Source organism: Pelmatolapia mariae, linkage group LG12, assembly GCF_036321145.2.
Source record: "Pelmatolapia mariae isolate MD_Pm_ZW linkage group LG12, Pm_UMD_F_2, whole genome shotgun sequence".
NCBI classification, from domain to species: Eukaryota; Metazoa; Chordata; class Actinopteri; order Cichliformes; family Cichlidae; genus Pelmatolapia; species Pelmatolapia mariae.
Genome location: NC_086237.1, coordinates 180 through 136,259, shown reverse-complemented (window position 1 = coordinate 136,259; position 136,080 = coordinate 180). Strand labels below are relative to the sequence as shown.

Below are 136,080 nucleotides of genomic sequence, written 5' to 3'. Positions count from 1 at the left end.
AAAAAACGAAAATTATGCGTTGCCAGGTGGAGAGCCAGTACCTCCCTGTCAAAAATGCTGTATTTGCACTCGTTGTCCTGCAGCATACAGCTGAAAAGGGCAAGCGGTTGTCAGACACTCGAGATTTGCTGTTCTAGGACCACAACCACCGCTATGTCCAATGCATCGGTGGTCAACGCACCGTACAGCGGCTGCAGCAGGTTTGCCAGTCTGGGGAGAAAACGGTTGTAAAAATCCACCATCCCCCCAAATTCCTGCAGGGCTTTAATAGTTGTCAGACACTGAAAGTCTTAAACAGCCCGGACTTTGCGTGGCAATGGAACCACACGGTGCCCCAGGAAGTCCAGAACCGGCAGCCCAAACTGGCATTTAGATGGGTTAATGATCAGGCCATTTGCCACCAAGCGCTGAAAAACCTGACGTGTGCTGCTCTCTGAGCTGCTGGCCACCCGTATATCATCTACATATACAAAAACGAAGGACAGCCTGCGTAAGACTGAGTGCATCAAATGCTGGAATGTTTGGGCGGCACCTTTCAGGCCAAAAGGCATACGCAAAAACTCGAAAGGGCCGAACAGAGTAACTACAGCGGTTTGGGGACATCCTCTGCACGCACGGGAACCTGGTGATACCACCCTACTAAATCAATCTTAGAAAAACTCGAGGTCCTCGCAAGATGGGCGGAAAAATCCGGGATGTGGGGAATGGGATAATGAGTGTTTTCTGTGACGTTATTTAGATGGCGAAAATCCCCACAAGGTCACCACCAACCACAGTTTCTTTTGTGTTACTTCTGCCATTTTAGGCTTTTTTGTAGGTAATTTTATTTTGGGTCTTTCTGTGAAGGTTCTCAGTCATCCAGGTGGAGTGAATAAATAAAAGTATATTTACGGTGGCCCCTAGAGACAAAGCAGCACATACAAACTTCAAAAAACGTACGAACTCTGAAGCATGTACAAACCCTGAAGCACGTACAAACCCTGAAGCACGTACAAACCCTGAAGCACGTACAAACTCTGAAGCACGTACAAACTCCAAAACACGTACAAAACACAACAGAAGTGCTCCAGGATGCTAGGCGCAGTGTTGAGCTTTTGTTACCTAGAGGCTACACAAGCCAGCAAGTACCAACGACCGGATTTGGTGTGTGATAGTAACAGGTAAATGAACATTTTTTTTAATTATTTGAATATATATGCGTGCTTGTGTATAAATACACAAACAATACACATATGCTTTCAATTGTGTAATTTAAGTGATCTAGGTAGCTCTGTTTTGGAAGTTCAGTTAATGCTAGAAATGTGTTTTGGAGTTTGTACGTGTTTTGTCTCTAGGGGCCACCGCATATATTTATATAGAAACATATATAAATAAAACCACTTTTTTTTACATTAGTAATTCCTTTTGTGCATAATTTTATATTATTGTTAATAATGAATTATTAAAGCAACAAAACCTCTGGCGCCGGTGCCCACCTCTCAATTTTAAATCCATGTAGACATTGAGGATTGTCGGGAGGGGTCGTGCTAACACCTGCTGCTCTCTGGCAGCAGCACCCTGCTCTCCCGTGTTTTAAATGCACCTTAGAACAACACGCAGCAACACTATACATGAGCGAGAGGAGGGTGGTTTGGGGTCTTCACACACCCCTGTTCTCTGCTGGCCATCGGGGCGGGGGGGCGGGGGGGCTGGGAGGAGGTGTTGGCCGTCCGATTGGGATCTGGGATGTGGGGCCTCCCTGCTGCTGCGGAGCCTGGGGCGGTCTGCTTGCCTCCACCCCGGGGGAAAGGGTAACATCTCCTGGGTCTAGGTGCCGTTTCCCCCTCCAGGGGCGAGGGTACCTGGACCTGGGGTATAGAGTTTGTTTGGGGAGTGTGATTGTGTGTACAGTGTCCATGTATGTCTATCCCTACGTTGGGTGAGTGCTGAATATTTGTATGTGTGTGCATGAGGGTGGGAATGCATGTTTTTTGTCTGTGTGTGCCTGTTTGTCTGTGTTTATATGTCAGGTCCAGCACAAGATGGTGTGAAGGATTGTCCAGTACTGACTGTAACCGTGACAACATGCTCCTTCCTGAAACCTCTGAAGAATAGAGAGAGAGAAAAAAGACAACCAGCAAAAGAGAGATCACAGCAAAGACGTAAAAGGAAAAGGTAAATGTATAAAGTCAATCTTTTAAAAAAATTCTGATTTAAAGCCTACAAGTGGTGAATGCAAGGCTTTGCATTTCTGGGGAAATGGAAACAAATAAGGTGGAATTTTGAAAAAAATGTGTTTGCAAATGTAAAAATTCATTCATTAAATATTTAACCTATACTGAAAAGTTTTTTTTTTCCAAAGTGAAATGTTTTAATAGAGCTAACCTGAGGCACTGAGGTCCAGATTTTTTTTAATGTAGTTTTAAACTGCTGGTAACTAAGACTGATTTTTTTCTGTCATATTCAGATGAATCTATCGGTCTTGTTGCTGTTGACTCTGCGGGTTCTGTCCTCAGCGAGTCTTCATGACATTGATAACTCCAAAGAGCAGAGAAATGGTAAACAAAAACTGCTGTTCTATTAATTTTAAATTTCATTCCTTAAATGTCTGAAAAATGAAATGTCTTATAAACCAAAAGACATCACATCAAAACTATTTTAAAAGGATTTATAATAAACGGAAGCCCATCTCCTTCATATATGTTCAAGACTTTAGGTCTTAAATAAGACCTCAGAAATACAATATCCAGTTTCCAAAAGTTGATTCTGTTCATCTGGACGTAGCGTTTTGTGGGAGAAACGTTTCGTCACTCATCCAAGTGACTTCTTCAGTCTCAGCTGACTGCAGGTTTCCCCAATCTTATAAACAGTACATTTGCATAATGACTGAAACCAGCCCACTGAAGGGACAAAGGGCTGTGAGGTCAGTTCCTTAATCATAATTATGCAAATTCTCATGACCATTGATCAACAACCACTGACCAAAACCCACTGATCAAAGACCACTGATCAATGGCCATGAGTACCATTCACAGAGAGTTGGGGAATGTCTGCAATCACAGCATTGTAAGATGGCGAAAGATGTACCCTTAGGCCCCCTCCTCGATTCAGAGATGGTCTTTCCCTCTTCACGTAAATGGAACTCCTTGACTCCGCGCTCAAACCAGCGTTCCTCCCTGTCCAGGATGTGTACATCCTCATCATTGAAAGAGTGTCCACTGGCCTGTAGGTGTAAATAGACTGCAGAGTCCTGGCCTGACGAGGTAGCTCTTCAGTGTTGTGCCATCCGCTTCGCTAGATGTTGTTTGGTTTCCCCGATGTATAAATTCTGGCAATCCTCCTGGCACTTAACAGCGTACACTATGTTACTCTGTTTGTGTCGGGGGACCCGATCCTTGGGGTGGACCAATTTTTGGCGCAGCGTATTTTGGGGTTTAAAAGCCACAGAGACTTGGTGTTTAGAAAAAATGCGTCTCAACTGTTCTGATACTCCTGACATGTACAGGATCACTACAGGTTTTCGCTTGGGCAGCGGTTGTCCTTCTCTCCTGGATCGGCTGGAGCTTTCTTTAGGTGCCTTTCCCGCTTTGACAAAAGTCCAGCTGGGATAACCACATTTACTCAGGGCCTTCTTGATGTGCTGTTCTTCTGCCTCCCTGGCCGCTGTGTCTGTGGGGCTGGTGTTCGCTCTGTGTTGTAGCGTCCTGATGACACCCAGTTTGTGCTCCAGTGGATGATGAGAGTCAAACCTTAGATACTGATCCGTATGTGTAGGTTTACGGTACACGTCAGCTTTTAGATGTCCCCCATTCCTGATGGAAATCTCACAGTCTAAGAAGGCTAACCTGCCACTTTTCATATCCTCCCTGGTGAATTTGATGTGTCGGTCCACTGAGTTAATGTGATCCGTGAAATGTAGTACGTCCTGAGATTTGATTTTCACCCAGGTGTCATCCACATATCTGAACCAATGGCTTGGTGGTGTTCCAGGGTAGGATAGCAAAGCCCTCTTTTCCACTTCTTCCATGTACAAACTGGCCACGATGGGTGAAACTGGGGAGCCCATGGCACACCCATGTTTCTGCCTGTAGAACTGACCCTTGTATGTGAAGTAGGTGGAATGAAGACACAGCTCCAAAAGCAAACACACTTGCTAAGAGTGGTCCTGTTGCTGAGATTGGTGTCATCCTGTAATCTCTTACACACTACCCCCAACGCTTCCGTGACTGGGATGCAAGTGAAGAGAGATGTAACGTCGTACGAGACCATGGTTTCATCTGCCTCCATAATGACATCTCCCACCTTCTCAACAAAATCCAGGGTGTTCTGGGTGTGGTGTTCAGAGCTGCCCACCAGCGGGTTGAGGATTGAAGCCAGAAACTTGGAGATGTTATAGGTGACAGAGTTGATCATGCAGACAATCGGTCTTAAAGGTGCACCCTGTTTATGTATTTTCGGTAAACCATACAGACTTGGTGTAGACTCCCCTGGGTATAGCCTGTGGTATGAGGTCCGGTCAATAGCCTTGTCTTGTTCTAACTGCTTCAGACAGTCTATCACCCTCTTCCTGTAGCCACTTCCTGGGTCTCATTTCAGGGGCTCATAAGTATTTTCATCACTGAGTAGTGACAAAATCTTCTCATGATAGTCTTTCTGGTTTAGCAATACTGTGCACCTACCCTTGTCTGCCGGAAGGATGATAATGTTGTTGTCATCACTAAGTGATGTGAGTGCCTTCCTCTCCTCCATGGTGATGTTGGATGCTGGGGGCTTTGCATTGCTGAGACAGGCCGAAACTTTCGTCCGTAGTTGCTCTGCTTCCACTTCTGCAATATTGTTGTTACGAATTGCTGTTTCTGTGGCTGTGATCAGCTCCACTAGCGGGATTTTTCTCGGTGTGACAGCAAAATTCAACCCTTTAGCAAGGATGTTTTTCTCTGTTTGGGTGAGCTGTCTGTCAGACAAATTCTTCACCCACTTGTCCACATCCTCCGTGTCGCATCCTTGTCTCTTCTGGCCACTGAGGACACTCTCCGTATTTTGCGGTGGTTTCCGACGTACAACAAGTAAGTCAAACTTCCTTTGTTACCTGGTTTTAGACTTCTTGTGCTGTGCTAGACGAGCCTTCTCAGTAAAGTCAAACACCTTTTTAAGAGTATTCTCATCTAAAGCATTGTCAGTCTCTGTCGGATCTGCTCCTCTTGAGATTTTAGCATGTCGATGGTAAAATTTGTTTGCCTCACCCATTCATTAAGCAACTGATGCTGTGCCTTCTAATAAACATCCAGTTTATTAATAAAGATGAAAGGGTGATCAATAAACTGATATATATTACCAGAATAATAAAACCAAGCCAGGAGCTCAATGTTTTTGTCTTTCTCCTTTTCTTTCTTTTCTTCACTGGTGAACTCAGATGCAACTGGGATTCCTGGGAAATCGGCTAACAGATCGATGCTGACAGACCAGCCTCTTCTTAGTGTTACAAAGTTCAGACAGAGGAGGCCAGTTCATTCTTCTTCCTTTAAGACTACCATTGACACCAACCTGGAGTGGATCACATTTAAACACGCTATTCCCAACACTGCAGTCTCAATTTACAACAGACATTTTCATCGCACTGATTATGTCTGTAAATACAAATGTGGCACAGGTTTTTATACCCCCAAAGAGGGTCCTTATTGTGTCTTTGCTCGCAAAATCAGATTTCACAGAGTAGATCCCTTTGAGTTGCTGGTCAACAGAGACAACTTTGAGATCCTGGAGTGGAAGGATAATTCGTCTGGTAAGGTGCCCAAGAATTCAGTCTCGACCTGTCTAGGGGAGCAAATATATGTAGGAATGAACAAATATGGACTTGGGAAGGTGTCCACTAAAGAAAAGGCCTTCTACCTGCCCTGGAAGGGTAAAGTATATACGTACAGATCCTACAAGGTCCTGATCACCAATGAAAATATAGTCAGCCAACAGATTTATGATGTCATGTACAACATTGACAACGCTAAAATTCTCCAATATCCTCCTGAGGCCATGCGTCAAACAACCATCAGCAACTATGAATGTCAACCAGTAGTGAAAACAAGTTCCATCTCAAAGACGTCTGAGGTGGAGCACAGGTGGGACACTACTTCTTCTGTTACAGTTACTGTTAATACAAGCATTACAATTGGTATCCTGTTACGATATAAATATATAGTCTTAATGCTTATTTTCTGTTTATATTGTTTTATAGAGCCCAGTGTAGGAAAGCGCCCTTGTGAGTTAGAATGTGTGCCAAAAGTCACAGAGTAGACTGCACGTCTTGTGCAGAAAACAGGAAGTATAGAAAAAGCGGAACTAAGTAAACTGTGTGTGTGTGTGTGACGTGCAGCAGAACTATATAACCATGCTGGCTTCTAATGTTTTCAGACCTGAGCTTGTGTGTTCTTGTGGCGGGTCTCCATTTCTGGAAATGTAAAGAATAAAGATTATTTTTTAAGCTTGACCACTCTGAGTCCAGTCTTTCTCTGTCGCCAGTAGAATTCAAAAGAATGGAATTCAATAATCCCTGCTCTCTTCAAAAAAGAAATTCACATCAGCACTGAGGTGTCCTTTGCATTTACCCAAGGAACAACTGTGACAGAGAGCTTTACTGATACTGTATCTGTGGAGATCACTGTGCCACCAAACCAATCCTGTGTCATTAATATGCTCCAGTACAAATACAAAGTCGACATCCCATTCACAGGACGCCTCAGGCGCACTTACGGTAATGGGAACATCCGAATAACATCCATCACAGGGAAATATAACAGCATTCAGGTCGGAGAAGTCTGTGGTGAATCAATGTGAACCTCTGGATGGATCTAAGCCTTGTCCATAAAATAAACAAAGCTCGGTATGATATCTGGTGATGTCTAATGTGTTTTTAGCCATCAAACTCCTCTTTTTGTTGAATTTGAATGAAATTATTCTAGCTGTTTACAGTAGAAGAATTTAATTAAACAGAAAATGGACACAAGTATACAATGTTATATTTAGCACTTATTTATGGTAATATGTATTAATGGAAAATGAAAAGTGTCACTGAATGTCAACTTAACTGATCTTAAAATGTCAGTTTCAATAAAACTGTGCCTAAACTAGTAAATCCAGAAGTAAACTAGTCTTTTTTTTTATTATAAAATTACATTTTCAGGTTAACTTTTTAAATGTGATCTTCACTGTATGTATTCTATTGATGGTTTTTTGCTATTCATTTTTAATGTTCCTTGATTTTAATGTTAATATAAAGCACTGTGAAATGTGTCGCACATAAAAATGTGCTATATAAATAAACCTCCCTTGCCTCAAAGGTATATTTCCATATAAACGTTGTGGACTTCAGTGTTATGAGTAACATCGGTATTTAATTCAACTACAAACTTTTCTGATGGAGATTGAAGAAGCTAAAAAAACAAGAACCTGTACCCTTGCCTGTGCTTAAAGGCACTGTTATTATGGAAAATCTGAACAACAGTAAATCAATTTAAGTTCTGTTGCTGTGATTTGTCACTAAAGAAATAAAATAGAATCTAATTGAATTTTTGATGCTGTCCATTTAAGATAAGATAAGATAAGATAAGATAACCTTTATTAGTCCCACACGTGGGAAATTTGTTTTGTCACAGCAGGAAGTGGACAGTGCAAAAGTTATGAAGCAAAAATTAGAATAAAATAAAATAAGAATAAATACAGTATACAACTGTACAGAATAGAATAAAATAAAATACTATATACAGTAGAATAAAATAGAATAAAATATGCAATAAGATAAAAATAGAATACAAGTGCTATATACAACTCAGTAAAAATACAACGATGCCAGAAAAGATTATTGCACATTAGTGTTATTGCACATGTGTGAATGTGTGTGTTGATCAGTTGGAGTCTTTGTTGTGGAGTCTGACAGCAGTGGGGAGGAAAGACCTGCGAAATCTCTCCGTCCCACACCGTGGGTGCCGCAGTCTCCCACTGAAGGAGCTGCTCAGTGCTGTCACAGTCTCATGCATGGGGTGGGAGATGTTGTCCAACAGGGATGACAGCTTAGCCACCATTCTCCTGTCACTCACCACCTCCACTGGGTCCAGAGGGCATCCTAGAACAGAGCTGGCCCTGCGGATCAGCCTGTTCAGTCTCTTCCTGTCCCCAGAAGAGATGCTGCCACCCCAGCAGACCACACCATAAAAGATGGCTGAGGCCACCACAGAGTCATAGAAGGTCTTCAGGAGTGGGCCCTCCACTCCAAACGACCTGAGTCTCCGCAGCAGGTACAGCCTGCTCTGCCCTTTCCTGTAGAGGGCGTCTGAGTTATGAGTCCAGTCCAGTTTGTTGTTCAGATGAACACCAAGGTACCTGTAGCTGTCCACAGTCTCAATGTCCATACCTTGGATGTTCAGTGGTTGCAGTGGATGATGTTTGTGCCTGCGGAAGTCTACCACCAGCTCCTTGGTTTTACTGGCATTGATCTGGAGGTAGTTCAGCTGGCACCAGTCCACAAAGTCCTGAGTCAGTCCTCTGTACTCCTTGTCGTCCCCATCAGTGATGAGGCCGACTATAGCAGAGTCATCAGAGAACTTCTGCAGGAAGCACTGGGTGGAGTTGTGGGAGAAGTCTGCAGTGTAGATGGTGAAGAGGAACGGAGCCAGAACCGTTCCCTGTGGGGCCCCCGTACTGCAGACGACCCTGTCCGACACACAGCCCTGAGTCCTCACATACTGTGGTCGGTCGGTGAGGTAGTCCAAAATCCAGGTAGTGAGGTGATGGTCCACTCCAGAGTTCTCCAGCTTGTCCTTCAGAACCGAGGGAAGAATAGTGTTGAAGGCACTGGAGAAATCAAAGAACATGATTCTCACAGTGCTTCCAGCGGTCTCCAGGTGAGCGAGGGAGCGATGTAGGAGGTGAATGACGGCATCATCCGCTCCAATGCCAGGCTGGTAGGCAAACTGAAGTGGGTCCAGTGATGAGCTCACAAGGCGCCGAAGCTGAGCCAGGACCAGCCGCTCCAGGGTCTTCATCAGGTGGGATGTCAGAGCCACCGGCCTGTAGCTGTTGAGGTCCTTGGGGCGTGAAGTCTTTGGCACTGGTACAACACAGGAGGTTTTCCAGAGCTGTGGGACTCTTCCCAGCCTCAGGCTCAGGTTGAAGAGGTGCTCCATCACACCACACAGTTGGTCTGCGCAGGACCTGACGACCCTCGAGCTGATGCCATCTGGACCCGCTGCCTTCTTGGCTTTAATCCTCCTCAGTTCCCTCCTAACCTGGGTGGTTGAGAGAGACAGGCTGGAGCCTTGTGTTGATTGTGTATTGGATGCTGTTGTTGGGGGTGGGGAGGAGTGAGCAGGGTGAATAGAGGAGGTGTGAAGTGTCTGAGGTGTCAGAGGTGGAACAGCAGCAGTGGGGGTGGGTGAGTCTGAAGCCGATGTTGAAGACTGCCTCATGGCTGAATCAAATCTGTTGAAGAAATGATTCAGTTCATTTGCCCACCTCACATCCCTCCCAGGCAGAGAGTTCTGATGTTTGTGGCCCGAGATGGTTCTGAGGCCTCTCCAGACTTCACCAACGTTATTTTGCTGAAGCTGGTTCTCCATCTTCTGCCTGTAGCTGTCCTTCCCATTCCTTATCAGTCCCCTCAGCTCTCTCTGCACCCTTTTCAACTCCTCTTTGTCTTTGGATTTGAAGGCCCTCCTCTTCTGCTTGAGGACAGCTTTAATTTCTGGGGTAATCCAAGGTTTGTTGTTGGAGAAACACCGCACAGTCCTGGTAGGTACGGTGTTATCCACACAGAAATTAATATAGTCCGTAATGCATGTAGTAAGGCTGTCGATGTCCTCTCCGTGGTCGTCACAGATCACCTCCCACACAGTCGACTCAAAACAGTCCTTAAGAGCCTCCTCGCTCTCCTCCGACCATCTCTGCACTGTGCGGGTGGCTGGTGGCTCCCTGCGCACTAAGGGCTCATACACAGGGACAAGGTGCACCAGGTTGTGATCAGATCTGCCCAGGGGAGGGAGAGATGATGAACTGTATGCCTCTTCTGCATTGGCATACAGTAAGTCCAGTGTTTTATTGTCTCTGGTTGGGCAGGTCACATACTGGGTGAAGGTGGGCAGTGTGGAGTCCAGTGAGGCATGATTGAAGTCCCCTGATATTACGAGGAGGGCTCTCGGAGATTGTGTTTGCAGTCTGCTGACCACTGAGTGGAGAGTGTCACAGGCTGCATCCGCGTTGGCCGAGGGGGGGGACATACGCTGTTATCGCGATAACATGCGAGAATTCCCGGGGCAGGTAGTACGGACGCATGCTAACGGCTAACAGCTCAATGTCTCTGCTGCAGAGTTGTTCTTTTACAGTGATGTGCCCAGGGTTACACCATCTGTCATTCACAAACACTGCCAGTCCCCCTCCTTTCCTCTTACCGCTCTCTCTCGTCCTGTCCGCTCGAAGCAGCTGGAATCCCGGTAGTGTCACACTCGTGTCCGGAGTTAGCGGTGTTAGCCACGACTCCGTTAGCATCATGATGCTACATTGCCGGTACTCCCTCTGTGACCAGGTTAGCGACGTGAGCTCATCCAATTTATTGTGCAAAGAACGTACATTTCCAATAATTACAGAAGGAAGAGATGGTCGATAACGTCTCCTTCTCGGGCGACGGCGCTCCTTCCCAGCACGACACCCCCGTCTTTTCCTCCTCAGCTCGCTGGGAATGTCAGGTCTGTCCGCCGGCAGTACTGCTGTGGGACGCAGCGCTAACAGCTGATCCTTACTGTAAACAAAGGATCCCTGCTCTGGGTCCCCACACACGGGTGAAAAAAGTAGAAAAAAACTAAGAAAAACGACCAGAACTAGCACAAAACGGTAGAACATGGTTGCAGAGTCTAATTACTAATACGTTAGTTATAAAAAATTACGAGAGAAAAGATAAGAAAGAAAGAAACTCGGAATGAGCAGAGCTGCTGTAACAGGCTGCCGCACAGGGGGGGCGCTGGAAGTAGGTTTGTTTGCAGGAAAAACAAAAATAATCATATATAAATGAACATATGAAGTAACACAAAGTATTTCAGTGTAAGCCTTGATTGTTTTGGAAAAACAGTAAAACAGTCTCACTTTTACATCTTTAACGACATTTGCATACCACAAAAGCTTCTAATTAATGGAGCTGCTGTGGTGAGCAGTTAATGAGGTTTCAGTGCCATCTGCTGGATTAACTGAAAACACCCAACAAGAAAGCCAGGTACAAGAACAGTTTTCACAATTTTTGGTGAAGAATCAAAAACTGATGTAGTGATCACACCACTAAAAAATTTATTCTTGGTAAGTCAACATGTAATTATTTATTATTAGTGAGCACATGGGCAGAGATAAGGGAGAGAGTGTGGCTCTTCCTTTATTTAATCACATTACCTTTTCTTTAATTTTGTGTTACTTTTGATATTTTAGGCTTCTGATAGGAAGTTTTAATTTTTAGTCTGATTTAAGAGGGTCACAGTTTTTCGTGAATGACCAATTCCTTGAATATGATATCAAATACTACAGTCCAGCAGAGAAAAAAATTATCATCATAATTATTCTTATAGATTCATAAAAACTAAGCAGACTAAGAGAAAAGTTGCCAATTTGTATGTGTTCAAACATCAGTCCAGCTATTCAATTCAGTTCAATTCAATTCAATTCGTTTTTATACACCCTCAAATCAAAACAACTGTTACCTCAATGTGATTTATATTGTAAGGTAAAAACCCTAAAATAATACAAAAGAGAAAACCCTGACAATTACATATTCCCTTTAAGCAAGCACTTTGGTGACAGTGAGATGGAAAAACTCCCATTTAACAGGAAGAAACCTCCAGAAGAGCCAAGCTCAGTGAGGGGCGGCCATCTGTCGCAACCGGGGTTATTTGTACGTCTTCTTCTACTTATCGAGGTCAGGATCACAGGGAAGCTGGAGCCTACCCCAGCTGCCATAGGGCGAGAGGTGGGGTGCACCATGGGCAGGCTGGCAGTCTGTTGCAGGGCTAACACACAGTGACAGACAACCATTCACACTCACACTTCTGGGCAATTTAGGATCTCCAGTAAACATAACCCCAGTAACTGCTTGTCTTTGGACTGTGAGAGGAAGCCAGAGGACCCAGTGAGAACGCATGCAGACACAGGGGGAATCCACACAGCAAGGCCTCGGGCAGATGGTGGATTTGAACCCAGGACCTTCTTGCTGTGAGGCAACAAAGTTAAATACTGCAACACAGTATGCCTGATATAACAACATGCAGAGTTAAGATGGGAAAATTTTGTTCTAAATCAACACTTTAAGAGTTGGAAGAGATGCTATAAATATTTTTGTTTGGTAGGTAACACTGTTGATGCTTAAAACATAATCAATATTATAATAATATTGAAGTAATTTGTTTAAAAAAGCAGCTTTTTCAAACTTTTTCATTTATTTATTTAAATTATGAATAATGAAACAAATAAGTAGAAGGACAGGGGCGTATGGTATGATAAACACAACGTTTGGTGCATTTTTATTTCTTTTTGGGATAAATGTAGAATATTACGTTTTACTTTAAGGTTTAACTTGTATATACACATGATTACAACTGTGTTATTATGTCTTTTGTGGGCAAGGCTGTGCAGAAGTTAGGTATTCACATCTTTCTACCACAGCACGGACCTCTCCCGTCTGGGTGGCTTGGTATGTCCCTAAGATGTGTGATCGCTTAATTGCTCTGTTCTTGTAGGTTCGGGTGAGGAGAGCAGTAAAAGGGATGTTTACATCATACCTATAAGCCAGCATTTTGACTGTGCAGGAGTGGTTTGGTGGGACGGAGACCTGTACTTCAACAGTGTGGGTGAGCTCTTCTGCATGAGTTGCCCCCTTTGAATAGTCAAAGGGGGCAGCGCTGCCATTTCACGTTGCCCGTATCAAACGCCTGCCTTTTCGGTTTCATCTTGGCAGGAAACAAAAGATGTTGATATACTGATGTGTTAACTGAGATGTCCGTCATTTCAGGAACTGTGTCCTCCAGATCTGGGTTCAGAGAGGTCACTGTATGAAAGAAAAAAAATGTAAACATGAACTAAACCACAGATTTAAATGATTATTTCACCCCTCGTTATTGCCTGACATTTTAAAATGGGTTATTTCAGATTTAAGCAGGAGATCAGTAATTCCAGTGCTGCTAGGTGAATCGATGATCCATGAATTTGTAGTGTTCGGTGCGTTGCAGCCTTTGGACTGACATATCCTGGCTGTTTGATTAGTGCTTATTGCTACTGAGCACATAGTGTACAGTGGGTAGTATTTAATCATTAAGTAGTTTTAGAGCTAGTGTCACAAAAGTGACTTTTTTTTTGTTTCACAAAAAAACATATATTACAAGGACTTTTGATGACACTTTTGCAAATTCATAATCCCAGTTACATTTTACCATTTCTGTCCTCTGAGGGCTTCTTCACAATGTCCTGAGGACTGGCTGAGGACAGAGCCAGCAGCAACAGCAATGACAGCTTTAATAAAAAAGAAATGTTTTTTTATTATGACCAGTTTATATCGCAGTGATTAAACAGCTGACCACCACTGTTTACTTATTAATGACAGAGGCTGCACAAGAAACATGCACTCAAATGTATTCCTTAGAAATGAAATATTAAATTATCTGCAGCAAGAAGTGAACAGTCTGCTTTGTTTTGCAATTTTATATTTAAATTATTAAAGTTTCAAAACCTGTTTCAACATTTACAGTAAAGTAAAAAGTTACTCACCATCATTAGTATAAGTTGCTAAGTCTGTCTAGGTCTGACGTGTGGCAGGTTTATATATCTGAAAATGCAGACCAATATGTTTATTTTGGACTCTGGCCAATCAATAGGTGGGTGAAAGTAGAGATCAGTAACATGTTACAGTCTGTGTGTTTGTGGTTGTGTCACGTTGCATTTATTACCTTTCCCACAGACATGCATGACAACTATTTAACAAAATGTCATAATGATTCACACATGCTTGTTGCAATTACATATGTTTGTGCATTGCCGTATTGTGTTGCTGAAGTAAGTAAAAACAACTCAATGATTGCAAATCTTGGTCTAAAATCTCTCTATATAATCTCCCATTAATGGTGACTTCACAGATAAGCAAGTTAGCTGTGTTAGTTGAACAAGCGGAACAGTGAGCTGATAACAATCAAATGATCCCTGACGTAGCATCCACGATTTTCCAAAAGGACTTTTAAATGCTGACAGGTCCGTTTTTCACTTCACCTCAGGCCATCTTACATAACTTGAGGGCTTGAAGGCAGCTGGTTTCTGGATGTTAGAGTTCAATGTGGTATTTGTGCATTCGGTGATGAACTATGTTCACTTATCATGGTTGTCTGAAGTTACCTGTTACACATATTAAACAGCTCAGAAAAACACCAACTCTAAAGGGGTTTAACAAGAGAATAATGGAGCTCGTTATCTGCCATTAGTCCACAAATTACAGATTCTGGTACGCTATTTATACGTTATTTGTGCTGTGAAAGTGGTAAATACACTTTTAAATAAAAATAAGTTTCTTTTTCTTTTTTTTTTTGCCTGTCCCATTTGGTTCTTTAGCCGTCAGAATTGTTGTCTGAAGACCAACAAGAACACCCAATGGATTTACTTTGCCAAATGGATCATCATGGCCTTGCTGTATTGGTCCATTTGATCGATCTTTGTTGTTATTATCTATTTTATTTTCAGTTGTTACAGACGGGACAGACATGACTGAGGGATAAGAAAGGGAGAAAGAAAGATGAAGGACAAGAAAAACAGAAGGGAACAGGGAGTGTGAGAGAGGGCACTTACAAAGAGAAAGAAGAAAAAAAAATCTCCTGGATCACCTGTTGAGAGAAAAAGAATAGAAAACAAGCAAAAAAAAACAGAGCAACATACTAAACACAACACCATCACGTTAATCTAGCTAAATACTAAATATTGAATGTTGTTGTGCAGCACGCAGGACAGACAGCGCACAATGTGCTTTGATGTAGCAGTCAAGAAAGGTGTAGTTTATGTCTATGAACAGTGAACACCCGTGTGCACACCTGTGTGGATCAGTGCGCTTGTATTCAAAAGGTTTCCCCATGTAACGGTCTGCTAGAGGATGTAGAGAGCCATAGCCCCGTCCCCCAGGGCATGAAGCAGGCATGGAGGAGATCCAGGCTCCAGACATCCAGAGGCCCCAGAGTGCGAGAGCCCAAGGAGGACCACCGGAGGGGCATCCGTGCCACCCTCCTGGGAAGAGCTGAGAGCCCCAGACGAGGGGTCACCCAGTAGTCACAGAGCAGAAGCCAGGGGGGGCTGCACTGGCGTGCCCGCCGGCTCTGCCGGCAGCCAGCTGTGCCAGAGTGAACCGTGCCACAGGCCCAGAGGCCGGAGGCCCGAGGGCCCCCTACGCCCCGGAAGAGGCCTGACCGAGCAACAGGCGCCAGTAGCCACCGGGAGTGAGCTGGTACATACCTGAGCGCCCAGCCACGGACACCAAGAACCACCAACGCACCGACCCCTGAGGGCATCAGTCACCGGCAGGGACTGTGGTGAGGGGAGATACGCCTCCATACTTTGGAGGGCCTGGGAGTTCCCAGAGAGGTGGAGTCTAAGACCCGACCTGACATATAGACACAGACAAACAGGCACACACAGACACAAACATGCATTCCCACCCTCATGCACACATATACAAATATTCAGCACTCACCCAACGTAAGGATAGACATAAATGGACATGTACACACAATCACACTCCCCAAACATACTCTATACCCCGGGTCCAGGTACCCTCGCCCCCAGAGGGGGAAACGGCACCTAGACCCAGGAGATGTTACCCTTTCCGCCGCAGACCGCCCCAGGCTCCGCAGCAGCAGGAAGGCCCCGCATCCCAGATCCCAATCGGACGGCCAACACCTCCTCCCAGCCCCCCTACCCCGATGGCAAGCAGAGAACGGGGGTGTGTGAAGACCCCAAACCTCCCTCCTCTCACTCATGTGTAGTGTTGCTGCGTGAATGCCTCCCCTGCACCCTGGTGACACACCCGCACCCCAAGGCCCTACTTGTGTGGGTGGGTGTGGTGAAGCGGGAAGAGGGAGGTAGCCGGGGATGGGGAGGAAAAGAAGGGAGGGGCAAGATGCCCCTCCCTGGGGCCAGCTCCCCCGCTGACCCCAGGCACCCCCGTCCTTCAGCACCCACCAAGGCAAGGGAGCCCAGGCCCATCCAGACTGGGGCCTACGGCAGCAGCACCGCCAAGCCCCACAGGACCCGGGGCAGCCCACCCGACCCCACCGCAGAGGAAACTGTACTCACCCGAACATTCAATCATCTCCCGGATGGCACAAGACAGTAGAGACCCAGGTTAAGTTTATTCTCCACCTCTCCTATGACTCTTCCTCACCTTTTAGAGTGGACTCCTGCAAGGATGGAACAACCTCCTTGCCAGTTGAAGAGCTCCCCAGTTAGGCCGATGCACCAGAGGCCCCCTGCGCCAGGGCTGAGCCCCCGTGCACCCACCCGCCCACAACCTCGGCGACACACCAACGAGGACCGAAGCCCCCAAGGCCCAGCCAGAGCCCCAGCACGGAGGCGAAGCACCCCCGAACCCCAAGCCCCCACGCCTGCCCCGGATCCACTCAGGGGCAGCCAGGCTACCAGGCCAGTAACCTACGCCCGCCAGCACAGACCCTCCCCCAGCCCTGCTGCACGCAGCCACGAGGAGAACACCCTCTAAGAGCGACCAGAGCCACTAACCAGGTTATGACCACAACCCCCGGGTTAAGCCCTCCAGGGATAACGTCCCTAGGGATTCTCCAGACGCCCTAAGCCCATCCCAACCTCCACATCAACCACAATGGCGAAGGCGGGACCAAACCACGACCCCCCACCGACGCTAGGTGATGGAGCCGATCAAAGGAGCCCAGAGGGATTGATCTAATGTGGTGGCAGAGGCTCTATCGAGACTAATGTGATCTATTAGATGGTTTCTATATTGGCTAGAATTAAGATTATTTTTATTTTTCAAGTTCATGAGGACCGTTTTCTTGGCAATGCAAAGGGCAGCAAAAATTTAAAGGTTTTTAAGCATACCTGAGACCAGACGTTTTGGTCTAAACTGACTGATAAAGCTGCTTCCCACTTTGCAATAGGATGAATATTGATTCATCTATTTTAGAAAGTGTTCTGTATATTTTAGACAATAATTTGGGGGATTTAAGAGTAAGAAAATGTATCGCACTTGGTGGCGTTTGTAATTCAACTTGACTGAGGTTAAATTTCTTTTTTACTATGGATTTAATTTGTTGATATTCTAAAAATCTTTTCTTGTTGATCCCATATTGTATAACTAGTCTGTCAAATGGAATAAAGTCTGTTCCTTCTTGTCAGGAGTCGTGGTGTGGAGCGAAGGAAAAGAGGACTCAAACGCAGGACTCATTGATGAGTGACAAACTGAAGGCCGTGTTTATTATAAAAAGTGGACAAACAGAACATGAAATGAAGGGTTGGCTGGCTGAATGACTGGCACAGGAATGACGGCAAGACAACATCAACATCAATGACACGACAGTGAACTGAGGAAAACCGAGGACTTAAATACACAGACTGATGAGGATGATAATGAGAGACCGGTGAGTGAACAGCTGAACATAATTGCACTAACGATACATGGAATGAGCTGGAAAAACGATACACAGGTACACAGGCTGAATACAGGAAACAGGAAGTGAAAAACATGGAAGTGGCAAAATAAACTGAACATGACAAAACAGAAAACACTGGGTCAACGACCCAGGAAACCTGACACTTCTAATATATGTTCTAAGTATTTGAGTATGTTGAGATTTAAATACATATTTTTAATGCTTATTTGCTGATTATATTGTTTTATGTATAAGAGAGGGCCAGCTTTGAGTTTGAGCTAAGAGTACTGACAGGAAACTGCATGCTTTTGCAGAGCACAGGAGCAGAAAGTGAAACTAAGTAGAGTGTTTTATCGAAACTTAAAGTGTGGGTGACGTCTAGAGGAAGAATATAAATAACCTGGCTTCCTGTTTCTGCTTGAGACTTTGCCTGGCGTGTCTGGGTGCCTGCTCGTCTCCATATTCCGGAATATGTAAAATTAAAAATCATTTTTTGAGTTTGACCACTTTGAGCCGTGTCTTTCTTTGCCATAAAGAATACAAAGAACTGAATTTAACACCTGACACTTCTGTAGCCAGGTGGAAGGTCAATATTATGGGACATGCCACTGGAGGGCGCTGTTTCTTTTGGGGTACCTCTGAGAGTGCAAGGGATGATGGGGATCTACAGAGACATTAACGGAAGTGCTAGCTTGCATTGGTGTTATGTGGGTGTGCAATGCCGTTTTTCGCTGCGTGATCGGTTTTAAATGCAAAGTGTGGAACAGTTAAGGCACCAGGAGTTGCTGCAACCAACTTCGCCGTTCATCTCAGAGGGATCTGTATTCCGTTTTCTGCTGGATTAATGCACTGAGAAGCCACTACAGTTATTTTTGCACTGCTAAGTTTGTTTTATTTCTGTATGGGTTTATATCAGTCACAAATTGACGCTAGACATCCTTGAGTTCCAGACGCTGATAAAGTTGGGGAAATAACCTGCAGTAGCAGTAGGTTACCAGTGCACAAAGCTGTTACTGGATAAGAACTGTCTGTAACAATTTTATTTCTTTATTTTTACAACCTTTTTTATTTTCTTCTGAGCGCTTACTTTATCATTCATATTAAAAGAACCCCAAAGATAATCTGTGTTCTGGGCTGGTTAATTTAGCCAGGCTACACAATTTGGTACCAGGAGTGGGGTACCTGCAAGGGGCAGCTCAGTGATTTTGTTTTTATGGGTTTCAGTTTAAGTAGGTTATTTTACGGTGCAAAAAAAATAACTGTAGTGGTGGTCACCCGCGGCGCGAGGGATTGGAAAGGACCTGACGATTGGGGCCATACCAGAGGTGTGCAGAGGAGCAGTGGCCAGTCTGTCCAGAAGAAGGCAATTTCGATCGAGGGAAGGATTCTTTCCAGAGGAGAGGAGGACATCAGTGGCACCTAGCTGAATAGACTGCTAAGGCATTTTCTGCATCCTCACCAAAGACTAATCTGGACACAGACATTTCATTATGTCAGACACAAACAGTGACGATGACCAGGGTTTGGCGGGGGCCACCGGAAGGGACCCTGTCACTGAGCTTCAGGCAAAATTGTCAGAACTGAGTAACAAACATGACCAGGCTATGGCCAGGATAACTGCTTTGAGTGACGGGGCAAGTAGGTCGTATGTATATCTGCCGCGAGAGCGACCTATTCAACCCTTTAGTGGGGATGCAACCGTAGATGGACGTTCTGTAGAGGAGTTTATTGATGAAGTACAGAGGGGTATCAGAACTAGAGGCTTGGGTAATGACGATCAGGTTGACTTCATTTTTTCCCTCCTCAGGGGTTCTGCACTTGAAGAGATCAAGTTGTGTACTGGGGGAGAGCAGACGGAACCCGAAGACATTTTCTGTTTTCTCAGAGAAGCTTACGGTGAGAGGCGCATTGTAGCACAGTTACTGCAAACCTTTTTTAGCCGTTTCCAGCTAGAAGGTGAAGATTTCTTTGAGTACTCACACGCTCTGTCCCAGATCCTCCGCTTAGCCCTTAAACAAAGGCCTGATGCAGTACGAGACGCAAAGATGGCAGTTAGAGACCAGTTTGTGGAGGGAGTAAGAGACTCCACTCTGCGAAGGGAGCTTCGCAAGATGGTGAGGGAAAAGCCAGAGTCTACGCTTTTTGATGTACGTCAGGAAGCAATTGCTTGGTCTATGGAAGAAAAACCTAGTGGCACCAGAGTTGCCAAGAGCAGGCCCATATTAAGTGACAGTGCGGTTGCAGGGGATCAGAGTATCCGTGAAGCTCCAGATAGATCATCTGCAACTCTAGATGAAATCCTTAAGGTGGTTTCTGAGCAGGGCAAGGCTATTGGGGAGTTACTCAGTGTGGTTCGGGAGAGTGTTACATCCGGAGAAAGGGCCCCTAAACGTCGGATTCCCAGATCAAAGTTCCAGTTCACTGAAGATGGGAAGCCCATCTGTTTCAAGTGTAAGGGAGTTGGACACATTGCTAGGGAGTGCAAAACCCTTAAGCAAGGAGCTTCTCCGGTTGCTGTTCATGCACCTGTTCAGGGAAACTAGCTGCCTCGGTTGCCAAGAGCCGGGCAATTCGAGGGGAGACTACTGGCCCAAAGACCCTAACTCGTGAGAGATTTTTTGACAGAGCAGTTGGTAAATGTCCTGAAGTTGAAATTGAGGTGGGAGGGATTAAGGCTAGAACCCTTTTGGATACAGGGAGCCAGGTTAGCACCATCTCAGAGGCATTTTTCCGACAACACCTAATGGGCGAAGATGATGACGTAACCCCTACAGCTAAATGGCTTAAATTGACTGCAGCTAACTCATTGCCAATTCCTTATATAGGTTACATTGAGCTGGATGTGCAGGCCATGGGGTTAACAGTGCAGGAGTGTGGGTTTTTGGTAGTCAGGGACCCCGCCCCAGAACCGGGAGGGCCACAGGACCAAGAGCTAATGTCAGCTAAAGTTAAGGTGCAGGAAAATGATGTGGAACAGCAGGTGGAAAAAGGTGCCAGCAGACTAGAGGGATCCCCCCCTGTTCTTGTTGGAATGAACATAATAAAGAGATGTAAGGAGCTAGCCATTGCTAGTTTTGATTCGACTCTCGGAGGAGAGTTAAATGCCGCTTGGGGAGAAGCTTTTCAGAGGGTGCAAGCCTGCGAAGTATTAGAGAGGTCATCCACCGCCCGGTTAGCTGGTAAAAATACTGTACACGTGCCAGCATCATCCGTGGCCACAGTATTTGCTAGGGGGCTTGGGAAAGTTTCAGATGACCAGACCTTAATGTTACTTGAGCCAACCAACACGCTCGTTCCCAGCGGTTTGGTTGTTGTTCCTACTCTTGTTGAAACTGACAGGCACGTGTTTCCAGTTCAAGTTGTGAACTTCTCTCAGGAAGATGTGTGGTTGGCTCCCCGGACCAGACTTGGTGTGCTTACTGTAGTGGAGTGTGTTGAAAATGCAGCTGAGGTGCAGTTTAATCGCATTTCTGCTGACCACAAGGAAGTGTCACTGAATAAGAAAGGGGCTAAAGAATCTGATGGTGAACTGAAATTGCTGATAGAGCAGCTGAGTATTGGTGGCTCCCAAGAGGAACAGACCAAATTAGCTGCACTTTTGGCTCAGTATGCAGATGTATTTGCTTTCAAGGATAAAGATCTAGGTTATACAGAGAAGGTCAGTCATGAGATACACCTAGTCGATGATGTCCCTGTCACCCAGGCCTACCGACGAATACCTCCAACACAGTACAAAGAGGTGCGAGAACACATAACCCAGCTTCTGAAAAAGGGTGTGATCAAAGAAAGCACTAGTGCCTATGCATCGCCCATTGTGCTGGTGAGGAAGACAGACAACAGCTTGAGGTTATGTGTCGATTACAGGCGGCTAAATGCCAAGACCAGACGTGATGCCTTTCCTTTGCCCCGTATAGATGAATCCTTTGATGCATTACATGGTGCAAGGTTTTTCTCGACTATCGACCTGGCAAGTGGCTATCATCAAGTGGCAGTTCACGAAAGGGACAGGCACAAGACAGCTTTTATAACTCCATTTGGGTTGTTTGAATATACCAGATTGCCCTTTGGTGTGTGTAATGGTCCAGCCACTTTCCAAAGACTCATGCAGGCCACTATGAGTGACTTAATCCTTCAGATTATGCTCGTGTACCTAGACGACATATTAGTCTACTCATCCACTTTTGAAGACCATTTGGCACGTCTTCAGACAGTGTTGCAGAGACTGAGGGAAACTGGGCTGAAGGTTAAGGTGGAGAAATGTCATTTTCTCCAATCTAGTGTACGCTTTTTGGGTCACCAGATCTCAGCTGAAGGGATAGGTACGGACCCAGACAAGATAGCTGCAGTGAGGCAGTGGCCAGTACCCACCACAGTTAAAGAGCTGAGATCCTTCCTGGGATTTTGCAGTTATTACAGGAGATTTCTCCATGGATTTTCACAGCTGGCAGGTCCTTTGCATGATCTGGTTAATGCATGGGGCAAAGATGACAGTCCAGCTAAATATAAAAACTTGCTTGAAAGTGTGTGGACGCCATCTTGTCAAGAGTCGTTTGAACAGCTGAAAGAGAAGCTCACAAGTGCCCCCCTACTTGCTTATGCTAATTTCTCACTGCCATTTGTTGTTGAGACAGATGCCAGCAGTTTAGGACTGGGAGTAGTTCTTTATCAGGTGCAGGGTGGCAGGAAACGTGTTATAGCATACGCCAGCCGAAGGTTGAGAAATGCAGAGAGAAATGACAGAAATTATAGCAGCATGAAATTAGAGCTCCTCGCCCTTAAATGGGCTGTGTCTGAGAAGTTTAGAGGGTATCTCTTAGGCTCCAAATTCACAGTTGTGACCGATAACAACCCCCTCTGCCACCTGAACTCAGCAAAGCTGGGAGCCATTGAACAGCGCTGGGTTGCCCAGTTAGCGCCATTTGACTTTGAGGTGCAGTATCGCCCTGGTCGGTGTAACACAGCAGCCGATACCCTCTCTAGGCAGCCATTAGCAGGGGAGTCCCAGCCTGCAGGAGATGAGGAGGAGTTTGATGAATGCATATCCATCTGTAACCTAGTCAGCAGAGGGACAACACTAGGGCGGGACTTAGTAAGTGCAGGTGTAAAATGTTGTCAGGTGAGGCAGGCCCGGGTCACAGCAGTTGAGCAAGACACTCATTTTACTGATTCCCAAGGGAATACACCCACTCTGCCAGGGTATTCTAAGGAAGAGTTGCGACAGTTTCAGAGCTCTGACCCTACTATCAAGTCCTTTAGGCAGTTTTGGGACAAAAAGAAGAAACCCACACACCAGCAGAGGAAAGGTTTGGCTAAATCTGTGATTTCTCTGCTCCGACAGTGGTCACGAATCATGGAGATTGAGGGATTGTTGTATCGGGTCATTGAGGATGGACATTTGGGGAGGTGTCAGCAGCTCCTTTTGCCAGCGTGTTTAAAGGAAGCTGTACTGGGGAGTGTGCATGATCAGATGGGGCATCAGGGGGTGGAGCGGACCCAGAATCTGTTAAGACAGAGATGTTTTTGGGTTGGCATGTATGAAGAAGTGGACCAGTGGATTAAGAAATGCTACAGATGTGTGCTCTCTAAGTTGCCACAGCCCAAGATTCATGCCCCTGTGAAGCCTTTTCTGGCCACTAGACCTCTTGAAGTGGTTGCAGTAGATTTTAGCGTGTTGGAGCAAGCCTCAGATGGACAGGAAAATGTGTTGGTGGTTACAGATGTTTTCACCAAGTTCACACAAGCTTTCCCTACACGCGACCAGAAAGCTGATACAACTGCTAAGATTTTGCTCAGAGAGTGGTTCATGAGGTATGGTGTACCAGAGAGGTTACATTCTGATCAGGGCAGAAATTTTGAAAGTGAGGTGATTCAGGAACTGTGCAAGTTATATGGGGTTAAAAAAAGCTGTACTACACCACATCACCCCCAAGGTAACGCACAATGTGAACGTTTCAATAGGACACTTCATGACCTATTGCGTACCCTCCCACCGGACAAGAAATGCCGTTGGCCTGAGTATTTGCCAGAGTTGGTCTATGCATACAATGTGACTCCCCATGCCACCACAGGTCACTCGCCGTATTACCTCATGTTTGGAGTGCACCCCCACCTTCCTGTAGATGCTTTACTAGGTCAGGAGCAGGTGCTTGATAAGAGACATGACTGGCTGGTTGTGCATCAGCAGCGCTTAAATGAGGCACATAACCGGGCGAGGCAGTACACTGAGCAGAAAGCAGCAGAAAGGCTTGAGCTGGACAAAACCCGGGTCTATTGCCCTCCTGTTGAAATAGGTCAGTTAGTGTATCTGCGACACTGGCCTCAAGGCAGGAACAAAATTCAAGACGCCTGGAGTCCTGTGGTTTATAGGGTTGTCGAAGTCCAGGACAGCACACATGCAGTGGAGCCTGTGGAGGGTGGGCCAGTAAAACGGGTTAACAGAGCTAACCTTAGACCTTGTATTGGCCCCATTCCTGCACCCAGGAAAAAGAAAAATAATGAGTCCCCTGTGGTAGCGGGTCCTATGACAGAAGAGAAAACAGGCTGTTCAGATTCAGATCCTGAGTATATGTTGTTAGGAGAAACCTCATACTCAATTGCAGAGCAGGGGTCTGATGAAGCCAGGGAAGCAGTTCAAAGCAGTGGCGTTTCAGAGTCTGTAAACACTGATGATGCTCGTGTTACTGCACCGTCTGCCTCTGAGCAGGTGTCCACACCAGAGACAGTTGCTACTGAGACTGACGGGGATATTGGGGTCATTACACCAACGCCAGTACCCCGTCGGAGTAAGAGGGCTAATGCTGGAGTGCATTCAAACCCTTACCATGTCCCTGTATCAGCATGTCATGCCATCACTTTGAGCCCGGAGGTACTGTCTCAGTTGTTGACTAATATGGGTACTGCCCTCTTTAAAGAAGCAGTGCATGAGTTGAAATATACCAATTGAGTCACCGGGGACGTTGACTCTTAAGCAGGGGAGAATGTAGCCAGGTGGAAGGTCAATATTATGGGACATGCCACTGGAGGGCGCTGTTTCTTTTGGGGTACCTCTGAGAGCGCAAGGGATGATGGGGATCTACAGAGACATTAACGGAAGTGCTAGCTTGCATTGGTGTTATGTGGGTGTGCAATGCCGTTTTTCGCTGCGTGATCGGTTTTAAATGCAAAGTGTGGAACAGTTAAGGCACCAGGAGTTGCTGCAACCAACTTCGCCGTTCATCTCAGAGGGATCTGTATTCCGTTTTCTGCTGGATTAATGCACTGAGAAGCCACTACAGTTATTTTTGCACTGCTAAGTTTGTTTTATTTCTGTATGGGTTTATATCAGTCACAAATTGACGCTAGACATCCTTGAGTTCCAGACGCTGATAAAGTTGGGGAAATAACCTGCAGTAGCAGTAGGTTACCAGTGCACAAAGCTGTTACTGGATAAGAACTGTCTGTAACAATTTTATTTCTTTATTTTTACAACCTTTTTTATTTTCTTTTGAGCGCTTACTTTATCATTCATATTAAAAGAACCCCAAAGATAATCTGTGTTCTGGGCTGGTTAATTTAGCCAGGCTACACTTCTAATATATGTTCTAAGTATTTCATTCCTTTACAACTCCATTCGGGAAAATTAATCATATTATTGTTTTGTAATATGTCAGGGTTATTCCAGATAGGTGTACGTTTGCATGGGATTAATGAAGACTCCGTTATTTTTAGAAACTCCCACCATGCTGTCAGAGAACAGCTGATGTTGATGCTTTTAAAGCATTCATGTCTTTTGATGTTTGAGCTGATAAATGGTAGGTCTGAAATCTCTAGATTATTGCATAGTGCCTGTTCAATATCTAGCCAGGGCTCATCTAAGAAGGTATGTTTTAACCATCCTGAGATGAACTGAAGCCTGTTGGCTAAGAAGTATTGTTGAAAATTAGGCAGATCTAATAAAAATAAGTTTCTGGTAACATCAGTGTAGGATTATAGCCACATTAATTGAGTGCAACATTAAACTCTCCACTCCTCATCTCCACTTTTTGGGTTAATAACATATTTTTGTGTCTGTGTGTGTGTGTGTGTGTGTGCGTGTGTCCCTGATCCTTGGACTATTGTGTAAGCCTTTTTCCTCTCTCTCTTCTGTTCCCTGTATTTGCTATTTTGTATGTTTGCATTGGTTTCATCATCTGATCTCTTTTTGTTGACCTTTTGCCAAGCAGCAAAGATTTGAGTTTCAGGCTTTCATTTACTAACATGGGTCCTCATCTCCCGTCAGTCAACCATCAGTCACAATGTAGTGAAAAAACCTGAACAATGAATTAATGTTGGAGCAGAAATCAAGACTCAGATAAGGCAAGATTTTTCTAGTCACCCAGTATTATGCAATGTCTCAGTTTCCTGTTCTTAAATGGCAAGAGTGACACCTGGTGTGGTCATCTGCTGCAGGCCATCTGCTTCAAGTTTTGACATGTGTTCAGAGGCTCTTCTGCAAACCTTGGTTGTAATAAGCAGTTATTCAGTTACTGATGCTTTCCTATCAGCTAGAAGCTATCTGATCATTGTCTCTGGCATTAATATGTCATTTTTGCCAGAGAAATGCTGCTCACTGCACTTTACAAATTAATTTATTCTTCATTTCAAATGAAAGATTTTATCTGTCTTTTGAACTGCAATCCTTTTTTTTTTCTCATCACACACGTTTGCTAATGTTTCCAGAAGCCCTGGTTCTGTATATGCAATTTTATTGAGCATCCAATTGAATTTGCATGTGATCATGATCAGCCTAGAGGCTAATAATACGGTGACAAAAGGAAATGTATTAACACCACTTTGTCGTCATAATGCACAGGTTAACCAAGTGGTGTCAAACTTACTTTAGTTGATCAGTTACAGCTCAGTTTGATCTCTGGTTGGCCAGACCAGTAGAAAATTTACATAATAGCCTGCCTTTCTTTTTCCTTTAAAGTAGGACACAGACTAAGGAGTTTGTCTTTGTGCTTATGTTGTGGTTATGGATAGATTGACCACTTTCACTTTAATTTTACCTCTTTAAATATTTTTTCACTACTGTAATCACATAATTTAGGTTTGACAGCATTTCAGCAGGTAATAGCAGATGGCGTGAGCATAAACTGAGCATGTGATGTTGATGGAGAACCAGTAAAATTCAGATAAATTATCCTCTATAAACATTAATAAAAATGTAAACATTGAAATAACATTTATATATCTTAACATTTAGATATCTTGACCTCAACGTTCTTAATGTAGGTCCCATGGAGTGGAAGAAATACTGTTGTATTTCTTTTGTAAGCAAAAGAGATATTTTCTGAAACATTTTGGAGATTAATGTCAGAGAATACATTTCTGAATAAATTTTGGTCAAAATTTTAGTTTTCTTTATTTTGTAACTGAAGAAGTCATTATGGATTACTGGTACAAACAGGTATATTATGTGCTTTATTTCTCTGATGCTTCAAATGGCATTAGCAGAGCATAAGCTTATAAATGCACATGTATGTAGGGCAGAGAGTCAGTAGGAGGCAGCAACTGACTAGAAAACTCCAGCTTCTTGTCAGAAATGAATTCTCTTCCCTCATACACATGTGTTTGTACTGCCTGACTGTAAATATTCAAAGATTTTGTGTGTAAGTAGGTAAGTAAGTAAAACTTTATTTATATAGCACCTTTATAGATAAACGATCACAAAGTGCTTCACACATGGATAAGAAAGTATAAAACAAAACAGACAACAGTTAACAAAATGCAATTCTAAAAAGATGTGTTTTTAGCTTTTTAGTTTTAAGCTACTGAGTCCAGAGATCTTAAGCTCAGTGGGATTGAGTTCCACAGTCTGGGAGCCACAGTGGCTAAAGCTCTATCTCCCTTAGTTCTCAGCCTTCTATGATGAATGACAAGTAGACCCTGATTACATGACCTAAGAGACCTGCTGGGGACAAAAGGCTGTAGAAGTTCAGTGATGTAGGCAGGAGCTTGTCCATGAAGAGCTCTATAAGTCAGTACCAGAATCTTGAAATGGACTCTGAATTCACTTGTGCACTTTCATTTAAATGGTTTGATTTTTCTATCCATTGCTCATATAATGTTATTTATATACATATTTATATTGTCCTACAGTATGACAGAGAATCCCAATAATCAGATGATCCTCTAAGACCTCCAGCAGAACCACTCAGAGAGCAGCAGCCATTTATCTCAATTGGTTGAGAAGAAAGAAAAGACAGAAAAGAGCAGCATAAGCAGAGCACTAATGACAAAGAGGACAAAACACAAAATACAAAAGAGTGAGCAAAAAAGAACATGTAGTGGAAAGAAGGTTGGAGATAAAATGGTTGGTACATAATGGGACACTACCCTAGCAACCTGAGAGTATAACAATCTCACTAAAAGAGTGGTTCAAGGTCACCTGGTTCAGCTTTAACTTTAAGCTTTTTCAATCAAACAAACAAACAAAGGAATTAAAGTTAAAATGAAAGATTGTAAAAGTAGAGAGGGCTTCTGTCTTTGTAACCCAGACTGGGAGCTGGTTCAAATGGAGAGGAGCCAGGCAGTTGAAGGCTCTGCACTTCGAGACCCAAATAAATCTTTGTTAGCCTAAAATATAATGAGGGTTTTAAAAAGTATCAACACTTTGTGCTTTTCTGACAATTCCAAAAGCTCAGAGCATAAATAATAAACAGTGCTTATTCAAACTTTTTGTTCTGAACTTTGGATCGACTAAATGTCTTGGCACACAAGGTGCTATGCTGGGTTCACAGGCTGGAGGTAGTGAGTGGTGAAGAATTGTGATTTTAGTTAAAGAACAGTGCTCTGTAGTGTGTTCTCATCCCAAGGCATCAAACATTGCTGTTCTGTCAGATACCACAATGTCTTCAAATTATTAAGGTGTCTTTCTTTCTTTCTTTCTTTTTGCTTTGCTTTCACTCATGATTCATGATTTTCATTTGTGCTTACTTTTTACTTTAGTCGCTGGTTAAGCTTAGACATCAAAGAGTGAAGTGCTTAAGTTTGAGCATTTATGTTAAAATACTAAAAAAAAATCATGCTAAACCCTAAACAGTGCATTTAAAAGCGAGAACTTTCTTTGACAAACATCCATATGTGGCACATCAGCAGCCATGGACCCACTATTTCTTTAACCGGGTGTGTCGGGCATGATGCAGGTTATGCATAATTTGGAGACGTCAACAGGAGAGTTGATGTAATGGCAGCACTTGATTCGAATGAGGATGACTGCAGGACACTTCCTGCACACTTGGCTACTGCTTTGGACGTTCCAGTGAAATGTTCTCATGCAGCAGTTTTACTGCAGCTCTCACTGCCACTTACCCACAAATAAATAAATCATAGACTCCAATCTTGCCATCTATCTATATCTTTCTGTCTCTTTGTCTCAAACACTCACAGATATACTCTCAAAGCTTCAAGTCCGCTGGCTCCTACTGAAGATTTAAATCTTTAAAATCCCACATTATAGAAGACGTGTATTTTATGTTTCCTAAAGCAGCTGGTCACAGTTGTTCTTTGCAAGCATCACTCAAACAGAAGATTGCAGCTGCAGATTTATTCTCACATGGGGCTCTGCTGAGTTTTTGTGATGCAGAATCATGTATGTGGGATTCATATTGGAGCATGTTTGTAGATTTTTCTTTTTTTAAATAGAGAATCTGAAAATTTGAGTCACTTAAAAATAACATTCAAAAATTTACAATAAAAAAGCCATTTTGCCAGATTATACATAACATTAGTTTTCCATAAGAAACCACATAATGGGATGGTGACATGGGATGACCTTTATTATGACCATTTAATATTTGTTATATTAAATGGGAGAAACCCACACATGCAGGAATCAAGTAAACATACGCGCAGAATACATGGAATACCATAGAACAGCTTAAACTTTGGCATACTACATCTAAGTATGCTTGGAATAAATACATGCAAGAATGTAGGGACTTTAACAATGGGACAAAGGCAGTAACGCTAATTTCTTCTCCCAATGTGTGTGTGTATCTACACTACACCTGAAAGTTTATTGAAGTGAATTAGTACTAAATTAATACTGAATTTAGTCGATGACTACGTGTAATGTTTTCATTGGGTAGTACGAGCTCCCCATCAAGTCTGAATATAAAGAGAGAGAGAGAGAAGCCAACAGGAAAAACATCATAATCTTTGCAGATTTTTCATCCTGTCAGCTCACTTGATTACAATTAAAAACGTACAAAAAAATGCATAAAGTATGTCCAGATATCCTGTTAGCAACCAATGCACTGCTTTTGAATTGTGGCATAGTAAATGCAGAACAACACTGAACTGAATGGAGAAAATCGGTGCGCACAGTGGCAGTCACCCGATCCAGATCAATATCTGATCCAAATATGAGATCCCTTAAAACAAGTACAGTTTCAAATGATTTCCAAGAATGTCAGACAGTCACAGTTCAGACCCTGTCAGCTGTGTGCGTTCACAGCAGCACATTCTGCAGACTGGGTCAGCAGTGCAATGGAAAAAAGGTCAGACAGGGTGACCAGCGTGTGTTTTAGGGCGAGCCGGCAGTTTGCAGTGTCCTTGACAGCCGTGTCAGGCTTCATTTCAGCTGAATGAGCTGTTCTGTTTTGGGTTGTTAGATGGATAGCTGTCTGTGCTCAGGGTGATGGTGATCAGGCAAACAGCTCATTAAAAAACAGATGAACTACCACACGATGCCAGTTTTAATGAGACACTGACAGTAAGGAGTAGCTTAGAGCCTGAAGCCGCTGCTCTCTGAGGTGAGTTACTGTGTGTCTCTCACACAGAGAAAAAATGTGATGTATACCTCATATATATGTATAAAATGAATAATTCTCAAATACTACCCCAAAAATAATGGTAAATGGTCTGTATTTGTATAGCGCTTTACTAGTCCCCAAGGACCCCAAAGCGCTTTACACATCCAGTCATCCACCCATTCACACACTGGTGATGGCAAGCTACATTGTAGCCACAGCCACCCTGTGGCGCACTGACAGAGGCGAGACTGCCGGACACTGGCGCCACCGGGCCCTCTGACCACCACCAGTAGGCAACGGGTGAAGTGTCTTGCCCAAGGACACAACGACCGAGACTGTCCAAGCTGGGGCTCGAACTGGCAACCTTCTGATTACAAGGCGAACTCCCAACTCTTGAGCCACGATCGCCCATAATATAATAATATAATATAATATAAAAATATTTTTAAGTTGTTATCTGCCTTATAAAACTTGATCCAAAATATAAAGAAATCTAATCTTCAAAGATCCCAGTTCCTTCCAGGAGGAAACACAAACCCAGCTTCATGGGATCACAAGCTTATATGCTGCATGCTGAAAGAGAGGGCTGCGTCAGGAAGGGCATTCATGTGTGATATAAAGTCTGTGCCAAATCAAACATGTGGATCCATCTGCAGCAGTGACCCATTTGGGAGCATCTGAAAGAACTCTCCATGAACTCCAGTTTGCAGACGACATTTTGATCTGTAGTGAGAGTAGGTAACAGGTAGAACTGAGCATGGAGAGGTAGAGGTATGCTCTGGAGAGAAGTGGAATAAAAGGCAGTATAAGTAAAACAGAATAAATGTGTGTAAATGAGACAATGCACAATGAGGAGAAGAGGAATGCTGACAGTGTGGAGTGGGTAGAGATGAGTGTCAGGGGTGATTTGTGACAGATGGATAGCAGCGACAGTGAAAGAGAAGTTTTAAAAGACAGTAGTGAGACCTGCTATGATGTATGGCGTTAAGATGGTGGCACTAACTAAAGCAGGAGCACTGTAAAAGTGTAGGTTAAGGTTATTTTATTATGCACTTTTACAGTGCTCCTGCTTTAGTTACCTGGGACAATATGAGCTCATTGCTGTATGAGAGCAGCGAAGCTGCTGTGTTCATCATTTAAAATGCAGGGACTTTATCTCTGAGCACATTCACCTTTAGGAGATTCATCTTACTTGCAGCAGGGGGGTATTTGTGGACAAACTGCAAACAGCTGGTCATTAGTCAAAGAGTCCATTATGCTCCAATATATGTGGCATATATACTGTGATTCACTCACTGGGCCCACGTCCTCATTTTAGGTTTGACAGCGTTTTAGTAGATAAAGGTGAATGGCTTGGACATGAATTGAGCTGCGGTTTGGGGAAGGCCTAGAAGGGGACTGGCGGAGGCTCCTGGGTCTGGCAGATCCCCCATGGACTAATGAGAATTGAAGAAAATAAATTGAAAAATGGGAGGGAGGGTGGGGCATGTAAACAAGAACAAACAGCTTGTAGAACTGGGGGAATATATATAGATGAGAACTGGAAGGAGAGCGTTTGGAGGTGTGGTCCCACTCCCGAAATTCAGATACTTTATCTCCAATATAAGGATGCACCTTTCTGTCTTCTGCCCTTTGATTTTATTCAACACAGAGGAAAAACTTTTCTAGGGGTAATTTTCTGGCTGTGTCTCTTCTCTGTAGTTGGAGATAAATTATCTGAATTTCAGGAGCGGGACTACACCTCCAAACACACCCTTTCTGGGTCTTATCTATATGTGACCCCCCAGTTCTACAAGCTGTTCTCATTTTCATGCCCCACCCTCCCTCCCCCTATTTCAGTTCTTTCACTTCTTCACTTCTCATTCGTCCAAGGGGGATCTGCCAGGCCCAGGAGCCTCCGCCAGTCCCCTTTGAGGCCTTCCCAAAACCGCAGCTCAATTCTTCTTTAAGCCATTTGCCTTTATCTACTAAAAATACTGCCAAACCTAAAATGAGGGCCTGGACCCAGCTAGTGAAAGAGGATTTTCCCAGTTAGAGAAGTCAGAGATGACAAAGTACAAGTTAAATTTGAGGAACATAGGAAGCAGGAAGAAGCAAAACTTTACTAACTTCCAAGTTGAACAGAGGAGAGGAAAACATCTGGAGTGGTAGGACTAAAGTAAACAACATCAGCACTATCATAGAACAGCTTGATTGTTCCAGCTTCTGGATTTTATCAGGATCAGTGTACATATATATAAAAAGTCATAGCCACAACCCAGTTGCTTTGGGTTCTTCCTATAGAGCCAAAGGTTACCATATTTGGAAAAACTCAGAGTGCAAAGTTAAAATGTAAATTTAACAAATCTGATTGACAGATAATCCAATTTAAAAAGTTCAAAAGTCACCACTAACACAGCTAAAAGTGTTACACCCTGGCTTTAAATCTTCATCAAACGCAATCAATATCAAATCAAAACAGATGAGTTGTAACTGGTAATAAGTCCTTTCGTCAGAACCAGAATAGTCACTGGCATGAATTGGCTTTTGAAAATATTGAATCCCTTTCCTGTTTATCTGTAGATTTAATTTAAATATATAAAGCTGCTACTGTTAAAAAGCCATCAAGGATAATTATGACAACCAAGGCCTGATACTGAATACTGCAAACAGATTTCACTCATGCCAGTAATGTTAAGATAACATAGCATTATCACATGAGTGTCATTAAACTCTTTCTAGTATTTCAGGAATATTGTGATCTATTGGCTCCACCCACTGACAGGAAGTGAAACAATCAGTGAGGTTTTACCTGCCTCTAAACCTGCTGTTCCTGGACTTTAATGTTAGTATTGTGAATGATCTCCTTTGCTGCCACCACTTTGTCAGGCCTTCCTGCATCTTGTCCAGCTCGTGAACATAATGAATGCTGACCTGCTGTCCCCTCAGGGGGCTGATCTGCCCACTCTCTCTCTGCATGCCCTCTGATTCAGCTGTTCCCCTCCTGCTGACATTTATGTCACTGGCTATGCTAATTCCCCGAAAAATATGCTAATTTAAGTGCCAACGAATATTCATTAACTTACTGGAATACATTCAGGGTGACAGTTGGGAGCTGAGACTTGATGTCTTTGGAGGAAAGGTAAAACTTAACTTTATGGCTGCTTTGTCTAAATCTGACTCACCAGGTAACCTCAGGGTAGATCATACCTTCGCTGGTTTGAGTTCCAGAAAGGCCGGTTAGGAGAAAAAACGGTTCCCTGTGGGTAAAATCTCAATGTGACAGGACAGAGTGGGTGAGAAATGTTTAGTCAAGATTCATGTTCCCGAGAGAATAAATGCATGTGGCTGTGCAAACAGAGTTTTAAGCTTGGTAATGATTTGATTTTCCTTCAAGCACCACTGTCAGGTTTGCGTACCTGAACATATTTCCAAGGAGCTGTTTTTATCAAAGCTGCAGGCGTGGCTCAGTTTCACACTCTATTATGATTTGAATGTAATAGATTTTTTTCTTTAAAGTTGGAGGTCACTTTAAAGTTCTATTCACGTGTAACAGAGCGTTGCTAATGAAAGCGTATGCACTCAGAAAGTACCAGTTGTTTCTTCGACCTTTATTTTTATGCAATCTCCACCTTTTATGCATGGTTTATTAAAGTGATCTCTCTCTCTCTCTCTCACACACACACACACACACACACACACACACACACACACACACACACACACACACACACACACACACACACACACACACACACACGATTGTTTTTTCACCTGGACCTAATCTGCATATCTTAATAGCATGACCTTGAGTGTGACAAAGTTTTTAACCTTCATTTATTTATGAAAGACTTTTCCAGCAATTCACACAGTACAATAAGCTTCCTTCTTCAACAACCTGTCAGCAGGTAACACCTAAAATCTTTTACAGATATTGACAATTATTTCGGACCTTTCAGTTTCTCCCTTATTTGTTTGTTGGTGTTATTTGAGATTAACAATCACACAGTCGTCTGGCTCTACACATTCTGTATAGACAAAAGAAGCCAGAAATAATACAAATGGAGGAAGTGCAGAAAATGAGTTTTAAAGAACACTACAATTAAGACACGTTTATACTGTCACAGCTAGCAGAGAAGATGTCTGCGTGGAGTGAGGACTCATGCTGGACTCATGCAGTTGATATATGTTCTGTGAAGTGATGAATGATCTTCTCTATCAGGCAGACTGATGGATGAAAACTCTGCTTTCAGTTTTGTGCGAACAGTTTGGGAAAGGGCCTTTTCTGCTCCAGCATGACTGTAGCCCATTGTGCAAACTAACCATAATAGCATGACACCCCGTCAAACACCTTTGAGATGAAGCAGGAGGCGACTGGCAAGACCTTCTTGCCCAAGATCGGTTTCTGACCTCACAAAGCCTTGGCCACTGCAGCTGCAAAGGGGGGACCAACATCCACAATGCAATAAAAGCTTCCTATTACATCTGAAGGTGAAATTATTATTATTATTATTATTATTATTATTATTATTACTACACTTTATTTATTACATCAGCATTATTTTGACTCTCCCATAGTAATAGTTTTGCTACCAGAGCATCAATATCCATCAGCTCTTTCAGGAACAGTAAATTGTTAGGATGTGTTTTCTATCTTCTGTTTCAGAGCAAAGATCTTTCTACTCCACTGACAATTCATCTGGTTCATCCTTACATCATTTTTCTCTAAGAAAAATTAAGAATTTTTTCTAGAGCTGAACATTTAATCCTTCCAGCCTCTAACATCTGAATGTTTGAACCGTCTTCTGCTGTGTTAGTGGGACAGAAAAGGCTGAGACGGAGCAGGAAGATGGGGACGGGCAGGCGCTCTTAGGCTCCACACGCCATAAAAGCTTCCTCAAAACAGAGATGCTCTCGGCGCGCTTCACTGGAGATGAGTTGAAATATTCTTTGAAAAAGCCTTTTTCGTTTTTCTAAAAGTGTGGTCGGAGCATCACAGAGTGGGCCAAACCATCAAGTAGAAATCTTTGTGTTTCATTATTAATAATACTGTTGGTTCTCTGCTGGGCACTGCAGGGGGAGGATAAGGAGGTGTCTCTGCAACCAGATGGCACATGTGGGATGACTTTAGACCGTACATCTCTGTGTTACTACAAACAAATATGTTACCTTTCTGACCCAGTAACAGTGTTCAAAAATGATTAAACAATCATGTTTTTTAGAGATTTTTTCTTTGTCCTACTTTATGTTTCAGGCAAAAATGTCTCTAACTACCGAATGATTTTCAGTGAGAACTCTGCTACTTAGTGTCATTGTTGAAATGTTTCAAATCTAACTTTGTTACCAAACTGTGGACTCTCAAAAATACATGCAAGAGCACTTATCAGTTCTCTGATGTTAGCTTTTAGTTTGTGCTCAAATTGGTGAACTTAGCAAAAGTATTAAGATCATATTTTTTTCTTCTATCTTGTGAGACCATTTAGAATGTGAGCTATACTTTACGCTGTAGTGTCATCCAGCTGAGGTTTCCAGCTGTGGAGAAAACCATAAGAGTTAAGAGTTAAGGAGCCGCCGCAGGTGCAGATCTTGGTGGTAGTAGCATTTAACTTCTGCTGAAAAAAACTGAAGCCATTTGTTTCATTTATTTAGCGTCTTCTTTGTGTCTAATTATTTTTAGATCTTTGTGTGCAAAAAACAGCTTATTTCTTTTCCATAAAATTCACAACCCAAATGCAAAGACACAGATACTGATTCATTAGTGCTAAGTTCAAAAGGATAAACCTAAGAATAACATTAGCAAATTTATTATGCCTATACCAGACAGTAATGTAAGTATGCAATTAATATAGTCACATATCACTATAAAAATGCTCTAAAAGGCTCAAAAAGGGTCAGTGAAAGGACAAAGTCAAATGCATGATCTGTATTAAACCATAGACATGTTTGTTTCTGGTGTAAAATCTGACATTTTAACCACAGACAGCATCAAAGATGCTGATTTTGATGACTCAGCTTTTTTGCCACTGCCATGGTGGTTTGTCTGGAGCCCAGACTTACCTTAATAAGAATGAGAATTGGATGATGTGATTAGCTAACACTAGCAGCCTTGGTTGGAAGCTATGTCTTTATAGACATGACGCACAAGCACAAACATTTGCTAATTAGTGTTAATTAACAGACTAATAAAATACTAGAATTTCACTCACCAAAACTGAAGCACAAATTTCTTGGACAGGCTGTTTCTGCACAGCAAGACATAACAAGCAGAAAATTCCATTAAAAAGCCTTAAAAGGCACCAACAGCACACACACACACACACACACACACACACACACACACACACACACACACACACACACACACACACACACACACACACGATAGAGGTCCAGTTGAGTGACTCTAATTAGTGTAGATAAGGCCTAGCTGCCTGTGCAGAGACGCCTGTCAGTTAAAGCAGCCACACCGCTAACATTAGTATCTAGATGGATGATTTAGAAAAAAAATCTCCCCACTCAGAGTTGACGTGAAGGAGGAGACAAGTCTTTGTACCAGGCTGGGCATGTTAACACAGGAGTCTATAGGATGTGACTTTGGATCCAAACTGAAGTGGTCATTAGAGGAATTTCAGTTTTTATTATTATTATTGTATTCAGGCCTGGAAGTTAATGATTTAAGGCAGAGATTGGTAGTGGAGAAGGACCCAAGTCCTCGCTGAGTCTTTCCTCTGCCCTCTTGTTTCAGCTCTGTACAAATATAGTGTCACAAACATCGTAACTACTGAGACTTTTTGTAGAGTAGTAATTATTTTACTTATGCTGAGCCCATTCATTAACCCACTCCAATAATTTATTTACTGCTTTCATTTATTTGAGACTTCACAGGCTGCACAATAATTAAATAAAACATTAACTTATACACTTGTACATAAGTTGCTCAGACAGAATTATTACATCATTTCTTGAAACTTGCTGTTTTGTCTGGGTAATTACAGGGATTCAGTGTCACACGTAAAATCTTATAATATTACATTATTAAATCAAAGTGTTAAAAATATGAGCCACTAGCCAGTAAATTACATACATGTATAACTTTATGGAAATGAATTTGTATTTCTCAGTGCTGTAGCTTTAGTAATATCCCACTGAGAGAGTCAACTGACATCATTAAAGTAAAAGAAAAAAAAATACCACATTTTCTAAAGCTTGACCTGTCAGCCAAAAACCTCTAAGTCTGCAGCTGAGGTTGGTTTATCGATCCTTTAAAAAAAATCTAATTACACTCATTTAACCGCTGGAAACAGATCCACAAGGTAAGAACAGAAGCTCATGTCTGATGACAGGAGGAACACGGGTTCTTTCCTCTGTTTTGTCTGAAGGTGAGGGTCTGTTTCTGCACTCTTCAGGATCTGAGGCCGTTTGAATGGATCCAGGCTGACTGATGACGCAGGGAGACGGCGCAGAGCAGCAGCCTGACATCATGAGCTGTAACATGAGGATAACTCTATATACCCTATAAACATTGGGGTTTCATGGGAAAGGCTGGGAGGGTTAATGTAGCACTAACATCCCCATTGCTTTAAGGAAATCCAGCTCACCACAGCACCGAGGGCCTTCACACCACAGCAGGTAGCCATCCAGGAGTCTGTCCTTTCAAAGACAACCTCTGAGCTGATGAAATGATAATAAGGCTGCCAGGTGCCAAAAGCTCCCTCCCTGCCTTCCCTTTACAGAGGTCGTAGGTGCCTGTTTTTCTCACACTGGAATCCTTAGACTAAATAACAGGCAGAACAATAGACACCTGGAGGCAAACTGCTCTGATGCGCACACTGAATGTAGAAGTTCAAATGAAAGTCGCAGGATCAGGTGTCTGCAGCAGCACTCGATTTCAATGTTGAAATGCAAAGAAAAGTCCAAATATGAAGCGCATGTTTTCCTGCTTTACTTTGAGATTACAGTTCTTGTTGTTTTTGTATATTTTCTGAAAGTGGTTTTTTGCTTTATTTTGTACAAACCGGTGTTCCCTCTTTTCAAATCCTTCACTTCCTGTTTTCTATTCTTGTCTGCCCTTCTAATTTTCTGTCTTAACTCATGTATGTTCACACTTTCACCCTATTAAGAACTGCTACATGAAATACTTTCATTTTTCTTCTAGTTTTGTATTACATTGTAATAGTTATTTTACAGTAAAATAATTTTGTAAATGTGTGAAAATTGCAAATTGCTAACACAGTTCAGTAGTTAGCATGACAGCTGCAACCAAACTTTGCAAACATTTCTAATGAGTGCACATTTGGTCATGTTCTAATTAAGACAAAACTACATTATCAAAATTGAGATTCTTGTACTTATGTTCTCTATGTTAGAGCATATGCACCAGAACTGAGACACACTGTGTATTTCTGTGCCAACAGACAAACACGTGACGTGTTCATGAGTCAGGTGTTTCGCTATTCCGTCTTCTTCTGTGTTTTGAACCTCGCTAATTATCATTAAAAAACTGATATTTTGGACTTGTACCTTGGTTATGTTTGAACCCTAAAAAGTGGTGACCAACATTTGCTATAGTTTCCAGATAAACAACACATTTAATGTTTTTTTAAAGTGGGAAGCAGGCTTGTTTGCCCTTATTTGGTGGATGTGTCTAAAGTGTTAGACTATTAGGAGTGATTTTGCTTCTATTAAATCTATTATATGCCTCTATAAAAAAAAGAAGTGCACATGTAGAATGACGTGCTGTAGGTGCAATGCTTGCATAACCTAACATTGAACTCACTAAGCTACATTTTCCAATTAAAAGATATTTTTCCATGTTTTCTCAAAGCTGAATGCAATCCTTTTTCCGAGGAATCTCAACATGAATTTAACCACCATGGTTTGCTGGGACGGAGGGCAGTGCTGACACAATCTAAACCTGCAGGCCAGTTTGTCAGAGCAGATTTAGCTGTCACTGAATGCCAGAAGACAGAAGAGTCATCTCTGCTAAAAAGCAGTTTTAATGAGTATCTGTCCCGGCTGATGACTGCCACAAAGATGTCTGTGTAATGCCAATCTGATGCGCTGAGGAGTCTCAACACTCTATCTATAGCTATTTTTTCTACTGTCTGTTGTGGTGTTTGATTGAAGTGAATGTGAAACAGTTAATCGGAAAGAAAATGGCTTGCATTGCTGTACGCTGATCCTTCTGCACACCTAAGAGACAAATGTATCTGTGGTTGTTGGACTTGTATAAAATGACTGAAATTTTGAGCTTAATCTTAAGAAATAAAGGCTTTCTTCAGAATTTCTGTGGCAAGTGAAAATGTCACATCAGATGAAAAATGAACTTTATGGCATTTATGTATGCTGGTTGGCAGAAAGAGCCTTAAGCAACCAACACAGGATCCAATTTGATCCAACATTTGACAGTCAAAAAAGGTGCAAGTGCTGATTTTGAGTTTAGATTATTTGTATTGATTTATATATCGCTCTGCAGTTGTTGCAAAAAAAATGCAGAAAATGTAAAAATTTATTAGGTGAAGTTGGTGAAGGTGAAGGTCAAGCAAGTTACCTGAAGTATAGAGACCTCACTAAGAATTTGGGGGCTGGCGAGGTAATTTCAGGCTTAAGTTAAGGGATTTAATTGCTGTTTCAAGAGCAAATCCTGTTTGTGATGCATGACCAGTATGTAGAAAAGCACTACCTACTGACCAATGGAAAAGTCTTTTAAGATGCTGCGGAGCTTGATGTGTAGGTAGTGGGAGTACGCATCTAAGTTTTGATCTTGTTAGAGGTTACTGGTTTGAATTATGCCAATTGAAGAAAAAAAATTAAGATTTTTATATAATGAGGAGTAAGACTTAAATCTTCCATAGAAAGCACTGATGTGTGTTTCAGGCTCTGATCTTGCAGCTTGTTGTGCTGATGCGTCAGCTGTAAACAGATTTTGTGTGGAGATCCAGAGGGAGATGGAAACATCCTGTCAGCCCTTGGCTCGCTAAGTCAGGAGCCATGTTCTGGATGACGCTCCGACTGAAAAAACAAGAGCTCAGATCAGTCAGAGCGAAGCAGAATGTGAGAGATACAGAGGAGGACTGAAGGCATCTGGTGGGTATCATGACGCCGTGTCACATCAAGTATTCTGCAGTGCCTCTGTGCCAGTTGGGCTTATGAACTGGAGTGGAACATGTCCTGGAGGACAGATACTCGCCTGCTTAGAAGATGAAGAGTACGAAGAAAAGCACAGACACAGATAATTTTATTTTAGCCCATTTTCAAACTTCAACAGGGCTGTAGTATCATTTTAATTATAAAAAAATTGTTACTTTTTCTTTGCTCTTTAAAAACACACTTAATCCCCAGACAGTTGGTTAATATAAATGCTGTGTGATACTCAGTTTTTCACAGTTTAGGTCATCATTTAACAATTACACCTTACATTTTCCTAACAGAGGCACTGATCTGGTGATACTTTTTTATCTGCTTATTAACTACTTGTTGTTGTTATCAGCTTTATAAAGGAGCAAATTCTCTTCTTTGTGTCCCTGTTAAATGAAGAAAATAATTTCAAATCCTTCTTTGCACATACAAAGTCCTGAATGTTTAAGCCCTGTCACATTTTAAAGTACTCGCCACATCATACTATTCCAAAAGGACATTTTGCTCTGAGACTGCAGGCTTACATGTGGTGCCTAGAGTTTCTAAAAATAGAAAGAGAGGCAGAGACTTCAGTTATCAGACTCCTCTCCTGTGAACCAGCTTCCAATTTGGGGTCAGAATTTCCTTTCTTGTACAGCTTACAGTTAGCCTGGTTCTTACTGAACTTTCCCATATAGGTGCATAAATAGGTTGAGACTGCTGGGGAACCTCCCATGAAGCACTGAGCACTTTTCCTCTATTCCGCTCTTTTCATGTATTTACATGCATGTCATAAATTTTTTTGTTTTCTTTCCTCTAGTTTTTGTTTTGTCTTTGGTCTCTTTATGCTCCTTTTTCTCTTCTCTTTCCCTTTATTGCCAAACCTGCCCCTGTCCCTCCCCGAGCCTGGTTCTTATGTAGGTCTCTCCTGTTAAAAGGAATCTGATTTTTAGGGTTTTCTCTCTAACATTATAGGTTTTTGCTATTGCTAGATTATTGCCATATAAATGAGATTGAACTGAATGGACATACTATGTACATGTATATAAATTGCAGACCGGCTTTTCAAGTTTCAGTTTCCAGGCTGAGAAATCCACACCTTTAATTTTGATAATGAAAACAGATTTTCAGTTGCTGGTTATTGTGACGTTACTGTGTGACCCACTGAATTCCTCATCTGTACTGGACTACGCCTCGTCAGTGCTTCAGTGTCTGTTACCTGACCTTGGCAGGTGCACCTGCTGTAAGCTAATCCATCGGCCCGAAGTGGAGATCAATGCGGATCTCCACATCAAAGTTACACCGAAAGCCTGTTTGTCTTATAGAGCGATGCCATTAAACGGCCAGTGAGAGGAGGAGGATGGAGAGAGGCAGCGTTTGAGTGTGGAGTCATGTGTCCGTCCTTTCACTGAGGTTTAAATAGCTTCATGTTCACAGTTTAATGTAGTCAAAATGGAAGCAACTAACTCAGCTTTGACCCCAGTGGCACTAACAAACAGTCTGTTAAGACAGCAAATTTGGACCACTTTAAAGTTTCCTTATGTTGTAAGTAGATACAATTTTGGAACTTTATTGAAAATCTTTTTCCTGATCCTGTAATGTTCATGTAGAAACATCAAATTCAAGATGAATCTCATCCGCTGTGGAGTTGAGCTATATGAATAATCTGACCTCCAGTGGTGGGTGTGTCATCCCCCTCATCACCAGTCTCCACTGCAGTGTCAGTGGGATACAGGAGATCCTCAGTGTTCTTTCCACCACTCGACTATATCCTCAGTTGAAGTCAGCAATGCCCCGTCCACTCTCTACACAATGAATCTGAGTTTGCTCAGCTGTAGACTGTAAAATATTTTTCTTATCAGTTTTGTGGTTAACATAGCAAAATCTGAAGCTGCCTTTTTTATGTCAATTGACAATTAAGTCAACTCAATGAGATTCAACTGAGGGCTCCAGCTGTGAGAAACAAATATGAGGACTCTCCATCTGTGTCGTATTAGTACCTTAGTGCCTCTGGTGAGGTCCAATTACACACTGGGTCATGGCATTAGTTAGAGAGATCTGTCACTCCCAATTGATTTGTTAGCAAGCAGTGTTACTGTAAGTAAGAAGTGTGGTTTAGCCCTAAGAATAACAATTTTCCTGAATAGATTTTAGTGCTTAAACCTAATTAAACCAAATGTCATAGACAGTAAAAACTGAATAAAAAGAATCAACATATTCCAAAACATAAATGTATCAATGGGGCAAAACCTGCACCTTATGCCAACATCACCCCGTCTGTCTAACATGAAACATGTAAGTAAAACTGGATCATTATCTCTCAGCAGACAGGCAAGAACACTTAAATGAGGCCTTGAATATGGTTATACACTGAAATGTTAGCTCTGTGACGAAAAATAATAAAAATGTTTTGCAATATTTTCAAAAAAAGAAAAGAAAAACCCAACAACACCCCCCACTAATGAGTTAGAAGCATGATTTTAAGAAGCATACTAGCATGATCCGAGCCTATTTTGGTGTATAAAAGTCTATAGGCAATTTACAACTTTAAACTCAACATCTGTTCTCTGGCCTGAAACAGCCTAATAAAAGACACAGTTTGTCACTGTGCTGTCACTGTTCCAGCTTTGACCCGAGCATCTTCATTTTTTGCTGCTCGGAGCAGAGGCTTCCTCAGGGAGCGGCTGCATGCTGAAAGAAAGAAGCACTGCAAGACCGCAGGAGGAGGAGAAAAGACGAAAAATAACCTCTAACATCTCAACTCCATTAATATTACACGCTCGTGTCAGTACAATACAGTGGAATCTCAGCCTGCTTTATCCTCTAAATAATTCACGCAATAAAATCTTTTCTTTCTATAAAGCCCTTAAACTCATCTCTTCTTGGTGCCGCTCCAAGTGTAGCAGTGGACGGGAAAAAAGAGACTGTGGCAGACTGCAAACAAAGAGTAACGCAGAAGAAACAAAAACTTATATTTATTTGGAACAAAGACAGACATACTCCAAATCTGAGCTTTGTTGCTTCCTTCCTGACTAAATCTTTTTGATATATCTTTATCTACAAAATTAGGAAAATCAAAAAGTTGAATTGTTTATCTATATCTATTTTGGAGGAATTTTAACCTGTTGGGTCATTTTAAAGATAAAAACAAACAACTCTTCATTAAATAAATTGTAATTTTTCTCTACAGTAAGTCAAAGTTTATAATTATGTTGTCTGTGAAAACACAAAAAAGGTGTGAATGTTTTATGAACAAGACAGGAATTTAAGAAATCACTTTTAAATTAGAAAACAAACATAAACTAAAACATCTTTCAGTTTTTGTCAATTTGTAGCTCATTAAAAATTCCTTGGACACAAGATCACCTAAGAACAACAAGTTCAGCTCTAATATGGGTGTTTTGTCCCTTGAAGAGCGAATATGAAGAGCAAAAGAAAGAGAATTAGACTTGATGCAGACAAAAATTAATTCAAGTTAAGCTAAGTTAAAGTTTTTATGTGACAGTCTAGGCATAATAGCTGCAGGTATGTGATCAGACAATGGATGATGTTTGGATCAAAATCAGTACTCTTTGTTGTCATCAGAAACAACACTGACACTGTTCTTTTTGGAGGTGATATTTATTTTACGAGTTATTTTTAGCTGTCTCATAGCCAAGTTATGCCTTCTTAACAACTGTACACTTTTTTCTACATTTAACAAAGAAAATTGCATTAAAAGCTAAAGTTTAGCTTTAGTAGGGGCCTGATTGCTTTAAGTGACAGATGGAATCTGACTAAGGCAGCTGTAAACATCTGTTAGACTTCACCTCAGCTTCAGTTGCACAGATGCAGCCTGCTAGCAAGGCTTGTGTTAGCTAATTAATTAGCTTTCCACCCTCTTTAAATATGGCTTCCGTTTCCATAAAACCAAGTCCAGAAAATTCCAGAGACCTGTGGGTGATAAAATGGAGAGTCTATGCTGTTAACTAACACAAAATAATAACATAATTTAGAGTAAAACCCCTTCACAGTTCAGATCTGTTCGTGTGTTTTAATTTAAGATAACTGGTGACTTTTAAGCTTTAAGCTGCTGACTTTAAAACGGAAAAAACACTCTCAGTATCCTATAATTGTATATATTTATTTGTATATATAATTGTGCATCGCACACAATTTTATATATGTTAAGAAAATTAGTGAGTTTAGAAGAACTGTTTTTTTCATTTAGGTCATTTAGTGTCGAATATTTATATAGTACTGGAAAATTTTCAACGTATTCTAAGAAGAGGGAAAGTAGACTATTACAATTCTTTCTATTTCCCCCCCTGAATCTACCTGGATTTACCTGTTTCTGCAGCGCGCTGCTGTGACGCACGTCGCGTCCTCTCTCGGGTCAGCATCGGGAATGTGTGCTGCTACACAGACAGGATGAGACCGGATCCAGTGTGCACAGCATACACCTTCAGTTACTTAGAAGCGGACCCGACCCTTTCTCCTCCTCTCTCGTCCTTGGGATCAGCCGCTTTTGAAGATTTTGTTGGGACCAAAGCCAAGAGAAAATCTGGGGACCTGAAACTCGCACTGGGAATATTTCCAATCAGATTTCGGGATTTTTGAGCTCATGAGCGCTTTTGTACCTCCAACTTGCAACACTGAAAAAGTAAAAGAAGAAAGTGTGAGAAGACAGCTCCTCGATGAAAAAGAGCTGTATTGTTTTTCAGAATTGCGTTTTTACGCATATGCATCTCAAACCTCTCCAGCTGTGGAGTGAAACACAGGCTGTGAAATTACAGAAGATATTTGATATTTGTCTTTCTCTAACTGAAACACAGATCTCTACTCCTGGTTGTCATGGCTCACACCAGCGCGTGGATGTAAATAAAGATAAACTCACAGAGTTAAAGATTGGGTAACATCCAGCTTAAACGCGACTTTGCTTTCCCGTCACCTCTGGTCACAAAACGGGACATTCTGAAGCGGAGGTGCCGTGGTTAACGCCATGAGACCATCCAAATACTAATGTGATGGGTAAGATTACCACTTAATGCACACATCGCCTGTCATGCGCGTTAATAAATCAAACATCATCTGGCCACGCATTTCCTTCCTTTGATCAGGTCTCCAAAAACGCTTCCCACAATGGGGACATGAAAAAGTCATTTTAAATCAATTGTAGGTTCTTGTTCAAATTAGTTTTTTTCCTCCAAATTTTTGGATAACGTTGTATTTTTATTTAGAACATAAGAATCTGCAAACGCAGCTCAGATGATGAATGGACGGAATGAAAGAAAGAGTGTTTAATGAAGAGAACCTGATCTGCGTTGAACAGCAGCCCGTACGAAAAATGATTCAATTCAATTCAATTCAATTCAATTCAATACAATTCAGTACTATTTATACAGCACCAAATCACAACAACGGTCCCCTAAAGGCGCTTTATATGGTAAGGTAGACCCTACAATAATAATTATTATAATGCTGGGTAATAATTAGATCATTAACTTCACTGTATTTACTGGATTATCTCCACATTCACTTCACATTCTACAAACAGAAAGTCAGTCATTAGATGTACTTATGTTTTATAAAACATGTCAGATTCATGATCCTACTCAGTTCTTTTGTATGAAAAGATGAGAAATCAGATTCATACATTTTGCCTCTGAATTGTTTTCCTAGTTGAAGTCACAAATGTAACCACAAATTTACTTTTTTTTTTTCAAATAAGAAACTCTAAACATTTCCTTGGTTTTTTAATAAAAACGTTTTAATCATCTGAATGTAATCTAATCAAATGGTTAAAAAATCAAGAACTGATTATATTTTCATAATTTTCTGGCTCAGACTCTATATTATGTTTGTGCATTTGGATCACACACTGTGATAGAATTTGAGTGGAAACTAACTGAAAGGGTTGAAGGAGAAAACCAGGTTTAATAGAACGGTCTTTTTATAACATAACTAGCACTGCATTAGTGCATTTTTCAGCACCTTTCCACCTTCCTGCCCTCTTTAACACAAACCAGTTACTCAACAAATTACGGCTCTCTCGAAGAAGCCACAGATGTTGGATAAACTGACGATAATTGTTATTATCGTAAGTTTAACTTTTCCTTTTTGTTTTTTAATTGGTTCTGTCGAGATTAAGAAACATCTAAAAGAATCTGTTGTAAAGTATTTTTGACATACGAGTAAAACTTTCAGTTTTTCCTTTACCTGCTTCACAATGTAAACCTCCATCACCAATGAAGAGAAATGCAATAACATCAGTTTGGTGATAAAATATCAGCCTTTCCATTACAAATAAATTCGTGTAAAGAATTTTCTAAATTTAAAAAGTGCAGGACAAAGGTTTTAGGATGTTATTGTGCTTTTCTAGAACATGTGCACAAAAATAGGTTGAAATATTTATATTTTTCTTGTTTTAAGAAAATTTCACTTCTTCAATTTTTAAGTCTAATGAAGAAGATATGTTGTGCTTAGTTGGAGTGAAGCGCTCAGTAAGCACTGAAGGGTGGACTGATGGCTGTTGACCTTTGAGTGTGTGTGTGCGATTGTGTGTTGTGTTTGGTCATTTGTGTATAATGCTGACTGGCTGTGTGGGTGTAAATGACTCTCCAGCCCTCAGGGGTGACAGGGTACTGTCACTATGGAAACCCAACGCAATAGCCAGTGATGAGTTGATCCTCAGCCTGCTGATGAGGGAGCTCATCAGCTCAGAGTGTGTTGTATAAAATTTCTGAGTGGCTTCAAGTTCAAACGTGTCCGACTTTGATCGTATCACAGCACGCTGACATACTGTCATCTTCAGCCTGGAGCCTTTACAGATTACAGATCATATGAAAATGATGCTGAGAGTTCAGATGGATTACGATGACAAAATGCATATCAAGTAGACCTATGGTAGTGCTTTTCTGTGATGTGCAAGTAACAGAGAGTTTACACCTCTTACAAAGACTCATCAGACTTGGAGAGTTTAATTCATGCATTAGTGTTTGGTTGCCATAAATTATGATCCATAGGGTTTTTAATTTTGGTTGAACAAGTAGCTGTGACAGGCCTTTATCAGAAGAAACGTGCATGTAACATAATGAATATTATATTATTATATATTCAGTATATAATAATATTTATTATTTACTGGGAACTGCTCAACTTTTAGCTCCTTAAATTATTTTCATACCAAAAAGTGCTCTAAAAAGATTGTGCATCCATAGAGCAGACTTGCCACATCCTAGTTTTCTGAACAAAAGTTTGCACTCAACCTTGCATTTATTTATTTTTAATTCTAGAAAGTACATTTTGGTTACTGTAGTTGTATTTGTATGTTTCTCCTGTTTTTCCAGTAACATGTAATCTTACAGCTCCGCAGAACATTTATGACATCTGGTAGCTTCTAGGTGGATTACCTCCACTCTCTGGTGATGAAGTGAAAACCTGTGGTTCTTCAAAAACCTGCATCAGGTTGGCTTTAAATATGGCACAATCCCTGTAGACTCCCAAAGAAAATGACAAACTTCAAAGCAGAAATATGTTTTCAGCCTGGTACAAAACACAGATTTGGAGTTTATGGATAATTATCCTATTCATAACAACTGTATGCTCAATTTGGATACTAGTGAGTCTTAAAGTTAAGGGTACAGCTGCCTTGATTGATAGTGGAAGCCCACACAGGTTGCTGTAGGTTAGGGGTCTCAAACTCCAGTCCTCGAGGGCCGGAGTCCTGAAACTTTTCCACGTGTCCCTGCTGCAACACACCTGAATACAATTAGTAGGTCATTAGCAAGACTCTATAGAGCTTGACTGCATATTCAGGTGGCATTCAGCCATTTGATTCATGTTACAGCAGCTTATGAGTGAATGAACATGGTGCACTAAAAGTACTTTTAGATGTACATTTTTCCAAACACTTACATTTACTGAAATTTACTTGAGTAGGGTTAGGGGTTGGCACTTCAGCATGCAGTCAAGTTCTATAGAGTCTTGCTAATGACCTACTAATTGTATTCAGGTGTGTTGCAACAGTCTCAGGACACTGGCCCCTGAGGACTGGAGTTCGAGAGTCCTGCGTATGTAAGCTGTATGCTAGCTTTTACCTGTGGTAAAAAATAATTGTACTTTTAATCCAGTTGCCTGACAATTATAAGGCTTTTTGTGAGGCACAAACAGCATGTTCACCAGTTTTGATGTGTTAAAGTCTAGCACTTTATTAATCTGTCACCTAACACTTATGGTAAACATATCAGTACTAGACTAGCATAATTTCTACTTTGTTGAGTACTCAAAGTACTTGCTACAAAAAACAAACTCAAACTGCTGAGCAATGGAAGATGATTAAAGACTCATATTCAGGATCCACCAATGAGGAAGGTTTTTCTCCCTGATGAAGCTTTTGGCAGTTTCAGAGAATTTTTGTATATTGTATTAAGATTTTAGCTTTATGTTAGTCACATCTCCTTTCATGTTACTGTCTGCATCTGCCTGCTGGCATTTTAGTGTCTGTCATGATTTATTTTGTAAATCATCAAGAAAACCCAAAGTAATGATGCAACATTGAAGTGACTGACTGCAGTCATTCAGTTGCCTGCAAGGGGAACTTGTCAGATTTCCTTCTGTTGACGCATTAAATGGTTGACGAACATTTGCTAGTGACTCAATTTTTCTTTTTTAATTTTTCTTTCAATTCACTAATACACATGTAATTCTGCTTTGGGACCATATCTATTAATTAAATATGAATGAAAAGCAAATGATACAATGTAATGATATAATGTTTCTGTTTTTCTCTTATATAGTTTGAAGGAGACAAACTAGATTAGGTATAACGTTTTTCCAATTTCTAATCTGAAAACAGTTTAGTGCATGTTTTTGGGCCAATGGCTGCTTTATTGTTTAATTCTCAGGTTGTTTTAAGTGCATTTAGCTGAATTCCTTCAAGTAACAGGCGCCAAATGTTTAATGGACAGTTAGCCTGTAAAATACTGACAAGTGAGGCTTGTTTAGATTTTTTTTAACCTTCACAAAGTGTCTGAGAAGCCCAGTTGACTTGAACACAAAGAAATTATACAATTTCTGTTAGAAACTATACATTTGTACACCTCCTGATTATTGTTCTTTAATAATCCAGACACGATGAAAGGTATGACTAAATGTCCATTTCAGAGCGTGACACAGTGGAACTCAACTTGACAATATTTCTTACGTGATTTCGCAATGCCAATGTGAAAACTCTGAGAAGAGCTGTTTCAGTGGAAAATCCAGATTAAAATGTCTCGAGGATGCTTGATTATGGTTTGCCATGTTAAACTGAGCTCTCCTTAAAGTCTGGATCAAGTGGGAAATGCATTTTCTTCCTTGGACCTCTCGATTGTTGGCCGGCTTTGCACTTGGCTTACTGTGACTACATTTTCTGACCAATTAGATTACTGACAAAAATGAAGTATAAGAATCAATAAGCAGTATTTTCTGTAATGGCTGCTGGCAAGAGTTCAAACACTTTATGGCTCTGCCATGAAGCTCTAAAGTATAGTTGTAAAAATGTAGCAGCAACATCATTATCTTTCCTACAGCCTCCCCACCCACCATCTGCACTCCTTTTCTCCTTATATATCATCATCATCTCTTTTAATTTTCCTTCCCCGTCACTATGTTCTCTCCCCCATAACATGATTTTCCTCATTACCTTCTTTTTCTCTGACCTTCTTCATCTTTGTGTATCCTTCACCCTGCTTCTTTCCCCTCCTCTCATTATTTTCTTTCCATCTGTTCTTTTGCACCTCCTGGCTGACCTGTGCCTCTCTCTCTTCTTCCTTCTCTTGCTCCATTTCCAACCCAATCTCTTCTCTAATAAGCGTTTCCTGCATAGAAACCCTCACTTTCTCCCAAAAGAGCTTTTGGGCAAAGCCCAAGGGAAACTGCCAGCGTTGTAATAAGTTTAGGTTTTTAAATGAGTTATTTTAATGAGGGTTTCAGTTACTCGACCATAACAAACATTCCTGTTTACAGAGAACTGAAAAAATCCACAGATTTCTGTCAAATAACATAACAAAGACTCATTGCAGACTCATTGCTTTCATGCTGACTAATTGTCCTTACGTAGGTCAGTCACCAGCCAAATCCCAGTGTGAGTCAGGAAAACGCTGCTAATATTCCCTCTGTGGTCTCCTTCTCCCTTTTCCCTTCTCTTCTTAGAAAAGTTTAAAATGATTTTAAACTTAAGACCTTCTCTCCATCTGGATTTTGACTGAGTTTCCTTTAAAGCAGTCATACATACGTTGCTTCCGTGTTTGACCATTTTACTGGTTTCTCAGTCATGTGTGAAGTCCTTTAAACTACTCTAACCAAAAAATAAACTCTGACTCATTGCTTTGATTGCAGGGTGTTGATGGAGAGGATTTCGAATGTCAGCCGGGACAGTGGTCATCGCAGGAGGAATTTTGGCTACAGTCATCTTACTGACGATCGTCGCGGTGCTGTGTTTATGTAGGTTGCAGGTATGATTGTCTCACTGTTCATTATACATCTAAAGTTTAACAGAATGCAAAATGCACCTCAGCACCGTATTCATGAAAACAAGAAACTTGACGAATGTTCACACATGTAAACAAACGGATGTGTGCAGTGCAAAAAGCTGGCAGTAATTTGCTGCCCCAGACAGTTTTCCTAATTATCAAAGCAGTCCAAGTGGAACATTTCTGTGTTTACTTTTAGCCAGACTTGGATTTGTGTAACAATCTTGCTTTTTTTTTAGAAATCTACAGCTGACATCCAAATAGTGCAACACAACCTGCCGAGACAGAGCATACTAATAACAAATAACTCATGTTGAAATAATCCTCAACTGTAAAACCTTTAAAACCAAATGGGACTTTTTTCTGAGACTTTCAGAAACTCACATCCACATGTTTTCTTCCTGAGTGAGTCCTAGCAGTTAGCATGTAAGGTTGCAACTGTAGTTTTAGGAGTGATGGGTGCTTTTTGTGATCACCTGCCAAATATCATTTGAAAGTGATGGTCTGCAAGTGCGTTTCATGCACACGCTCTCGCAGAGACACCAAGTATATGCTAGCTACTTCCTAGCTTTGAAAGCTCCTAAGGTGGCAGTTTGTTCTTCATCTTTGTGATTCTGTTTACACCTGATTTCTTCCATGTTACCAGTAGGTGGTCATAGATAGACGGTTCATTGCTTTTATGAAAATGCCAAAAATCAGACAAAAACATGCCAACTAGCTCACTACACTCACTTGCTATCTTTCAAAGTTACACAAACCAGCTTGTTTTTTCACGCCCTATATTTACTGTGGTTCATACTCGTAGTTAACACGGATCCGATTGGTTGAAACATTTGATTTGAAAGAGTAGTATGGTCAAACACGGAAAGTATGTATGTATGGTCGGAGGGTAAGATGGCGCCGCCATTGCGTGCAATAGGTCGGCAGCCTTAACATGAAATTTCATCTTGTGGGATTAATAAAGGTATATCAATCAATATCAATCAATCAATCAATCAATCAATCAATCATTCTTTTCTCCTTTGGTTTACTGTTTGTCTTTTTAAATGTTTGACTCTCACCTGCTCCAGTATTACTGCTGTAAGAGGGAGGAGTCTGAGAAGGGGGAAGAGGAGGAACCTGAGCTCGCCACCATGTCGCCGTCTCGCCCCCTGGCTCTGTCGGCTCCTCCTACACCTCCAACGCCAGAGCAATACAGCGACGAGCCCGAGACGTACCCTCCCACTTTCCTCACTGAAGCCAATGGCCCCGTCAGCTACTCACCTCCGCCTCCGCCGCCACGCAGGTGCTATCGCTCGCACGCCTTCTGCCCTTCCTGTGCCCGCTGCTCACTGCCCTTCTACTTGCAGCACCCAGAGAGGCTGTGCAATGGCGGTCGCAGGATCAGCTACAGGACTGTGCAGCAGCAGGACATGGAGTTGCCCATGGACTTGGCCAGCTTTTACCAGAAGCTGAACCTCATCCGCCAGGTCACCATGAAGGAAGTAGTCACCCACAGTGTCAGCACCGACGTTTAGCAAAACAGCACCGCTGATTTAAACGATTCAATACACATTCAGTTATTTCAGCACTATGCTGTCAGTGAATGGCTTTTAGACCAAACTTCAGGGCAGCAATGATGGAAGTCTGCAACGCTAAAGCAAAAAGGTGAATGCATCACTGAAACACACGAAGGGACTAATTTCAAAAACTGCGCCTTTTATTTGCTGAATAGCTAGGTAAGTAGCTACTCAACATATCTGCCGTCAAAGCATGAACAAGAATCGACAAAAAAAATATTTATAATGTGAGTTTTCTTCAGTAACTTCAACACAGATTTCATTTGTTTAAATGCACCACAGCAGTGCAAACAGAGGAGGTAAGATAAGTAAGTCTGGTTGTGTGGATATTAAAGCTAATGTCAGACCAAAACCAGCAAGTATTATGTGTGAGTGTATCAAAGCCTGCTCTCTCTCTGTCCAACAGAGCTCCACTGTTGTTCCTAAAATAGTTAAATATCTCACTGTTGACCTCGGTGACTTGTTCTTTCATTAGCAGGAATGCAAACATTGTAGCTTAGATAGGCCTAGCCCCGCACACACCATCCTGCTGTCACAAAAACCACTGAAGCACCAAATGTAGATTAATCTGTCACTGAAAATAGTCCCCAGCTAATGTTCTATTAAATCCAGCGACTGAGGAAATAATCTTTTCAATAGAGAGTATTTATTAGTATGTAAGCTGTTTTTCAGCTCTTACACAAACACTCAGTTTAACTTCAGGTAAAAGCTCATAACTGCACAGACACGGTCTCTTCCTTTGAAAGAGTGATGGGGTGTTGAGCCCAAAACGAACAGCAAAGTTTTCACACAGCAATTACATAGATTCATGCCAAAATCATTTTTGGCAAATATATATGCTTCACACAGAGTTGAGATTGTCCTAAAGCACTGACAATCACAAACAAATGACACGCTTTTACAAGTTGTAATCAGAACGTTCCGAGTAGAGTTTCATAAAAATCAAAAAGTCCACCCAGTTTTAATTTGGGCTCATATTCAAGTGCATCTCCTTGTGCACCTATGGACTGATTTCATCCTGGCTTCTATTATTGTTTTTTTTAGAAGTTTTGTTCTTCCCCCTTGTTTTTGTTCCTATGCAGTGTATGCTGGATCTCCTCCATTGTGTGAAAACATTGATCTTAAGAGTTCATTTTAATTTTGGTGGTAAAAATCCCAGTGAGGCAAATTGGGTGAGTGATTGTGTTGTTGTGGAGTTTTCAATGCACTCTGAGCGGACACGTCACGGCACATAGGACCACAGCATGGATGGCATCATTTCCTCTCACTGGTCTCCCTCAGACTCCTCGGGACTTTACAGTAGAAGTCCACATTGAATTAATGAATTCATGATTAATAAACTGAGCAATTCTGCCTTTGAGCAGCTTCTTGGTCATCACCAAGTGCTGATCGCCTTCTTGTGAAATTTGGGTCGGTTTTAAACAAAAGATGTTTGACCTCTGCCAAAGTTTAAGGTCACAGTGTAAATACCCAAAATGAGACTTCCGTGACATGGTCTAAATATCGCAGCTATTCGGACGTGCCTGAGAAGATGATTTTGAATGGGAGACTGGCTAGATTGATCACACCTTGTATAAAGAGACTGAATTACAAAAAACAGAATGTGCAGAGGAGGAGAAGAGGATGACCACAGAAAATTCCTGGATGTAGTGAAGGAGGACATGCAGAGGGTGGGTGTGACAGAAGAGGATGCTGGGATATGGTGATGATAGAGGCAGATGAGCTGCTGTGGTGACTCCTAAAGGGAGCAGCTGAAAGAAGAAGAAGAAAATGGATACATAAAAATGCATAAAAGCTCAAATAATTTCTCATACAGATTCTGGTTGATTCATATTTGTGTTCATTGGTGTAGCTGTCACACAGGGTCAACACGGGGTTGTTGGTTTTTTTGTTTGCCTTCTGACGTCAGAGGCTGGAGAGCCAGGCTGTGATATGTCAGTATGTGACTGTTTCAGTACTAACAGAGAAAACTAACATTATTTTAAAGGGCTTTTCTGGAGCATTCAGTGATCCAGTGACTGTGAATTAGGAGGGACAGCATTTACATCCTGTTAAGACATCATGCTGTAGATAAATGCTGTTCTCCAACTTAGATATTAAGTATTTAATACCTAAAAGAGGAGGAATGAATTGTATATACAGTATTTAAGGGGAAAAGATACAGATATATGTCAAATATTCTTGATGACAGAGCAGTAGATCCAAATGATATTTTACAAATTTTACATCCATAGAGAGAAACAATTCTACAGCTCCTGGACTCATTTCTTCTTCTTTCACAAAACAACACAGATGCTGACACATTTATCGGATCAGAATCTTTGTTTGGAGCAAACTTTCACTCTAGTAGCATGTATGATAAAATAGTACGCTGCTAATCCAAAAGGTTTGTTCTCATAGGCTCACAGAGAGACTGGGTGTATTTGCCTGTCTGTCAAACCGTGCACAACCTGCAGTGCTGTGATCTGAAACATATTTGGAAATCTTTCAGCAGAAGACTTTTACTATATGATGAAAACTTATGAGACTGTATATGCATATATGTATATCTCCCACTGGATTCCTGGAGTCTGATATTTTTTGGCCATCTTTTTTGAGCAAGAAGGTAAATCTAACCAAGAGCAAGAGCAGACCACACAGTTATACAACCGGAACTTACCAGCCATGCCCTCAATCATACACTGCTTCGCGATTCACTCTAAATGAGACCATGATTTAAAATAAACCTCATATTATATCAAATAAATAAAGGCTTAAAACTAGTAATAGAAGCTATCAATTCAAGAAAGCACTATCCTTCACAACCAGAGCAGTTGCTACATGATGGCCATTAAGAAATATGCAGGTTTACTTAGTTTAGTGCAGTGTTACTGCAATAAAAAAAAACTTAAAACTGGCTGTTTGTACACTGACACAGCTAAACTGACTGCACAGTAATTCTGTTCAGTTTTTGTTAAACATTAGCAAATGATTCTTCACTTTTTTAACAAGCTTCAAGCCGGATGGATGGTAGAATCACAGCCATAAAGACAGAAACAGAGAGGCACATCATCCAAGTCCTGTCTCCTCATCATAGTGTGGTCTGTACCAGCTGGTGCTGAACCCACCATCTTTAGTCAGTGCATTTGGTTTGTTTCTCTCCTCTGCTCTCTATTTCACTTTGTTTGTGTGAGGTGCTTCTAGTCCTTCAGTTCACAGCATCAAAAAATAAATGAACATAGATGTGCAGCATCTACACATCTTTCATTACCTCATACATGGATTATTGTCTCTAAGTTCAATGTCCACAGAAAAAAACATGTTACATATATTATGTATCATATGGTCATCTCATGATTTCTCCATGCAGCCTCCAGAAAGCTGAACATGCTTAGAGAAGATGTCAAGACAAGTTATATTTGGATTTGGTCGTCCTAAGTAAAGCACTGTCCTCACAGCTCCTTCTGTTCTGTGTGAGTTTGGGTCATGGATTGCTTCTATTTATTGAGGAATGACACTATTCAGGGTAAGAGAACATATTTGTGCCACTTAAGGTGTTTTTCGAGATACAGCTGCAGGTTGCTCACTGTGATGACTGCAGAGTTTTTATTATTATTATTATTATTATTATTATTATTATTATTATAGAAAAGATTGAAACTGTTGCTTTGGTTTTTTGTCTGCTTCAGTAGTTGATGTGTTTCAATTATCCTGTCAGTGCAGCAGATGAGACGTTTGGGTCTGTCAAACTGGCCAGCAGGAGGCGTCAGCCACATCTGCAGTCAAACCTTTGTTTACTGTAGCCGCTCTGTGTGTCAAGTTCATTTACTGTGTTAATAAAATGATGCAAAACTTTGGGGTGTCTGTGTAATTCCCTCCAGAAGAAAAGGACCAAAGCAAAATGTGCATTATTTCATTGACTTGTCTACATCCAAAACAGCTTCAGAGAGGAGAGGGGGGTCTTGGAGAAGAATAAACACAACGTCCTCAGCACCACTTTCACACTTTACGTTACTCTGTATGAAAAAAAATAACTACACTTACTCACATATTGTAGTTACAGTATATTAGCCCAGCTAAATTACAGACCATAGACTCAGTTTTAGGACTCTGAACTAGACTAAATTAGAATATGCCGCTCCGTCTGCTACAAATGAAACTCTTACACTTTCATGTCATTTAAATTGCAGTTTGCTTTGAGCCCTTGGTCCCAGATTTCTGTGCTGTTTTAGTGTTTGCATTTCTTATTCTTGAAGTTGTTAAGTTTGTGGTTCCTGTTTGCCTTTGTTGTTATTATTATTTTTTTTTACAATATGTTTGGGTTGTGTGATATTATCTTATTTCTGTGGTCTCTGTGTTGATTTTGTTATTATGACAGTCTCCCTGTTTATGCCTCTCTTTGTCTCATCTTCATGCTCAGGCTTAGTTGTTTACTTCCTTACTTTTTACTTCCTGTTTTATTTTTTTAAGGTTAGTTTTCTTTCATGTCTTACATTAATTTTACATTCTGCCCTGATTGTCTTCACCTGTGTGCATTTCTTCTCATCTTCGTCTCTTTGTTCTTCTGTCACGTCCCAATCAGCTCTCAGTGTAAATGTAGCCCTATTTTCCCTTTTCCTTTGTCAAGGCATCTGATAGATGGCTCATTTTTGCTTACTGCATGTGGTTTTCTCTAATTTGCTCCTTCGTATAGCTGAACTTTAGTTTATGGCTTCGGTCTTTAGCATTTTGCTAAGTAGACCAAAGATCATGGCCTTTGTTTTTAATTTTGACAGCATACTGCATTTGGGTCGTCTATACTGCACATCCCTGACACATATCTTTGACACCTGCTGTCAAATCCATAAGTATTTGAGATTTGAAAAATTAAAGGAAAAGATATAACCCTCAACTGCTACAGTGGAGTGGCCTATAGACCTGGTCCCTGTACTACGAAGCAAATTCACATACCCAGGATATCTGGCTTCACTTAACCTAACAATCAGGCTAAGCAGTCATGAGAAGGTGGATATCATCTTAATAAGATGAGCGAGTTCACGTGAAAGGGGCGGTGTTAAGAGGATTTGACCAATCAAAAATTGGCAGGAGAGCAACTGATCCTATGAAAAAGGAGCTAATTATAATATGTTACAATCTGCGGGAGAATAGCGGATCCAAATGCAGAAACAAAACTATAATTTAACAAAAGGCGAGCTGTTTATTTGTGGCTGGATAAAGGTACAAAACAAAAGGCAGACGCACACTGAGGAAAAACTAACCAGAACGAAATTGGGAAGAACTAAATGCTAAATACAATAGACAAAGAAGAAAAACCTGAACATGGAAAAACCTGGAAACATGGCGGCATGGAAACATGATGCGAATGCAACACACAACCTGACACTGGACAAAGGAAGACACAGGACTTCTTCTTCTTACATTTGTATTGGCGGTTGGCAAACAACTGAAAGGTGCATTACCGCCACCAACTGGTATGGAGTATGGTCTGGAACAACACTCAAAAAAAAGAAGACACAGGACTTAAATACACACAGGAGGTGATCAGGGGAAGTGGAAACACCTGGAAAATCAGCTGACCGAAATGAACATAATGAGCCATAACAGGGCAACCTAGGCAAAATAGAAACGAGCTTAGATAACTAAATGAGACTTAAACATAAACAATGAATATCAAAGTATAAGAAAACTCAAAACCCTGGGTCAAATGACCCAGAACCGTGCCATAATAGTTGAATTTTAATGTATAAGTTCACAGATTTATCAGTATCACATCATTAAGACACAGGATAATCTGATTGATTATAATTCTTATTACATTAAATGAGAGTTTAGATATATATGTGTGAGGCACAGCTGTCGTGGTGGTGTTTAACGATCTGAGAGAAATAACTAAATAAATAGAATTTAAATGCAGGCTTAATCTGCATGCAAACATGATATAAAGTAAACAAGTAAAAACAGGTGGGAGTCAAGGGCAAGGAGACATGTGCCACAGTGCAGTTCATTCATTCACAGTTCACATCTTGCTATGATATAGCAATGCAAACAAGCCCAGTAAAGCCTTGTTTTCAGTTTCAAGTCTTCTATTATAGCCATCTAAAGATATTAACTCTTCCGAAGATGAAGAAGATTATTTTGGCTGCTCCTGTATTCACAAAAGATGATTTGCAGACTATTCTTTGTGGCAGTTGCCCTTCGTGACACAATTTTATTGGAGATTATGTATCGGAATTTCAGGAGAGGGACCACGCCTCCAAACACGCTCCTTCTGGTTGTCATCAATATAGGTTCCCCCAGTTCTGCAAGCTGTTCATTCTCATTTACGTTCCCCACCGTCCCTGCCTCCTTGTTCTCAATTCTTTAACTTCTTCCTTTCTATTTATTACATGGGGATCTGCCAGGCCCAGGAGCCATCGCCAGTCCCCTTCGAGGCCTTCCCCAAACCGCAGCTCAATTCATGTCAGAGCGTTCACTTTTACCTACTAAAACACTGTCAAACCTAAAATGAAGACGTGGGCCCAGCTAGTGAATAGGAGTTTGGGTCTCCTCCTGAGTTTTAACAGGCACTTGTTAGGTAAATGTGTAAAGCACTACACTATGGGACCAACAGACTAACCTTTCTTATGAAAAGATGTGCGATTGCCCCAGTCTAACTGAGGCTTTGGAGATATTTGGCTAACAACAAACTACCATCCTCTGAACTGGCACAATAACTAAAAGTAGCCAGTCCCAGTTGTGTTTTAAGAATAAGAAATCTTCAAGTCAGACAAGTCTTGTTGTGACTATGTGTTAAAATGGTCCCACAGATTTCTTTCTACAGTTTGTTACTCAAATGAAAGCTGAGATGTGGTATCCATTCCTGTAAAGAAAAATATCCAAAATGCAAAAGTTAAACATGAGAGAGGCGAAATGTTTGAACTGTTATTTAATTGAAATACATGTCAGTACCATTAGGTTTTCAGTTTATTATCAACAGTACACAAACTCCATATTTAGTTTTGTACAAAGAGGTATCGGCAATATAAAAACACAGTACACATTAGTTAGACATACACGTACACGTCTTCTGAATACATTTCACCCATACTTCAAGTTTCAGGGATCTCTCTGTCTGTGTTCGGATCAACTCTCTCCTCCTCTGTCGTGCACACAGACCAGAGCTGGTATCAGTTGACCTGATGAATAACCATAGGCTGGCATCAGGAGCGTCACGCTAAATGAAAATGTTCTATCACTAATAAATATGCTTCCATATCCTGCAGGCACGCCGGTGTGGCGTCAAACGGCAGGAGACGGAATTGAAATATAAGCTATATTTATATTTATATATATTTAATTTTTTTTTTTTTACTTCCTGTTTGGCCATGCCAGACGCTAAAACTGAAACACATTTAAATAATATTTCATAAACAGTATCTGTTTTAAATATTCTACTCATGCAATATCTTCAGTTGAGAAATAATTTAATAGAGCTCTTCCTTGCAGCGATAACAGGAGCATGCTGCTAACTGGTGATAGAGGTTTGTGAGACCGCTTTACTGTTGACTCCATTGTGTCTCCGACTCCGCATGTTGTTTAGCGCAAATTTTCTAAAGGAACTGAAATGATGGACCCATAAATATTCAGTAACAACTGGTACAACAGGGTCTGCAGGGTTAAATATAAAGAAAATAAGAAGAAATATGATAATAAGGGAGAGGCATGCTCTGCTTTATTTTCCCCGAGGGGCTGATAAATGATAAATGTGCCAAAAACGGCGCTTCCTTGGTTCACTACTAGAGGCTGGGTCAAAAAGTGAGTGAGCTCAGGAGCAAATTTAGAGGGTACACAGCTCTGGCTGTGAGAACAGAGGCTCCACTCACCTGCTGTTTATACCTGCTGTTACTGAGATGCTGCCACAAGGGTCTTTATAAGATACATGAGGATTATTTTGAAATATTACTCATGCAAAGCTACTCTGGTAGAATCTAAAAATACAAATATTGACTGGAAATGAGCAGAAAGGAACTATTTAATATTTGATAATGCATTGTGTCAGAAATCCTCTCAAAACAAGAAGAAACTAAAAACTTTTTGTAGCAGTGAAGCAGAAAAAAGAGATGTTTGTTTACTCGTCCTCATTAATTTCAAAGTGCCTCCCAAAGTGCACATTTCTTTTGTCTAATTTTGTGTGAGAACACTGCAGCTGATGTTGTAACATCAACAGGAACTGACAGGAATTCATTTGAGATCATTTAAACTGACCCATCTAAATCCAAGTTATCTGAGGAAGTTCCTGTTTTTAAAAAAAGGCAGACTGACATTTAGCTTTCCCTCATTATTCACAGTAACTGCTGTACAGCTGAATGTATTTCCTCATGCCGGAGTTGAGTCGGGGTGGAGAGAGGCTGCGGCGTCCTCGACTAGGAGGCTGGAGGTCGAACGGCGCGGCAGGAGTGGCAGCAGGCCTTGCTGTAGTACCAGTGGCTGCACAGGTTGACCTTAAGAGCTAGCAGGCAGTTGGTGGAGGGCCGATCCTGACAGCTCTCATCTGGGAAACAGTCAGACTCACAATTAGTCCTGGAGGCAACTTTCAAACAGCTGTGGAGATTATACTCCACTCTGAGCTGTCTATCTTTCTTCAATACTGCCTCTGCCAAAACTGGCAAACATGAGTAAAAAAAGCAGCTGGCAGTTCACTTATAATGCCTGCAAGAGTCATTAGGAACAGTGGTTAGGATGGAAAGTAGCAGATTCTCTTTGTTGTTACCTGGAGGCTCAGTGGGGCATGGCTGCAGAGTGCAGGTCTGTTTGGCCACCGGTTTGGTGAGGGGGTCACAACCTCGGACCAGCTCCCTGCCCTGATAACACTTCACGTCCCTCATCCTCACACCGATGCCACATGTCTTAGTGCACTGAAGGCACATGAAGCCAGAAACACAGTCATTAAACACGTCTTTTTTGCTGTTATCCTAATTTATCTTCATTTTGAGAGCTTATTTCACACTCGAAGACTTTCTGTGGATCTCACCTCAGACCAGGGGGTGGTGTACCATTTGAAGCATGGCCTCTCGAAGCAGGTGTTTTCTTCTTCAGGCTTCTCGTTCCCCACACATGCCTCCTCATCGAAGATCTGGAACTTTCCTCCGCTGATGCCGACGCATTGAATGATCCTCCGTTTCACACCACGACCACAGGTTGTGTTGCACTGCAGTTAAAGGTAAAATCTTTGTAGCATTGTTAACATTAAAAAGGGACTTTGTGCATTTAGAGTTTCTTCATAAAGCTCTGCAAATATTTCATAAAAAATAATATCCTTAGTTTATTTGTCTTGGGGTTTTTTTTGTTAATAAACAGTCTGAAAAATGCAAAAGTTGCAGTGCAAGTTGGGCCTTTTGTTTTATAGAGGAAATTTTTGCTCAGTAAATGTTCACCCTGTGAATATATTCAGAACCTAACAGATCTTCCCTGCATATTCATGAAAATGATAACACTATCTCCAAACATGCTCCTTTTAGTTTGAACTGTTACCACTGTGTGAAATATTAAATGCTGTTAGATTGCATTATTTTAAGAAACCCCATGCTTGTAACAATTCTTTGACTATTCAGTGACAGGAGAGGAAAGTCTTTCAGAGAACAACGATTAAAGAGTCTTTGGGTGAGCATTGACTGTTTAGGGTGTTGGATGAAAATGTCCCAAGTCCCAACATTTGCTGTCTTCTTTATGATTACCGTCTGTTGATATCCTGAATGTGGTCTGTAACTGAGTTGGTACATGTGACTGATACATGTTAAAGTAACATCCACCTGAAAGGCAGGAAACCAATAACTGTGTCTGGCTGCCTTCCCTTCTGCACTCACACATACACTTAATGTAAATATCAATCCATTCTCTTCCACTTATCTTTTTCAGGGTCGTGGGGGGGTTGGACCTTATTCCAGCTGCCTTAAGGCGAGAGGCACGGTACACCCCGGACAGGTCGCCAGTCTGCCGCAGGGCTAACACATAGAGACAGATAACCATTCGCACTCACATTCACACCTATGGGCGATTTAGAGTTCCCAACTAACCTATAGCAACTACTGCATGTCTTTGGACATCTTTAGTGTCTGATTAAGGTTGTCTGATTGAATCTGATTAAGGTGACAGACCTGGTCACCCTAATCCAAACTAAAACTAAAACCTAACCCTTATAGGCTGCTCTACAAGAGATAATGATGAGAAAGTTCCATATGCAGCTTTTCAAATGAGTTAGTATTGAAATATAAGACGGCCTGTAAACAAGGTTTCCAAGCAGGGAGACCAAAACCCTAAGCTACTGCAGAGGTGACAGGTTCATATCCATTCCTATATTTTTAAAGGAATAACGCCGGGGGCATCCGGAATTGAACCAGAGACCTCGCGATGTGCAGTCAAATGCTCTTCCACTGAGCTATACCCCCATGTCTCACATTTTCCGACAGAAAGCAAATGCAGCACGCATAAGGCAGGGATTATAATCTGTTGCAGACATATGCAGCCGTCACAGGTGAGGAGTCTCTCTGAGTACACTCAAGTCTGCTCAAAACCACCTGAAGGGCAGATGGATAGCTTGTGCACTGACGAATAGTGTCTCAGCGGACAAATATGAACTATCACAAAAAATGTGCAGGCAAGCCAACATCTGCACATATCCAAGTCACTCAGACCCCAGCAGACCCTAGCATGCTCACTGAACTGTATGCTCTAATACATGTTAAAACCAGATCCTTAGATCAAGGCTGTTACTGGTAGGTTTAGACTGTAGTAACATTTCTTTAGCAAAAGTTTAAAACTAGAGCGAATTAGAATAAAGCCTTAATTAAATGCATTTACGTTTATAAAGGAACTATATCTAAGTGTTTTCATGGGATTAGTCAGTATCCATCCAGAGGAAACAGCTGCACGAAGCTCTTTACTCATAAACTAGTTTGAATCCTCTTGTAAAGCATAAATTTCTTTCCCCTTCTATTACTCTAGGCACTGGGATTTGAACCAGAGACCTCTTAAAGTGCAATCAAATGGGCTCCCACTGAGTTATAACTCCATGTCCCCCCAAACACGTGTGTCATGCTTTTCTGTGATTACAAAAATCACTTAAAATGTGTGTCAGGTCTGCTCGCAGTAACATCTTAATTCAGACAGTGTGTATCCGGGCCTCACCCTCTCCCAGTCTTGACTCAGCCAGTGCGGAGCGCAGTCTCTGTCTCCACAGGGGTGAATGGCTAAGGGCTTGTTCTCTGCTGAGCACTGGTTCTCGGGAACCACGCGACCCTCCGGAGCCTTACAGTACACATGACGCACCATCTTCCCCTGGCCGCACGACCCCGAGCACTGCAACAAACAAAGGTCGCGCCCGATGAGTCACTATCAAGCGAGAGCAATCGAGTTCTCATCGCAGTTATCTGCAGCCAAGCTTTGTCGCACACAGCGTGAAGTCATTTCAGGTCACCTCACATCATGGAAAATAAAAAATCAGCATGTGAGGCCATGTTTAGGCAGATGTTAAATAACAACACATGTCACCAGAGTTTAATATTTACTGCAGTTAAAGTAGTTCATCAACAACACGACAGCAAAACCTCACTATGCTGCGCACACTGAGTTTATTATTAAAACTATATTTGTTGGTCGTGCTGCGATTAAACTTTTAGACCAGGAGTGTGTAGCTCAATAAGCTAGTTTTGTAGCAGCATGGCTTTATCCACGTCATTTACATTTATGAGACAGGCGTAATTTCAAACCAATTTCCTTCCAGTACATCTGTACAGAATAAACTTGTAAATCTGAAGACATCAGAAATGAAAAGTTACATCTGGTTACATCTGTTCTCAGTTGATGAAAAATTTATGAAAAAAAGATAAACTTTTTTGGCCTTGTGTTGTGAATTGTAATTTTTGTGTGTCAAAGTGACAGCTCTTTAGTCTTCTGTGTTTTTCCAAGTCGGAGGCTGCGGTTGTAAATCAGTCCTGCGATTTTCCAGACTTTCACTTTGAATGGAACATCGGCAACTACACCTCGTGTCCGTAACACAATAAAAGCAATAAATTCACACCGTGGCACTTAAAAGACAGCTGGGACAGACGAGCTGTTTTTCCAACAACCCTGAAAATGATGGAGGAATGTTAGACGCAGGAAAAATAATTTAAAATAAAAGAAATAGAACGTTTAACTCAGACACGGATTGTAACATTAAACCATAAATTAAGTGTCTTTCCTTTTTTTCACTGTCTGAGATTCCAGCCCTGCAGGGACGAGAGATAAAATATGCAGATATGGTAATATTTTAACTTCTCATCACTCATGTTCACTGACATGCAGGTTTGTGTAAAGTAAAAACACTCACGGGTCCCCACTCGGACACAGTCCAGTGGCGTTCGCAGGGAGGGCCGGTGCAGTTTTTGACGTTCGGCGGTTTGGTCAACGGGTCACATGGTCTGGTCTCGTCAGAGCAGCGCACATCGCGGGTTACCTGAGCTTTGCGGCCACATTTAGCAGGACACTGCAATAAGGAAAGAGTCATTATCAAGAAGAAGATGAAGCACGTTGATTGGTAGAAATGCATAAATTACATTATATTCTTTATTGTTTATCTTTGCTTTGAATGAATATCTTGAAAAGACAGAAAAAAATGATTTCAGAATCAGTATGAACTTTTTACTATACTTAAAATGTATGGGCGGCCTAGGCATCACTTTTAAAGCTTTTTCCTCAAAAATGCACAAAACCACCCCCAAAAACATGTTTATTACGTTTTCCTAACAGCACAGTTTATTGTTCGTTTAACTAGAATGTAAAAGAATGAATGAATGACTGTGAAATAACCCAAAAAGTACAAAACTATTAGAAAAACACTGCAGACCTTCATCAAAGATACATGGGGAACAACTGATCTGTAATTAAATGGTCATGTCTGCATTGATCCACAAAGAAAAAAAACATCAGCATGCGTACCCGACATTTCTGTCATTCTCTCTCTGTGTCATACAACCTCTAACAATCTAACAGAGTCACATTTAGGGTTTTTGGTGTCTGCTAAGTGTTTCTGGAGAATCCATCAGTGACCACAATTTGACCACAAGACTGTAGCACACAGCTGCAGCACTCAAAGCTTGACAAGAGAAAGACAGAGACATCTGCACTGCAAGAAAAAACAAATCCTGCAGAGTGCCGGGGAATGTTTGCACAGAAATCAAATGCAAAAATCCAAACAAACAAAAAAATATGCAAAGTAAAGATACTCTGTATGTTTTAAAGGGACAGTTCACCTCAAAAGTACATGTCTTTCTTCAGCTTTGAAGTGCTATTTATTCAGCTACATCTACTCAACACACAGAAAAGTAAATCAGATTGTTTTAGTATATTAGTACAAGTTCACATTCCTGGTTTATCATACCTCCGTCCACTCGGCCACCTCCCACTGTGGGCCGCACGCGGGGCTCTTGCAGGCTCTTCTCTCCACGGGTCTCTCCAGGTCAGCCATGGTGCAGAGATCACTGTAGACCGAGCTGTCCAAACCCGGCGAGAGCATCTTCCAGCAGCGCACCTGACGAAACTGGAAACCTTCCCCGCAGGTCCTGGAGCACTCGCTCCAACTGCTCGCCTCCCACCTGAAAGACCGCATTTGTCCATAATTATCAGAGGAAAAGAAGCAGTCACAGTAATGATCTGTTTATTAAAAGGTTTATGCTCCTCCGGGGGATCGCACCTGGGCTGACATTCTCGGCCAATGCAGAAGTCATGGACCGGCTCTGGTCTGGTCAGAGCATCGCAGTACATATCGTGTACTTCCACGCCATCGTAACGAACACATGTGACAAAGGACCTGGAGACTCCTGGATTGTAGGCAGAGTGAACTGATTTATGCAACACATTTTATATACAAGGAAAAAAAAGCACAGTGCACACAGAGTATCAAAATTTTAAGTTCTTTTTAAGTGCATTTGATTTCTGTATATTAGTGCAATTCCTGTTTTGTCTTGAAGCTGTACCTATATTGAAAAGAAAGTCCAGTGGAAATCAAAGTGACCACTAGTTCAGATGAAGTCAAGCTCAGCAGGAATCTCAGTAGATCAGCTTATCCTAAACTGATGGCTTAGGTGTTAGCTGTCTGCTAAAAATCTCTATACTGCATGCTATCTGAGATGCTTTTGCCTGTTCACTGTTTTTACAGGTAAAGTTGCTGTGCTGCTTTCCAGAATTGGAAACAATTATTCATTCATAACATCTATTCATTAAAAAAATAGAGAAAAAACATGAAACATAAAAGTAAGAGCGGGAGAGGAGGTGGGTTGCAATGCAAACCATCTTGCACATGTGCAGCTCCTGTGGACTGGCTAAAACTGGTATATGTTCAAGCTGGATGCATAGACAGCACAGCTATCAGCTCACGTGGGCTGACACTGAGATCACCAAATTTGCAGGAATTGGAGTGGAGCTTGAATTTGTGCCCTGGCACAAATTATATTAATAATAACTTGTTAAATCTATCTTCATTTTAGACATCAGACAGACATTAGAAATCAGAAGTTTAAACTTTTTTTATCAGAGGTGTTCACCCTGATTTGCATACAGAAGTCTAGACCTCCAATTTAAGCAGCTGACGGCAGGCACCTCAATTGCTGGAAACACAATACAATACCAGAATGCATTGCATGTCTTACATAGACAATGGGAAAATTACAAATTATATGGAGAGGAACAATCAGTTCGCTGCACTGCAAATGCACAGAAAGTTGCTGCACCACACAAGCTCTGTCAGGTTTCAAGAGTCAAAGGTGTTACAGAGACCTGTCAGGTCTGGGATCTTAACAGATATCACACTTTCATTGAACATGGATGTTTTCATGGATGTTTTATGTGTGCTTTGAGTGTTTGCATACCTATGGAGCAGGTCATGCTGCACGGCTCCTGTGATGAAAGTTTCCAGCGGTACATGTCAGCAGGACTCAGCTTCAGGTTCTTCTGGTAGAGCCGCTGATTCCCCCTGTCACGCACAAAGGACGCAGGTCAGTTGTGTATGTTTGAGTATAGTGCAGCATGATATGCAGATGCAGTTCCTATGAATCCTCAACCTGCGGATATCAGGTTTTCAGGGCAACATTTTAAGAGCACGTCTTCAAACCGGGCAATTTGAATGAAATATTCTTTTCAGGACTTTTAAGAATACCCAGGAGTAAACACACAGACACCCACGCAGAGGGAGGCTGTTTCCCAGGCCTCAGACAAGCACAGCATGACAGCTGATTCACAGCCCGCATCCCGGCAGACGCACTTTGTTTTTTCACCACGTCACATAAAAGTCATGCACACATTCCTGTCATAACACGGTCGTTCCCTCGTTCCCAGACATTTATCTGAAAATCGGAGACACGTTGAGTTATACCTCACCGGCATCCCTCCATGCAAGCCGGACCAAATCCTGTCCATTATTTTCTCACCAGAAGTGATGGCAGCCTGACAGCAGAACACGTTCCCCTCTGCATCATATTTCTCACTTTTCTTGCAAATACCTTGAATTATTTGTTTCTAAGCACGGCTGCATTTCCCACCTCCTCCACCTTCCTCCCCTCTGTGCTCCTCTGCTCCGCTCGTTTCCTCTCCTGTCTCTGTCTCCCTGAGGAAAGGGCGTGTCACTGTATGTTTTATAGCTGCTGGCTGCAGAGCGGGTGAAGCCAACATGAATTATAAATATGACGAATGCAAAACCTGCCAAGTCTACCTGTCGGCCTGTCCTGCAGCATATATCTGCCTGACTGCCGTACTGACCGTATATCTACTTGTCTGTCTGCATTGCTTCCTTGTACAGTACTGGTCCACCTGCTTTTCTGCCAATTGGTCTACCTGTCTGACTGATTTACTGCCTGCACTGTTTATCTATGTGTCTACCTGCTTTGCTGCTTGTCAGTTAACCTGGCTGTTTTTTCTTGCAACCAGTACGGTGTATATTGTGTATATTGTCTCATCTAACTGCCTAGCTACATGCACATGTGCCTGATTACCTGTCTAAGTGGCCGTCTGTCTTTCTACCTGTGTTACACTGACTACCTGTTATTTTGGCAAAGCTGTCTGTTCCACTAGCACTCTCACTTTGAACCTTTTCTTGCCGTCAGTCTTGTCTCAATGTGACACTCTGTGTCTCTGCCTGGACATCTCTTTAAAAGCGCCCATTTCTCTCAGCCTGCCTCTCTTTAGCCTGCAGCCAGAATCAAGTCCAGAGGTTTGACAGTGTGTGTAAAGTCTGAACAGTCTGAACACTTTCAGTCCAGACTTCATCCGATTTGACATGAAATGTCTTTATGTGAGCCCAAACCTGAACCTGTGAACAACGGGCTTCTGCTCTGCATCATCTTAAAACTCATATGTGATGCTGATGTCCTTCATGCTCTTTTTACATTACCTGGTTCTGTTGGAGCGGTTGGAAGTCCTCCCACTGCTCGGCACCGTCCTGTTCTGGCTGTCTCCGCTGTCGTTGCGTTTCTGGCCCAGAGTAAACTCGAGTGTATCGTTTAGATCATCTCGCTCCAGGCTGCTCAGACCCACTTCTGCTAGTCCCACCTCAGAAGAGAACAAACTGTCTCCCTCGGTCAGCAGCTGGTTGGTCGAAATGTTGATAAGTAACTCATCTGCACCAATTCGGCCGTCCATCAGGACCCTCCAGATGAGGTTTGGGGAATCGGGTGGTGTATCCAGGCCCCCACCATCAGTAACAGGTTTGGCAGTGCTGTCTATTTGGCTGCTGTTACCTTCACACAAAGTCAACAAATTCAGCTCTGCTTATGATGGCAGTCATTACAAGTTATCTGAATAAAGGATTTCATAAAAGTATATTTAAAAAAAAATCAGGAAACACTAAAATTACCAATAAAATCTGTGATTTTCTGGAATCTGGAGAAATCTCTGCATGGAAAGGACAAGGCTGAAAACATGTAAGGGTATCAAACACAAGTCCCGGGGCCCAAAATTGGGACCAGAAAACCTCTAATCCAGCCCATTGGATGGCTTTGGAAAATGTGAGAGAGGACATGCTCTTTGGACTCTATTTATTTTTGTAGGTATTTTTATTTTTTTACTTTTATAGCTTTTCCTAATAATAAAGACCTCAACCATGGCCACCATGTATGTCTGTGCTTTACCCTGTTACTAGTTACAGAGAGCTGTGCTGGCAGATTTCTTGTATTTACTAAAGCAGAATCTTTTAACATGTAGAGAAAGTGAGACATACTATTTAAAATTTCACTTCTTTGTCTTACATTGAGATATCTCACTGAGTAAACGTGGTTACATTTCTGTATACTGACAGGAAGGTGAGTTTCAGCCCACATAAGATCAAAGTGTGCTGCTGTAACAAATGGCCGTTTGAGTAGCTGTAGCTCAGGCAGTAGAGCTGTTCATCTGCTAATCGGAAGGTTGGAGTTTTGATCCCTGGCTGCTCCAGTCTACATGCCAAATATTCATGGGTAAGATGCTAACCCAAAGTTGCTCTCTGGCACACCCACCGGAGTACGACTGTGTGTGAATGAATGTGTGTAAAGTTTAGATAATCGAGATTTTATTTTTGAGTTATGTTTCATGTATTTTCATCATATGTAATTACATTATTGAAATTTTTTGCACTGACTGAAAGGCCTTGCACTTACTCTAAATGTTCTTAGCTTCCAAATGCTCATTAAGTTACTTTTGTAATGACATGTTATAGCAGTCAAAGCCCAAAGAAGTTTCGCAAAGTCTGAAATACAACTGTATTAAAATGACAGTACCAACACTTGCTTCTCCTGAATAAGAGGTACAGAGACAACCTAATGAGGATTTTTGGAGGATTTCTGTACTGGCTCACATGTACAAGCAGTGTATTTAAAATCCTGAATGACTCTGTAAAAACTCAGTGAGTAAAAACAGAGAGTGAAAACACGAACGAGCTATTTTCAGTCAGAGCGCAGCATCTTGTCCGTAGTATGATGTCGACTGGAGTAAAAAGTGTACGGCGAGCCTTTCACCACCGCCGCCTCTCCCTGGAGCAGTGGTGTAATGGCCTCAGCAGTCAGCTGAATGAGCTGAGAGCCCTCAGGAAGTGCCATTACTGCTCATGTTTGTGATGCTGCCTTTCTTAAAAGAAGAAAACGCCACAAAACTCTGAATTTTTCATCTGCTGCTGATTCTTTTTATCTAGCCGTATCATGAATAATACAGAGTTGCAAAGGGCCATCTTACACACATCCAGAATAAGGCAGTAAGATGGAGGGTGGTGTTAAAAATCTGACCTATGTGCTACGTTGCTTGGGAGCCATCATCTGCCTTACAGTCATCTTATATCAGAACTTATTTTTTATATTGCTTTATATGTCCTGAGATACACTTCCAGGAGGTATAAAGGTAAAGGAATTTTTTTCTACTAAAAACGTGCATGTAAATGCATTGTGTTCTGCTGTATTGTACGTATTAAAGTAATAGTTTATAGAGAACTTGTCACATAATCTCTACCTGTAAACTTTGGGGTAGCTACTCCATCTTCACAGTCGATGGCTGCTGTCTCCTCATACACCTCGTTGGTCTCTTTGCCCTTCTGCCCATCTGTACCTTCTGTCTCCACCTGGCCCCCAGGAGCCACCTGGTCACAGATGCTGCCATTGGGGGCCAGTAGACCACTCACTTCTACAGACACCTCTCCGGCTGAGGTGTCTGACCCGGTGTAGACAGGAGGAGGAGGAACGGGTGGCAGGGAGTCTCGGAGGACTGTGTATTCGTAGGTGATGTAAGGTGTGCGGCCATTTTGGTTCCACACCTGTCAGATGAGGAGAGTAAATCGAAGATGTTTATGGAGTCAAAAAACAAAAACTATAATTAGACCAACTCAAGGTGGTCTCAAAGATAGACTCAAACATTCAGCCAGAAAATGTTCGGTTCAATTCAGTTTTTTTATATAACTGTTGCCTCGAGGATGAATGTGTTGTCAGTCTCCCCTGCTACGGTGAAAAAAAAAACATGCCGTCAGTCTGAATCAGCGGGACCTTTAGCCCATAGCTAGCTAATAAAAAGAGGCCATGACAACAAATATCCCTACATTTCTATCATAAAAAGGTTTTTGTGAAATATTGTGTAACGATGTTTAATGAGGAATTAATTTGTGATATATACAGTCAGTCTATACAGTCATGTGAACAAGAAAGTTTTCATATATTCTCAGTTTTCAGTTTGATCCGACTGTTTGTGCAGCTTTTCGGCTGTCCAGCATCTCTCTGCATAGCCATCTCCTCGGTCCCAGCGACCTCCCAATAAAAGAAGAGCCTAATTAGCCGATCAACCCAAGCTGCTCTGCCAGCCTCCGGACACCCCCTGAACCCACTGCACCACGACTCCTGTGCAGCAGAACTGCAGACCACACCTCCACCACAACAACATTGATTCATTATGTTTTGTGTGTGATTGTCTATGCTCAGCTCTCTTAAGGTCCCGTCAAAGACACGAGGTCTGTACTGGGCCATTGCGAAACATTGATTCTTTTCTTTTTCAGCCATTCTGTTGTAGACTTGGCGTTGTACATGAGATCATTGTTATGCTGCATGACCTAGTTTTGGCTTTAGCTGTCGGACAGATGGCCTCATTTCTGACTGTCATGGGCAAGTTCATGGGCAACTCAATGCAAGATGCCCAGGTCCTGAGGCCACAAATCCCAAATTATGACCCCCTCCACCACCATGCTTACGGTTGGTATGAGGTGTTTGTTCTGGTATGCTGTATATGCTTTTCTTCAAATCTGGCTCTTTGCAGTATGGCCAAACTTCTCCACTTTAGCCTCCAAATTGTTCCAGAAGTATTGTGGTTCATTCATAAGAGACTTGACGAACCTAAGCCGTGTTGCAATTTTTCCTTTAGAGAGGTTTGGGCTCACATATGCTCTTGCATATTCGAAAATTTTCATCTTAAAATTGCTAACTGGTCACCGATTGAACCAACACAATAAATGCTCACAATGAAAATTCATAGTTCTTTTGTGCGCAGGTTTGAAATTCATAGGTGTTGTCTGTGCACATCTACACTTTCCAAGGTGAAAGCATCGATTTCATTTTGGTTTTTTACGGATGAAGCCATAGTACTTTAACTTTGCACCATGGCAGCAGCGTGGTTTCCACAAGCTATAAACAACAAGACTTAAATCATGGAATTCAAGAGTAAGGGAGGATAGGATAATGTGTACCAGAATATTGATGGGTTGGTCAATGGGGCCTTTGGCAACAATGTACTCGATACCAGTCTCATACACGTCCATAGGTCGGCGGTATTTGAAGACGGTGCCTGCTGCATGGAAATTCTGTGGACTGTCCACCTTGTAGTCACCGTTAAAGAAGAAGTTTCCTGCCTGATCAGTCACAGCTTTAGGGGGGAAAAAGCAGAATTAAGAGAACTTTAAAATAGTTCTTTGCTCTTTTTTTTTTTTTTTACACACTGCAATAATATTTGTATGTGTGTGTTTGGGGGGGTATGTACCGAGAACATCAGCCAATTTCTTCCTCTCGATGATCTGTATGTCCCAGGAGCCTTCAGGGATTTGAGTTATAAAAGAGTAACCTACATGACAGCAGAGAGAAAGTCATCAGCAACATGGCATGCTCTTTGTTTATTTATTGATTTGATCAACAGTAATGATAGATCGGTCAGTTTTTAATTCAGTGTCTGGTCCTGTCCTAGTTACTTAGGCCATGCTACACTGTAATAGTAGTTACAGTGTAGTTTGTGAACATGCATTGGGTAACTGAACTGCGAGGTTTACCCAGAGTCGAGGGTCCTCGACGGAAGTTTCCCGTGACTCGGCTGCAGCTGCTGCCGTCACCCTGACAGACACCACACTTATCCAAAGTGTTGGAGGAGAACAGTACCCCATCACATCCAATTGGCTGAGCAGCAAGGCAAGATGCGGGAGTACAGAAGACAAAGAATCATACTAAAGATCAGATAATAATTAACTGGCTTAATACCACAATCGTTTTGGGAAGGTTATCCAAAAGAATTTACTCTGCACAAGAGTAACATGTGTACAAATGATACCACTGAAAGATTTAGCTTCTTCATTGCTTCCTTACTTCTTCATGTTTTGTTTTATCTACACATTGTAACTCTTGGGGATTTTCCAATTATTGTCTTAAGGAGAAAAAAACATAGTTCTTCATGCTGCATTGAAGGTGTCTGTATCTTTATTGTACTGCGTCTAAACAGTGTTTCAAAGCAATGCAAAACCTGTACTTCCTGAAGTGTCCACTTGAGCCTGGCTCCAAATCCCCACAGATTCACATCTTAACATACCTAACTTTGGCTATGTGATTAGCACATTTACAGTCTGAAACAAAATACAGTTTCGGTCTCTATAGCTAATTTCCGCCCTGTTCTCTTCCGCTTATCCAGTGCAGGGTCACGAGGGCGGTAGGAACTATCCACGCTGCCATAGAACGAGAGGCAGGGTACACCCTGTCAATTTAACCTAACCCCACCTACATGCTTTTGGACTGTGGGAGGAGGCCAGAGTACGCAGAGAGAACCGACACAAACATGGGGAAATATGTAACCTCCACACAGAAAGGCCATGAACCCAGTACTCTCTTGGTGTAATGTTCATTATAGAGTGCAGAAACCAACAACTGACGTGATGCTACATCCCTTATATACAGTCAGTCGACAGACATGTTTTGCAGTGTGGCTCGGCAATAAATACAAATAATGTTGTGTTAAATTTGATTGGGAGGCATTAGCATTTAGTGATGCCAAATAAATAAGAAGCTGGACTCACCTCACACTTACCGTCCACGCAGACGCCGCGGTAGCTGCTGTACTTGCAGGACGTGCCGTCTCGTGCCGTCACCATCAGCTGCCTCTGGCCGTCGGTCGTGGTGCAGTGGAGGTCACAGGGATTGCTGGAGATATGAACGTAGTCATCTGGAGACAAATGGTAGATGTTTTTCTCTGTTTTATAACCACTTAAATTCGCAAGGTCAGTCTGCATACTGCATATTCCTAATAACTTCTGGCAATGTTATACAATTATTCTTTAGCCACAACTGTTCATTTCTTTACTACTGTACTGGTACAAATATATGCTGGTATATACCAGTATGATGTATATAAATAATATACAACTATTTCAATTGTAGTTTCATTATGAGGACTCAAAGCAACATCAACTCTCACTGGTTTTGTAATCTGATGAATCTAAGTAATACTTTTACTCCTTTTTTCTCAGGTTTGGTTTCCATTAATCAATAATAATAAAAAACAAATTGGATTCTTTAACTAATCCTCAACAATTAGTCATGAATTTATCTGCCATCATACTGTTCTTATACCATTATATCCTGGTTTCAAGTTGTCACGTTTCCTGTTTTATTTTGAAACATCTCAAACTGTTTTCCTTCTTGTTAATTTTGCTTCTACTTCCCAGGCCTGCCTCAGTCCTGCTGTAGTAAGTCTGAGACTGTCTATCGCGTTACCCTCTGTTCCAATAAATTAGGCCGTGCCTGTTAGATCCTACAAGGCCATTATAAAAGTAGCTTTTTTGAAGGAAATGCTAAAGCATCTCAAATGTGCATTATTTTTAAACACCACCAGAGGGCGATAGCTCAAGTTGCAAAAACACTACTGGTCCTATAGGAGTCTTTAGGAAAACGGCCCTTTGCTGGTGTTTCTTTAAACACTTTCCTGCTAAGTTTATGGGCTCAGTCACTCATTTCAGGTCATATGAATAAAACATCAAGTCCATTTTATAAATCTTGGTCATTCTAAGTTTCAATATGCTCCACCCATAAATCACATCCAGGTTCAAAACACCAGAATGACAACTGCGGTAATGTCACGTCTTTTTCAGTGTCTGCTGGTCCCACCTCAGCTACAGTAACTGATGTGAGTTGGACTGCTCTTTCAGGAGCATTTTCATGGCTGGTGTGATGAATTTTCAGATGTGCTGCAGTTTCAGTGAAGAAATTCTGTGATTTTGTTTATTTAAATGCTTCGTAGCACTAATTGGCCAGTGTCTGTGTAACGCTCCCATACAGTCTATGAATGCACTAACAAAGATAGCATTGACTAATGCCTTAGCACTTGACCTGGTCATCCGCTATCAGCACATTAAAAGCAAAGAGGCCAAGTCCATCTTTTATATGCAGTTAAAACCACTTTATCAGAAGATATACAAAGTTTGTTATTTTGGGTTCTGGTTGTGTTGAAGACTAGCAGGTCATAGAGAAGAATTCCCTCATCACTGCACTATTTAAAGAGAGGCTGTCAAGGTTTTTTATTGGTGTTATTACCGGGATATAGAGGTTTCCACTGATAGTTCCTCCCATTATAACGTTGTGAGTTAAAGGACCAACACTGCTCCTCTCTGAAGCTCCTCCCAGTGGGAGGACATTCCTGCAGAGCAGAGACACAACACAGACCATTTAAACAGGTTTGTTTCACACTTGTTAATATGTGGTTTTACGGTATGCTATACAAATAAATTCTTGTTAAGCCTTTATTTGTGCAGAGGTGGTTTCTGAGAGTACACTGTTGGGAACTCCACCCAGCTCCATGACAGCCATCCTGTTCAGTCAGCCAGTCAAATCCACCGTGTTTGTTTTAATAAAGGTGTGACACAAAAATGAACTGGAAGTGTGTGACTCACTTTGGTGTTGCAGAGATGATATTTCTTAGCAGTTCCCGTACAGGTCATGTTGTCCTTCCCAGCAGCAGCTTTCTTTCTTTGGACCGAAAACAAACATTCAATGAAAAAGACAAGGCAATAAAAATCATACTGAGTAGAAAACACAGTAGAAATATATCAGCATTGTTCATGTCTGTTAGCTAAGCATAAAAAACAGTTTACCCACAACTTATCACTCTACTGAGTGATATACCTACTATATAGTCTCTACAACTGAGAGACTATATAGTAGGTAGCATTGAAACTGTTGACTGTCAGGTCCTACTCAGTATGAGTATTTAACATACACTTCATTGGGTACACCTTGCTGAAAAAGAGATTTTGCCCCATATTGACATGATGGCATCAAAGAATAGCTTCATATTTGTTGGCAGTAAATCCAAGATGTGAATGTTTCATTCCGCCACATCTCAAATGTGCTCTATTGGAGTGAGATCTGGTGACTCTGGAAGTCATTTGAGTACAGTAAGCACATTCTCCTGTTCAGGAAAGCAGTTTGAGATGATTTGAGCTTTGTGACATGGCAAGTTATTCTGCTGGAAGCAGGGATCAGAAGATGGGCACACTGTGGTCACAAAAGGATGGACAGAGTCAGCAACGATATTCAGACTATAAGAGTTTAAATGATTCTTAGTTGATATTAAGGGGAACAAAATATCCCCCACATAACTGAACCACCACTAGAAATCTGACTTACTACTAACAACAAGGCAGGATGGTTGATGGTTCTGTGTTGGTTATGCCAAATTCTCACCCAAGCGCTCGAAAAAGTGAACGTTTCTCTAGTTTCCTGTTGTTAGCTGACAGGAGTGGCACCTGGTGTGGTCTTCTGCTGCTGTGGCTCATCTGCTTCAAGGTACAACAAGTGTGCATTCAGAGATGCTCTTCTTCACAGCTTTGTTGTGTTGAGTTATTGTTGCCTTTCTATCACTTCAAAGCAGTCTGGCCATTCGCCTCTCACCTCTGGCATGAAGGAGGCATTTTCAGCCAGAAGTTATAGTTTCTGTTTCCTCTTCTCAAATTTCCTACATTTTACTGTGAGCTCATTGAATTAGATTACATGCACAACTGGCACACATTACTATTAATGTTTCTGCATGAATATGTACTTTAATGATTTCCTGTTACTGCCATTAAAACACGAGAGTCTAAAAATAAGTTGATCTGCATCTTTGCTTCATGTGCATCTTTGCTGATTTGATGAATGCCCAATTAGGATTGGAGTTTCATCAAGTCAGCAAAGATGCACAGAAAAGAAGATCAGACACCAGCTAGGGAGGAATAGAAAAACAAACGCAACAACATTGTCATCCCCTATGTAGCCGGTGTATCAGAAAAACTCAGGCGAGTCTTCTCCAAGCACGACATCCCAGTGCATTTTAGACCCAGCAACACACTCACACAAAAACTGGTTCATCCCAAAGACAAAACTCCTAAACACAAACTTAATAATGTAGTGTATGCTGTACAGTGTAGCGAGGAATACTCAGACCTCTACATTGGAGAGACCGAACAGCCACTTCATAAACGCATGGAACAACATAAAAGAGCCACCTCCACGGGACAAGACTCAGCAGTCCATCTGCATCTTAAGGATAAAGGTCACTCTTTCGAGGATGTCGATGTTCACATTTTGGACAGAGAAGACAGATGGTTTGAAAGAGGAGTGAAAGAAGCCATTTATGTCCACTGTGAGCGACCATCTTTGAACAGAGGCGGTGGCTTACGACACCAACTGTCTGCCATCTATAATCCAGTTTTGAGATCCCTTCCCAGACGCCTTAACGCCCACTCACACCCTGGGCCATCTGACCTCAGGAAATCACATGATGCGGGTGGGGCTAGGTTTCACAGTGAGCTCACCCGAAACCTTGGCTGATTGTGGCCCACACCCGTTTTCACACCTTGGCTCATGTGATTAGGTAGAGGATCATTAGGGGGTCCATTGTTCCTCTTGAGGGGGCACTCCCACAGGGCTTAAATCTGGGACTCTCCACCATTTGACCCTAGAACTGAACAAGCTTCTCAGATGAGAGGTGAAACGTCTTCAAGCAACTTAAAGAAGTCCAGACGCTTTTCTTTCCAAGCTCCTTAGACCAGTCAGCTTTACAGTCACAAAGAGCACCTTATAGGACAGTCTGCCTACAAAGAAAAATCAACTGGAGCTCACAGTAGAAAAATTTGGAAGTTTATTGGAGGCAAGTAATTTTCCCCTCTGCAGTGATCTTAGGCCAAATCCCACTTTAACTGCTGACTGTATGTAAAATACCAGACACGAACAGTATTGAACAGGGTTGGAGATGTGTCCACTTCTGGGATATTTTAGCTTGTCGTCTGGTGCAGACTGACTGACCTCTGTTTGAGGCAGTGACGCTCCTGTGACATCACTCCTCCTCCACAGGTACGAGTGCATGCTGTCCACTTGGCCCATTCCCCCCACCAGTATGTGGTCACCTCGAGCTGCTCCTCCAGACTGTTGGAGGCCACTCCATCCTCCTACACACACACAGACACACACACACACACACAAACTTTACTACACATAAAAATAAACAAACACTGCTAAACCAGCCAATGTAGTAGTGGCTTAGTTTTGTGTTAATACTCTTAAAGATGCCATATGGTTTTTATTTTAAAAACTGTTTTATAAAGCAGCTGGCCGAGGTCTTCCTCAGTGCCATTTGGGTTCCTCTCTAGCGAACCAAAGATGGATTATAGCCTTGATGAGCTTGGCCTAGCAGGAGAATAACCTCGTCTCCCATTTACTACTATATACTCATATCTTCTCTAACTGTAAACTTTCGAATTTGTAAATATTTGATCAAAGTTTCTTTGCAGCACAGGAAGTCACATTATCAGGTTTATTTAAAACATGCAAATTTCAATCCATGAAAGGGGGTATTTCATTTGTTGCATTTAGATCAGAATTGCAAATTCCCGATTGTACTCTAAAACTGACATGATCAAGTAAACTTCACTGTAGGCTAATGGGCTAATAATTTGCTAAACCTTATGATATTCTGGGCATCTGCCACTAGTGCTAGCACTCGCTGTGGAATATTGACACAAGCAAAAGTGGCAGAAAAAACAGAAGCAGCATTAGCAGCTGTCATAGCGTTGATGCTAGTGGTACAAAAACAGAGTTAGCACAACAGCGTGCGTCACAGTCGAGCAGAATCACGCTAAATGATCGTCAGAGTGTTTTGTGCTGAGGCTTCGGCTCGTGAAGACGTTCAGCGTTTCACACATTCCTGATGTGCACCAGCAGCATTAACTGAGGCCGGTGGCTGTGTCGCCTTTTATTCAGACAGATTTATCAGAGTGACCGCTGGAATGTGCACTGAGCTCCTTGAAAAGGTGTGAGATGGAGCAGCTGTGGGAGAGAGAGAGGGAGAGAGACACTGGAAATACCAGACACTCAGCGTAAGTGAGAGAGAATGGGAGATGGGCAAGAGTTAGAGTAGAGGGAGCTGAGAAGAGTCATTGATCGGTGGGCTGACGGATCAGTTGTACGGCCGATCATCAAACTGCTTAAATTACTGAGTATTTGGTATTTTAGACTTTTATGTCTTTTAGTTTCAGCTCAGTTGGATTAAATTGATTTATTTTGCCTTGTTGGTGCATTCTGTCACTCTTTACTTTTCGCTCTCAGAGAAGGAAGTGATATTTCTCAGTCTGCCCATCCTATTAAGATCAATTTAGTTTTAACATGGCATTTTACATTACGCTACCTCTGACACCAGGCTTGTTTAATGTGACTACTCATGACTGATAGCAATGGTTCATGCACAGTGGATCTGAGCCTACATTAACTTAACTGGTTATAAAAAATGTTTTCAGTGGCTTTCAGTTTAAACACGATGTCATGGTTTTACTTTTAGTTGTTTTATTTCTGGGGAGGAATATTGTTTATCAGAAATCAGATCATTCAAAATGTCAGAGTTCGTAATTAATTTTTAAAAGCCCAATATCATATTTTAAAGGCTAATTATATGTTCTTACTAATGTAGGGTTTTTTTAGGAGTTGCAAAAAGCTCATACTGGAATGAAAAGCGTAAGCTTTGTTCCATAATGAATTATTTCAAATATGAAGTAAACGCCATAGATGGACCTAGCCACTGTGGTCATTTTGAAGCCTCTTTCACGGTTGCTATGTTGTTTCTTGGAGCCCAAAGTTACCATATTTGGACAGAGGCTGGAGTTGTCAGTTCACCCCAGAAAGCTTGATTAACAAGCTGTATTAAAAATTAGGAGAAACTTACTGGACAGTCTTTACCATACAGCATGTCATGTTTAGTGACTCTTATTAGAGGAGGTTAGGCTACAGCTGCCTGTCCCAATCAAAGCCGTAATCTCAAGATTTAGATTTTTTTTTAATTCACCCCTGTATATTTTTTATTAAGCTAAAAGTCATCGAGATCAAAGCTGTTCTTTGTACCTGACTGTAAACATGCATTTCAGTGCTGCAAAGATTTTCATTTTAACATGGACATCTACAGCGACTGATTTGCATTTGAGCCACCCTCAAGTGGCCACTGGAGGTAATGCAGTTTTTGACACTTCTACATCGGCTTAATTTCTGCCCATGAGGTTTCTACTTTGTATAAACATAAATTCGCCAACTAAGGCTATGTCCACACGTACACGGGTATTTTTGAAAACGGAGATTTTCCGTTTTCGTTTTAAAAAATAATCCCGTCCACACGTAAAGGCAGAAATGAAGGAAAACGCTGCTAGGAACATGCCAAAGCAGCAGGTGGCGCTATATTCCTAACCGTGTAGAAATGTTGGCCAATCAGAAGTCTAGAAGCCTCGGTGGGAAATAGTAAACAAAGCTGGGGCGTAGAAGCAGAACCGAGTCGTATGTGTGGAGGGACAGTAACTGTGTGTGTATATGTAAGCATTTAAACACTGCAGAGAGGACAATTAACAGTAACAGTATTGTAGAAATTCATTTCACCGAAACAACAACATGGCGCACACTGTGACGTCAAAAAAGGCGCACACCTTTGACGCTGCGTTTTCTCCGTTTTTCTCGTCCACACGTAAATGCAAAAACGGAGTTTTAGAAAATATCCACCCTGGCCGGAGTTTTTAGAAATCTCCGTTTTCACTGACCGAAAACGCCGTTTACGTGTGGACGAAAGGTGCAAACGCATAGAAAAATCTGCGTTTTCAAAAATACCCGGGTACGTGTGGACATAGCCTAAAAGTTCTATTTTCTCATCTCCCTTAGAGATATCATATGACGATCCATCATTCATCCTCAAACTGATTTCGCTTCCTATGTGTCAGGCTTATTGTTCAGCACATGTTAAAGGTTCTAAAGCACCAGATCCAACACATAAAATAATTTTTACCTGTTTTAACAGGTTTTAGTTACCACATCAAGATATGAGCGTTCAGTACAGTGATGTTTATTCCCACTGAAGTATAAGTAATGTTTCTGAAGACTGAACATTTACTAGTTGTAGTTCATATGCCACTGTTACCTTCATATGCAGTGTTACAGTGCTCACTCACTCACTGCAGCAGAGGCAGACAGTATAAACATAGTCCTCTTTTGTCTAGGACTACGCTTCATCCATCTCTGAGAGTCCTAAAGTTCTTGCTAGACAAAATGTGCTTCAGTTTATCCGAGTGTAATGTTTCCCTGTAACGGAGGAAGAGTGTTTTCCTGTTTGCTGTGTACCTGCAGCCCCCTGGTGGACAGGTTTCCCAAACACATCGTCAGCGTCAGGAAGCCCAGCAGAACCACGCCTGTCTCCCCACACTGTTCCCATGACCACACCCTCATCCTGATGAATGAGAGAGAGGAAAGGATAAAAGAAAGAAAAATAAGTTTTAAATGTCAACAAAAATATCTTGAGGTTTATGAGACAGCAGCCCTGATGCTGTGATTAATGAAGGGTATTTGGGTAAAAACTTGTCTCTGGATGGAAGCAGCCAGAGATGTGTGTTTAACAAAGGTGGAAGAGTTTGAAGGGAAATCTGATGACCGCTAATGACTTCTTGTGGCCAACCACTTAGGCGAGCTATGGGTGCTGAGACATGTGGGTGTTTTTTCACTCTAAATTGAGGTTTCTCAGCTTCCAGACTCTCAGAAGGGTTTGAAGTGGGATACATTTGTGGTCATAATATTTCCTTTCTGACTCTGCAGTGAAAGCCCTCACCTCTCACATCTGTAGTTGTTTAGCTGAGCATAAGTGCTGCTGCTGTCTTTTACCTTTGCAGAGAGTGAAGGGTGTTTTACAAGAAATCACATAATTGCTGATCCAAGATTCAAGAGAGCACTGAAGCAATTATGGGAGTGGTGTCAAACAGCAGATACACAATAGACATGCAACAATGTGCAAAAGAGCACCACTGGCACTAAAATATTCTGTCAATCCTATTTTAAAAAGTGAAGATCTTGCAAAGATTTCATTGTGGCAGTCCTATTCAATGATTAGAAATATTTATGCCAATTCAAGAAATACGGTTAAATAATGAAGCAGCTAAGGAGGTAAAAGGTCCTGGAGTTGATTTAAAATGTTGCATTTGCAAAGGTGATCTCAGTGCAAATAAAATCTTTTCCTTTAGTAGCACAAAAAAGCAAAAGCAAAACATTAATAAGAAACAAATTCATCAGAGAGTTACATTAAGCGAAGTCAAATCAGTAATTCTAGAATGACCTCTGTAATACAAAACTGCCTGGATGCAAACATAGATCAGCAGTGAAGGACGATCACGGGATCGTTTCCACTGTAGAGAAAAATTACCGTTGCGATATCCAGCCAAGAGAATAACACAGTTCAAGAGGAACACATATTATTATTTCAGTGTAACATAAAAACAAGAAGTCACGCAAAAGACAAAGGGGGATCATCAAAAGTCACAAATCATTCATTGGCCTCAAGAACTGAAAGAGTTAGATTAGATTTTTTAACATAAAACAGCTACAAAAAATCCCATCAGTTTTTTAATTACTTCATGATTATTTAGTTTCAATTAGAGCATTACGCAAGATGATTGTTACCACTGGAGAGGACAGGATTAACCTGTGCTGTCAAAGGAGTTAAAGGTTAACTGCCATTATTTTCTTAATTGCATTAAAGTATCTAAAAGATCATCTGCATCAGGTGAAGTCTGCTTTGAATAACCCAGTACGTTATGCACAGTCAGGTTTCCGAGCACATCAGACAAATGCAGACAAAACAATGGCAAGTAAAGAGCATTTTCTCAGATAATGCACGCTGGTTTTGGTGTACCAGCTGTAGGTATCCAAATGTGTTGGCAGTCTGTGGAGACTAGCGTTGGCAGGTGGAGAGTGGCACAGACAGGCTGTTGAAAGGCCACAGGTGTGTGAGACGGGAGTTGGACAGCACAGAGGCCAATGTAAAACTTAAACAAGTCCCGATGTGCTGGAAGGATGAAGGTAAGTTTCCTAGAACTTTACACAGGTAGGTCTTTGTTCAGCTGTTCAGACTATAAGGAAATGTAGATGTCTGTATGTAGAGGCTAACATAAACATGTACAGACATACAGGAAAAGGAGGGTACTCAAAGGACTCTGCAGTTGTATATATGAGTTTGAGGAGTGTAAGAGTGAATACTTAATTGTTGAAAGGGTCGTAGAAGAGGTAAATGCTCCTGTTTCAATGCTCAGAAATTAATTCCTGCAACATATCCCAGTTTTCTTTTGTTCATTCGAACATTGCAGCCACATACCTTTAACTTAGCACTGTTTGCCGATTACTTTTATCATACCAAACTCTAGTGCTGATTCAAGAGCAGATACATTTTATTTGTAGACTATCATTGATTAGCTAAATTTTTCACAAGAAAAGATACAAGAGAATTTGGAGGAAGGACAGTTACATTACAAAGCTGCAGAAAGGTGCAATGAAGAAAGGGGTTCAGCAAGCTGCCCATACCTGAGGCCTTGGAAACTGCCAAGCAAAGACTCACAGCCTTGACCAGTTGCTTGAGCAATACTGGAAGAGCAACTGGTAGAAGGACACAACACATGAGCCAGTAACCATAATAGTGGCAGACATCCAAGAAAGGGTCTCCAGTATGAAGAACTAGACAGCACCAGGCCCCGACATGATTCACGCCCACTGGCTGAAGAAGCTGACTGCACTCCATAAGCGTCTGGCAGCATAAAACACCAGCTACTGGTAGACAGAACAGTCGCTCAAGATTGCAAGACCAGGCTCACTAGGCACACCACCTAGTGAGCCCACACATTGATCCTGGAATGCCTAGAGCTACACAAGATCAACATTACCCTAAGAGCCTTCATCAGGAATTCAATGGGGCTGTGGCGTACAACACTAGACAACTTCAAATCTATAGCACAAGTCACCATGTAGTGCGGAATCGACCAAGGAAATACTCTGTCCCCACTGCTCTTCTCCAAAGCTCTGAACCCCCTCAGTGAGATCATTAACAAGACTGGCTACAGATACAGACTATGAAATAGAGCAATCATCAGCTACCTCCTCTACATGGATGACATCAAGCTGCATGCCAAGAGTGAATGAGACATCGATTTACTCATCCACATCACTAAGACATAAAGCAATGACATCGGAATGTCATTCGGATTGGAGAAGTGTAGTTGGATGATAACAAAGAGAGGGAAGGTAATCAGAACTCAGGAGATTGAACTACCAGAAGGGAAAATTGCAGACATCAAGGACTGCTACGAGTAGCTGGGAACAGCATCAGCAGGTCCATGCATGGCATGTACCACCGCCAGATACAAGAAGTGGCTGACATTGAGAAATTCTACCAGTTCCTGGACAAAGGCAAGGCATAAATAGAACTCCATAACCAAGTGGCTGGCATAGTATACAGGAACATGTGTGCCGTGTATGGCCTGTAAGTCTCCATGTCAAAATGGGACACGTCCCTGAGGGTGGTTAAGAATGACTGAACTAAGATCCTGTCGGACTTCCACAGACAGACAACAAACTGTTGGCTAACAGAGCAGCGGTGGACAAGCAGAGGAAAACGGCCACACTGATAGATGTAGCTACACCAGGTAATAGCCACATCAGGAAGAAGAAGAAACATGCGAAGTTTTAGAAGTACCAAGGGGTGAGACAGCTCAGCCCTTGGTACTAAGATGTAGAGATATGGAGGGTAAAGGTAACAGTGGTCCCAGTTGGGGCCAGCCCAGCCCACAAGTGCCAAACTTAGCAAGTGTCTCCAGCAGATCCGAGGAGCGACATCTGAGATATCTGTCCAAAAGAGCACACACTAAGGAACAGCAATGATGATGCGCAGGACCCTCAATCTCCCAGGCCTCTGATAGAGGACTCCAGCTTGAAGGATAAAGACCGCCCATGAGAGGGTGTGTGTAGAGATAAAAACATCGATAACCACAGTCGCCATAACATTTGTTTTGTTTGTTATGTTGTTTTGACTTGTCAATTTTGACGCAATCACCATGTTGGGTAGGCTAGCAACATTGTTACCAGGTATAAAACACAAACACCTACCTGCTACGTACCAGGATAATCAAAAACTGCCTGAAATATCTAACCTAGGAGGTGTTCAAGAGACAGACCAAATGAAGTGCCCAAACCACGTCCTTCACTTGTAGAGGAGCAGCAGGTCTATTCTGAACTAGTCCTGAATCACTAAATTCCTCACCCTATTTCTAAGGCAGAGTCCACCCACACTACAGAGGAAACTCAATTTGTGCCTCTTGTGTGTGGGATCTCCACTTTTTTAGTAAATGATCTCAGCTCCAGTGGGGAAGTGAGGGTAGGAACATATATCGCAGAGTAAGTCAACAGCTTCACTTTCACGCTCAGGTTTCTTCTCACTACCAGACCGGCACAGCATTCGCACCACTGTTGGCTCTATCCATCTGTTAGTCTGTCCTGTTCCCCTCTTTCTTCATTTGTAAACAACACCTTCCTCGACTGAGCAGAAACTTATTCCCAACCAAGAGTAGGCAATCAACTCCTTTCCAGCTGGAGTCATGGCTTCAGACTTTTGAGATACTAGTTCTCATTCATATTCAGCTGCAAAAAAGTGAGGTGGAGATTGCTGGTCATTGAAGGCAAAAGGACGAGACCATCATCAAACTGACTAGCCACTGGAAATTTATATCCAGTCCAGTAAGACAGCTAAAATAGCAGAATTGGCGTAACTATTACAACTGATTTAGTTAAAACCACACTTTCTTAAGCTTAGGCAGTGTTTCCAGCTGAAAATGCTTAAAGAATGATTCAAAAATAAAATAATACAAATGTATAAAATATAAATGTTTGATGGGTTCTAGTGCTTCTCTCCACAAAAAATATGTTTTTTAAGCAAACAATTGTATGTACGAGTCTGCAAGCGATACAATGTTCAAATTCATGCTGAAATTAAATGTTTTCTCTCCCTTAATTTAAAATCCTAAAATTGTGTTTATTCCGTAACAAATGATGCAAATATATGTTCATTTATTTTGAATTTTGGAATCTTGAAAATCTTGTTCCTTTTGAGGCTAAATTTCAGGCAAACAATGTGAATCCGCAGTAGCAGACGGAGTTGAATGAGCTCCGGAGACGCATATGCAGACGTATACGTTCATATACACATTGAGCTTCTAGGAAAGATCTCATAGTACATCCTGTCTCCTCAGGTCCAGTTAGGCAGCCTTGTTAAAATAAGCAAGCAGCTCGTCTCGCCCCTGTTTGCAGTCTGGCTTTCTCTGGCACTAAATATTGGTGACAGGTGTCTTAAAGCAGGCACAGCAGCACCTGGACTTCATTATCCAACCAGACGCAGCTGGAGCCCGGCCAGCTGCCAAACACACATACAGTCAGACACAGCCACACATGTGCATACACTCAGCCAGTTCGTGACTCCGTACACACACACTTAGACAGATGCACACTGAGTATTGTGCACGTACAGGTATGCAGACATCATGGCATGAATGTACGCACTCAAACACAGTCAATCACTTTCTCCAACTCTCCTTCTTCGCTGCTTACGCATATTTGCACAATGATATTAACCTACACCCAAGTGTATTTTAATTTCAACCCTAATTGCTCTTTTGAGAAAGTGAACTTGCCAACATGTCAAAAGTTGGTGCTACTTTGAATGGTCTGCTATTGTAATTATCATGGTGTCAGCTATTAGCCATATCTGACACTTGTTGAGGAAATCATTTCAACTCCTTTTCCGAAGGTTCCAAGTGTGGCCCACAGTTTTCGATGAGCCACATCTGGGCTTAACAGACGGTGTTGAATCAGGGAGAGTTTGGCGGCTTTAACTTAGCCACAGGTACGCGTTATATCACCGCAGGCCCCACCTAATGACGTCTGGGCCACAACATTTGCCAGTCTAATAATTGAGCTCTCAGTGTCAAAAGTAGCCTAGACTAGGCCCAGATGTTTCTATTAGCTGAGGTTGATCTGGAAGACTGCGCCAGCACGGACAGACTGTGACGTTTACACAGGAGGGAGGACAGCCTTAAGGTCTCCAGGCGTTGCACGATTGACAAAGAGGCTGTTCATTGCCCAAATCATTTCGATTAAATAACAATAAGGCATTGATGTTTTTACTTATTGATCTGTCTGTTTCTCCTCACACCTGCCCAGCCGTCTAAAACACCATGTACTGGTAGTCGATGCTCCGCGACTCAAAAACGCTGAAAAAATATTATCACTCACTGTTAGAAGATTTAATGTTTCTGTAATTCTTCGTTATACAGTCGTGTGCAAAAGTTAAAAATGTATTCCCAATGGTTTCATTAGCGACAGTATCCTCTTTTTTGTATCTTTCTTGGTCCTTACTACAAGTATATTACGTGCAGAAATGTTACCCTAAAATTCAGTTTAAATACACTGTAAACTGCATCATAAGTCATAGGCACTATTATAACTAAACACATCTGGTCCTGGTAGAAGGAATACCTTATACCTGGAGAGAAATAAGCACACACACACACACACACACACACAATCCAGACACAGTCTTCCTCTTTCCGTCTTTCCTCCGCTGTCGTTTCCCAGGCGGCCAGGCATAAGACAAAAGTAAACAGTCCCTCATCCTCCCTGACTCTCCCTCCCTCACCCCTGAGCCGTCCCCACCCTGAAGGCCCCCTGGGGCCCCTCGCCTTGCCGTTTTGTTTATGTAGCACTGGCAGCCTCAGCAGATAGACAGCAGTAGTCTGTCCTCTGAGAGGTTGGACTGAATAAGACTGGTCTGACATATCAAACAATATATCCGACCAATACTTGATTTTTATTATCTAATATTGGATGCTTTCCAGTCTCTGGTGGCCACATGTAATATGAATATAATGCTGAAAGTCTTCTAGTGGAGATGGATACAGTTCTGCAGTTGGACAGAAAATAACTGAATAATTTACTACGTATTGTTTACATTGTGTTTTAAAGCTATTCTTCTGTTAATACCAATGAGATATATGTTACACACTGGTTTTAGGAGGACTCTGTCTACGATCTTCCATAAATGATAACCCTGTCTTCTGAAATACCGAATGAGCCTGTCAAACTCGCCCAACAATCTCCCTCTCTACTTTTAGGATTAGATTTCAAACTTTCTTTTTTGATAATGCTTATAGTTAGGATCAGATGACCTTGAAGTATCCTTTAGGTATTCTACTACAGCGCTGTGCAAATGCTTTAAGTCACCCCTCTTTTCTTTATATTTTGGTTCTTGAGCAATGGTTCTCCAGGCTTTCTGAAGGCTTTTCAAAGTTGTTTTTGGACATTGTCTGCACTCTTTGTCAGCCCAGTTCTTGTTTCTGAACATCAGACTAGACTCTTAACACTGACCCATGAAGGCACCTAACTCAAGGGATGAACCAGTGTCGGGTTCAAACTTGGCACACTGTGCAGTGTGTCCTTAAAAAATGTGAGGAAACTGGATCAGTGGAGGACAAAATAAGATGTGGCAGGCCTAAAAAAGCAAAAGCTAGCTTTAGCAGGTAAACAGTATCTGAAAGTCACGTCCTTAATAAATAGGAAAAAAAATCCTGCAATCCAGTCATCAGTATGCATGAAAAGTGAAGGTCCCTGTCATCTGTAAAACACAGTGCAGGCTCTGCTATGGATGGGTGGTGAAAATGTTTCGCCCAACTGAAAATACTACGTCCAGATGAACAGAATCTACTTTTTAGGTATTTCCTTACCTGGACGATTGAGGTAAGGACAGGCTCTGTCATGGTTTGAGGTTACCTTTGGTGTTGGGGATTTTGTCAAAATTGATGGAATTATGAACAGAGAAAAGTACCATCAGATTTTGGTCCACCATGCAATATCATCCGGCCCCATTTTTCAGTGTGATCCCAAACACGCTACCAATCCTGCAAAGTCATACTGAGACAGAAAAAAAAGCGAAGTGGAATCCTAGCACTCATGGTTTGGCCTCTCCAGAGCCCAGATCCCAACATTATTGAAGCAGTGTGAGATCATCTTAACAGAAAATGGAACAAAAGGAAACAAACATCCAAAGAAGAGTTTTGAATGTCCTTCAAGAAGCCTGGAGAACTATTCCTGAAGACTACTTAACGAGCCTAATAGAGTTCAGGCTGTGTTGAAGAATAAAGGTGGTCATACTGAATATTGACATGCAAGCTCATTGTAATTGAAAACTCTTTTTTGCCTCTACACATACCGTACCGAAATTAGTTCTTGCATAGTACTTATATAGGCTCAGCCTACTGGCGGACTTCCCATGATGCAATGAGCACTTTTTCTCCCCTTGTATCATTCCTGATCTATTTCTTTGCCATTATTGCCTGTCATCAGTTTTTTTACCCCAAACTCCTGTAGTATGTATTTTGCCCTGTTTGTTCTTCATTGTTTCTGTATGCTTGTCATTTCTCCCATCTCTTTCTGTTAAAAGGGAGTTCGTATTGGACTGTGTGATTGTTGGAGCTCGCTCTAATATCTACGGGTACAATATAAGAAGTTTTTTTCGGTAGCAAATTGGAGCCTGGTATTTCTGATACTACTTCATCTGCTCTAGGAAGCAGATGAAGGAGTATCAGAAATACTGATATCATGTTCCCATTGTCTGCAGTCATCAGCGCTGTGGGCTGCAGTGGAACTTGTCTTGGTAATTTAAAATTCATTCTCACACAGCAAACTGCCATGAAAGGTGCCAGTCTGACCATCAGGAGTAATTCAGATTTCAGTGTCCTGAAGCACCGAATGTGCGATTAACAGTTCATTCTCTCTGCTGAGTCTGGCAAATTTTGCAAGCATTGTGTTTTTTTCACAAGAAAGCAAACACAACTTATGACAATTGTGGCGCACTTTACAGCTAACTCATAAGAGTTAACAGGATAATGCTTCTCCAAGATTTGAACCCAGAAAATTAGAGTTAATGGTAAATGCAATTTAGATGTAAACTGCATACTTTTGACATAAAAAGTGCAATGACACATAAGTGAGCAGAAAAATCCCAGTGTGTCATTGCTTCCCAAAACTCGGATAACGTCATGGAGGAGTATGGGGCGGTTGGGGATGTCTGTTTGTCTCCAGGAAGATTCATTCTTCTGCCTTTTACCCCTTGAGCCAAACTCTTTTCCTTTCTCAAGTGTGCATGCAAAGTTGAAACAGGATCCAGGCCCTTCCCTTGTATACAGCAAGGAAAAAAGCCATCAAGAGAGCCAACAATGATGGATAAGTGAGCAAAAGAAACAGAAAGGAGGGAAGACGCAAAGGATGAGTAAGCAAGGCAGTCTGAGAAGTTGAAGATGGGTCAGCAGAGTTCAGATGCCCCTGGGACAAACAGAGACTGGGTTAAATTGCTCACACTTGAACCCTGACCTATTTATTGATTCACTTTTCAGAGCTGCCTTTCCCAGGAAAAGGACCACACTCAATTCATCTTTATTAGACTCACTCACAGTGAAAAGAAGCAGGTTTTTTGAATGTGCTTGAACCAATCAGTAATCCACTTTGACCACAAGGCATCTTGGACTAAATCTGTGTGGATTGATAATCACATTGGTGAAGCGCAACAGTGCTTTGTTCACAAACTAAAGGTGAATTCTGTTGTTTTTGTGAGCAGTTACAATCTGTGAAAAACCAGCATATTTAACCTTATTAAGGGAACTCAACAATTGATTGGGTAATGCTAATCAGCAGCTCATTCATGTATTTATATGTAAATACATACAGAACTGTGGATAACAGCCAATGAATCAGGCTGTCCGAAGTTGCCCTTCTGCATGTGGTTCACAGCAGGGAACGGTCCACTTCAGACACATTTGCTCTACTAGCAATACTTGTTTTGGTTTCGGCAAGGGTGGAGCCTGGGTACAGCGTGCAGGAAGCACGACACACAAACTGTGAATTCACTTGACAATTAACTTCTCTGTTTCTCTATGAGCTCAGTCCAATTTATTGTAACGTGAACTTTTGTACTGTGGAGCTGGCTGGTTACAGACCTCTTTCATCTATTTGAACTGCATTCTGATAATGACCCCACCAGAATATGTTATTCTTTGTGGACAGTTTCACTTTTATTTTGGACAGAATAGTAGAATAGACAGGAAAAGGGGGAGAGAGGGCAGAAGGAACTCAAACCCAGGCCTCCTGCAGTAGCTTTTAGAAATATAAGTCATCTACTCAGTCACTGAGTTGCCTTTGTTTTTGAATACGCTCAGCAATCAGCGGACCAACAAAGTAATAATTCTTCCCAACAAAAGTCATTTAAATTTTCTAAAAAATTTGGTTTTTGGTTAAATTTGGAAACTTGTGCTAAGATCATCAGCAATGGTGACTTGTATTTTAGAGTTACACAAAGAAAGCATATTTTCAGAAATTACAAAATATCACCCTACTGTGTATTTTTGTTTAAGTACATGGCCAATAGGTTAAAAAAAACTGTAGACACTGTCTAAACCTAACATTTAATAGATCAGTGGCAATTTGTTAGGTGTTATGAGTTTAAACAATGATTATAGTATGTATATTTAAACTATTCCAAACCTCTTCATCTACATTTTTTTAATGGCAAAACCATCAAGTCTGTGCTTTTTAGGCATTTTAAAGGCTGACACAGCAAGAAGCCTTGACATTTGACTTAATTTCTAAAGTGTTACTTTAATAATGACCTAAATGTAACTTTCCTAAACTATTAGGAGGACCTTTTGCGGGGGAAATGCAACAGGCAAAACGTGGGGAGATTTTATTCTTCTAATTCTCTACAGCAGTTTAGAGCCACAAGAGAGAGAAAAAACTACACTTTGACAAGTAGCACTGGCACGAATATTAGCCTCTACCTCACCAGTTTACACACACACATACACACACGCACACACATCTCCCAACAGCTGACAAGTTTCCAGACAGACTCGGGCCTCTCCAGGATCTCACACACAAACACACGCACACATGCATGCCTGCACAAAAACACACACTCCTCTGAAGGAGAGTCAGCATTATTTTGTGGATTTGTTTTGGTCTGGTGCAAAGCACAAGTCTCATTGGCTCTGGTGTGCCTCGTAAACACACACAGACACACACGCGCACACTTAGGTGCACACACACATTGTACACAAAGAGCAGAGGCCAGAGGCAAACCAGCACATGCAGACATGCAAACAATCACACACAAAAACACACAGGATGAAAAACACACAACTCAGAAAAACTCTCACACAGTATAAACACACTCACACACACACAATCATGCACACATAGAAGGAGGTTGCAAGTATTTACCCACTCACCTCGCCTGCAGCAGTCCAAGGGCGTCTCAGTCTGTGTTGAGGATGCCGATTAATATGTGTATGTGTGCGTGTGTGTATGTGTGTGTATAGGTGTGTGTGTGTGTGTGTGAGTGTGTGTGTGTGTGTGTGTGTGTGTAGGGATGTGTAAGTGTGTGTCAGCCTGCCAGAGACAGTGGTGGTGTGTTGTGGTGTTTTGGTGAGAGCTGCTGTGGAGTGAAGAGTGGGAGAGACAGAGAAAGGGAGGAAGAAAGTGAGGAAGGAAGGGAGGGAGGTAAGGTGTGCTCTCCCTGCATCCCTCTTCCTCCTCCTTCTCCTCCTCCTTAGTTAGCAGGAGCAGCAAGAGTGGTAGCAAAGGGAGAAGGTGGGAGGATCAGTAAAGTTAAAAAAGAAAAAAAACAGGAGCACCCCTGGTTTGGTGCTCTGGCTTCTTTCTGTTTTCTTCCTGAGTTTATTAGAATCTCAAGTCCAAAAACATACAAACAAAAACTTCATATGTTTATATTCCATCCAAATGTCCCTTAACTTCAGTCTGCCTCCATCTTTCCTTCGGAGACTGCCGTTGGGATGAAGCGTGTCACTCTGAGAGGCAGACAAATGATTGAACAAAGACACAGACAGACAGGAACTGCCCATTTCCCACAGTGCTCTCCTCCCCTGGGTCCTCTGCCCTCCATACTGAGCTGAAACTTGACTTTCCGGAAGTTCTCAATCATTTTCTTGTGTTGCACTGATCTGGATTTTCTATGGAAGCAAAAATAGATGCTGATACACTTTTCTATGAGCACACACAGAGCAAGATGGTTCTGTCCTGCAATTTAAGGACAGCTGTAATGTCCCGAAATACAATCACAAACTTCCCAAGGTGGATGCGCTGAAATTATGATAGTTTTTTTCACATCTTGTTTTGTAGTAAGTGAGATGTGCCACTTCAAATTCAGTTACACTGAATATTTAGATATACATGAAAGGAAGGCGCAGACATTTGACAAGGTTTTTTTTCTTTCTACTGATAAATTATGGTGACGTATTAACTAATAGCATTGATCCCTCACACGCCACCAAGAGCACAGACCCAACAGGGGCATACCAGCACATCTCTTGCAGACACCTTGGGTACTGTGGATCGTGGGGGGGATCTCTCAAGAAACAGGAAAGGTCTGGGTTAACATCTTGAGTTCTTTGTTGGGTTCTTCAGTTTGTTCCTGAGTAGATTTTGCAGCTTTTTGGGGAAAACTGTTGCTATAAGAGGCTGATACAATCAAAGCATGTAGCTGTCATTTGTAGGTTTGCTTGGAAATTGAAGTAAAAACGAAACTTGAGAAAAAAAAACTCTGAAAGAATACTGCATAAATACAATAAAATATAATACAAATCTGCATGAAATGTCTTTGGCTTTGGTGTTTGTCAATTTATTGAAATTTGTAAGCACCCACAGGCTAAAAGGGCAATAATGCAAATGTTTACTGATCATGGGACATCTACATGACAGCTACTGTGTGTTTGCATTTTTTTAATCGTACTATTGTACTGTTGTGAACTAATAATCCAAACTGAACAGTGAACTGAAAAGAACAAAAGCACTCTAACTGAAACACACCTGAATTGAAAATAAAACATTTCAAATGAAATAAAAATAAAATTATAGCTGCAAATAAAATTTGGAGCTATAAGAGCGATGGCTTGCAACAAGGTATGTGTCAAGGTGACATCCACAGGACTGTCAGGACCTCACAGAGCATTACATAGTAACAAGGTGATCAATGCTGTGGCCGATCAATGAATATCCGTTGTGTTGAAAAAGGTGGACATGGAGCTGTTTTGTGTTTAGTGTGAGGGATTTGTCCTTTCATGCTGCGCTTTCTTTTTCAGGTGAACTAGTCCTTTAAGTGATCCGAAACACACTGAGGCAGCCAAAAACAGACGGGAGGACAGCGATTCAGACAGAGGAATGAGAGACGCTGTGGGAAGAGTGAATGATGAGAGGAGGACAAGCAGACATCTGAGGACCACCGTGTCTGCCCACCATGTCGTCTTCCCCTCTTTTCCCCCATCTGTCTGACTCACTCCCTCCTGTTCATTACGATTTCTGCTATTCTCACGTATGTTTTTCTCTATCGGCTTCTTATTTCTCACCCCTCCCTCTCCTCCTCTCCGTATGTGTCTCTCTCCTCTTTCAGTTTATTCGCTTCTCTGTTTCTACAGCTGTCTTTGCAGCGCTGCACTTGTTCTCTTTGTTACTGTCTTGTCTCTTCCCCCCTTGATCTCTCATTTAATTCTGTCCATGTGTAACTTATGTCCTTATTTTGATCCAAATAAAATGTGTCAGTTACTTAATAATGCACTTGATAATAACTTTAAATGTATTATTTGAATAGGGATACAGATGTCAATTTCCATTAATGATTACTTTTGTGTTGTATTGGCACATTGTGAAACCTAATGTGAGTCATTCAGGTGGGTGACTGTGTGGCGCCTTGGAAGAAATTATGTAAGGTGCATGTTGGGTTATTTGGTGATTTAAGTTGGCCATCAGTTGGAGGTAGGTAAAGTGTTTTAAGTGCATAGTATTAAACACTTTATGAATGTATGGTATGCAATGTATCCTATGTAAATGGCGCCCCATTTAAAGTATAATGCAACTGTACTGTTCTTTTAAGTCCAGCTGTGAAAATTCCTTGGTCCTAAATATTCCATATTCAACTTTTAGTGGTGTTATGACGAAGTGGAAGCGATTAATAATGACAGCAACTAAGCCACAAAGTGGTAGGTGTCGCAAAATCACAGAGCAATCACTCTGTGGTTTTACGTGGTCCCTACTCTGACCTCACAATTTTCTGCAGACGCAATAGCTGCAGGCCTCCTGACTTCATTTGGCTTCAGATTAGCTCAAGGACAGTGCGTGCAGAGCTTCATGGTTTCCATGGCTGTGAAGCTGCATCCGAGCCTTACATCACCAAGCGCAATGCAAAGTGTCAGATGCAGTGGTGTAAAGCACGCCATAAATGGACTCTAGAACAGTGAAGATGTGTTCTCTGCAGTGGCAGATCACACTTCTCAGTCTGGTAATCCAAATGATGTGTATGGATTTGGTGGTCCCTCTTCTATGGAACCAGCTTCCAGTTTGGATTCGGGAGACAGACACTATCTCTACTTTAGGACTGGATCAGGTGACCCTGAATCTTCCCTTAGTTATGCTGCAATAGGCGTAGGCTATTCCCATGATGCACTATTTCTTCTCCCATCACCTTTCTCGCTCACTATGTGTTAATAGACCTATCTGCATTGAATCAGCAGCATGGTGGCACGGTGGTTAGCAATGTTGCTGCACAGCAAGAAGGTCCTGAGTTCAACTCCACCATCAGGCTGGGGTCTTTCTTTGTGGAGTTTGCATGTTTGCCCCGGGAGCTCTGGCTTCCTCCCACAGTCCAAAGACATGCAGTTAGTGGGGATAGGTTACTTGATCAGTCTAAATTGCCCATAGGTGTGAATGTGGGTGTGAATGGTTGTTTCTCTCTGTGTGTTAGACTGGCGACCTGTCCAAGGTGTACCCTGCCTCTTGCCCTATGACAGCTGGGATAGGCTCCAGTGCCCCCCGTGACCGGGAAAAGGATAAGCGAATGGATGGATGCATTGAATCATGCCTGTTATTAATCTCTGTCTCTCTTCCACAGCATGTCTTCTTCCCCTCACCTCAACCGGTCGCAGCAGATGGCCCCGCCCCTCCCTGAGCCTGGTTCTGCCAAAAGTTTCTTCCTGTGAAAAGGGAGTTTTTCCTTCCCACTGTCGCCAAAGTGCTTGCTCATAGGGGTCATACGATTTGGGGTTTTCTCTGTATATATTATTGTAGGGTTTGCCTTCCAATATAAAGCACCTTGAGGTGACTGTTGTTGTGATTTGGCGCTGTATAAATAAAACTGGACTGAATTGAACTGAACTGGTTCCCAGGAGAACGGTACATAGCTGATGACATGTTGCCAAGTGTGAATTTTGGTGGAGTATCATGGTGTGGGGTTGTTTTTCAGGAGTTCGGCACAGCCCTTCAGCTCCACTGAAAGGAACTGTTAATTCTTCAGAATATCAAGACATTTTGGACAATGTCATGCTCCTGACTTTGTGGGAACAGTTTAAGGCATTTAAGTTTTCAACAGATGTGCCTCACATTTATCCACTGGCTATCATTCTCCAATTCATTTACTTACTGAAAACTCAAAGGATGTGTGAGACTTTGTTTTTAACTTTCAACCTTCATTAGAGTAAAATGTTTTATGGTTTTAACCAGACCTCTGTTAGCTCCATTTCCTCGTGGTTGCATCTTGTGCTTCAGTGCAGCTGCCATATTGTTACGGAACAACCACGCCTCCTACTATTTACGACAGCAGGAGTTCTGTCCAGACTTAAAATTATCGAGTGGTTTGGTTTGGTGTTTATTTCTGATATGGTTTTCTGATTCCTCGTGAATTACCCTTCTTCTTGGTCCCTCCTTTTGACACCCCATTTAAAATATCCTCCAAACACCCTTGCTAGAGGCTGTTTGTGAATTCTTTTGGGCAGTTTCCTGCACAGAAAAGCCTTAATTCCAAAAATATTCTGTAGAGTTTCCGCAAACTCAACAAGCCAAATTTATTGCTACTTTAATCGGCATAACACTTTAGCTGAGCTAAAGGGATTAAAGTCTTCAATCCTTGTGAATTCTTGTTCATTTGTAGTTAGTTTAATCCACATCTTCTGCAGTGTTTCATTCAAGTGTAGGTGACAAATGTGCCTTTTATTATATTCTCCATCATTTTGTGCTTTCTCTAACTTTCCACTGATCCTCCTCCATCCATTTTTCTCCTTCCTCTAAGCCTGCTGCCGGTGTGTCTGCTGGCTCTCCGCTCCAACGCTAGATTTACAAGCTGATAGAGGGAGTTTATGGAGGCTGCCAAACCAGAGGAATATGCCCCGTCAACCACTAGCAACACCAATTAAAGCTACCCTCCCTCCACATGACAACAAAATAAAAGCTATTATGAAAATGTGTTGTGCGAGGGCATACAACACTCCCATGGATGTGATTTGTGTGTGCATGTGTGAGAGTGTGACCATTTGCAGCATGCCAAACAAAGTCTGGAGTCATTAGGGTTGGCGCATGCAGACAAAAAAAGCAATTAAAGCAGTTATAAACACAACCATCCTCACAGAGAGAAGAGGAGAAATTAGGAGAAAAAAAGTTGCCAGTTTCAGCCTCAGCCTTAAATGTGTGAAACAAAACCCACTTGTACTTTCAGGAAGAAGGAAATGCAAAAGTAGATGAGCATTTGAGAAGGTGACAACTAAATATCTGAAAAACTAAAAGTAAGAGTGAAAATACATTAGTCGGGGTGAACGTTCGCTCTCAAGGTAAAATGACACGAGCAGCGTGTTGAAGAAATCTCTCGAAGTTGCTTTCCATTTGTCCTCGGTGACTGGGCTCACTAAAACTCAAGCACCTCCAGTTATTTGGAAAAGAAGGCCCAGGGGTCAGAGGTCGCAGCTATTCCTTACTGAATCAAAAAGAAGCCTGTTGTTTTTTCAGATGCGTTCAGGAAGTCTGGCCTGCATTCCCACACTAACCCGCCGTGTTTAGACTGAGGGGTGCTGAAGTGAAAGTCACCACAGGCCACAAACTCTCCTCAACAAGAAGAACTAATGGTCCTCACACTGCTGCCAAAAACTGTGCATTCATGGGCATGTAAGTCTCAAACCTGCTTTTTCAGTTCTTCCTAATTCCTACTGACATTACATGGAGGACAGAAACCGCCAAAATTAAAAATAAATGCAAATCTGACTCAGTAGAAATTCGACTAAACCACTTCAATTTGTTTTTTGGCATTCTCCTGACTTAGATATTCAATCAGCTATTTGTGATGTAAGTGAGTCTGGTTAATGAATAAATCGGGATGGAAGCTATAGAGGGGAGTTCATGAAATGAAAATACATGCTGATGATGAAGATGATCTATTTCAGTGCTTTTCAAGTGCAGCACAGTTTTGCCTCCCGGGAGAAATGATTACATCATTTAAATGACACATTCACATATCTGCAGTGATCAGCTCTCGGCCGTCAGCTCTTCATATGAAGTGGCCTCTTTGACCTTTTGACCGCTGTTTTGAGGGTGAGAGAGGGCTCAGTTCAGCGTCAGCTAAGGACATCTGACTCTTTCTGCCACTGGCAGTGGTCATGATGAAGACTTGCTTTACTGCCTCAGTTTAATCCAGTGCAGCGTTTTCAACTTTTCAACAAAGTGAGTTGAAGACACACATTGTTCTCCCTGAAAATGAACCTGTGCTGGGTCCTGCAGTGGGAAGCCAAAGGTTACAAAGATTGACCCACATTTAATTTGCACCTAATTAAATAGGTACTCATTACTTCAACACTCATATGTTAGAGTGGCCACAAAGATTGCAGACACTTTTCAAAAACAGCGTGCAGTTCCCGGCAGAGGGCGTGGTGAGGCGACTCGGGTTACTGAAGCACTCCGAGAATCTGAGGCGTGTGGTGAAAGCCCTCGGCAATACTGCACCCTTTGTGCCGTTCAGCAGGTGTAGCAGCTGACAGGAGAGCACCAACTGCTGCCTTGCTGCTAAAGGGGAAACGTTCAGGCTGAAATTCTTTCTGGGAACAACAGTGCCGAGAGAAGTCAAATATGGCTTCGCTTTGAGGAGGCAAACAGAAATCTGCCTTATTTGGTGCTCAAGTTTATACACAGAGCTTTGACTCATCTGAAACATTCATTAATCTGATTAGATTGTGTGCCGTAAAAATGACATGGCTGTGATCGATTACTGCGATCGTTCTGGGGATCTAGTTGTTCCCAGGTCAGATTGCAGTCTCTTCAGGTCAATTTCAAAAGAAATGTCTTTTATTTTTTATATATTTGGGAAGGTGAGCTGTCAGGCATGTTTTCTACTGTGCATTTCAAGTCTTCTTTTAAAAACCATGAAAGCTTTTCTTTGGTTTCATTGTTTTCATTGTTGTATCTCTAATACTTTAATCTAGATTACAGTCACTCTTGGAGCATATACTCAAATAAAATCTATTGTATTGCACATTACGTCTTAAAAGTAGTGGAGTATGTTACTGAATTACTCACAGAAAGCAGTACTTGTTACATTACTTTTGGATTACTCCATTACATGACCTGGAATGCATAATCACTCACACACTGACACAAATCCCTATCCTAATGATGGCACATGTGATCTTTCTTTTAGTGTTTTGTATGAACACAAAGACAACAACACAAAGCAACAGAAAACCAGCCAAAGACACTTCAAAGCGATCGCCACAGTGATTCTACTTAAGAAGCATTTATAGGCAGAAGGTGGCTACAGTGGCACAAGTCTGACAGCTCATCGCTGGCTTTGTTACCTGTTGAAGATCAGCCTGATAGGCTGAGATGAACATGCACTCTGCTGTAACCTATAATTTCCTTCGGGATTAATAAAGTAATTCTGATCCTGATTCTGATTCTGAACATCCCTCTGAGCTCTTTGCTGGCTTTTTGTTGACATGCAAAGACGCAGTGTTGTGTATGATGCAGTTGTTTCTGTCCTGGACGTAGTTTGCGCTTTACCATTGTGCTCTTGTTCTTTCATATAATAAAAACTGGTTGAGTTCTCTGCTGTTGTCCTGCTCGCTGCACAAAAACAAGAGCAGCACAAGTCTGAAGGATGTTTTTGTCTGCCAGGCAAACAGATAGCTGAAGAACCATCGTAATGTAATGTGATTACTGAATTTAGTACAATAAAATATTACATTACTGTATTAAAGAAAAATGTAATGTGATTACAGTAACGGGTTATTTTGGAAAGCATTACACCCAACCATCAAGCCAAAGTCTGTCAATAAGCAGAGCTCGACACTCAAACGCCATCTTGAAGGTTTCCAGGTAGTTACTCGGGCTGTTACTTTAGCTATGATCAAAATTAACTTTATTTCAGCGGTAGTAGGAGATGAAAACTGCATGCATAGAGTGACTGATGAATGGGAAAAAAAGGAAAATGCTTAAAAATGTTTCAGATTTTTGTTCTAAAAAGGGCTTAAAAACTTGTTTTCACACTCCTGGTAATTACTTTACAGTCCTTAAAGTATGCAGTGTCTGCGGTCTGATTCCAGTAGGTTTCTTAGTCGCATATGACTCTCACAGTCTACAGACATGCCTGTTAGGTTAGTCAGAGATCCTAAATTGACTAAATGTTGAGTGAGAATGTGATTGTTGTCTAGCCCTCTGTGTTAATCCTGAGGTGAACTGGCAACCTGTCCAGAGTGTATCCTCCCTCTAACCCAGTAATCTATCCAGCTCAGCCCCCCCCCCCCCCCCCTTAACTGGTGACCCTTAACTGGGCGAGCGGTGAAGAAAATGTATGGCTAGAAAAAGAGCTGGATGTTTTTTTGTATATGCTTGGCTTCCTAACGATGCAGACTACCCCTGCTGAGTTTACTGCTATTGCAAGTTGTGAAACATTTGAATGAAAGAGAGAGATTTTGAGCTAGAACTACCTGTTTTATTTTACGAATGAATACAAGTGTCATTTTATATCATTTTATTAGGTCAGACAAAAAAAAAAAAGATCGGCTGGCAGGAGAGCAGCAGCACAGTCAGTTGAGAGGAAAACTAAAAGTGAGTTTTATGTTTTGGTATTTGAGTCATGTTGAGATAATGAAAATTCTCCAGAAAAACAGACGATTCTCCAGAGCAGCAGAAGTATTTACCACCATACCCAGAGCCGGGTGAATGTCTTTACTTTAATGGGAGAACCTCAGCAGGGTCGGCTCAATGCCACATCGCACAGCCGCAACACGCTGAAACATATGACAGCTGTTTCTCAACAGATTTCATGTGTTGGTTTAGAGTGAGATTCCAGACTTGGTTAAAATCTAAATCAGAAAAAATGGTTGGTTTGTTTAAACCTCACTGAGCAACATATTCTTTGTAGTTTTTAATATGTTAGTGAGGTTAACTCCCAACTATTGCTATCGGATGCAATATTTCACGGGAGAAATATGGCCATCTAAAGAGACTAATTCACAAGGAAAGCAACCGCAGAGAAGAGCTGACCATGAAGTCTGCTCCCTCACAGTAAGGGACAAGTAAAAAAATACAAACTGTCTGCAAACATGCTGTTTGAACAGACCTGGACTAACCAAATGTACATATTTTCCAATCATCCCGGCTGATAGAAAGTAGCAGACTGACCTCAAAGCACTTCTGAGAAAGTGCTTTTTGAAAGCTAAGCTAGATTGGAGATGGAAGTTAATCCGTTCTGGTAAGAAAGTCTCCTTCCTACTTGTCCTCTGTGGTACGGTTGTGTATGGATGCATTACTAGAGCTGGTTGCCATCTTCCCTTTGCAAGATAGCAATTTTGGAGTCATATTTAATGAATTCCAACTAAAAAACTGCAAAGATGTATGAGATTAAAGCAAATGGAAAACATACTTCACTCAGGATGCTGTTAACTGCACAAAAACTTATTTATGTAGTATTTTATTAATAAAGCTTTATTAAAAAAAGAAAAGAAAAGACCCTAGCAAAAATGCTTTTGTGCATAACTGGCACTCCTTCCAACAATGAAGGTTCAGGGGAGAGACATAGTCATACGTTGATTCAACACCCGTTCTGATACCAGCCAAACTCACTGGATCAAATATCAGAGAAAAAAACAAAATGATCTTATCTGGTCTTTGAATGACATCACATAAAGATAGATGTAACATGAGTAGCACAGTCCTGAATAATGCATTTAGCAAGACTGTTTCCGAGGCTTTTTAAAACGGTGTGACATAAGTACGTTTCTTTATATAGAGCCTTTCAAAATAAAATCACAGGGTTCCTCACGTAAAATAAAAACAGCAAAATAAGGAATAGACACTAAGTTAAAATAAAATGAAATGAAGTTTTACACATTCTTTGATTTAAATTTGCAAAGTTAAGAAGGTGGGGATGGAGGGTAGCACGAGGTGAGTCAGATTTCTAAAACTTGCATCATATTTAATCAAAAATGATCTGCAGTTAGCAAAAGAAGATGTTTACATGGATTTTTTATTTCCCGGGAAAGGGGGATTTAGGTGCCATTCTTTCCACCCATAGTTGTGTGAAGGCCTTGTGAGGGGAAGTGGCCACATTGTGCGAGAGTTGTGTTGGGATGATATCATTAGATAAAGTTGCACAAATGTGGATTCGACCCAGATCTTTGGAACAAGTTAACCACAATAAAGATTTTGGGATTGGTCTTTCAGCTGGACGTCTGCTCATTCCAGCCTAAACTTCAAGTTGACTCACAACCACTTAGTGTCCAGTCCTGGTTTCAAATAGTCCATACATATGCTACATTATATTATGATGGCTCTCACCCTGCCCACAGCCCCTCCCATGTTGCACTGGTATGCAAACAGCTGACCAGCGATGACACTGCACATACAGGCCTCAGTGGACCTGCCATCCACGGGGACATTTAAACTTTAAAGGGCCAAAGTGGACAGCTGGGTGTGTTCATGCTGCGTGGGAGTGTGTGCTGTATAAGCATCCTCATTCACTCACACACCTAAAGACATAAGACACTCAAGGACTGTACCATCTGATCTCACACTTTATTGAACTTTGAATAACTTTAATTTTACCTGCCAAAGACTCAAGAACCTTTGAGGCTTAAAGGATAAACTATCATCTACAAGCTTTGAGTCGACCATCCCTTCAGGAGCCATGGGTGCATTTATTGCCAAGATGCTGCTCCCTACAGTCAGCAGCCTGGTGTTCCTGCCTACAGCCAGCGTGGCCGCCAAGAGGGGCTTCCACATGGAGGCCATGGTCTACTTTTTCACCATGTTCTTCACTGCGGTGAGAAACTGTTGCTGTTCTTTAATCTCAATGATCTGACAAGCAGTTAGCTGTGTTGAACTGTGAATGGGATGATGTGAGAGTGGTTAATATCCCTCCTGAATGCTGTATTCCTGCAGATCTACCATGCATGTGATGGACCAGGTCTCTCCATCTTGTGTTTCATGAGATACGACATCCTGGAGTACTTCAGTGTTTACGGCACTGCACTCTCAATGTGGGTCACACTTATAGGTGAGTCCTGCTACACAGAATGTGTTCTGGCTTGACTAGTTAATAGCAGTATTCAACATTTCTACATGTATCTCTATACAGCAAATATGTTTTTTTGGATTGATCTTTTTCACTCCAGTCTATTTCGGTACCAAATATTTAAAGGACACAAGCAAGAGATGAAAAACAAGCTCGGTTTGCAGCAGTTGGTGATAACACATGTTCAGGCTTTGCACACAAGTGCTCATGAAGACTTGCACATACAGACATAAATACATTTGCTTCTAACTCCCACCTGATCCCCCAGAGGTTTTGCAACAAGGGCTTTAAATCACGTGCTGCTAAGAGCCAAATGCCCTGACAGCTGATTTAACTGATGGGGTCCTCCTGTGTCTGTGGGAAGGCTGCCAGTAAAATATTGATCCATTTTCTTTTTGTCACCTTCATTTAATCAGGAAGGGAAATTCTTAAAATTAGAACTTCTTTTGCAAGATGGTCTTGAACCATGATAGGACGCATTCAATCTTGAAATTATTTATATAAAACCTTTAATGTTTAATAGTGCAGACAAACTGTGCTGTAGCTTTCCTTAGTTATTTTAAAATTGTGTACTTAACTGCATTTGCTGATGATTTCTTCTACTAATTTCAGAATTCTTAAAACCTTTTTTTCTTAGTTTAAAAAGATCAGGTCTGTTGTTAAATTCAAACACAGTCTTTACAATGTTTAGTTGTGAACATGTTCCTGAAGAGTTTATGGGCCTTATAGCTAATTTTAAGAAAAAAATTGTAAATTGCAGTCTCTATCAGAGTAAAAAAGTATGATAAAATGTAGCATGCTTCACAACCAGTGTTGGGATGGTTACTTTTAAAATGTATTCCATTACAGATTACAGAATACATGCCCCAAAATGTATTCTGTAACGTATTCAGAATACGTTACTCAATGAGAGTAACATATTCTGAATACTTTGGATTACTTAATATATTATCATGCTTTTTACAACTACATGAATGTACTATTGCTGTGATTTATTACTGCTACTGAAGGTCCGCGGCTCCGAACCGTAGTAAAGGGACCTCTGACTAATACGGCGGGTTCCGTGTCGGGCTCGTAGCCGAAAAATAGCTTTACTTTGTTGTCTGGGTCAACTTTGCTTGCGAGAGACAAAGAGAGGCGTTGAAAGGCTGCTCCAACGGAACTTATTGTTTCGGAGGAAAACACGAACACAGTGTACAGTCGAGTCTTAATAGCTTACTTACAACTGGGCTCGTCAGGCACTCTTCTTGGCTGCAGTGGTTATTATTATATTTACATGCTTCCAGCTCCTGTTTTTGCTCGATGACAGCCCGTACTTTTCCACTTGCCTTTTTCTCCCTCCTCTTGCTCACAGACACATAACGTGTATGGCAGTCCATTCTCCCTGCAGCACGGACTACACTGCCCATGATGCTACATTCTTTAGGGCTATGCCTGTAGCATTCTGCCTATTAGCTTAGCACAACAACAACAACAAAAAGGCGCTCTCTCACCCAGGAAACACGCAGAGAGAGAGCGTCACCCTGTAACCATGGCAACCGTAACGCTGCCGCCTGGAACAACAGAACGTAGCTGTCAAACAAACCCAAACAGTCCTGACCCGCGACAATATGAAACAGGAAAGTACCGCCGTGTAATCCATTTATTTCAACAAAGTAACTGTATTCTGAATACCACCTTTTTAAACGGTAACTGTAATGGAATACAGTTACTCATATTTTGTATTTTAAATACGTAACGGCGGTACATGTATTCCGTTACTCCCCAACACTGTTCACAACAGGACTTCGTAAACCAAACTCAGTCTTTTGTAGACAGTTGGTGGTAAAAACATTGCAGGAAATGTTCAGTTCAGCCTTTTTAATCTTCTTTCCTTATACACGTCAATCTGAACATATTGTTCACACCTCACATCAGTGGTTTTATGAAATTTTGCAGTTCCTATCTATGTATTAGTGAAATTTTGGTCCTGAGTTGATCAAATTTAGCCCAACAAGAGAATAAACTTCATCTGTAATCCCTACTTGGCAAATGGTGCAGTACCTCTACAGTATAATGATTTTATCCATGAGGGAAAGAGTTTGAAATCCTTCATCTGCTTGTCTCAGCTCTGGGTGACTTTGATGAACCCCAGCGCTCCACTATGACTATGTTTGGAGTGTTAACCATCGCTGTGAGGATCTACCAGGACCGCTGGGGCTACGGGATCTACTCCGGGCCAATCGGATCAGCTGTCTTCATCATTACTGTCAAATGGGTTAGTGGCAAAGAAATGGCAACGTGTATTTCAAATATTTTTCAGTGTTTCTTCTACTCTATCTCCTCCTCTACCTCTTTATTCATTATCTCTACCTTGAATAACTTCACCCTTTCTGTTATTCTGATGTGCTCTTGTGTATTTCTTCTTCTTTTCGACTAATCCATCCATTCCTTGTACTCTTTCCTTTCTTTGCTATCCCCTGCACCTTTCTTCTTCGCCTTTTGCACTTTCTCTTTTTTCTTTTGTGTGAAGTCTGATGTGTGAATATGATTGTGATGAACTCCTGCTGTTGCAGCTGCAGAAGATGAAGCAGCTGAGGGCGGTTTATCCAGAGAAGACAGTGTACACGCAGCAGGTCGGTCCAGGCTGCTGCTTCGGTGCTCTCGCTCTAATGCTGCGCTTCTACTTTGAGGTGACTGCCGCCAAATCACAAACAGATATTTAATAAAAACATACAGAATACTAGAACAACTACTTAAAGAGTCTGAGGTTTTATCTTCTGTCACAACATTTTGTGTTGTTCATCGATATCCGGTTACATACTGAAAGAGTGTGATGTTTTCACTCCACAGGAGTGGGACTACGCCTATGTCCACAGCTTCTACCATCTGTCTCTGGCTGTTTCCTTTGTGCTGCTGCTGCCAAAGAAGAACCGCTATGCAGGGACGGGAGAGAACGCTGCTAAGCTCAGCTGCTTCACTCTCTGCTGCTGTGTACGTTTCGTTTATACACACTATAGAAATCCTGCAGTAATGAGACTTTCAGTTATTTCATCTTTAAGTAAAATGAGCTTGTTCCAGTCTATCTTATACTGGGGTGCAATACAAAGACGTTTTATGAGATGTGTTTCTCTACAATGGTAGAGAAGGTGGGTGTGGCTCAGGAGGTACAGCAGGTCATCCAGTAATCGGATGGTTGGTGGTTTGATTCCTGGCTGCTCCTGTCTGCATGCCACAGTATCTTTGTGCAAAACACTGAACCTCAAGTTGCTCCTAATATGTTCACTGGAGTGTGAATGTGTATGACAGAAAGCTCCTACACTTAGAAAAAGTGCTTCTTATGATTGCCTGTTTGAATGAGTCTTGTAGCATAACGCTCTTTGAGTGCTCAAGCAGAGCAGAAAACTATATAAGAACAGTCCATTTACCATTTATTTTGGTGGTGGTGCCCTGACCAGCGGTTCCAGTAAAAGCCGCAGGTTTCTGGTTGACTTTGACAGACCTGTCTGAATAATGCTATAAACAGAGCACCAGGCCACAGATGCCAAAATACAACTTCAGTGTAAGCGAGCGGCTTACGAGAGCGAGAGTAGGCTGATTCTTTCAATGACTTTATGTTCATTCCGGTAAATAAGGTCTGCGGTTAACACGACATTTTTATTCTATGTTGTTGTACAAAATAGAAATACGGCCATAAATACGCCACTGCTTTTATATGTCCCCAAGAAGGTGTTTGCTGAGCAGCTAAATGGAGTCCGTTTATCACCCATGATTAGCATTTTACCTCTTGGGACGGTTTTTACGCTTCAAAAAATCATATATTAGAAAGTAGTGACAGATTGGGGAGAATATACTGACGAGCAAAACCTGTAAGTATATACTTTTTTTTTCCAATGAGCTTATTTTCTGGGATAATCCAAAAGCCTATAGTCATGAGAGTATGAAAAAAGAGGGAAACTGGACTTCCTTTGCTTTGCAACATTTGTGACATTTCACCTCTTAAATACTTAGGACTCAAATGTTTCTTTTTCGAACTGAAGAAGTCTTTTAAATGAGAAGCCAAACTTCTTCAAACACCTACAGAAGTCAGTTTGCCTTTTATTTTAAGGCTCTCAAAACTACCTCAATGAATGAGAATGTACACAGACAAGTGTATCAGAGTATGTGTTATTGTTTTTTGACAAGGGGACCGATGTGCCACTACCTTCAAAATAAATATCACCCCCAAAGGCCTTTATTAAACACCAACAAGAAAGCTGGATGTGTTTGACAGCCTTGGAGGTGATCACTTCAGCTTTTTTTAAGCTCATGTCCTTAATTTTGCTCTAATCCTGTTACCTAATTATTCTTACTGCAGACCATGTCCCCTGGTTCTTCTAAAGAGAAGAAAGACAAGAAAGACAAACCGAAAAAGAAGTCATCTGGGACTGTGTGGACGGTCCCCACAGAAAAGCCGTGGGCACGAGGCTGTAGCACCCCCACCCTGCCTCTTTATAACCCCCCTCCATCCACACCTGTCAAAGGGACCAGTATCAGCAAGCTCAAAGAGATGAACGGCTGGAAGTGAACCCAAAAACATACCTACATGTCAGTGTGCGTAAATTCATGCAGAAGATCAGGCGTAGATAGAGGTCAACTGGAAAATCACCAAATAACTGACAGTCGAATGCTGATAGACTCGTATATGGCTGGTAAGTTAATCTACTTCAGCAGGAAACCAACAATCATGTGGATGTTCCCTTCTACTCCAAGAAATCATTTTTGGCTGGTAGATTATTTAAGGTCAGCAGCGACTTTAGGAATCCACCAGCAGATAAAGAAAAAAAAAGTACAGAATTAGGTCTCTGGTGCCCTCAGAGACCCGATAAAAAACCCAGCTGTCTGAAGCTGAGGACAGGCAGCACGCTACTAAAGAACACACGCAGCACAAACAGGGAGACGGTGGCTGAGACAAGCCAGTAAAACTGACTGGAAAATTTATGAGAAGAACAAACAGGCAGATGGTTTATCTCTCCAAAATATATAAATTGTCTTTAGAAATGTTCCTCAGGGGAGACCCTTCGTCTGCTCGCCTCTGTCTGCCCTGTTCCCCTCCTCTTTTCTCTTTCCAGTCTCTCTCAAGGAAAGGAACCACGTGGCCTGTGAGAATTATAAGATTGTAAAGCACCTTTTAGCATTTTATGCATCTTTGAGGTGCCAAATATGTCATGTGGAGCATCAGTGACGCAAAGCAGAGGCCCAGACATCAGTCTGAAGTGTAATGTGTTTCTGGAGGTGCAGATGGACTCTGACTGGACAGCTTTGACTATATTTGAACATGTGTAATATACTGTTATTTATTATAATATGAAAGGTTCAATACTTCGTATGAAGTGTTTTTGTTTTATAATGTTTCTAAATGAAAATAAAAAAGTCAGGACTCTGTAACTTGTCTTTATGGACCGGGTGGAACTTTATCATAATGCAGTGATATGTACTTTACAGAAGCAAATCATTGACAAAAGCCCTGAATGGCACATACTTCAAGGATCTCTTCAGTCTAGCAGCACTAATCTAATTCCAATCCCACATATCCCATTCTGCTTTCACTTCAGGAGTACAAGGAGCCATGCGTCCAAGCACGTCACCTGCCCCAAACACTACCCAAAGACTACAAACGTGCTCAGCGTATCTTAGACAAAACAGAGAATCTACCTCCCCTCCACCAGGGAATGTTTTGAGCTGGGGCCAAGCCGCCAGCTCCTGTGCCCAGAGAAAGGTGCTTTTGTCTGGACTCAGAAACCTGGCTGGCTGGGCCACCGGCACCTCCTGGCTGGCTGCACGTCCCGGCCCTGAGCGGAGAGTAACTTGAGCCTTTTATTGCACAAGCGTGAAGCACTTCTCAGCTCCTTTACAACCACTGTCTGTGCCACACTGCTCTGCAGAGAGCCCACACACATTCAAGACTGTATGACTACACTTGTGAAGGCTTTATACTATTCACAATCCCTGATCCAGCTAACAAACTTTATACATTAAGTTACCACCTGAATTTTAATCTTTACAAGGCCTAACATTTGCAGAATACAAGTAAATCTGAGCTTTTTACAGACTCTCGGGTGATGTGGATCATACACACTCACATCGTCTGAACCTCAGTCTGCCAGCTCACAATCATGATCACAATCATCACTGTAAGCCTTGATTGACATTAGCGTGACCATGTCCTCCGCCCCACACTCCACGGCAGAGTGGAATTTTAACGTCCATTGAAACGTAATGAAAAAAAAACATCTGAACAAATGGAAATTACAACTTTTAGGCCAGAAAGCACAACTTTTCCCAGAATTAAAAATGCTGATGGAAATAATAAGCATTATTAGTTTTTATTAGATCCAATTAAACACCAGAGTGGATGGCGTGAAGCAACTGTGACAGACTCTGGTATGTGTGGTATGTTTGTGATTTTAGCTATGCGGTGTTGGTACTTTCTGTGGTGAGACAGCAGCCTTTGTGCCACAAGTCCTTTCTCTGCGTCAGCTGTTGCCACAGCTGCTGTTAATGCCGCGAGGTCAGCTGCCTTGTAGAGACAACAACAGAGCTGCAGCCATAACATGTCTCCACTGCCGATCACCTGTAATACAATCAGATTTAATCCTTCTGTTGAAGTGTCTTGATGCATTCTCAATCATCCAGGAAAGTAAATCTCCAAAAGTTGAATCTGTTCATCTGGACGTAGCATTTTGTGGGAGAAACGTTTCGTCACTCATCCAAGTGACTTCTTCAGTCTCAGCTGACTGCAGGTTTCCCCAAATCTTATAAACAGTACATTTGCATAATGAATGAAACCAGCCCACTGAAGGAACAATGGGCTGTGAGGTCAGTTCCTTAATCATAATTATGCAAATTCCCACTTCTGTTGAAGTATGGTGTGGTTAGGCTAAATGGAAAATTAACCATCAACATGTAACATATACAGTACTGTAAAAAAAAAAAAAAAAAAAGTATTTGACTAGTGTGTGACTATGACTTCTAACAAAATGATGCATTCTCATAAATTTCTAATTAATTCATTAATTAATTACATATAAGTGAGAGCCAGTGAATGCCACAGTGTTGCTTCTTGAGTACATGGACACTGAGGTGGCTGAGGGGTGGCTGTATCGGAAGGTTGGTGGTTCGATCCTTGGCTCCTCCAGTCTGTATGTCAACTATCCTTGGGCAAGATACTAACCCCAAGTTGCTCTCTGATGCATCCATCGGCGTATGAATGTGTGTGAATGTATTTAGAAAAAGCACTAATTACAGATAAAGTGCTTGTGAGAATGGGTGTGATTGGGTGAATGTGGCATGCTGTATAGAGCGCTTTGAGTACTCCGGGAGAGTAGAAAAGCGCTATATAAGAATCAGTCCATTTGCCATGATGTTCCACCTAAGAGACCTCAGGTACACCAGAGGTATAGGAAAAGAGAATTGGTAGGCATATGTGCTGTGGAGGCAAATTTTAATTTGTGCCCTCACATTCAGACTCAAGATATGAAAGCTCATCCATATGTTCTATCACCTGAGAAGGGGTTCCCTTCACCAAGGAAGCAGAAAAGTGACAAAAAGCAGCAGGTACACAATTCCCACAACTACTTTCAAATTGCTAGACAGCCTCGACAACTAGTCATGTTCACAATCGCATGTCATGTAAGACAAAAAATTAGCAACGTTACCCCCATTATCTAAGACATCAGTATTGTTGTTCTGCTTTTTAGAATAGCTTTCTGAAAAAACTTGTGACAGCAGAAGTGTTTGGACAAACCAGCACAGACCACTCCATGTCCTCAGACAGCTGTCAGTCAACACATATGGCTCCCAAAGGGATTTTTGTGAGGAAATAATACCATATTAGATGTGCTGTGGCACATGTTTGGGCTTTGGATTAGAAAGGATCAGGTTTCAGACAGCATGGCTTCAAAGAGCGGGTGGTTTTACTGTATATGGGCAATAAATCAAGTTATTAATGTTCAATCAAAATGAGAAATAAGTGGAACTGAAACTAGTTTACTATTCATGTTAAGTCACATGATTCTGTGCAAATCTGTGGTTTGGCTGTGACATGTGGAACTAAACTCCTGACTGTGAACAGTGGCACACAGTTTTTCACCTTTAACCCTGTTCAGCATGGGTTCACTCGAGGAGACGCTCACCAGCACTACACTTTCACCAAAGCACCTGTTTGTTGTCGCATAAAGCGATCACACTCTATGTCAGGCATCCAATATCATCCTAAATTACGCCTGAATTAGTTAAACAAATTACATTTATAGATTTGAGAGAAACAGAAGCCTAAATTTTGTGTAATGCCAAATATAAAAGAAGATATTACCAGTCCAACATCATGTGAAAATGCCATACTAGGATATTATGCCTCTGCTGCCACCTATTGCACCTACCTGCTACAGTACATGATCATTAAAGGACAATACCACTGTGCTTTAGATAAATGTTGTTACCGTTGATTTAGAGTTTAAGTAACTGTTGTTGTATGATGCAATTTAAGACTATAAACCATTAGCAATATGTTTTCTCATTGTCTGTCTTGTGAACATAATATTGAAGAAGGGCTTTAAACTAGGGGTGATCGTGGCTCAAGAGTTGGTAGTTTGTCTTGTAATCGGAAGGTTGCTCGGTCGTTGTGTCCTTGGGCAGGACACTTCACCTACCGACTACTGGTGATGGCCAGAGGGGCCAATGGCGTGATATTGCAGCCTCGCTTCTGTCACTCTGTCCCAGGGCAGCTGTGGCTACAACTGTAGCTTGCCTCCACCAGTGTGTGAATGTGAGAATGAATGAATAGTGGAATTGTGAAGCACTTTGAGGGTCTCGAAAAGCGCTATATAAATGCAATCCATTATTATTAGTTTCTTGTCTTTCTCACAAAAATCTTCCTGGACTTATGAATAAACTGATTAGATTTTACTAGTCAAAAATTAAAGTCGGAGGCCACTTTGACCTAACCAAACACATTTCAGTCAGGTCCTCCTTTTTATCTGTAATAATTTATTTTGCCTGTATGCACTCCAGTTAAGCACAGAACAGAGCACATACCAGTTACAACAAAAGTGACATTCATTAAGAGAGAAACAGCACAGCTGTAGGCAGACTAAGTTTAAACAGCACACCCTATATCTGACTATATGACAGCTGTACTTTCGGCTATAAGCAGACCAATCACTCACTCTGGGCTAGAATTCAGTTCAGCTGATCTTGCAGTTTGACTTTGTGGCCTCCCAAAACTAACCCCATACTTGATTTTTGGTCATAACCCAATAACTTTTGCACTAAATATGAGAAAATTTCAATTTTACAACTGTTTGTTGAACATTAATAACTTGATTGTGACATTTAATTATCAAAAGGTCTGGGACCAATTTTACAGTAACATCATGTTTTGCAAAAGCATTTTTGCCACTAATTAGAACATTAGAACAGGTCATTAGAACAGGTCATCTACTAATTATTTTAGAAAGATCCCTGGCTTCTCCAGTAAATTTGTCTTAGTGCCCTTGAGCAAGATACTGAAACGTAATTTAGACCTAAATGCATCCATTAGAGTGTAACTGTGTGCTTAATAGATACAAACTCCATAAAGGCATACAACAACATGCTGTATGAACCACATTGAGTGCACAATTAGAGTATAACAATGTTTTATAAGTACCAGTCCATGTAACATTAATTAATTACATAACTCAGGAACAAAGGGGGAAACCACATTACATTTCTGGTCAGATACTAAGCTGGGCAACATTAATCTTTAGAGCCCATCTCCAAACCGTAAATACTATAGAAGACCTGTGTAGAAACACCATCTATATTTTAGAAATCATAGCTGTATTTGTAGCAGCAGCTATATGTATTAAACTTTAGGTTCATGTAAAGGTTTTATTCACAAAAAATAAACACGCCTAGTATCCTTTATGTTCTTCACAAACAGACATGAAACTGCAGTTTTCTAATTTTTATTTAGCATCTTCATATGAAGGGTTTGTTGTGATGTATCCAGGTAAAAAAATCCTAGAAAAGTGATCCTGTTCATCTGACGGCAGTATTTGCAGTGAGATAAACACCGACCCCTGCTGGCCAACAAAAAGAATGTCGTCTCTGAGACCAAAGAAGTCATTTCAATGAGTGATGAAATGTTTCTCCTACTAATAAACGCCACATCTAGATGAACAGAATCACTTTTTACTTAAGGCGCATGAACCGTTCTACTTTTCCTGATTATAAGGAACACAGTTATACACAATTTTGTGCAGGGATGAACTGATACGTTGTTTGATATCAGCCTTGTTGACTGACATGACATTTACCTTTGCTGTGTCTCATAGATTTCGCTAAAGCAGAAGGAACGACTAAAAGAAAAAGTACAAATACAAAAATATGCACTAGCTATCAGTCAAACTGGGATTTTAAACTCTGATATCAATCTACAGCTGATGTATCTGGAAGCACGTTTTCATCGGGCACTGTTAAAAATGATTCTCTCGATCATCAAACTCCTGTGTAATTCTAAATTACAGGAAAACACAGCGTTACAGCTGATGATGGTTGTTCCACTCTCTGTATTCCTGCTGCCATTTCTGAGATGTGGAACCCAAACAGGCCAACTCTGCAGCACTGCATCCTCTCATGTTTACAGACGCACTGATGGATGGTAGGTGGTGTGTAGTGTGGCACGTCCCAGTGTGGTTTAGCGATGCAGTGTCAGGAATGAACGGCTGACCTGCTGCACAATAACACAGAACAGCTGTGAAGTCACTGCAAAAAAGATCAAAACTGATTTGTAGCTGAAAATTACTTAAATTATCTGAGTAGACTTTTTAAAGAACTGAACTTCTAAAATAAATGAAGTCCTGCTCGGTACCTGCAGGAGGCTCCTCACAGTTATCTGCATGTCCTCTTTGTTCACACACAGCTCCAGCTCCTTTCCTTCTTCACTTGGCTCTTTTGATTGGCTCGCTGTGCTCTCATTAGTCAGAGTCATGTTGCAGAGCTTCTCACTCAGTCTAAGAACAAAATTCAACACAAGACAACGAAAGACTGACTTTGTCAGCTACCTCAATGTCAGGTATCATCCAGCCTTCAAATTCACCTCTGTGTTTCTGACCTTTGTGGATCAGAGGAGGAGCTACAGGCCTGCATGGTTTCCATCAGCTGAGCTCTGATCGCTTGTCCTTTTGGGCTGGACAATACATCAGAGACCCTGCAGCCTGGGAACAGACTCATAAGCATAGGAGCCACCTACACAAACAGACACACACAATTAACACAAGATTTTAAAATATTAAAATGAAATGCATCAGTAAAGTTTTACTGGTAAAACTTTTGAAAGTGTAAATGTTTATCCCACAAGAGGTTTTAAAGTTTCTTGTTAATTGATTAGAAGTTAACAGATGACCGGCCAATAACTTCCTTATTTTAGCTGTTAATTGGCTCCTTTAGTGTTGGGCTGGGATGACTGTTCGCATTAAAACAACTTCCATTCAGGGTTATTTGAGTGTCGTGTCTTCTCCTTATCTAAGGGCTCTGTCAGACATTGCGTTAATCTTATTGAATGAAATCTTTTGAAATGAAATGTGGTTTTACTGAAAACCACAAAAGATTAAAGAATTTGAGACCTCCTCGTGGGTGGGGTCCAGAATCAGCATGCAGATGAAGTCCTGCCTAGCCCCGCTCAGGTTCAGCAGCTTTCGAAAAGCCTTCGATCTGCTCTCGTAGTAAAGGCTAGAAGCAGGGTTGTGCTGGATGGCCAGAGAAAACATATCGACGGCCTCCTGGAAACGCCTGCAGATCCAGACACACACATTCAACAGTATATCAGCTAAGTGACATTTTATAACTTGACTTTATAAGTTTCTCTGTGTGGGTGTTAATGGGATGTTCTCCATGTGGTTCTGACCCATCCTGGAAACACAAAGATCCCAGCGTGTTGTAAATGACAGCGAGGCGGAGGCGGACAGCAGGGTCATTTGGCTGCATCATCTCCTCAGCCTGCCGGTAGTCAGCCAGAGCATAGTACCAATAACTCTGCTTAAAGAAACAGTCTGACATACACATATAAGCATCAAAATGGTTCCTCAGTTAAGCATTTAGTGTCAATATTTCATTAACTTTACACACATTAACTCTGGTTTTAATTTTCATAATAGCTGCTTTGATGATGTAAAGACAGGTGAAAAACTAAACCCTAACATGATGAACGGCACTCTTCCTACAGATATTCCCATATTTGGTGTTTGATTGATGCTGAGAGAGTTGCGTCTCACATGTTGGTCCACAATCTCCCCACAGGCACTCAGCTGGGTAATTGTGGAGGCCAAGCAAATGATTCACATCATTTTCAAAAAATTCAGTCTGGTCCAGCAGGATCAAAATGTTTCATCATATGATGACAGGAAACTATTTTTGTGTTGTTTTTCAGTGATGATTCTCTCTGAGGGAACACGTGTGGCCACAACATATCAACAAAATCCCCAAGTCCAGCGCCTGGCATTATTGAACTGGCTTCATTTTCCAGTGCTGCTCGCCTCAACCTCATTCCTCCTCCTCTCTGTGCCACCCCATTTAACAAAAATCCTGCAAATGCCCCTGGATATAACAATGAGAGGGAAAATGAAAGACAGGGTAGTGGGAGTGGGATGATGTTTAGCAAAGGGCTTGGGACTGAACTGAAATCCAAGAAGGATTCATGCTTAACTTATGCTCCCGTGGTTGTGTTAGCTTATGGAGGGATTTCCCTTTAGAAAGCCTACAGAGAGACGGAGAGGGGTTTTGAACAACTGCAAACGTGCTCCCATGCAGTCCTCCAAAATCCCAACTGCATGTTGCTCGACATGAATGACAGTGTGCATCAGTCAAACGCTGATTAGCTGACACGTGGGCCAGAATAGGAAGAGGAGTCTCAGTGGAGATCACCAGGAATGGGAAAAGTATGAAACAACAAAAAAAAAGAAAAAACATCACTGTTTTTAACATTTCACATCACCTTTTTGCATGTTATATGTCAATTCTTCTCTGACACTGATTAATGGACCAACAACAGCGTAAGCATAAGTGGCCCACAGACCGGTTGTACAACATATTTTTTATACAGCCCGCATCTGGCAGCAGATGCTCTCTGCAATCTGAAGCTGCATATGTACTGCCAACAGACTCTCAACGCACTACTGTCGCTGAACCATTCATTTCCAATCACCCTGGTATTACATGGTAAGATGTGAGATACAGGGGCTATCCAAATACATGGCTATTAAATTGTGTTTTATCCCAATCCATTCGTGATGGAGAGTGTAGAGTGGTGAAACTCTAAAAACGGTGCATGATCTTCAGTTGGAGCAGCTCTTCAGTCTTGCTGCCTAAAAATCTGGTTTGTCAGGTTTCCCCTGTCACATTAGATGTTTTGCCTCTTTTAACGTGCAGGAAGTCACATGCTTCAAACACTTAGAATGACACTCAGTGTAAGATCCTCTTTGACTAAATACCCTGATTCACAGTGCTGATGATCCATGACAAAATCTCGTCAAGTATAAGGTGTACTTTTGGCTTTAAAGTCTCACGTTCTGGCTGTTGCATTACTCAAACTTCCAAAGTGCTGAATATGAATGTGCGCTTGCACAGAAAGGAGAAATTTTCACACATTAATTCTCAAAAATGTCATAACAGGTTTTGAGATCATACAAAGTTGTTGTCCAGGCAATCACTCGGAAGGGAACATCAAACATACTTTGTACACAACATTCGACATTAGTTTTCTTACATTCAACTCAAATCAATAATGTTTAGAGCAAGCAGCAATCTCTGGGGCTGAGTGCCAAAGCCAATGCTGAAGGGCCAAAAGCTGCAGTTCCTCCAATGGCCACTTGAGGCTGACTCCAAAAGTGAGTCAACTGCCATAAACTCCTACGTAAAATGGACAGTGTCACAGCAGAAATAACAGTTTCCCCTTTCATAAGAACTGTACATGGGATGTATATAATAAATATATAATGCGTTTAAAAAAGAGAGAGCATTAAACATGAGCATTTAAGTAGGTAATGAATATTAATTATTAAAATCATGCTATGAGATTGCAGTTATGTGTATATGTTAAAAAACTGGCGTCTATCAGATAGTCAAAGAAAAGTTGTTGACGAGAATCAACCGAAACAAGGAAATCAACAGAAAAAGAAAACAAAAAGCAGGAAATAATTTATCTAAGTTTTACATTTCCATCAGAGATCTGATTAAAGGTTGAGGTGAGTCAAAGAAGATGTTCAGTATTTTGGGGGGTGCTTGATCTAAGAACATCTGGGGTTTCATTGCATGGGTGAAAAGAGCAGAGGACTCACACACAGACAGGTCAGGTGTCACAGCCTCACCTCCTCGGTTCACGTACAGGCCTGCCTGGCCCTTCTCTTCCTCAATGGCTTTGTTGAGAAGCAGAGTCGCCTCTGCGTAGAGACCTTTGCAAAAGCACTGAACGGCAAAATCATTGTAGATGAGAGCCAGCTGAAACTGCGCCTCCTCCTGCACAGAGCAACTCTTAGCCTTATCATCTCTGACCTCCACCTTCTGACTCCTGATTTCCTGCTGTCCCTCCTTCTCCTCTTCTCCACTCAGTTCCACAGCCTGGATTATATCCTCAATGGCTGGTATGAAGTTCTTCATCCGTCTATACAGAGTCCCTCTGCAAATGCAAGGGAATAGCATTCAGCTGAATTAAATACATGTCAGCAAGTCAACATTCAGCTGTGTAACAGTCCCAAAACAGATTTTGTTAAGGTCTACACATTGGCTGGACACACCTGAACAGGTAGAGGCGTCCGTCCTCTGGGCTGTTGGCTAGAGCGATATTAATCATGCAAAGGGCTTCAGGCAACTCTCCACACAAAGCTTTGTCCACAGCCCTTTGTCTCGCCTGTTCACTCGCCTCCCGCAGCTGGAGTTGCAGAGCTCCAGCCACCGGACAGGTCGGGTTCAACGCCAACGCCGACCGCACGTCATGATAACAAACTGATGTCTGGATAGAAGAAGAAAGCTTCTGCTGGTTTAATCATAAATCTTAAACAGTAGACAAAGTATACTTACAACACTATATTGGCATGAACTGATGAGATCTTCAGAAGTAAAAAAAAAAAAACAGACTAAATGAAATTGTTGAGAATTAAAGCGCATTTCATCTCAAGAAAGTTTGCAGGTTATATCTGATATGAAACTTAAACACTTAAAGATTGAGGAAATAGGAAATAGCAGCAACTGCAAATCTGGCCAAATCTGGCTGTTTTATTACAGCAGTCATTATGATAGCAACATTAGTGTATAATGTTTGTAGACCCTTTATCTACAACATCACTTAGCATTTACACAAACATTTCATATGACTTTTTTCCGCTTGGCTGAACACTAACTGAGACCACATGATATCTTTGTGGTTACAATGTGATGACAGACAAGATCTTACATGAGAGGCATCCATGGATCCACAACCTCAGCACTTTGTTCTCTTATTGCTGATTTATTCTTGACAAAATCAGTTTGTGGAAGCCTCAGTTCCCAATTTCAACTGTTTTTTACAGCCTATGTATTGTAATGCTGCATGTTCCGTCCTGCTCTGTAGCTATAGTTAGTACATTGGCCCATTACACAGAGATCAATCAAAGAATCTTGGTATTAAAATATCCTGAACATGAATGCAAAATGCAAAATGTTAAGATTTTTACATAGGTTATACAGAGAGGTGTAAGAGATGTGACCTTGTTAAGCTCTTTGTGCAGTCGGGCTCTGAGGATGTATAGGTCGGAGGTGGGACCTTCTGATGCCATCCAGTCATTTACCAGCTTCAGACAGTCAGCGTGGCGACCTAAAGCTGTCAGACAGGCCAAGCTGGAATGAAAAGTATATGTATGTTTGTTAATTTCACATTTGAACTCTTGGGGACTTGTTATTAATCTTTTACCTTCTGTACACGAATAACAAATGCTCAAATCAATTATAAGGGAACTATAAGGTAACTTAGACACTAAACATATATTGTACTTCAGTCTAGATGTTATGGCTGAGGCTCCTGACCTTCTGACCTTGTGAGCTCTGCAACCCGGTTTCACCTCAGCAGCTTTGCTGAAAGCCTCCAGTGCATCTACAAAAAAACCTTGGTCGAACAAACACTGACCCTGGGACAACAAGAGGCAGAGGGATCTCTGTTAGGATAGTTCTCTAATGCCCACTTAAATCAAAATAGGATTCTTATTTCAACTGTAGTAATTAATGTTTGGTTGCTCTGCTCTGCAGCAGTATGCATCCCCGCCTTTCCATGGAAAGGCTAAAGGCAAGGAAAACCGCACCAAAACCCTTCTCATAGAACAGAACAGGCATTAATGACATCAAATATAACCTTGATTATTTCATAAACAGAAGGAAACAGCGAACCTGGATGGTAAGTGGGTTGCAAGGAGGCATACATTGGCAGCAGTAGGTAAATCAGTGCATGCTATATGAGATTTGCAACTTGGGTGTGTAGTTTGGCACTAAGATCAGCTGATCTGCCAGGCCTGTGGCTGAGTTTGACTCAGTTAGCCACTAGAACTAAGTATAAGCTCAGTTCTATGTAGAATAAACTTAGATTCCAAGGAGATATATGATATAATGAACGTATATTTGAGAGAAACACTGTCAAACAATATGCAATATTTTTCATGTCAACAACTTTAAATCAAACAGAAAATAACATGTTTTTTTCTTTTAAATTATTTTTTGCTTAAGAGGTGCTCACAGCTAGAGTCGTGTCCTGAGATGACCTGAATAAAAATCCTCAAATAGAAAAAAAACTTTCTGAAACTGAGTGTTCAGACCTTCTGTGTGTATCCAGTATTGTAGCAGTATATTCATGACAGAAAATAAGGAACGACATGGCAGGTCTTCATCATTGGACCCCGCGAATACTTCTACCTGCAGATAGTAAATGAAGGCCAAACGATCCTTGAAGGCTCCAGGCTCCAAGAGCCAGGCCTGTTTGTAACAGGCTGCTGCTGACTGGAAGTCACACAGCTGTAGGTAGGCCTCTGCCTGGCTCACATACAGCTGAACCTAGAACATGTAATATCACAGGCTATAACAATATAGAGAGTATAAGACACAGGCCAGAAAAGCGACGCATACATAATATCCAGAAAGCATAACTAAAGGTTATGTTTTTTAAAAAAAGCCTCTTCTGATCTATTTTATATGAAAATCAGCAACATCTTGTGTGACCACTGTGGAAGGTGACCTGTTGTGGCTGCAGAGTGATGGCTTTGGAGAAGCAGATGACAGCCCTCTCATACTGGGACTTCCCCATTGCCTCTTCCCCATTTGTATTACTGCAATAACAAAAACAAAAAAAAATATTACTTAACAATGAAAATACTTAAAATTCAATAAACTGTCTGTATATAAGTGGAAGGTAATCAGACACAATTTGGTTTTAAAGGAAGTGGAAGGGAGCTAAAACAACTTATTCCACACAGAGGATGAACTTAGATGAAGCACAAAGGCCCAATATAACATAAATAATGACTATAATAAGAAGTATAACACCATTTTAAATTTACTGCTGTACGTATTCAAGACACATAGATATCAGTCACTGTTGATTCTCACTGCTCAGCGGCCTTGCTCTGAATGATAAGGCTCCCCTGCAGGTCTGGTCTTTGACAGGATTTTTCTGTGTGAAGAAATATTTTACTGGAGCCAAACAGCCGTTTCAGGGTGCTTTTTCTCTTGGCCTCAACCAGCTCCTCTTCTGATACAGCAGTGGGGAAAAAACTCTGCTCTGCATCCTGGAGGTGGACAATCAAAAGATTTCAGTTCACTTTTTCTGAGGTGGCACACTGTTTTATCTCGACAACATCACATAACAGTTTATTAGTGAGGCTATTATTAAGGTAGTGGAAAACATTTATTGTGTGCTGTTATGCATTTAAAATTTTTAAATTACAAGTCTTATTCCGACCTAAAAACACTTTGCGTCACTTTCAATGTTCACTCAGTAGCAGTAACGTTATTTAACCTGGGTTTGTGCTAGTTAACTAGCTCAGGCATCATAAATGAAACAAACATCTTTTATACACAACCAACAGGCTGGGCCTGACTACATTTTCACTGTTGCTTTTCAGTCACTTTTTACCGTTTGGTCATCTGTCTCCTCAGATGTGTCCATTGCGTCACTGAAAATGCTGTTTCGAGCTGTTTTACACTTACGCAGTCACTTTTACGACCTTTATTTTTTGCTTTGCTTGTATAAAGTTGTTGCCTAATGTTGAAAATCCGAGGGTCGCCATGGAAACCAACTTCAACACTCCTAGAAGCTCTTATTTTGGAAACAAATCGTGAGCGAGAGATCGCTTTCTTCCTGTTGTTTCGCCGTGTTAAAATGCAAAATAAATAACATTAACGTCTTTTAATAAGCTGTAGCTATTAAGTAAAATTAAAACACATGCAAAAATTTATGAGCTGTGTAACGCTACGTATCTGCTAGCTTAAAGGAATGGGCTTTAACTAATTCTGAAGGAATGACCGCGATTAACCAGAATATAAAACGTTAAAAATTAAAGTGAGTTTAATTTTTAGAGTAAAGGTGTCTGTTACTCTATCTTTGCTTTAATAAAGATAGGAGACTGCAGTCTGTTTTGGGCGATAGACCTCATACTAGGAGTTTTACTGTGAAACTACTTACACGTATGGGAACAGGAAATAAGAGGAACACAGGACGATCAGCTGACTTCAGTGTTGACAAAGCAAGTTAACCGCCGGTGAGAAGCAAATGTTCTCGGTAATGGTCACATTGTTTTTCCAGCTGAATTGTCCGATATTTTCTTCACGGATATCTCAGATGGTCTAACTTCTTCTTTTTTCTGATTCCGTCCTGGTGGTTTATCGCTTTCTTCGACTGTTTTTCTAGCTTTTGTTCGGGGATTTTTAAATTAGTTTCTGACATGTGATCATTGTCAAAGGTGAACAGAGGTAAAAACCAGGAAAGATTGCTACTACTGCTGTCGGTATGGACATCCAAGATGAGAGGAGAAGGCTGCTGGATGCCGAGGGTGGAGATCCAACAGGACTCATGTCCGAGCAAGATGCTTATCTGAGGTCAGTGTAGCTCTACCACAGCAGATCATTTCAGAGGGTTTACGTATCATCTAAATATACAGAGTTATCTAGACCATGCAGATAATGTTGTAGTTTTTACTCTCCCCTTGCTGTTTTGGAGAAACCAGTTTAATTACGGATATTATTGCTTTGTTTAGTTTTAATGGTGTAGCATAATTTATTGGTGTGTGTGTGTGTGTGTGTGTGTGTGTGTGTGTGTGTGTGTGTGTGTGTGTGTACTAAATTTAAAGATTATGGCATACTGAACAAGCAGTTGATATTTGCTTAGCTTCTTTTTGCTTGCTTATTTGGAACCTGAAAGGGCCACAGAGGAGAATCTGGAGTTTGCTTGATAACAACTGTTTTATGTTGACCTAGATGAAAGCCAATGGCTACTAGAGGAATTACACAGATGAGTGACAAATTAAAGGAAAACACTGAACCCTTCACCTCTGCATTGGGGAGATGTGGTATGCTGTCATGGATGGGTTTTTTCCCCCTTAGCAGGAAGCTCACTGAATATCAATACAATATTCTTCTGAGTGATCGCCTTTATCCTACAGTGAAGCATTTCTGTCCTGCATGGAGATTTAAAGGAGCATCACGTCACTACAATGAAGTAAAGCGAGTACATCAGCATTCTGAGAACTAGATTTTAGCATGTGATTTGATGCAGAGTTTCCTGCTTCAGAAAGCTTCTACTGATCTACACTGCAGTAACAGTTGTAGGAGGGCCCCTTCCTGTCCCAACAGTACTGCCCACCATGGCTCAAAGAAAGGTCCACGAAGACATGGATGAGCAAGTTTGGTGTGGAAGAACTTGACTGGCCTGACCTCAACACCTTTGGTTTGAATTATAGTGATGATTGCAAAACCGGCTTTTGTATCCAACAGTCCAAGGGTGACTTGAACATATGGTCATGTGGTACACCACATACTGGTGTTGTAGCTGTAAAGTGGGGGCAAAAAAAAGCTTTTATTTTTATATTCTTAAGTTTTAATAACATTAATGTAATTACATTTTTTATATATTAATGTAAATCTGCAAAATAATGTTACGAACCCTGAAAAGATTATCATTTAGTACACCCCATGCCCCCTTTAAACTCACTGGAGCTTACAGACAATCTCATTAGAAATGATGCATGTCATCCATGCCATGATATTATAGGCTTAAAAGAAGTAGCAGAAATTATTTTCTCTTTTGTCCCTGAAGCATATTAATGAGGCTGAGCTTCTTTCTATCATATGTGAGACCTGACCTTTACCTGCTACACTAATCTGTGTTCCTCTTTCTCTCCACAGCAAAGTGAAGAATCGAAACTTGTACCTTGCGACACTTGCCTCTGTTCTGGGTCCCATGAGCTTCGGGTTCGTGCTGGGATACAGCTCTCCCGCCATCCCCGAACTCACCAAGATTGAGGACTCTCGGCTGAGACTGGACGATAACCAGGCTTCCTGGTTTGGGGTATGATGACAGCCATGTTCATTTCGTATTGCACCAGGCAATTTTAACAGCAGATTTGTGTGACATCTCATTTCATCCAACACATCCTGTAAAAAAGACACAAAAGAAAGAGCCGGATGAAATTAAAATCTGTTGACTGTATGTTTAAAATTAATCATTTTAGCACATTTTAAGCCAGGCTTCAATAATCATGGTCATAACAGTTTATGACATAAAACGGTGGAAGAGTCACTGAAGGAACAACTTAATATACTGATCAGCCACGACACTGAAGCCATGTGCCTAGTGGTTTGTAGGTTCCCTTCTTGGTAACCCAGTGGTAACATTTTGGCCGCCTCCATGTTTGTGTTTTTTTTGAGCCAGAAGTGACCACACTTGAACGAGAGGCTGGATTGTTTGGTGTAATTGTTTAAAATAATAGAAGCTGGCATCCGTAACAGTCACAACTCTAACGCTAAGCCTTAAGACAATCACACCGTTGAGTGGCTATAAAAGAAGTCACCTCCTGTATAGTAGTTGATAAATGGGGAAACTAGCCATAGAGACCCCAAAAGGTTGATTCTTTTCATCTGGACGTAGCAATTTCAGTGGGAGAAACTTTTCATCACTCCTTCAGTCTCAGCTGACTGCAGGTTTCCCCAACCTGCTGTCAGCTTTGTGTGTATACGTGTTAAAGGTAACATCTTCATGAATGGCAGTACCTAAGGTTTGCCTTCAGTATATTGTAATCTTCTTCTTCTTTTGACTGCTCCCTTTATGGGTTGCCACACTAGATCATCTGCCTCCATCTCACCCTATCCCATCCTCTTCTGTCACAGCAACCGTCTGCATGTTCTCCTTTACTATGTTCATGAATCTTCCTATTTTTCTCCTGCCTGGGAGCCTAATGTTCAACATCATTTGCCCAGTTTATCTACTATCCCTCCTCTGCACATGCCCAAATTATGTTAGCATTGCCTCTCGAACTTTGTTTCCAAAACACTTAACCTGAGGGTCACTACTCTGATGTACTCATTTCAAGTCCCGTCCACTGTAATGAGAGGATCTGTGTAATTTTTGCCCTTTTAATGTTGGGTATAAAGAGTATATGCACCCTTTAAAGCCAAGCTGTCTGTTTTTAAAATAGGTTGAAAGTATTTCACTTAAACATATGGTCATGTGTTACATGGCATACTGGTGTAAAGTTGGTCTATATACTGCAAGTGCTGGAGCTTTGGCCTTTTTCAAAATAGGCACTAATGCATAATAGAATATATAGTCCAGATGTTAACTCAACAGAAATAGTTAAACCCTGTTTAATTATTCTTTTAAAATAATAAAATTGATTAAATGCAAAATAAAGTTCAAATAATTCATTAACGTTTATTGCTGACGATCTGTTCTGTGTTTCAGTCCATAGTGACGGTGGGAGCAGCGTTGGCCGGGCTACTTGGTGGCTGGATGGTGGAGAAGATTGGCAGGAAGGTCAGTCTGATGTTATGCGCGCTGCCATTTGTCTCCGGCTTCACCATCATCATCGCGGCGCAGAACGTGTGGATGTTTTACGTTGGCAGAATACTGACAGGCCTCGCCAGCGGCATCACCTCACTGGTTGTCCCGGTATGTCATTTAAAAGCAGATTAAATGCCTCTTTAATATTTGACCCGACATCTGTTGATGTGAAGATTAGCCAGTTTGATTCCAGAAGAAAAAAATCCATCTCCAAAAATTGAAATGTCAGGCAGAAAAAACAAGGTATGCTTTCATTTTGTGGGATTAAGAAGTAGCTGCACAGTATCACTTGAACACCGATTAAAAATTAGAGAGTATAATCTGACACATTGCCTTAAATGGTGTGACAGCCAGACACCGAATGACCTGAGGGGCTGCACCTACACTCAGTGAGATAAATAAGGATTGTTTTGAGCAGTGAATCATGCAAAGCCATTGTAGACTAAAAATATGGAGCTAGAAATGAACAGAATAAGACCACCTTTGCTTTAATAACATAAATGATTGTTAATGTGGATCAGTCCATTCAAATGCCAAACATTTGTTGGGTTTGGCTTCTCAAATGTGAATCGTAAATGTGCTCTTAACTTTATATAAACAAAATTATATGTGTTTGGTTTATAAACCATTAAGAGAACAGTTCTGTGTACTAAAGGTTTGAATTTTTGATGTTCTCCCTTCTCTCCCCTCAAACAGGTGTATATTTCTGAGATGGCACATGAAAAGGTCCGTGGGACTTTAGGCTCCTGTGTGCAGCTCATGGTGGTGATAGGCATCATGGGAGCTTATCTTGGAGGTATGGAACTGATGTTTAAAGTTTTTATGGCATCTTTAAAACTCTCTTTGTAAAGTCTACATGGCTACAAGAACTGCATAAACTTTAGTACTAAAGAAAAAGTGTCAGATAACAACAACGTTTTACAACCTACAAATCATTGAAAGATGATGTAACAAATGTGGCATTCACATGATCATCGTCATATACGATCCGATTCCTCTGCTGCCTTTTAGACAACAGCCTCACTGCTTGACCTGTGTGAAAATGGCTGCTTCTGGCTAATCTTGTTAGCTGCGTGCTGTGCATGATTTCCTAATAAAAGCTGGTATGTTTTGAGATGTGGATTTGTCTCGTGGTGCTCTGGAGGTGGGTTGCTGTGCAGACACAGCAGCTGTTTGGTTGTGGGTAGATGTGGTTTTTGAATTGTATCAAAGGTCTCTCAGAGTTTGCAGTGATAAGTTGTGGAATAACATCATAAGGTTAAAAATAGAACAATTTATTTATGAATCAGTTGAACAGGAAATGATGAACAACTATTTAGCTGATCGGTAAACTGGTTTAGAACCTGTTTCTCTGTCTGAGCCTCGTGACTGAATTTTGACTTGACCATAATATAGCTGCACTCCCTCTGTGTGCCCTCCAAAGCTAAAATTACTCAAATAAATACAAAAAAACCTGAAACTCAGTTTTCTGGTAATCAGTTTAGAGTGTGCGCTTGAGTTTTATAACTAATCAAAAAAAGACAAGCCCAAACCTCTTCTTATTCAACGCTCTGAACGAATGGTTCCTGTGCAAAAGGTGCTCTGTTCTCATTCTTGGTAGACTGGCTTAATCAGGAACTGTAGTCACTAAAGTACTGAAAACTGAGAGAGAGAGAGAGAGAGAGAGAGAGAGGCGCGCACACACACACACAAACACACACACACACTTGTTTTCAAGTGTGAAGACATCGAGACATCTCATTGACATAATGCTTTTCCTAGCTGCTTACCATAACCCTAACCATGAAAAATGAATACCTAACCCTAACCCTCAGTCTAAACCTAACCACAACCTAACTGTAACCCTGACCTTAAAACCACATTTTGAGCCTCAAAAATGCCTTCAAACTGGTGGGGACGGTCATTTTGTCCCCCTAAGTGACTGTTGGTCCCCACAGGTATAGTAGCATCCCAATTTTCTGTCCTCACAAAGACGTCTAAACGTGTGTATACACACACACAAACACAGTATTATGTTAACTGTATTTCATAGACAATCTGGTAACTTGGGTAACATTTGACAAATAGAACTTATGGATAAAGTTTGAGAAACAGGAAAATGCTAAGGAATAAGGCAATTGTATAAGAATGCAGGAAAAACCTGAAGTAAAAAGCACGTGTTGGAACTGCGACATTTCACATTGGTCTATAGTCTCCAGGTCTGAAAAATAAAGCTAAACCTGTAATGCTTTTAATGGCCAGCAGGGGCTCACTACTCAGTTGCAAAGATAGCTTATCGCTCACTTGATTTATAACCTCAGTAAACAGGTTCCTAATTAGTTTATTGTATCAGTCACTAGCCTCCTCAAGTCTTCCTCAATATAACATGATGCTCATTGTATAAATTATTGTCTCATTAGCATACAGAAGGATCATAAGAGTACACATTAGGACAGACTTACCTTAATATTGACACGTTGCTGCCCAGTGAGCATGCATTGCCTTTCTCACTTAAATCGGCCCCTCACTTATAATGTTTGGTTTTAAACACTTAGATATGGGGGCAGCATAAATGCTCACCTTGAGGCTTCAGGAAAAACTAAAAGTGTCAGTTCAAATGGTTCTCACTGTTAAGACAAAGTTGTTTCAAAAAAGCTGCATGGTTTGATGTGATGGATCACATCATGGAATTTGTTAAAAATCAAATTGTCTTTCATATGTACAAGAAATGTTGCTTATTTCTATTGAGGCTTTTTTTGTTTAGTTTTTTTATTTGTAAAGGGGGAAATGTCTCTGTTAGATGTTTTTTAACTCATTCAGTGATTTAGTGATTACCTGTTTGGCCAAAATTAACAACCTTCTCTGAGCAAAAATTAACACATATGACACTTTAGATGCCAATTTTGAAATATAATAAATATCCTTGTTCCTGTTCTTGTAAAATTAAAATGAATGGCTTCTAAAACTTCTTTTCCACATTTCTTTAAACAAAAGATGAGGAATAGCTGTAGAAATGGCTCATCCTGAGTGTGTGTGAACCTGTCCTGCAGGTCTCTTTATGGACTGGCGTTGGTTGGCGATCTGCTGCTCCATCCCACCGACGCTGCTGATGGTCTTTATGTCCTTCATGCCTGAAACGCCCCGCTTCCTGCTGTCACAGGGCAAGCGAAGGGAGGCTGTGGAGTCACTGCGCTTCTTACGTGGACCAGACGCTCCTGTCGAATGGGAGTGCGCCCGCATTGAGGAAGCATGTGATGAGCAGGTGATATAAGACAAGATTTTCTGGCCACAGCGCCTTTGCCCTCCTCAATTGTAATTCAGCCACTGTGGGGAGTTTGGCTTGATGATTGATGTTATTCTGTTTTCCTCCTAGGGTTCTAAATTCCAGCTGTCTGACCTGAAGGATCCTGGTGTCTACAAGCCTCTGGTGATTGGCATCATGCTGATGATCTTCCAGCAGATGAGCGGAATCAACGCCATCATGTTCTATGCTGAGAATATATTTGAACAGGCACATTTTAAGGTAGCTCATTCACAGGCGTTACTGCTCTTTCTATCACTCACTAAACAAAGCAGATGAAGGAGCAGAAGAGCAAGACTTCACAGGACAGTGCTGGCACCTTCTTATCAAAAATTGATTTGTCGTGTTGCACTTTTCCCAAAAAGGCCTTTTTGGGAAATAGGAGTAGGGCTAAAAACAAAAGTCACAAGTTAGAATGTAACAAAATGCAAAACATTTCAGTGAACACACTAATAGAAAGCTCTCCCCTTGGAGGTGAAAATTGAATTCAACAGCAAAATTATCAATTTCCAAGTTTTCAGTGAAAACATAAATTCATTATAGACCTGTCTTTCTTCTTATTCTGCAGCAAAGTGACCTGGCGTCAGTGATCGTGGGTCTCATTCAGGTCGTCTTTACTGGAGTAGCAGCGCTTATCATGGACAAGGCTGGAAGGAAAGTCCTTCTCATTATCTCAGGTAGCCAGAATCTTTAAATGTAATTATTAACCATAATTCCTGAGATCTCTCTGTGACACCTCCTTGATTGTAATTTCATAACACAGGTGTTGCCATGGCCATCAGCACCACAGCATTTGGAGTTTACTTCTACCTGATGTCCTTACTTCCAGAACCCCATGGTGACCTGGCCTGGATGGCTCTGGCCAGCATAGCGGTGTTCATCACAGGTCAGTTTTCCAGCATATAAAAATGGGTCAATCAGCTCCACTTCAAGACGCAAAAATTATTTAGTCCTCACACCTTTTCCTTACCTTATACTTACTACAAATAACTTTTGATATTTAATGGTTTTGGCTATTCCATCACAAATTCAGAGATAAATTTGTCAGTCATCTGCAAAACATTTAATTAGGGCTGTGCGATATGACCAAAATCTCGTATCCTATATCCTAATATATCCTATATTTATCGTCCCGAACGACGATATTTATCACAAAAGTTTTACATTTTCTGTAAATTCTGTGAATCTCGGGCAACTCGACTTGCATGAAGTGTTTTCAGCTGGGAGTCCTGTACCTGGAGTCGGGGGTTACATAAGTTGAAACGGCCGCAATTTTCACAATTTTGTGAGTATTTATTACACAGCATGCTGAGGGGAAAAGCCTGTCCTAAGGTTTATTTTTTTAAGCACCTGACGGCTCTTTTTAGCGTCTCATCTGTAAACACTCTGCATACTATTTCACGTGATTCAGTTTATTTTGAAAAATCTCAACAGGATCTTCAGCTTTTTTGTGAAAGGTTTACGTGGAAAACAAGCGGACTGCGGAGCCACGCGATGGTTTTACCGTCGTTGTTGCTAACGACAACGCATAAAAACAGTCGCTTGTCCGTCCGTAATGTGGTTATTTTATATATAAGAGAAAGAGAGAACTTTAAGAAATTCTACAGTGACCATCAAAATCAATGACTGTAGAAAGTCATTGATCAAAACGATGAAAAACTATTGCCGTAAACAGTTCATTTTGCGACACCACGAAACAAGCGATAGCGTAATATGAAACATTAGACGTTTTCATATTGTCATCCGATATATATCGTTATGAACAGCCCTACATTTAATACTCCAAAACACCAAACAAATTGGTGCTGCTGATGGGGATTTTTTTTTTTTTTTGTTAAACTTGTGGGTAGGGGTGGGTTTTTATAATCGATTTATCGATTAAAATCGATTCTGGCTTGGATAACGTGAAATCGATTCATTAAAATCCTGAATCGATTTTTTAATATAAATTTATTTTGCCCGAAATGCCAGAATCTCAGGTGAAACCTCACAAAATTTCAACAACCACCAAACAGCTAAGACAGTAAATGAGAGCAGGTACACGGATTCTGCACAAGGATGTAAACACACAGTGCGGACCTGCGCCTTTCTCACCCGATGGCACGGACACGGTCGGGGCTGAAAGCCGACAGCTCGCTGATTCTGATGTTTCGGCGGGTCCGCGCTTTGTGTTCACGCCCTTTTTGCGCTGATTCTAAAGCTGTTAGTTTGATCTCTCTCCAAACAATATTGACCGAACCAGCAGCAGAAGAAGATCCAAACTACGCTTCACATAAACATCGTCATGAATTCACTCTGACTTTTACTTTTTTGCTGCCACCACCATAAAATCACACTTCATGCACAGCTCTCTCTCTCTCTCTCTCTCTCTCTCTCTCTGTACTTCAAGAACAGTTTCCCGTCTAAAAATCTGTTTTCTGCATTATTTGCTTGCTTGTTACGCACAAGTCTACTGTTGTTTACAGCGCTGTCAGCCGCTGTTTTTTCCCTTTTACATACTTCCGAAAAGAAAACTTTCTGTCGTTCAATACTGAACAAATTTAAACTTTTTAAAATTATGCAAAATGCAAAACGCTTAGCTCTGTCTCTAATAAAACCGCTGTAACGTCAGAGGTAACATTCATATGTTCATTAATGGTTTTCTTTCGTTTTTGATGTACTGCAGAATATTTTTATAAAATCCCAGGCCAGGAAAACCACCTTCATGTTTTTTTGTGTTTTATCTTCAGCTACTTTGACACAACGGCATCTGCTGTGAGGCTCACACCTTTGATAAAGTCTTGCGTGTGTCAGCTTCCTTTTTATAGATACAAAAATATGTAAATGTACTGATCTGAATTATAATATTTCTGACTGTCAAAATTTCCCAGATCGAATTGAATCGAATTGAATCGAATCGAATTGAATCGAATCGTGGATCAAATCGATTCGGGACCTTGTGAATCGGAAAGAATCGATTCTAGAAATCAGTGACGATACCCAGCCCTACTTGTGGGTGTATTCCCCCAGCAGACCATGCCACTTTAATAACTGTTGCTGTCCTGTTCAGGTTTTGCTCTCGGTTGGGGTCCGATCCCGTGGCTCGTCATGTCAGAGATCTTCCCAGTGAAAGTGAGGGGGTTTGCCAGCGCTGTCTGCGTCCTCACCAACTGGAGCATGGCATTCGTCGTCACCAAAAACTTCCAGGATATGATGGTGAGTGTTGAACAGAATACCAAATCTTATCTGTTAAAGATCCATAAAACCACATTTCAACCAGGATTGCAAACAGAAGTGAAATTTAATTAAACAGAAGTGAAATTTAATCTTACATCTGGGATCCTTTTTTTAGTGAACACATGAGTTTACAGCATGTTTACTTAAGATACCATAAAAAAAACTTCACTGCAAATTTTGCACATTGCAGCACCATCTGGGGGACAAAGTAGAGCCCTTTGCTGGGCTGGCTCTGGCACATAGGCCGCATGTTTACCACAATTGGTTCAATGGATGTGGAATAAGATCCTGTTGGAACAGTTAGCATAAAGTAACTCACCAGAAAGTCAAAGTGATGTCACACAGTAATCATTATTGTTTGTTATTATGGTTGTGATGAGATAGCAGAAATTGAGATGGCAAAATTTTGATGACTCGCCCCCATCAAACATAGTTTATTCCCAGAAAGCTTCCCTGCCAACACGAGACGAGCTGCAGAGAAGTGCATTCCTACTTAACGAGCATGTTAAGGGGAGCATTTAGTCCAGTATACACATAGTTGTTGTGACTGCCCTATTTTGCCATCAGTCATAACAGACTTAACTGGCCATTTATGCTCACCATTGTTGCTCTCACAAATGCTGCATAACTCCTGACTTAGTCAGGCTGGAAAAATGAGTGTTTGAAAAGCTTAATGTCTATTGCTGTTTCGGTGATGGATCAATACAGGCACATTGAGATAACCAGGGTACAAAGGGGAAAAGCTGTAACAGCTGGAGCAAAAAAAGATAAGATTTTGTGGAGAAAATTTTCAAACCACCATAATTATTTTGTTTCCTCTTTGGACTTGTTCTAGTATAATTTTTTTTCCGCTGAGTTGCAAAACATTTTGTTTACGAAAAGACTTCACCACATCCAGTGTACCACAAGCACCCTTATGAATAGTTATGGGTCTGATGTCACATTTAGACTGAGCAGTGACCAACATGCCAACCATAACAGCAGCTTAAGTAGTCAGTAGTCACTCCATAGCCTGCTTAGGTTCGCTGTTTTGTCTCAAAGCGCTGTCACTTTTAGATTGGATATTCTCAGCTCAAAGGGTAATGGGTTTCATTTTTTTGTACAGGATTATAGTTTTGTTTAATTTTTTTTAACCATCTGTATTTGTGAATTTAAAAAAGAAAGTTTACTCTACACCACCTCTGCTACCTTGAGAAGCCTCTCCAACATACTGAGGATGGAAAAATAACAGTTAAATTCATAGAAGTGACAATTTGTGAAGCTGTGAAAACATATTTTGATGCAGGGATGAAATTTTGAATTGAATTTGCACTGCAGTCGGGATATTTTGAGTGTTTTTGACATATTTCTCTGTGGGCTTTCCTCTCTCTCTCTCTCTCTCGATACCTGTTTGCCTTGCAGAATCTTCTAACCAGTGCAGGAACTTTCTGGCTGTTTGCTTCTATGTGCATCCTGAATGTCATCTTCACCATGGTCTTCGTCCCAGAAACCAAGGGCAAGACACTGGAGCAAATTGAAGCAACTTTCAGAGGGATGTCAGGTCCCTGAAGATGCCACATGTAAAGACTAAAAGACAAAACTGCTCATTTCTGAACTCACTGCTCTACCTGGGACACTGTGTGGGTATTCTTTGTTATTATTAACACTTTATCACCTTTGGGTATTACAGAAACAGCTGAAAGAAGTAATCCTTCATGAAGGTTATGATTTTCAGTATTTGTGTATGAGGCATTGATTCGTCTGTTGTTCGTGATGCCATTGAACTGTAATGCATCAGTGAGGTTCTGCCAAATTTGAGCTGTTTTCTTGTGAAATCTGTCTGGAATCCTTTAATGTAAGATAATCTGATAAGGCAATTAAGTGCAGTCCTTTCAGTTTTGTGATACTGAGAGTCTACAGAGGGGACCAGATTCAGGCTAAAGGGGGGCTGACTCCATACTGCCCCCAGTTGTACTCTTTCTTGCAGTTCTGATCAGTAAAGACAATTTTGGCAAGTTTTCCTCAGGACAGCAGTTTAGCATGAAGTTGGTATTTACGAACACAGCACAGGCACATATAACACACCGAGGGTTTTAGTAATGGATTCCAGTGTTGCCTTCCCTATAAAATGAAATGCCAAAAATACATATAAGCTACTGTTTTTCCCTCTGTTTGTTTAAACAGAGCTTCTAAATTTAGCAGACAGACACGTGCAGTGACTTCTTCCGGGTCATTTAGGGTTTTTTTCCATTGCTGGATAAGAATATTTCCTATTGTTCTAAGTCTTTTTAAGGACTCTAGCAGAAGACAGAACAAAAGTATAACATTTTGGTAGAAGTGAGTCAGCTGTTTACACTAATTTACCTGTGTAATTTACACCATCAGGGAAGATTTATGTGATGGCATTGTTCTTTTGGGGGTTTTTTAGCTGTGAACTGTAAAAATGTCTTTTTTCTTTTTCTTTAAAGTTTTATAATCATTTTTCTTTTGGGATACACTTGAAAAATGTTTTAAACACACATTATATGACTTATACACCCTTGAGGTTATGATAAAGTCACATTGTGAAGTAGTGACTTATGTTAATTAAATATCACCTTTTCTTAAACATATTGTTTTTGTTGATCACTCTACTGGAAAAGAATAATAATCATGTTTTTGTTTTTGTTTTTTTATTTAGTTTGTGATCAATAAAGATGTTTGTATTAATGTGTTTGTGTATTCTTTACAAATTCATTGTGAATTTCACCTGAACAGAATAAAGTCATGGTTATTTCCCTAGTTTCTCCTCTATGACTCTGGTATGACACAGAATTATTTCATACACTCGTAACATTTTTTGATGAAACATCTAAGTTCCAGGTGATAAATGTTTCAATCTTATCATAAAGACCCCTTAAGATGTTTTTGACTGCCACTTAACGGTAACATTAACAAGCAGGAAATTTAAGTCACTTTGAGTGTTGCATGGTTGTTGGTGCCAGGTCTTAAAGATGCCACTGATTGCATGTAGCTGGATCCTGGCAGAAATTAGGTTCTGAGGTATCCCAACCTTCCTCAGGAAGTATACACATTGTTGAGCCTTGCCAGTGACAGTAGAGATGTGAGTGGTCCAGGTCAGGTACTCTGAGAGGTGGACAGAGACAAATTTAATCTCCACATCCTGACCCCTGATTTATATTTGGGGGGGTGGGTCTGTTCTCTTGGACCTTCAGAAATCCACTACTATGTCATTTGGCTCTCTCTTGTCATTGTTGGTAATCAGCCCCATGCCTGTTGTGTATCTGGTGAATTTGAGCCACATACACCTGGGGTTGTTGTTCAAATCACCTTCTATCATCAGCCTTAATACAATGGTTGAGACTAGTAACTCAAATAACCGCTCGTTATGACCAAGGTAAGCAGAAGAGGATCTCTGAATGCACAGATGACCATACCCGGTGTCACTCCAGTCAGGTAAGAACCATAAACTGAGGCTGAGTATT

At 41.4% G+C, this 136,080-nt stretch overlaps 5 protein-coding genes and 1 non-coding gene across 6 annotated transcripts; 4 read left to right on the top strand and 2 right to left on the bottom strand.

The window, feature by feature from the left end:
• Window positions 1-5,430: 5,430 nt before the first annotated feature.
• LOC134639175 (natterin-3-like) lies at window positions 5,431-13,050 on the top strand. The gene is made up of 3 exons (XM_063490269.1): window positions 5,431-6,145; window positions 12,735-12,845; window positions 13,007-13,050. The coding sequence occupies exons 1-3, from the start codon at window positions 5,431-5,433 to the stop codon at window positions 13,048-13,050; spliced, it is 870 nt and encodes a 289-aa protein (XP_063346339.1).
• Window positions 13,051-44,908: 31,858 nt separating this feature from the next.
• LOC134639442 (protein FAM163B-like) lies at window positions 44,909-56,384 on the top strand. The gene is made up of 3 exons (XM_063490624.1): window positions 44,909-45,526; window positions 50,876-50,991; window positions 52,080-56,384. The coding sequence occupies exons 2-3, from the start codon at window positions 50,899-50,901 to the stop codon at window positions 52,524-52,526; spliced, it is 540 nt and encodes a 179-aa protein (XP_063346694.1). The 5' UTR covers window positions 44,909-45,526; window positions 50,876-50,898; the 3' UTR covers window positions 52,527-56,384.
• A 3,113-nt stretch (window positions 56,385-59,497) lies between these two features.
• LOC134638989 (ADAMTS-like protein 2) lies at window positions 59,498-93,035 on the bottom strand. The gene is made up of 19 exons (XM_063489971.1): window positions 92,944-93,035; window positions 81,926-82,031; window positions 78,587-78,729; window positions 76,195-76,270; window positions 75,839-75,941; window positions 74,326-74,471; window positions 73,315-73,438; window positions 73,032-73,112; window positions 72,742-72,917; window positions 71,028-71,328; window positions 68,947-69,292; window positions 67,430-67,533; window positions 66,256-66,382; window positions 65,944-66,157; window positions 64,894-65,049; window positions 63,711-63,881; window positions 61,558-61,734; window positions 61,297-61,441; window positions 59,498-61,077 (listed from the first exon to the last, which is right to left on the bottom strand). Exons 2-19 carry the CDS (start codon window positions 82,028-82,030, stop codon window positions 60,950-60,952), a joined length of 2,823 nt encoding a protein of 940 aa, XP_063346041.1. The 5' UTR covers window position 82,031; window positions 92,944-93,035; the 3' UTR covers window positions 59,498-60,949.
• Window positions 62,900-62,971, bottom strand: trnac-gca (transfer RNA cysteine (anticodon GCA)). Its single transcript has one exon. It is a non-coding gene; the product is annotated as a tRNA-Cys (tRNA).
• Window positions 93,036-103,664: 10,629 nt separating the features above from the next.
• LOC134639498 (protein myomaker) lies at window positions 103,665-108,597 on the top strand. The gene is made up of 6 exons (XM_063490719.1): window positions 103,665-103,799; window positions 103,919-104,033; window positions 106,160-106,308; window positions 106,607-106,723; window positions 106,884-107,024; window positions 108,388-108,597. Exons 1-6 carry the CDS (start codon window positions 103,665-103,667, stop codon window positions 108,595-108,597), a joined length of 867 nt encoding a protein of 288 aa, XP_063346789.1.
• A 14,193-nt stretch (window positions 108,598-122,790) lies between these two features.
• Window positions 122,791-135,343, top strand: LOC134638696 (solute carrier family 2, facilitated glucose transporter member 8-like). The gene is made up of 10 exons (XM_063489516.1): window positions 122,791-123,161; window positions 124,467-124,629; window positions 126,022-126,228; window positions 126,817-126,916; window positions 129,150-129,361; window positions 129,473-129,622; window positions 129,969-130,077; window positions 130,164-130,286; window positions 132,450-132,595; window positions 134,018-135,343. Exons 1-10 carry the CDS (start codon window positions 123,073-123,075, stop codon window positions 134,162-134,164), a joined length of 1,446 nt encoding a protein of 481 aa, XP_063345586.1. The 5' UTR covers window positions 122,791-123,072; the 3' UTR covers window positions 134,165-135,343.
• The last annotated feature ends 737 nt before the right edge of the window (window positions 135,344-136,080 follow it).

What these genes read in the sequence shown, in the direction of transcription:
- LOC134638696 (XM_063489516.1), top strand. Translation starts at nt 123,073, where the DNA reads ATGGACATCCAAGATGAGAGGAGAAGGCTGCTGGATGCCGAGGGTGGA. An exon ending in CATGGGAGCTTATCTTGGAG is followed by an intron (nt 126,917 to 129,149) that starts GTATGGAACTGA and finishes CCTGTCCTGCAG; the next exon opens with GTCTCTTTATGGACTGGCGT. An exon ending in AGGAAGCATGTGATGAGCAG is followed by an intron (nt 129,362 to 129,472) that starts GTGATATAAGAC and finishes TTTTCCTCCTAG; the next exon opens with GGTTCTAAATTCCAGCTGTC.
- LOC134639175 (XM_063490269.1), top strand. Translation starts at nt 5,431, where the DNA reads ATGCTGACAGACCAGCCTCTTCTTAGTGTTACAAAGTTCAGACAGAGG. An exon ending in TAATACAAGCATTACAATTG is followed by an intron (nt 6,146 to 12,734) that starts GTATCCTGTTAC and finishes CTGTTCTTGTAG; the next exon opens with GTTCGGGTGAGGAGAGCAGT. An exon ending in CCTGTACTTCAACAGTGTGG is followed by an intron (nt 12,846 to 13,006) that starts GTGAGCTCTTCT and finishes CCGTCATTTCAG; the next exon opens with GAACTGTGTCCTCCAGATCT.
- LOC134639442 (XM_063490624.1), top strand. Translation starts at nt 50,899, where the DNA reads ATGTCAGCCGGGACAGTGGTCATCGCAGGAGGAATTTTGGCTACAGTC. An exon ending in TGTGTTTATGTAGGTTGCAG is followed by an intron (nt 50,992 to 52,079) that starts GTATGATTGTCT and finishes CACCTGCTCCAG; the next exon opens with TATTACTGCTGTAAGAGGGA.
- LOC134639498 (XM_063490719.1), top strand. Translation starts at nt 103,665, where the DNA reads ATGGGTGCATTTATTGCCAAGATGCTGCTCCCTACAGTCAGCAGCCTG. An exon ending in TGCTGCGCTTCTACTTTGAG is followed by an intron (nt 106,724 to 106,883) that starts GTGACTGCCGCC and finishes TTCACTCCACAG; the next exon opens with GAGTGGGACTACGCCTATGT. An exon ending in GCTTCACTCTCTGCTGCTGT is followed by an intron (nt 107,025 to 108,387) that starts GTACGTTTCGTT and finishes TTCTTACTGCAG; the next exon opens with ACCATGTCCCCTGGTTCTTC.
- LOC134638989 (XM_063489971.1), bottom strand. Translation starts at nt 82,030, where the DNA reads ATGAGGGTGTGGTCATGGGAACAGTGTGGGGAGACAGGCGTGGTTCTG. An exon ending in GCGTGGACGGTAAGTGTGAG is followed by an intron (nt 73,439 to 74,325) that starts GTGAGTCCAGCT and finishes CTTGCTGCTCAG; the next exon opens with CCAATTGGATGTGATGGGGT. An exon ending in AGCTACCCCAAAGTTTACAG is followed by an intron (nt 69,293 to 71,027) that starts GTAGAGATTATG and finishes CTTTGTGTGAAG; the next exon opens with GTAACAGCAGCCAAATAGAC.